The sequence below is a fragment of the Pelecanus crispus genome, chromosome 3 (assembly GCF_030463565.1).
Source record: "Pelecanus crispus isolate bPelCri1 chromosome 3, bPelCri1.pri, whole genome shotgun sequence".
Lineage (NCBI taxonomy): Eukaryota > Metazoa > Chordata > Aves > Pelecaniformes > Pelecanidae > Pelecanus > Pelecanus crispus.
Window position 1 is genome coordinate 50,307,826 of NC_134645.1, and position 123,811 is coordinate 50,431,636.

The window sequence follows — 123,811 nt, forward strand, 5'->3', positions numbered from 1 at the left end:
GCAGCCCCATGGAGAAGGACTTGGGCGTACTGGTGGATGAAAAGCTGGACATGAGCCAATGTGCGCTTGCAGCCCAGAAAGCCAACCGTATCCTGGGCTGCATCAAAAGAAGCGTGGCCAGCAGGTCAAGGGAGGTGATTCTGCCCCTCTACTCTGCTCTGGTGAGACCCCACCTGGAGTACTGCGTCCAGCTCTGGAGCCCTCAGCACAAGAAGGACATGGACCTGCTGGAGCGGGTCCAGAAGAGGGCCACCGAAATGATCCGAGGGCTGGAACACCTCTCCTACAAGGACAGGCTGAGAGAGTTGGGGTTGTTCAGCCTGGAGAAGAGAAGGCTGTGAGGAGACCTTATTGTGGCCTTTCAGTACTGAAAGGAGGCTTGTAAGAAAGATGGGGACAAACTTTTTAGCAGGGCCTGTTGCAATAGGACAAGGAGTAATGGTTTTAAACTAAAAGAAGGTAGATTTAGACTAGAGATAAGGAAGAAATTTTTTTACAATGAGGATGTAAACACTGGAACAGGTTGTCCAGAGAGGTAGTGGAGGCCCCATCCCTGGAAACATTCAAGGTCAGGTTGGACAGGACTCTGAGCAACCTGATCTAGTTGAAGGTGTCCCTGCTCATTGCAGGGCAGTTGGACTAGATGACCTTTAAAGATCCCTTCCAACCCAAACTATTCTATGATTCTATAAAAGAAGTTTTAGGTTCTCCCTGCTATTGTTTGTTTCTTGTATTTACTGAAGAACACGTGAGGACAAAAATCAAATGCGTAATCTCTGGTACGTGCTTTCCGGTCATCTTTGTCAGCAGGCTTAACAAGGTAATACGAAGACTTGTCATGCAAACTGAGATTGTTTCATAATTTCTAGTGAAAATTGTTTAGCCACATCTCCATTTCATTTCCTGTCTTCCAGCTTCAGCAAAATTCCTTCACTCGAAATCACTCTATGTATCTAAAATTTAGAAACCTTGCTGGTCATTATCCTTCACTCTTCCATATGCCCACATTGTGATCTGAACCAGAAAATAAAAGAAAAACTTTTTTCAAAAGAAAGGTCATTGTAGAAGAGCTCAAAGTTGCGGTGTGATATCGTTTGAAGTTGCCTACTGAACTCACACATTCCCAGCGCTTCAGACACAGGGGTTATGTAGGATTTTTTAAAAAAAAGAAACTCCACTGTTCAGAAGCTTTTTCTAGCTTTGATGACAACTCCTCTGAAATTGCTTATTTTTCAGATCAGTGGAGAGTGATACAGAAGGTCTTGGATCATTACAGAACATGAAGATCCTTACACATCTGAGCATATTGCAAGTGACAGCAGAACACAGAGTGAGCCCCCAACAACACTGTCAGCAGCCAGAGTTAAGAAAATAACATTCACTGGAATTTTCCTTACTTAAAGATGTTTTCTGACTTTTTTATTGACCCAACACTGTTGTATGTTTAAAGCAGTCAGAGACGTATCACATCAGCCCTAGTACTTGATGCAGAAACACAGGGAAAAGATGATCCAAGGAACCACTTTGATGATCAGGTCAACAATTCAGTCTGCATACAGATATAGATGCCACTTATCTTAACAGCAGCACTTTTCCAATCCCTCTATCCAGGAGGAGGCTTCTGTAGGCTCAGGGGTCTGCAGTCAAGGAAAAGATGGGAAACAGAAAAAAGTGCACATTGCAGTCCTCCCATAGAAATAGGAACTGTTAAACCTCAAGGTTCTGAGGCTAGCTGCAAGCACAGCCGCACTATAAAGAGGAAAATGACCATTCCGGAGCCAGCTCAGCGGTAGTGCTCCCTTGGGCATGCTGACAGCGTGCTGCACAGGTCAGCTAAGCGGCAGCAAATTTACCTTCTAAGGGTACACAGCAGCAAGCACAATGAACCTCACACTGTTTCTTTCTTTAAAACCCCCACCTGACATTCACAGGTTCACATAAGAATGATTATGTCGTCTTTTTTTAAAGAGTCTCTGAAACTTACCACCTAAAAGTTTGAAATTTCTTACTCCTTCGGTGGCTAAAATCTTTCTTCTTTCTCTTAAAGGCAACGTTTTAAATATGTTCCCTTCATTTTCATTACATTTGGCACATGATTTCTGACTGCAAAATTCACGTGTCACTGAAGTTTCCATGCTAAGCAGTTTTGTACAGTGCCTGCCCAAAATGCTTTTCTTGTGGGAGAAGGTGAACTGCCTCACTGGAAGTCAGTGACCCTGGGATACCAAGTAGCAGAGGAGCTGCTCGACTTTCACTAATACTGACCCACTTCACACCCAAGCAAATGAAGGCAAGTTGCCGTAGTTACATCAACCACTGCAGAGTGCTAGTCCATGTATAATACCTTCCCAAATCTTTAAGCAGAAGTTTGTTGTTCCATTCTTGAAATGTCAAGCTGAAAAGCTCACCATAGGCTACATTTAAAATAAGGCCATCCATAGCACAGCAGCATTGTTTCTCCTCCAGTGTGCCCTTAGAGCAGAGCACAGAGCACACAGCCTGCAAAAGGGCATATAGGTGGCATATCTGTGGTCCTCTTATTTGTGCAAGCACCTTGAAAGCTCCAGCCTTCAGCAGGCAGCTGTGAGCCACGGAGAGAAGGGGACCACCTATGTGAATGATATTGAAAGGCAGTAACCATTTAAGAGAAATGACCAGGGAATAAAAAACCTGAAGAGTTACACATAACTAATGTACAAATCCTGAGAGTCAATGGAGCCATTCCTGCAAGAAGTGTGAACGCAGTTTGGTGCTATAAAAGATTTCCATTTACAATTACGATCATCTGGTCTGACCTCGAGGTGTCATCTTAAATTCTGGTTTCTTTTCACAGCACCCTCCCATTTTGCTCCTTTCCTAATGATTTCGTTTCCACTTTAGAAGTTCAACTAACAGCTTGCAGAATGGGCCATTTACACACCATTATTATTTTCATTTATTCAAATAAGTAAGAAGTTTTTAGTAAAGTCTAGACCACCCTGCAACCTCTGGGTTTTCTTTTCCAGGAAGAAGATGGTTGTTGACCCACTTAATCCACCTTCACAAAGGGGAGGGAGATTTGTTTTTATTTTCTTTATACTTGTAATCTTTCCCTCCTCAAATTGCTTTCTGGGAAGATGATCAACAGAGAATAGAGAACTGTGGCACCTTGTGATTGATTACAGCTTATCTCCCTAGTTGTTCTCCTCATCTGTTTCATATGACATTTGCAAAAGCTAAGATGATGTTAAATTCATCAGTTTCTAGAGAAAGAAAATGCCTAGCGATGAGAGATCAATTTGTTTCATCAAAAATAATTCTATTTCTTCCCAGTCTATCTTGGGAAACATAATGAATACTTTAAAACACTTTCCAAAATATTTCTCAGACATATTTCCTATGTTATATCACATAAGAAACATTTAATTCTGCTTAGTTACCAGCTGGTACTCTTTCTGAGCTTTTGTAAGTCTGTTTTTTCCAAAACCTTCCTTTAACTGACTCCACAGACACCCGTATAGCACACACACATTCCCATTTACTGCACAAAGCCATAGAAAAGATGACTGAAACAACATTTTATATTTACTTGTTTTAGGGCTGTGTTGCATCCTTAACAAAAGATAGTACAGTTCTGAGCTGCTCCAGAGGCACCACAGGAGGGAATTGCACTGCAGGCTGGTGCTTATTTACTGTAAGCATAGATGTAAGCTAGCAGTAAATAACTACTCTGATGCTCAAGTCCAGTAAGCATCAATTGTGCTGGCTCATACGCTGGCAGAAAATACAAAGTTAAAGAATTATCCTGTACCTGTCTTTTCCTAGACCATGCCTTGCACCCCTGCAGGGAAAGAGAGAGCAAGCACATGCTGGTTTTACGTGTCCGGTGTCCTGGGAAAGCGTGGAAGGAAGGATGTACCGGTAAGCCCCTGCCTTGGCATGCAGCATTCCTTCATGCCCAGCTGCTGGAGAATACCTGGGGCTTCAATGAGGCAGACATGGGCAGTGTCTGCACTGAAGCCAGACACAAAAAGTGCCTAAAAGCCCCATCTCCCCTCAAGTACACAATCTCAGGACTATTGCAGAGAGAGATGGGTTAACATTAGCAGTCAGATATCCTCTCTACTCTCGCAGTGATCTGTGAGCCAGGCAGAGCAATAAAGCATTAATGTGAACAGCAAGCATGCATTTGAGTGCCCTTCAATGCATAGACAGACATCAGCTTTTCATCTCTAAAATACTACCCCAGTTGCCATAAACCCAGTCTGTACATTCTCCAACAGGTCAACAGTCTAGCTAGTCAGTGAATCTGGCCTTGTGTCCTACTGAAGGCCACATTAAAATATGGTATAGGAACGGCCACTGAGCCTACTGCAGAGCCCCTTTAACTGAACAGGAAAAATCCTTATTAATGTCATTCTCTTTATTGCTAGTACTAAGACTTAGAAGCCGTTCCTTAACACAGGAACCTGGTAACATTTAGTTCCTATTAAAGTGGTTCAACAAAACAGGCTCTGTCGTGTCAAAGCATGCTATTTCAGCTCAGTGTATGAAAGGAATATTCACTCATAAAGATGTGAACTGGCAAACACCAGTCAGGGCCATATTCGGCAGCAGGATGTACCAATAAAAAGCAATCTGGCTAATATCAAGGGCTTGAGAGGCGTACACGTTTTGCTTGCTTTCCATTGCAAAGTGCTGTCTAATTAACATTTCAGTCCAGCCTGAAAGAATGAACAGAGGGCTGTATGCAGCTCCCTCATTAGCCAGAGCCCCCCATGTGGGCAGGAAAACTGTCTGCAGATTCCAGATAGAGCAGTCCAGACAGGAAGGTACGCTAGCTGGCAGATCAAAAAATCCATTCTTCAGCTAAAACCATGGAAAACATACAGCCACAAGAGAAGTCTGAAGAAGAGATGAAGTCTAAAGACAAGACTTTCAAAAACGGATGCCTACTCCCAGCCTTTAAAATCCACCTTGCAAGTAACTTCATCCACACTTCTGGTTTTCCTGCCAAACCTTATTACTTTCCTTCTTCCTGCTATAATTGTTTTATTTGCCATTTTACCCATTTTTTGGGGTCCCCCTCACTTATGCCCTCTATTTCTGTGCTGGTGACATGGAATACTTTCCTAGGGTTTTTTCTCATTTTCGTTGGCAAGCATCTTTTTTCCCATTAGGTAGCTTCCTCTCAGTTTCCCTGCAGTCACACCTGCAACTCTGCTCAAGACCAGGAATACAGATGCGGACTTGTTACCGAGGGCTGCCAGCATCCAGCATCCTCTTTGAATGAATGATACACAGGCAAGCCCCAGGTGACTGCATTTCACAGATCCAGCCACAGCTTTCCAGGTTGAAGAACTGACTATCTGGCTGACAATGGAAGATACAGGAATAAACACGGCCCTGAGGAGCCTCTCACAGCAGCTGGGCTTCAGTGGCCTCTTTTACAAAGTGCAGACGACAGTCACAGTCAAGCAGACTAACTGTAGCTGTTCTACTGGGTGTCAGAACAGAGGTGTTCAAGGGACAATGAGAGCAGGTCAGACAAGTATATTAAAAAAAAAATGCCCAACTAAAAGATAGAAAAGTATGTGTGTTCCTGGGGCCAGGCAGCTCACAAAAATCACTCACGCTGCAGTCCTAACCCAGCATCCCAAACTTAGAGCACCTCAGCAGAAAGAGCTGTGAGGCTGGCAGATCCAGACTGTCCACAAAGACAGGGCAGTCAGCCGTCACTGCTGAGCATCTGAACAGCCCCATTCACCCATGCTGCAGCTGCTGCTGGACAAGCATGGGCCAGCACAAAATAGAGCAAACACAGTAAGACAGATTGGCTACAGGCTTTAGCCACATTAATGCAGTAGCTCACACCTACAAAGCAGCAGCCTGACCTCAACAAGTCATGAAGTGCAGTTATTGGATTTTACCCAAGATGGTCAGAGTGATGCTAAAACACAGGACCTTATCTTGATGTCCTCCTTCATGATGCCATTTTGTCCAAGATTTTAGAAACCAGACCCAAAACTCTGTGACGCTCCCAGTCTGTGACACCACAGCGCAGATTCAGCTCTGGGCTGAACATCCCACATATACCTTTGTGGCTCACTCACTTCTAATAGAAAGTGGTTAAAAGGAACGTGCTGCTATTTCATTTCCAATAGGTACAAGCCCTGTATTTGTTTTTCTTTGTACAAGGGGAAAAAAAAAATAGATGAACATACACTTTACTCTGTTCTTTTCCTGGATCCATGCCCAGAAATCAGAAATGGAAATATACACCAGTTCCAATGATTTACAGGAAAAATATAAACCCACATTTTCCCTCTGCGCAGCTTCCTGTGTCTCCACCACATTCAGCTATCAAAACTTTCAGGTACAGGCTGTGGTAAATTGGTTCTCCAGGACTGCCTCCCTACAGTTAGCAGAAAGCAGAGTACGACACAGCAAGGAGCACACTCCTGGACTGACTCCAAAGCTGGGGAGGTCAAGGGAAAGATTCTCCCTAACTTCAGGGAGATTAGATGAGGCTGTGGAAGATGTGTATAAAAATAAATGGCAAGGAAAAAGAAAAAATCTAGTCTCAGTAACACTGAAAGAAAAAGAAACCTTGCAAAAGCATTATGGAGCACACTGAATATTGTTATATAATTGGAGACTGGAGAGCAAGTTGCAGGGCAACCCCCAGGTTGCAATACACTCAGTATAGGGCAACAGTCTCAAAAACCCACCAGCCAAATCCACAGAAGCCGCTTTTTCAGTAGTTGCGCTACATGTCACCCTGAACATCTGTGAGAAGCACTTGCAAAACACTGGAAAACTGCTAATAATTGGTATCCATCCTGTGCTGTGGTGAAAGGGCAGTGAAGAGGCTGGGCACTACAGAACCTGGTTGTCTTCTGTACTTTGTACAGTGGCCACCAGAGCTGCTGCAGCTCGCTGGTCTGGGGGCCAGGTCATGGTCCTGCTCAAAGCTGAGGCCCTGGTCTGCTCCATCACAGAAGAGTGGCAGTGCCAGATCAGACTAGAAGTCCACCTCCTCCTACCATAACCTGTATTCAACAGAAGCCATAATTAGAGAAGATCAAGTACCAAATAAGCATGGCATCCTTAACAATGTCCCAACCTCCAGTTGTTTTAGCTCAGGGATGTGAGCTGCTGTGGTTTCTGCACAGTTAGTAACCCCCAGCCCCAACTTTCTCTTTCCTAAACTTACCCAGTTTCCTTCAAACTAATGTAAATATGTTCACAACATCCTTTAACAAACAGTTCCACGTGTCCGCTACCTTTTGCACGAGGAATCAACATTTTTTTTCTCTTTAAGCCTTTCTCCTATTAGCTTCATTTGATGTCCACCAATTCTTGAATTGGAACACACAGTAAATATTCAACAAAGTGAATATTCAACCCTCTACATGCCACTTCTGATAAACTTATACCAGAGACTCCTCAGCTGTCTCTTTCCAAAGTGGAGTCCCAGCTCACTTTGTCATAGCCTCCTACAAAAGATTTTTGTGCCTTTGATCAGCCTTGCTGTCCTTCTCCAAACCTTTCCAGCTCCACTACATTACTTTTTAAATATAGAGATCAGGCCGTCACACATTATTCAAGATGTAGGCAAATAACATATTTACACTTAATGTCATGTTTTGTTCTGTATTCCTTTCCCTATAAGCTCCAACATTTGATTTGCTTTTTTGACCACTAGTGAGTAAATTGACCTTTTCACAGAATTATCCACTAAAGCCCCAGGTTCTCACCCCAGAGATCCCATGTCCTGGTATGAGCTCAGCTCACTACCCAACTTTTATGAGAACTGGATTGTTTGTTCCCCACATGGATCACTTTATCATTACCTACACTGAGTTTCGTCTACATTTTATTAACCAGTCATTCAGTCTTATGAGGTCCTTCTGCAGTTCTCCAGCCAGCCTTCACCCTTGCTGCCCCTACCATAGTAGGTTAAGTTAGTATCACCAGCAGCTTCTCTCCAAGTCATTTGTCAGCAGAGCTAAGAGCACATAAGTCCCAACACACATTCCTGTGTGATCATCTGCCACTGCAAGAACCAGCTATTGACCTTGTTTTCCAGCTTTTAGCCAAATTATCTATCCATACCAGAACTGTCCTTCTGGTGTCACAGCTGCTTAGCTTCCCTAATGAGGAAACTGGTTTTTACAAAGGCTTTTGACAAGTAGACTATACCAGACAGATCATCTTTATCTACAAGCTTGTTGACTCCTACAGAGAACAGTAATACATTTGCAAGGCAGACATGCATTTTAACTCATCCCAAGTACACAATACTTATCCAGACATCCTTTAATTCTACTTTTCATTATAGATTCTACACTGTACCAAGTACTTATATCAGACTTACAGGCCTAGAATTCCCCAAACGACCCTGGAAAACTCTTGAAGTTGGGCATCACATTTATCACCTCCCACTTCTCAGGTACAAAGGCAGCTCTAAGCCAGAGGTCACACAGTGCCATAAGCTTGGGTTCCTCTAGAGTTTTTGGATGAGCGCAACTGTCCTGGTTTCATTCCTGAAATGTCAAGCTGAAAAGCGGGGTGAGGGGGGTGTTGAGTGAGTGGCTGTGTGGCACTTGGTTGCCGACTGGGCCTAAACCACAACAACCTATTCTTGATAATTTGTTGCTGTTCAATTTGACAATTTGTTCTATAACCTTCCACAGTCACTTCAATTTCAGAAAGACTTTCTCAAGGGTAACCCACAGGAAGGGTTCTGGCATGGAAAATCTCCCCAGGTTATTCCACAGGGAACAACAATGCAAAGAATTAATGAAATTTCCTTGCAATGGCCTGAACAAGTTTAAGTATTCCTCTTATACCTCAATCATCTATTACTCCTACACAGATTCTGGCAGGCCTCATGCTCCAGATGCATTTGAAGAAACACATGTTAATTATCATAAATTTTGGATCCCTCTTGGTAGTTGATAGGACGAAACCAAGAATTTGAGTACCTTACCGAGATTTATACCTAACCTGCCAGAGTAGGATATTTTTTCTTTCTTCAAACATAACTTCAGCTTCTTGACAAATTCTTCTTACTTCTGATAATCTCCATTTGGGGCAAAAGAAATCGTCATGACTTCCTACAATCTCTTCTAACAGGCAGAGTGTCCTTAAGTAGTCTTCATGCCACCTTGTACCAAAGTATGTTCTAGTCCTCATTACAGAGTTTGTAGGATTTGGGACCTATCAGGACATCACCTGGCACAAAGCCAAGCATACCCGCACCCCTTGCATGCTTGCTAATCAATTGTTCCATGAACCAGCCATCGATGAGTAGCTCAACATTTGGTTTCTGCATTACATCTTGTTACCTTCACCCAATGGACAAGAGGGAAACCAAAGTATCCTATTACTGTTGTTTTTCTTGTCCCTCACAGGCTTTCTATTTTCCAAAGGCACTGTGCTGGCTGCTGCGTCCTTCACTAGAGTTTTCACCTCACATGAAATTCCTTTTTCTTGGAGGCATTAGCAGCCACAGCACATTTCTTCTTAGAAGCTGACTAGTTCCCCAGACAATTTATTGTGTTACTGATGCATGTCATGATCGAGAATGTAATGATGGACATCTATTCACTCTGTAAATAAAAACAAAGGTAACGGGACTCTATGGTAACAGTGGAGAGGCTGTTAACTGAAATTAAGGCTTTGGAGTGGAAGACATGACTGTAATACCAGCCAAAGTGGATAAAATGAGTAAAGAAAACAGGGAAAAAGAAGAAAGTGGGTGAAACTAATCCAGGACCATATTTGTCCTATTACCCTAGTGCTTCATATAGTCTCACTGTGCTCACAATTCCAGTCAGTGGAAAGATCATGATAACATTAGGCAGAAAAAAACAGGAATTCACATGCATAGTTTTCTATAACGGTCAGAGAGAAACCACTCCCTACAATCTATTTTGTTGTACAGAACAACAACAAAAAACCAACACAGAGGCTTGTTGATAGGAAAAAACCCCCACACACCAACAAGCTCTGATGCAATAGGACACCAGCAAGCTTGAGTTTTAGCTCAGCAGGGTTGCCCCCGCTGGCTCTGTTAAGACATTCTCAGCTTTTTTTGCTGGACCAGGACTTTAGTGTGGACTCCATTAGTGTGGACTATTACTATTCCATGAAAAATACACCTGTCAGGAATATGTAAAGAAGATACTGTAAGCCTGTTTCATGCACCGCATAATTCATATAATTTCTGGTTTGTGTGGTGCCATGCTCTTTGAACCTGTTGCCTGTTCTGCCACAGCAGTGGTAGTGCAGCTTCACTGTTCAACTGGAACAAAATCCAGCTTCAAATCAGTGGGAGTAGGGTTGTCCCTCATATTTGTACTTTTTAGCAACACCACTGAAAAATACCAAGTTATTATACTCAATCATACAATGAAACAAAGTTAACTTTCTTTTTCCTGGTGCACTGGAAGGTGCTGCATAACAGTACTTCTTTTTGTACCTTGAAAGCAAGGGTTAGTTTCAAGCAGGCAATCTGCATTTAGGAAGGAACATAGGAATGAACATATCAGATGAGACCTCTGGTTCAACCATGTTGTATCCCATCAGCACCCAATTCTCCAGGGGAGTGTTGTGGAAGCCTCGCAGTAGGCAAATATGGGATAATAACACCTTATGCTTCGGATGTCTTAAAAGTAAACTATGTCAACCAGTTCTTTATGATGTGCTTCAAAATTCTGTTCGATTAGAGAGGTACAGTTTTCATCAACAGAAACCAGTTCAGTAAGGTTGTAACACAATATGACCATGCATGCATTCCCTTACTCTGTAAAGACTTTTAAAAACTATTTTTGACCTATTTCTTGGTGTGGCACTCACTGAACAATAGCTCTTCAATAGTCTCTTGCACGAGAGCTGCAGAAAAAGTGAATTTACTTTCAGGTAAGTCCCTAGTGATGACAAGTTTTGGAGTATTTGTTTTGTTTTACTGCTTTTTGAGCCCGCTGAACAGCTCATCCTCCATGTACCCATGAAGTATAACATGTCTAACAGACATGCTATATTAACTTCAGATTGCCTTATGCTCAGGGGAAAACCGAAGGAAAGGAAAACTTATCTCTGCAGGTAATCTTTAAATAATATTATTTAGATGCCCTATGATTCTGATAATGCAAAACTTCCTCTAGAAGAGGAGTTAACTTGACGAAAAATACCCGACTGCCAAGTGACCAAGACTAAGGCATGCTGAGTTTCCCTACTATCTTCACCAGAATCCATGACAGTTTTTCCAGCTCAGTCTGAAGCAGCCTTCGTGTTATTTCATCAACATCCTTACTAGACTGGCTATGAATAAAAGACCATGATATTACCATATAAAATGCCGGTCCCCAGGTCGTAGCACATGCACTCTTTCAGAACACGTTTCTTTTATTACCTGAAAGAATTGTTAGCACCCAACAGCTCTTGAGTTATGCCAGCTTGGCTGACAAGGCTTAAGTCACTTTACTGCAGAAAATGCAGGGTAAACAAAAACATATCCTCCAACAATTACAGTACCTAATTCAGCGACATTTTGCAACATTTTCATTTATCTCTCAGACTGTGCTTTCCAACTTTACTTACAAATAAAAGTAGATTAGACTTAAGAGATCAAAGAGAACCTTGTTGCTGGACAGATGTAGGCTAATTGGCAATGCCTTGACCCCCACAGGGGTCTGCAGTCAGTGTGATACATAAAGAGCTATTACAGTTAATGGGTTAGTTCTAGCTGCACCTTCTTTCCCCAAACACCACACTAAAAATACACCCCATGGAGACAGAATGTACTGCTTGGTCATTCACACAAGACTCGGGCACTCAGGAAAACTTAAGAGAGTGCTTACAGTAGGGACTAAAGCACACAACCGTGACATGATCTGTTAAAACTGGAAGATAGCAAATACAGGGAAGTGAGCACATTGCAAAGCAGCTGACTTAGCTTCTTCCTCTAAACTTTTGCCTTCACAAGTGCCACAGATTTCTGGAGGGAATCCACCTCCATATAGACGATCACTTTCCCATTGCTCTCATAGGATATTAATTTCCAGAAACACTGCATTAAGAAAGTCACCTATTCATAAGAAGATTTGAAATGCCAACATCCCTACTTACATCCCTTCTTACTGAAGTCAATCACAAACCAGAGCATGAATTAACCACTAACCACACGGGAAGCAAAAGCCACTGTCCTTCCCATCATACCCCTCGTCACTAAGTCACTTGAATCTTTCCCTGGATCATAAAGTACCGATCAGTGGCAGAAACAGGATTTCACAAGATGAACCACTAGGTTCATCTTGAGGACTCCTCCTTTACTCCTTGTAGATGGAGGTGAAGTACCACAAAAGCAGAACCAAGAGTCCAGATTTAACCCTAATGTAATAAGGCCACGTCTCATACAATTTTCAGCTTGATCAGAGTACCAGCCTCTTTGTAGGCGGCAGAGCAGACTTATTTATGTTGTGACTTTTTCTTGTGCAACTTTATTTTAAAAGAACCACATTTCTGACAGCTGTATCAATCCTACAATAACTTTCAGAAACCAGTGTAGAATGTCAAACATTAGGTTTTCACCAACATGAAGCTAGGAACAAGATTTAGCCTTAAAAATGAACATTTTCAGGTTATTGGTGATATACTAAAGCACTTTGCACAGATTTCAGGTGCTGTAGGTATTTCCTATGGCACCAAAGCAAGATAAGCAGCTAGTGATATAATGACTATCAAAAATGAAAATATCTAGAAACACAAAAAATTTTCCTTCCACCAAATACATCTTTTCACCTTTAGAGCATGCAAGCAAACTACTTGAATTAGCAGGGCTGAGAGGGAGGTAAGGACATTAAAATAGATTAGCTTCTTCAGTTCTAACAAAAATACTCAGGGTAGGGTAGCAAGACTTGGAGCTTGTCTCTAATTTTCTGCTGAAGTTAAAATACCACAGAACACAACTCCCCCTGAAAATATTTTGGCATTCAGACTCTGCTAAAAGTCCTGATGTTTGAATACACAGCAACTGGATTTTTCAGTTGACTTGCTTAGGCAATGAGAAGAGCATATCTATTTCACACACCTCCTGATATATTTCTTTCCAGCAGCAAAAATGCCATATTTCCCTATAACCATAATTTTGCACTTCAAGCTAAAATCTGTTGTAAACAGCTCAAACCCAGAGGCAAAACCTGATACTAAATTTGAAATCTGGTAGCTAAGCTCTTGCCATGGGCCCATCCATCTTCCATGATCAAGAGACACTTCCTACCAGTTTCTCTGTGGGTGGCTGTGAGACAGTATAGGATAGTGACAAGACATGCTATTCTTTTTCCTCAGGCTTATTTCTGCCATGGTTTCAAAAGCAGAAAGCAATCATCCTGTAGGACTCTTCATTAGAAGGCGGCTGACATTTACGTCACATTGCAAATGCTACAGGGCTTTCCCCTCCCTCTACAATAAAAATAAGAAGAATCGCATGAAATTCTATAAAATGAATATAGAAATTTTTTCTCCCCATGGCAATTTTAGATTAATAAATTGCCTTTAATGAAAAAAAATGGGTGAGCTATGCACATGTTCCTTTGCAGTTTAACCCCTGCAGGCTCCCTGTATCAGATGGGAAAGCCAGGTTCAAAACTCAGGGCTGAAGATCCTATTAAGTGTCTGAAAGGCTAAAAGTGATGATGAGCCATTCAGTGAAGTCCCTGTGAACTTTGGCACTGTTTGCTCTGTAAGAAACATCACTTGTTACAGTGATACTGCACCAGGGAAATACGAGGACTCTGAGAAAACCCAGTTACTACCCTAAACAGTGACAAACCCCATAATCCTCCAGCATCCCTGAGGGAGCAGGGACTAATTCCAAAACTCAAGCTTGGAACACTTGGACACAGCACAGGCAAATGTTTCATCAGTATCAGGCTCAATCTGGAGGGAGAGGTCCTAAAAAGACACTTCCCCAGCAACACCATAACACATGCCTCAGCTGACATTTAAAATACACCAGTTAAATCCCTATCTAAACCAGACACACGTCCAAACACCTCCCCATGGAGGCTCCTTCCTCCCTTGCAGTGCCCCCTGCCAGAGGTGGGAACACAAAGGTGGAATTGCTGCTGTGTGGCAAGGTAGTCAACACTGCTCCCTACCTACCCCAGTGGGGTCTGGGCTTCGCTTGCAGCCTTTCTACAGGTCTGTGCCCCCCACCACCACACCAGGCTTGTGTTGCTCGAGATACCCACCCAGCTTTTGCTCATCTGTGAAAAGTCAGGTGTGGAAAGTCAGGTTGCATTATTCAACGGCTTTATTGCAGTGCTAGGAGCCTTACCTGGCCAAACCATTTTACACAATATCTTTAGAAGCCGAAATAACCACTTGTACATGTTAACTTTGCAGCATTAAGGTGATTCCAGGCTTAGGCTCAGCATTTAAAGAACTTAAAGCTTAAAAAATTAGCAGTCTTCTGTCACTTTATAACTCCAGAGCCAGCTTAACAGATCAGAATCATTTTATGTTAAAAAAAGACTGCGCACTTAGCCTGACAACCTGGATATTAAGTTTCATCGCTGTGGGATTTCAAATGACTGAAGGTAAATCTCCCAAATCAGGCAATGTGGAAGCTGATAGGCCCCATCACAGCCCAGCATTTAGCAGCTCCAATTCCTCGTTGAAGTACCAAAAGGGCACTGGCAGATTGCATGCTTATTGAACAATGCATTTTCTTACTCAGCATGCAAGGTTATTCTTAACAGGTAAAAAATGAAGCAGAACTAACATAATCAGCACAACATCTTGCCTTTTAAAATGGGTAAAATTATAATAGCACTGGAAGACCAGAGTGTGGCAAATCTTCATACAAAGTCATTAATTGAACTTCAGTCTAGGCAGCCAGCTTGCCTAGCTATCTGGTTAATACAAACTATATTTCTTGTCAAGAACATGCTATTTTGTTTAACTCATAAATCAGACAAAGAGTGACTGAGGTGATGGTACCTCCGTGGATAACGTTTTGGCCTCTTGCTCCAGCTTCTCTCCCATCTCCTGCTTTAGAATACAAAAAGCCCACAAGAGTAGCTTGTGTTTTAGTTAAGTATCAGTGTAATTAGTCAAGACTATGTTCTGGGAGGTTGACACAAGACAACTGAAAAAGTTACCTCTTTTTTATTTATTTCCTGCTCGTGGTTCCTCAGTAAGAGCCATGCACATCAAAGAGATGGGCTGCTGACCTCCTGGATGGATTCTACCAATTTGAATGATACAGGGTTTTAAATTATTTCCCAGTCCCAAACATTCCTTAGACATGAGCTGGTGTAAACACATTTAGTAAGTATCTCTTATTTACAAAATGCAAACAAAACATACACAAATATGCGGATACACACAAGATCATCCTACATGTTTGGGAACAAAATTCCAGAACAGTAACATCAAGGCTAAATTTGGCCCAGATTCTCCACATAGAGTGCTGAATCTTTCTTCCACTAGTAGTTCATTCAAACCTTGGAAGGCTTTATTTTATTGCTGGTATTCAGGGTTTCAAATCAGTCCAGAATAAGTTTTGTGGGTGGGGAGAAGTGATCAATACAAGCAAAATGCTGATCTTGTCTTCAGAGCTACCTGTAGAGGGAATGGCTTGTTGCTGGCCATGCAGGTATTTCACTGAGCTGAAGAAATCCTCTGTGAGTCTCTGACTTAACAACCTTTCTCACCTTGCAGTTTCAAAGGAACTAATTTGGCACACCATAAAATGTTAATTTTCCAGGTGTTTCCTTAGAGGGAAGACATGACTCTTCTCTTAATTAAAAAAAAAAAAAACAACCCACAACTCAGTCTCCAAATTGTAACCTTTCTTTTTTATTTTTAAAGCAAGGTGGGGGGAAGGGGGTGTCACTTACAATTAGGGAGTGAAGCCAAAGTCACAGATGGGTGACCTCCACTGTACTAAAACCCTAACACTTACACCAAGCAATAAATTACAAGAGCCTTATGAACTCAGGAAATGTAATGAAACTGAAGCACAACACCATTTTTCTCATAGCCTCAAGGGTTACAGTAGATTCCTCACAAATCTGGTATTACACTCTCAGTTGTGCTTCCTTGTTCTCCTGCGATGGCGTGACAGATTCCAGAAGGGCACGGATGCATGTGAGCCTTCCCCCTACAACCCTGCTCGGAAGCAGAGGCCAGTTTATGCCCCTGCTTCCTCCTAAGCATGTGGCAGCTGCAAGCTGGCAGGGGTGAGCTGGCTGTAGACAGCCTGAGCCTCAGCCATCTGACCCATGTCCCTGCCCCAGCTGGAAAAAAGCACATGCTTCAAAAGGTCCTTCAAAATAAACACAGGCTTCAAACCTCTCCCAAGTGTACTTGAGCTGGCACAATCTCCCATCCCTGTCCTGGTTTTGGCTGGGATAGAGTTAATTTTCTTCCTAGTAGCTGGCACGGTGCTGCGGTTTGGATTTAGTATGAGAAGAATGTTGATAACACACTGATGTTTGAGTTGTTGCTAAGTACTGCTTACACTAGTCAAGGACTTTTTCAGCTTCCCATGTTCTGCCAGGTGCACAAGAAACTGGGAGGGGGCACAGCCAGGACAGCTGACCCAAACTGACCAAAGGGCTATTCCATACCATATGATGTCATTCTCAGTAGGTAAGCTGCAGGGAGTTGGCTGGGGGGCAGCGATCGCTGCTCGGGGACAGGCTGGGCATCGGTCAGCAGGTGGTGAGCAATTGCATTGTGCATCACTTGCTTTGTATATTCTTTTATCATTATTATTACTAATTTCTCTTCCTCTGCTGTCCTATTAAACTGCCTTTATCTCAACCCATGGGTTTTATTTTTTTTCCCAATTCTCTCCCCCATCCCACTGAGAGGGGGGAGGGTGAGCGAGCAGCTCTGTGGTGGTGGTGCTTAGTTGCCAACTGGGGTTAAATCACGACACATCCCACTAACATGCTTCATGTCAAATGCCTCCCAAGGGAGAAATGTCTGCAGAAGTAGCCTGCGTACACTCAAAAACTGGAGATGGGACTTTCAGCAGTACGTCCTTGGCACATGTAAGACAGCATGGCTCCTTTGGGTCTGTGCTGTTTGCCTCAGAAAACAATAATCTATGTCCAATTTCTGCTGTTATTCCTTCTTTTTAAAGAAATAATCCCCCCTCAAAAGGCTGGTCTTTAGGTTTCAAGGCTGATGTGGCAGGAGGAAGCACACACAAAAATAAGTTGGAGAGAAGACAGAAAAATATGCAGGAAGGAGGGAAAGAGGAGTGAAAGAGCATGAGAATCAGCTACTTGATTATGCTTCTGGAGAAACTGCCCTAGTAAGCACAACAACTCAATGTTACCTATTTGTATCTTATCACATCCATGTCAGCATTGCCTAATTTATTATATACTTGAACGGCCATATTTGTATTAGCCTCCGCTCCACACTATCAACATTGCTTGCAAAAGGCAGGCTACAGTGTTTCTCCCATGCATCAGCACCACCAATAGCAAGAAAAGAGAAAACAAATTCTGGTTCTGGAGCATACAGTAGGGCAACCAATTTATATACAGCAGAACAAAGGCAGCTGGAGCTCATTTTTATTACCTTTCAAGATAAAACTGCAGACCCAGCTTTGTTATTCATCTAGACAAAATGGCAGGGACATCGCTAAGAAAACATGACAAGAACACTACGAGACACTATCTTACCCCATTGAGTTTTTGCAGGAGGAAACAAAATTAATTGTACTTGCAAAGAGCACAAGCACTTCAATTTGCGCAAAAAGCTTCAGAGCCAGAGGACCCGGTCCCATGCTCTCTGCGCAGCGTGGCCAACAAGCGCTTGCAGATGCCATGGCAAAGCAGAATCAGGCCTTGAAAGAAATATCGGTACTCCTGAAAGCAAGCGACCAGTGAGGGGGAAGTTAAACTCACTGCAACAACAGGCTTCCTGGGATTAAAGCATGGCCCAAATACTATGCTTAATATAACTGCTCAGTTGGTTGTACGCCATAGAGGGGGCTGTGGGGATCCCAGCCCTCACAAGCTGACAGTCCCCCATCAAAAACTGACACCAATGAAAAACACCACAACTGAGGTCCTTTACTCATCCTTAAAAGAGCTGGAGTAGTCTCCAGGTCATTCCTTTTCTGTTCCACTTAGTTACTAGCCAGGGATCCTTGAATCACTAATACAACATTTAATCTTAATGGTTAATTTTAAATGCTTCAATTATGAATGTGAGCCACTCCTGCAGCCTCTACACAGAAACAGTCTCTGGTTTTATATGGCACTGCCAGAACAAGGATCCAAGAGGCACTTAAATACTAGCGTTGCCTTTACAGCAGGAAAGGTTGCAAGTGCCCGGGGTTTGGAGACCTGTTCCAGCAGGGCAAGCAATTTCAGAGAGAGCTAAATTTTGTAAGTGAGCAAGACTACACCAAGAAGAAATGGGAATGTAAAGTCCTTCCCCTAAATTCACCAGAAACACACAGGAGGCTGCTCTCTCACTCAGAGAAATCCCAGGCCAGCCATTTCTGTAAGCTCCTGACCCAAAAATCAGTCGTCTTGCTTCCTCTCAAGGACTTACAGAAATGCCTGCACTTTCTCTAGCTCCTGGGCTTTCAACCACTCTTCACTTCTAGATGTGCAAAGGGGGAGAGCCTTCAAACCCACCCTGCATTTCTTAGACACTCAAAAGTCTCCATAACCCTAGGGCACTAGCTCCACAACTCCTATCTGTCTTGAAGAACATAAAGGGATTTTTTTTTTTTTAATACTGAGCTGAAAAAACAGTTTGGTATAATCCTTCTCCAGAGGCTCACTTGCTGGTGGTCATTATCAGCTTTTAACACTAAGCCTCTTGATGTCCCCAGGCAACTGCAGAGTCACATTAGCTTCATTTTACAGTGGGAGAGCAGAGGCAAAGATGCTTACCTCGACATGAGCAGGGAGTCTGACTGAAACCACCAAGGCACAACACAAATCTCTTGACACCTACCCACACGCTGTGCTCCTTTCCATGACCACAACCTAATCCCTCTTCATTACAGAGCCATGGAGGAAACAAAATGCCACAACACATTTAAACCTCTATAGACGTAAAAGAATAAAGACCCCTGTGGCTTCCTGTGCAATAGTAATCACTACTACTTTCCATGGTCCACTTGCAAGAAACCACTTCTGCAACTAATTTAATGTCTCAAATTTGCCTTTGCATTTAATCAATCACAGAAGCCCGGTTCATGCTGGGACAATCAGATGATGTTATCAATTTCACTGCTAATGAGCATTGAGGAACAGAAGAGTTTTCAGTAGGTACAAATGAGTGTTAGGCACTGTTTGTGTTCACTTAACAGTGAAGAACAGTCACATATCCTTCCCTCAGAGGCAGGCACCTGTGTCCAGCAATGACAACACAGGTATCAGCAGGTCCTCTGAACATTACGATTTCCTGCAGCCAGCTGAGCAGTCCCTCCAAACCAGAATAAGCACCACTGTTGCCAAGGAAGGTACACTGTTGTAAAAACAACATAGGCAAGATCCAAATGTGGGTACTAGGGCTGCCCCAGAATAAAAGTTTTGTGATGCAAAATGAGAATTAGGCTTCTAAGTGAAGTCATCTACCTTGAGGCATTTGATTCAGCAATGTGCAACAGCAAGATAAAAGTAAGACTTTAAAAACATGTTGGTTTCCTGCTTTTGAAGTGTATTTGTGCATTCAGCTGGCAAAGGTAATGGTAGGTGATTTTAGAAGATTGCACTTTTATTCCTACTCACGTTTCAAATGCAATTCATTCTAAAAAAATTTATTTTTAAAAATTTTAACAGGCTCAAAAGGCTTGATCCTAGTCCTGTTGACATCTGGGGAAATTTTGCCAGTCATGTCACAAGAACAGATTAACTGGAAAGGGGATGGCAGGAAGTTAGATGTCTGTACTCCTGCCACCTTCCCATGCAACACTGCTCAAGGAAGCACATGCTCTGCAACATGCAACAGGACAGAGTGACACGGCATCCCCTTCACTAGGAAGGGGGTTGCATCCATCAGAGTCAGTGGCAGGTAGCCCCAAAGCCATCACCGAACTGCCTTCACTAGTAAGTTCATGCCTATAATCTAAATGGAGTCACTCCCCAACTAGAAAATTCAAAAAAGGTTAATGCATCCTTGGATATTCTCCTGGACAGCCCCTATGTAACCATGCCATCTCATGGGACAGTATGTAAGAGACCTTCCCACAGAAAGGGGTCATCTTTGGAACAGAAAGCAAGGAGAACTGTGGTCCTTCTACCAAAAGGAAACCAAGATGCAGAGATGAAGCAATCCATCCAGTCACACAGCAAGCCTATGGAAGATCACAGAGCTGAAAACACATTTCTTTTTTCCCTTCCAATACCTTCACTTAAAAGCAGCTGAGTGGCAGTTTTCAGGAAGGAGCTGGGGGGGACGAGGGGGAAGTCAGACCTGATGTCTTTGTCAATTAATGCCCATTACTTTTCTTTCTGAAGCTACCAGAAGGAAAATCCTGTTTATAAGAATCCACACTGTCTACAACCTTCCCAGTGTAAAAGGCTATGCACTTTCTTATTCAAAATATGAAAATGTTCTCTACCGTCATATGATCCCACAGACTGAGGGGAAATGCACCATTTGATGTAAATCTTCAGAAGGAAACACAAATGGCCCCCGTGGAGAGATAACCCCTTCTTCTATCTGCATCTGTCAAGTTTGACTCATGACAGAATTATGACCCCAAAATAACATTTTAATAAGTGTTTACATGCTACCGCTCCCCAAAGACTAGGCTGATAAAATTCTTCCTCAGAATTAATTAAGCTTCAAGACAAGGCTACCCTCGGCGGATGAAGCAGTGAAAAACAGGACAGGGCTAGGTAGGCCCTTCTTCGGCAAGCGCGGGGCTCCTCCTTGTGGATGTCTTTGCAAAATTGCGCACTTTGCACACATTCCCATGAAAAGACGGAAGAAACTGAAGTCATGTGTCAACATGCCTGGAATTTCCACTACCTACGTTAGTTACATTAAAAATACGTGAACATATTAGCATGTCTCCCCTTCTTCTCCCGCCCTTCTCCCTGATGAGACAAGCCAGGCCAGATAAGCTGGCTGATTTCCATGGAATTTTTCCTTACTACAGTGTTCAGGACCAGAGAGCATTGGAAAGGCAACACCACAGAAGCCATTTGGTATTATCAGCTTGTGCTATACAGACTGTGAAGTGGACAAGACCAGACATTGCCTTTTCAGGTGTACAGGTGAGAAGAGAAAACACATGGAGACATATATCTGAAGATCTGAGGGAGCTATAACATCTTGGCATTCTACATTCCATCCTACGTGTTTCAGACCAGTTTCTATCTGCCCCAGACCATGGGAGCAGCAATGAAGCAGCATGAAAGTGAATGGAGATTTAAAATGTTGCCCTTTTCATCTTCATGTCCAAAAAAAGAAGGCTTCTACTGCTGACAGAAGCTCTTCAGTTTGGTAGAGATAAGAGGAAAGATTAAGTCCATGCCAGTATCAGTAGAGGTGCAGTTCAGCTTTTGAAATCCCCATATCAAGACTCAGACTACTGCTACTAGTAAGTATTCCCACAGCAATCCTGAAAACAGTGGGTGCCTCAAGCACATCTCTTTGAGCTATTCATCACACAACCCTTCCCAAAGCAGTCTGGTTCAGAGCCACGGTATAGTCCACTGTTGCATGATTATTCACTGGAGCATCAAACACTTTAGTTGTATATGTGTTTGAGGAATGAAAAGAGCTGAAGAGATCAGTCCTCCCGCAGTCAACTATAATTCATTCAAGAAAAGCATCAGTTAGGTTTCTCCTGCCTGCACTGTGCCTATCAGAAGTTCATGTAGACCTGCCTGTTCTGATGGCAAGACACATTTTCCAGCCAGAATGTATGCCTAATGTATGTCCACTTGCTCTTTTGCTACCATGGTTCTTTAGCTTCTCCCTCCCCTTCTCCCCCTGTCATTGTCACCCCTAAACGCTCAGCCTCCCAGCCTTCATTTTGCTGGTTAAAGAAAAGTTGTTGTAGTCTCTTCTTGTACCTTATGGCTCAATAGACCTGGGTCTGTGCAAACACCTGTCCTAGTCCGAGTTTATCTTCCTTGAACATGGGGTGACCAGAACTATCAGAGATATATATATCAGGATCAGAGAATAACTTCTCCAGAGCATTAATTCTTCCCTGTTTTCAGTGGGAATACCTTATCAGAAACATCCTACACTTACTTTTGATACCAGGATGTCATGGCTCCATATACACTGATGTATACCTGCGGTCTTTCCCCAGTCTGCAATTTCCAATTTGCAAAAGAAATTCTTGTGCAATAGGGTGAATCTGGAACAAACAGTTTCATGTCACTGGAGTCACTGTCCTCATGAAAGTTACTGAAATCACTATTTTACAATGTTCATCTGCTACTGTATCAGCAGAAAATTGTTTCTCTTCTGCCATAGGTGAGGTTTGTTATTCTTGTTAGCCTTCAACATTCATACTGTATTTAAAGGAATATATTTGTTTAACCCACAAATGATCAATCTCATTTTGATCTGTTATAATTAAGAATAATATTCCCTGACTTCACTAGTGATTTCTGCCATCTACCCCTCCAAAAAGATCCTATGTCCTCATCTCTGGAAACTGCCTTGGTAGGAGCTGAAGAAGCCTCAGGGACAGACTTTTGGCCCCAGCAAGCTCCCTTTTGGTACAACCTGTGATGTTGACCAAGAACCTCTGGCCAAAAGCGCCCAGAACTCCACAACAAAGAGATCTCAGTGCACGCCTGGCCTCTCATCCCTCCATCTCACACCTTCCAGGAAACCCACATTGCCTGCTTTTAGCACAAGGCCTGTACTGTAAGATAACATTTACTCTTTCTGGCACATACAATGTATCGTATTATCACACAGAGTTTAAATATCAGTCTGAAGTGCATGCTGTTCATGTTTATTTTGTTTACTTTTACAGAACCTAGACAGTGCTTTGCTCTAAAAAAAGTCACATGAAAAATCATACATCAACCACAGAACGGGCAAAACTGCATCAGTGCACAAGGTCACTATCTCAAACTAAGCTTAGGGTTGTCAGAGATCATTACGATTTCAAAGGCATATTTTCATTAAGAAAAAAAAAGGCAGTAATGGTCCTCCTGTTTTGTTTTATTTTTTTTTAAGGATCTTTATCCAAAATACAAGCCATTACCCCAAGGAACAATAAGTATAGCAGCTCTTCGTTGGTGCAGAACGGCCTGTCCTTTGACTACCTGAGAATGATTAACAAGAGCTCTCTAGTTATTTAATTTTTGAATGGCTGTGTAATTTGCAGTGATAACTTACTTCTTCGTCCTACAGGCTCATGGAAATCTTCCACCCTGGCTAAATAACCTGAGTGAAAAAGACCATTTCATCTGCTGATTATAACAAATAAATAAAAAGCTTGCAATAGGAAGACGAGATCAGCCCTTTCAGCTATGTAACATTGCCATCTAGCGATTATCTCTAGATGTTATGCACGAGAGGGCCCACCTGAGTGGGTTTAAATCGTCTGGTCTTAGCCTGAATCACCAGGGAACCTGGCTGATGAAAGTCAGTCAAACCAATTTGTAACAGTGTTGGAGAGACCTTTTCTGTAAGTGCAGCATATATATATCTTCAGGGCAAACTGATACAGGCCAAATGTTGGCTCCTAATCCATCAACGAAAACAGATTTTGTTTGCCCTGGTTAAGGCTCTAAATTAATGGTGATCTATAAAAAGAGGGATAATAGAAGAACTTGCCTGCAAGTCAACAGCAAGGGTAACTAGTGGAAAACAGAAAATTTTCAACAAACATTTATTCCATACTCAGATTTGAAAACTCCACAGATAATCATTCACTATGATTAACCTTGGCTAAAGAGCAGTTTTTCACAACAGGAATAATACAGATACCCAAGACATTAAAAAGGGGAGGGGGAGAGTCATGGGCAACAATAAAAAAAAGATCACCAAGTGGAGAAAAACAACCAGGGAAAAGGCTTCAAAGGTTGCAAGCGCACCACAATCCCCTCATCATGAAGAGCTTTGAATCACAGAATCATAGAATCATAGAATCGTCTAGGTTGGAAAAGACCTTTAAGATCATCCAGTCCAACCATTAACCTACACTACCAAGTCTACTCTAAGCCAATCAAGGGTAGACTAGACTAAACCATATCCCGAAGTGCCACATCTACCCGTTTTTTGAACACTTCCAGGGATGGTGACTCCACCACCTCTCTGGGCAGCCTGTTCCAATGTTTGACCACCCTTTCCATAAAGAAATTTTTCCTAATTTCCAGCCTAAACCTCCCCTGGCGCAGCTTGAGCCCATTTCCTCTCGTCCTATCGCTAACTACTTGGGAGAAGAGACCAACACCCACCTCACTACTACCTCCTTTCAGGTAGTTGTAGAGAGCGATAAGGTCTCCCCTCAGCCTCCTCTTCTCCAGGCTAAACAACCCCAGTTCCCTCAGCCGCTCCTCATAAGACTTGTTCTCCAGACCCTTCACCAGCCTTGTTGCCCGTCTCTGAACACGCTCCAGCACCTCAATGTCTTTCTTGTAGTGAGGGGCCCAAAACTGGACACAGTATTCCAGGTGCGGCCTCACCAGTGCTGAGTACAGGGGGACAATCACCTCCCTGCTCCTGCTGGCCACAGCATTCCTGATACAAGCCACAATGCTGTTGGCCTTCTTGGCCACCTGGGCACACTGCTGGCTCATGTTCAGCCGGATCTCAACCAACACCCCCAGGTCCTTTTCAGCCAGGCAGCTTTCCAGCCACTCCTCCCCAAGCCTGTAGCATTGCATGGGGTTGTTGTGACCCAAGTGCAGGACCTGGCACTTGGCCTTGTTGAACCTCATACAGTTGGCCACGGCCCATCGATCCAGCCTGTCCAGGTCCCTCTGCAGGGCCATCCTACCCTCCAGCAGATCGACACTCCCACCCAATTTGGTGTCGTCTGCAAACTTACTGAGGGCACACTCAATCCCCTCATCCAGATCATTGATAAAGATATTGAACAAGACTGGCCCTAAAACAGAGCCCTGGGGAACACCGCTCGTGACCGGCTGCCAACTGGACTTAACACCATTTACCACAACTCTCTGGGCTCGGCCACCCAACCAGTTCTTTACCCAGCGAAGAGTATGCCTGTCCAAGCCGTGAGCTGCCAGCTTCCCGAGGAGGATATTATGCGAGACGGTGTCAAAAGCTTTGCTAAAGTCCAGGTAGATGACATCCACAGTCTTTCCTTCATCTACCAGGCGGGTCACCAGGTCATAGAAGGAGATCAGGTTGGTCAAGCAGGACCTGCCTTTCGTGAACCCATGCTGTCTGGGCCTGATCCCCTGGTTGACTTGCACTTGCCTGTTGAGTTTGCTCAAGATGAACCTCTCCATAATCTTCCCCGGCACCGAGGTCAGGCTGACAGGCCTGTAGTTCCCCGGGTCCTCCTTCCGGCCCTTCTTGTAGATGGGCGCAACATTGGCAAGCCTCCAGTCATCAGGGACCTCCCCTGTTAACCAGGACTGCTGATAGATGATGGAGAGTGGCTTGGCAAGCTCCTCCGCCAGCTCCCTCAGTACTCTCGGGTGGATCCCATCCGGCCCCATAGACTTGTGAGCATCCAGGTGGCGTAGCAGGTCATTAACTGCTTCCTCCTGGACTATGTGGGCTCCATTCTGGTCCCCATCCCTATCCTCTAGCTCAGGGGCCTGAGTACCCTGGGGATGACCGGTCTGGCTGTTGAACACAGAGGCAAAGAAGGCGTTAAGTACTTCAGCCTTTTCCTTGTCCTCGGTGACAATGTTCCCCCCCACATCCAGCAAAGAATGGAGATCCTCCTTGGCTCTCCTTTTACTGCTGATGTACTTATAAAAGCATTTTTTATTGTCTTTTACAGCACTGGCCAGATTGAGTTCTAGCTGGGCTTTTGCTTTTCTAATTTCCTCCCTGCAGGACCTAACAAGATCCTTGTACACCTCCTGAGTTGCCCGCCCCTTCTTCCAAAGGCGGTAGACTCTCCTTTTTTCCCTGAGTCCCCGCAAAAGCTCCCTATTCAGCCAGGCCGGTCAATTTCCCCGCCGGTTGGTCTTACGACACACGGGGACAGCCCGCTCCTGCGCCCTTAAGACTTCCTTCTTGAAGAGGGCCCAGCCTTCCTGGACCCCTTTGCCCTTCAGGACCACCTCCCAAGGGACTTTCCCAACCAGCGTCCTGAAGAGGCCAAAGTCTGCCCTCCGGAAGTCCATGGTAATAGTTTTGCTGCCCCTCCGCTTAGCATCACCCAAAATTGAGAACTTTATCATGTCGTGGTCGCTAAGCCCGAGATGGATGTATACAGGTATGTATACAGTTGAAGTATCTGGCAGTGCCAGCACTGGGCAGTCTGAGAGGCAATATTTGTGTAATACTGGCTGTGTACCCGCATCGCAGGATATTTTGAGAGGTAGATGATAAAGATTATTTTTACCCTCTGGTCTGCCTATGTCCGACTCAGATCGTGGCCAATGGAGAAGATCACTGGAGTTTGGGAGACTCCAGATAGGCCACACAAAAAATTTGCTGCCAATCTAAAACTCTGCTGTGCCTGGGCAAACAGCAGATCTAAATAGCTTCACAGGGAGAAAACAAAAGGAATCACTGACTTATGTGCTGCTCCCTGCCACACCCTGGGTTGCTAGCACATAGCGCTTTCTTTCAATTAAAAAAAGAGTCATTCAAAAACTAGAGTGAGAGACAGTTGGGCAGTAAGGTTTTACTTTTGCCTATTAGACATGGTTTAAAATATGCTGGAAGGAGTCAGAGCTAGAAAGGCCAAACCATCAAAAGAACCAAATTAGTGGCAAGTCTGAGTTATCAAAATGAAGAGACTCAGAAAAAGAGGCAGCAAGTGAGCATGACAGTACAGTGATATAGATAAAACAATGAAAAGTTGTTTACCTGATGTCTTATTATTCTTGACAATTTGACAAGGCAATTACTGTCAACATTTAGCACTTTCCAAATCTTCCAGGAGACAAGGTCTAATTTTTCTTCCTTTTGAGGAAGCTCATCACACCAAAATGTCAAGAATAACTAATGAGCTTTTTGTAAACACTCAGCAGAAAATCCATTTATAGGGTCAGCTGCGTGTGCATATAGCTCCTTCTACGCAGGCTTCTAATTTGCTATCCTCCCTCCCCATAATTTGAACACTTATAGCGAGAGCATAAGTATTCTTCAGAAATAAATAAATACAAACCAAAAGCAAAATAACCTGTGGAAAAAAATTATCATCTGTCTCCCTTTTTAACAAAGATGTACTGAAAAGATCTATAATTATGACCTGAGAAGATGCACACTGCCTACAAAAGCCTCTGAAGAAGATAGCACAGCAACAGCTGCAGCTATTTATGCTTTTTCTCTCTCCCTTCGTTCTAAGTATAAATTTCTCATGAAAACTTTTACCCAAACACAGATCATGAGCTGATCAAAGTATATTGTCTTTTTCCCTGACCTGGGGAAAGAGGTTAATTTAGAACAGACTTAATGAGTTATCCTCCTTTCATACTTTTTTCTGCTCCTCTGAATACTGTTCTCTTGCTAGCATTTTGAGTTCAACTTTTTGATGCATTTTGGTGCTGTAAGAGAAAGATTCAGAAAACTATCAAGCACTACTGGCTGAGGGCCTAATCCAAAATATACAACAAAGATTGACCATATCATTTCTTACAACTGTTTCTGAGCACAGAACAGAGTGGAACTGCTTTTCAACTGCACTTTAATCATTATTTACTTCCTTTTTAATTCTTCTAGTGCAGTAGGATCTTTCTTCTAAGCTGATTTTTCAGACAAACCAAGTCTGTATTTTGAATTCAGCACTGACTAAAATGCAACCAGAAAATAAAGACCGAAACCCAAGTCTACCTCCTCCCAGCTACATATCTTAACCACTAAACCACAAACACACACTCTTGGTGCAGAACTTTAAAGCTAACATACCATGTTAGGCAGCAACATTGCCCCTTCTCTAAGTGTGATTAAGAAGAATTCAGTCACGCTAAACTGTATTTTGTAAGGAGTCTCCTGCCATAGGCCCACTCCATGAGCACTTGCAGAATCAAGCAGCCCACAAGCCAGAGGCAGAAGAACAATTTCATTTCTGTGCCTGCAGAGGGTTCAGACATCATTTAATACATGAGCTGCTTCACTTGTCAAGACAAGGATAATCCCTAACATATACGGAGGGACAGTGCAGGCACTTGGGGAACTTCAGTTAAGCAAAGACACCCCTGTGTAAGGTAGAAACCTCCAGGGTTTAAACAGTAGCTATACAAAGCTCTTTGGCTCATAATTTAGGATTCAAGGACCTGAATTTATCCTAAATCCAATCTCAAGCCCAAAAATTCTAACTTGCACTTGGCCTTGTCCCTACCATCTCTCTGTATAATGAGCCTTGAGCTGTAAGGGAGGTTCCTCCACTCTGTGGGACCACTAACACCGTAACCACAGTCAAGAGTTGCAGTAGGATCACTCAGAAGCAGATGAAACTGGAACAACACTGCAGCAACAGGAAAACTAAACCATTCACATGTGAAAGGTAGTAATCTACAGCCAACTGCAAAACTGCATGCCTCAAAATTGCTTCTCTTGCTCTAACAGGCCTGCTGTGGAGATAGATTGACAGAGAACCTCTGAGCCATCTCATTCTCTATCTGTGGTAGTGCTTTGCAGATTTCGTGGCCATCCCACAATACCCTTTTCTTTCTGTAATTGGCTCTGCTCAATAATTCACAACCGTTTTTGTTCTCTGTCTCTCCGGAGAGTTAAAAGGATTTAGACTTTAACTCAGGAGAGAAATTAAACCTCTAATTAGACCAGGTGTGCCTAGGATTGCATCCCCCAGGAAACCTACGTAATTCTACTTTCATTTTACAAATTTATAAATCATTAAAATGCAAAACCTGTAAATAGGAATTAGTCAGAAGCTTAAAACTGTACTGAAACACCAGGAATGAGTGCATGCTTCCCACGCTGAAAACATCCTGCAAAGCATTAAATTCCTGATCCAAAGCTCAGTGGAATTAGTGGAAAGAGACCCATAGGGGTTTGGATCAAACCTGAAACCCTGCAGGCATACAGTGTTTAACCACATAGAGCTGCCCTGGCTTGACAGATACAGCTCAGGAGCTGCAGATTAGCTTATCCAATGAGGTATATAAGCTTCCCAAGGCCCATGTAGAGGCTTTGCCTAAAGGATGAGAACATGAATAAAGCTGGACCTGTGGTGCTAAGTGCCTCTGAACAAGAAACAGTCTGCCTGCAGCTCAGAGAAAATTAAAGTGCAAAAGAAGAAACAATTTGCTTAAGGTCACATAGCAGAATCAGAATTACTATACATGTCATCTGAATCCAGTTCTTGTGGCTCATTATCCTAGCCCCGAGCTCTGCCTGCTGCATTGCAACATTTTATGCTTCACCCAGCCTCTCTGGCTAACGCTTCTGGTGCAGGGAAAAGTAGGTCTTCCTGAGATGAACAGACATCAAACTCACTCTTTGCAAGGAAGAAAAGGCTATCCTCATAGCTCTCCTGAGCAGATAGAACTGTGGAGAAAGGTTACCCACATGCAAATCAAAAAGCCCTCAAAGGACAGGGCTGCTCATCTCTTAAAGGGTATTTCTGCCCTATTAGTTGGATTGCTTGACTGTCCAAGAAAAAACACCTGTGGAAATCAAACAAATGGCATTTATGGTTTATCCATGTTAATCTATGAGGATGAAACCTGCTCATGTTGGTCAGTTAAGCATCCGATGATTTTCTCAATCATGGAACAAATGCTGGCATGTCAGTAATTAAAAAACAAAACAAAAAAATCTCTTTTGAGGCATTCATCAACCCGAACATCTGCTGGGGAATTCAGAAAAGTAATGGCCCACATTAAGGTTGTCATACAAAAGGTTTAAAAGGGATGCCTTACACTAGATCTACTAAAAGTTACACATGGAAAATAATTACATACAATATACATCTCCAAAAGGGAATGAACCTTTCTAACATCGGTTCAGAGTGTATACAATTTTCCCTAGGACCTGTCTCTCCTCAACCTAGTCATATATCTTCCCCATGGACAATGCAGCCATAACAGCTAGCAGGTGTCTCGAAATACCAAAGAAATACTAAAGACAAGTGACTTTGAGAATCACATGGCAGCAAAGGACAAAGCAAATACAACTTATATTAACCAAAGGAATAGACTTGAGTAAAATGAGACTTGGATCCTACTATTTCAGACAGATTTTGACATATACAGAAAGAAAATACTGTTAAAAGCCAGTTTTCAGAGTCTATTTCACATTTTGCTATTAATTCAAACAAACAGGAAAAACCTCTCATTAAAAGACAGATTCCACATTTTAAGCCTGTAGTAGCTAGCCCTTAGCTCTTTATGCAGTAGCTTTAGCTAGTGATACTACATTTCCTCAATTTACCTAGTTTTTATTAAATGACACTCAGCACGGGGTCCAAGGCTGTAGCCATGATACAATTCTAAAATTTCTTTCTTAGAAAAGAGTAATGACTGGAAATGGATGAAGGGTTGTTTATCTGGTTCAATTTTAAAAACAACTCAAAGTAGATATTTTCATTACTGTCCATCATCATCTGTATTAGCCACTGAGATTAGTACAGATGAAGTATATCTTCTAGTCCACCTTTCTAGTTTATTTCTCACAGAAGAAAACCAATTTATCTGAAAATAACAAATTTTTAAGCTTTTCATAAGAGTAGGACACTGATCTACTTGTATCTAATGATTTTTTTTTTCCTATCCAGATTACAAGTTAAGATTCTCCAGTTTAATTCTATCAAACAGATGGGGGGGGCAGTTCTATAACACCACATAAGTCTTTGTATGATCCTTTTAAACATAAAAATCAGATTCCCCACAGAAGGGGTTTTCAAGATATTTTTATTTACATATATATATATGTCTGTGTATATACACACACAAAGCTTTTGCTTTCTAGCAATAATCTAGCTAGAATATTCCACTGCAATTCCAGGTACACACTATTGGAAAGTTAAGATGGCTTATCATTTTTATTTACAAAATAAATCGACTAGGATCTCTATGCAAGCCTGAGATTGCCTTCTACTGTTTTGTCTCCAAAGTTAGGTGGTGTGGGGTTATGGAACTGGCCCTGTATCTGCCAAGCTCCACCCCAGTGGCCTGCTGAAGCTCCAGTGCAGGATAGTCTGGTGAATAAGCATTACTAAAAACTTGGTGTGATCTAAACCGAAAGTGTTTCCAACACCAGCATTACGTAAAGTTTCTAAATAAAATCATGTAGCTATGAAAAAAAATAGGTGAGGGGAAAAAGAGAGGTCTGTAGTGACTTTTATGGTGTGGCATCTTATAACATTATTATTGAAGCTCAAACCCATTTGAAGGTTTCCATAAACATTTAAGATACTGATCTTATTCCATGAGAGGCAACATCAAAGTCACAATAAAACTGCAGTGACACATATACAAAGAAACCTCCTTCAAGAATTGACTAGGCATAACTTACAACTGCTCATGTAGTATATGTGCTGTTTTGGCATACCACATAAGGCCTTGGAGGAGTACCACGAACACACCACAACAGCGAAGAACTTCATACAAAGAAATGCACAGAGACTGCCTGGGTGTGCATCTCTCCAGTGCCACACAAGAATATTTTGTGTTAGCATGTAACACACTGCCTACTTCCTCTGCTGTGGGCTCGTAAGCAGTGATCCGCTCTTGTTCAGAGAAGCCAAATGGCAGAGCTGTAAGGAGTGTCCATAAACCAGCAGCACAGCTGAGAAGGGCAGTCACTGGTTTTAAGACCTCTGGCAGCATGCAATACGGTGGCTTTTCTACAAAAGGCTGGCAGAGAGTGAACGTGTCCTCAAGATACGTTCAAGAAAACATAACAGAAAAAAATGTTACAACCTACTTGGATCAGGAACGCGGCTCGACTAAGTCATGAGGCCAACAACTTAACGAGGGCACACTGGTGGTTCTGTGGCTCTTCATGTCAGGGTACCTTTAAAAAAACCAAAAACCTCCTTTTACTTTTATAGGCCATTGTGAACTGCCTAGGAATACTAGACTTTAATATGAATCCCTAATCCTTAAATAACTGAGCATTTAAGGAAAATATTCCAAATTCGACCTCCTACACCTTGGCACTGTACCACAAATAGAGGTGTCACTCATTTTTTTTGTGGGTCAGACATCTCTGAGGGCTCAGTCATGTAATGCACTGTTGTAGAAGACACACCACTCACTATCATCTTGCTCAGCACAGTACATAAAGGAAAACAACTCTGAATTAGACAGCCTTCTACTGGCAGCCCTGTACTGCTGTGTCTTCAAATTACAGTCCATACTGGAGGTAAACAGAGGGGAGGAAGGCAAGGACTGACCCTACAATCAAAATGAAGTTTGCAGCCCGGCATTAGCACTCTCAGAGAGTTCATTATATCCCACAGAATCCATGGAAATACATATTCATACATTCCCCATTCTGTCACAGGTATTTTTAAATGCATAACCAAAATGCTTTCTAGTCCTCAATATTTCACATGATGCCAGAAGGCAGGAGTACTTCACAAAACACTTTGAGGCATTTAGAAGTTTTTTGTGCAATACAATAAATACTGGAGTTCAGTTACACTTAATTTCAAAGGTCACCAAGACTTTTACACTGCTCCAGCAAATGAACTGTTCTTGGGATCTTTATCTTGTCCAAAAAAACCACACATCATTCTACACGTGTGATGAAACAAGGTTTTTGTAAGCCTTGACCTTTGGCAGTACACATGAAGGCTATGTCAAAACTACATTTGAGCCCCAAGCAATAGCTGACTCTTTAAGCCACAGGAACAGCAAATGCTTCTACAAACTTACAAAGCAATTCCCTAAGCAATCTGAAGTGAAGAACCACCTGTACTTGACTTAAGGAAGGACAATTAGAATTATATAAACTATAGAGAAAAATGTAACTATAACCGAATTGTTTCAGTACCATATATCTGATCTTTAGCTCAGTAACCTGTTAAGGGTTAGACTGAAACTTTTATCAGGATGAATGCTCTCCTGCAGGTCTTGTAAATTCCCCAAAATCTAGAGTAACCTAATCCCAGGTGTAACCCTGTAGGTGCAATTCCTGTATTTCTGAAGGACAGCAAAAGAAAAGATATCTTCTGAAGATAAACAACAGAAACAGATGTTTCTGTCACCATGAATGTTAAGTCCCACACAGTATTAGATCTCAAGCAACAGAATAAGCCAATTTCTTGATTAGATCTGCAGTCAGACAATAGTTTGGTCCTAAATTTCAGCCTGAATTACTCTGTACTTTGTGTCTTTGCTACGCAGGGTCTTCAGTAAAAAAAATTTCAGTAGAAGTCAAACTTACTTTATGAGTACCTACTGCAGGGGTGACAGAACACAGGGCATAAATTTTTGCTTCCCACTGTGGCACGTACATAAGTATGAAAAACCTCACAGAAGGTGAAGCTTGGCATTTCAAACAGCAGACTGGAGGAAAATGTTTTAGAATAATCCAGCTGAAGAAGGAGGAAAGAATGAACACTTTGCTGCTTTTTAGTTACATTGTAGTCTCATCTAAAGGTCTGAGAAGAGAGCTGATAGCTACTGTGCCAAGCACTGCTGTTGCAGATGTGCCTCAGCCTGTGAAATTGGGGGGTTTTCCCCTCCATTCACTCTCATTAATGTTCTATGATGCATATGAAAGATGCTTATACAAAAATACATATTATTTTACCAAATGTCTCCATGTTTATCAGGTAAGAGAAATTATCAGCCTAGCAATACCTTGCACTGGCAGAGTGGCTCCTGAGAAACTGGAGCCCGAATCTGAATCCTAACTACAAACACACTTTGTTAGAATGAGCATGGTTAAAACTCTGGACCTACGTTTCTTAGGTGGTCACATTATCTAAAACAGGACAGTCCAATCCCAGATATAAATATACCCACATTTTAAGTAATTTAACATTTGGACTTTTTTCCTAATTAGGGATCCAGGGCATTGTAATTCAGGTAACATTAAATCACAGGCAGACTATGCTCTTGAAAACTAATGGCACGACTTTTTTTCGATAGCTCAGCAATGCCTTGGACACAGAACATACAATATTTTAACGGGATATTGTCAGGAACAAGAGGCATTCCATGGCAACAAACCTGTGGCTGTCATTCTGCTGTGGAAGGCCATTACTGGACCAGGAGCAGCAGTGACCATTTCCATCCCGAACCCGCCAGAACAGCTACAGCCTCTGGAACAAAGGTGCCCAGAGCAAAGGTGAGAAGAAAAGGCAGTCTCAGCTTTAAAGAGGGCAGTCTCTGTGACAATCTCCTGGAGGACTTCGGGGTTAACCCACCTTAGAACCACTCACTTATCTGGAGGGAATATTTTATCATCATTTGAGACCAAGGAGGGTGGTGGATGAAGGATGAGTGAGACCATGACTAATGAACTTAACCCAAACAGTCTCATAATACAAAAACTCTTCTAATGCAGGGAGAACTCCCATGTGGTCTACAGAGGACCTTAAACTAAGCCCATTCTCACATGTTTTTCTGCATAGGGATTGATTTAAACAAGTAATTTGTCTTAAAGCAGGGCCTTAAGTAGTAGAGAAATCAATAGAAGTATTTATCAGGAAAAGGTAAAAATCATTTACTTTTGATTCAAAATGACCACTGTGGGCAAACTAGGTTCAGAGTACATCCTTCTATGCAAGCAGAATTAGAATTTGTAGTGGAGAGTTGTGTAATATAAGTAGTTCATTCTTAGCACCAATCTTTCAACATCAGTATAAATCCTAAAATCCCCCTACAACTAAAGTGTTGTCAAATTTCATTAGCAGTAAAACCAAAAAGAAAAAAGTCAGCAAACTCAGTGCTAGAGATAGACTGCTATTTAGCTGATCAATAAATAGTAACTACAGCAGTTTCAGCTTTTGTTTGGGGATTAGTAGGACTGATAATGAGAAGTTTACAAGAGTAATAATACTGCACAAATTGTTTCTTAATGTACTTTTGTGTAAAAATAGCAGTAACTACACTAGTACATAGATACGTCTTGAATACACATGCACAGTCTTGGAACAACATGTGGCTTAGGGTGAAAGGAAGTTTTCTGTTGTGTGAATAAATCAGTTATAAAGTGCTGATACTGACGTTTTTTGCTACATTTTTAACTCACAGCCACCAACAGTCCCCCATTTTGTTCTCTTACCTACTGTCTCCTTTTCCTCTTCTCCATCTTGCTGCTCCCTTTAGTTATCCCTTCTGAAGTAGCTGGCTTAAGGTGATTAGCAAATCTTTGACACCTGCAAGTTGCAACATTAGGCTCACCTCTTCAGCAGGTCTTCCCTAAGAGGATCAGAGGTGAGTGGGACTTGTGCTGTTGAATACAACAGTGGGAACAAAAAGACACCTGAGAACTGTGACACTGATGTTCCCAGGGCTGTTGCATGCCAAGATTTCCATGTAATGCTGGCACATCTTGAAGCTCTTTAATCTCTTCTCTCCAGAAGAGCTGCAGAGACAGCACAGGCTAGAAATGATACCGCAGCTAGAGATTACCTGTTCTCCTTCTAGGCACCGGTGGCAAAGTGCCATCAAAAGCAAACAAATCACCTCATTTTTTGTACTTTCTCTGCTGCTTTAGGTGTCTCCACACTGACATGGAGCAGATGGGACAAGGCAGCAGTAAAGCCATACTGTGCTGTCTTACAGACGCCAGAACGGGTATCTTCAGACAATGGTTAGGATACAGCATAGGCAAGTCACATTGAAGGCTGAAAACTACAGGAGGACAGTTGGACAAAAAGGTACAAGCAGAACAGTGCGTTGTACAGAATTTTTTAGCAACCTCAGCTACCTTTTCCCACCATTCATCTGTCAGAAACTTCTCTCTTTCAAACTGCTCCAGCCTCCCTTTTTTGCCCTTTATTTCCCAGCAGCCCTGTTGCTTGCCCTGAGAGACACGGAGGTGATGGAGACAGGGTACTGCTCTCATATCTGGCGAGTGTAGGACAGACAGGCAGAGGAGTTTGCCCAGATAAGTGTTCCTCTGAGAGCAGAAATTTCCATCTGACCTGGGGATAATATCGTCTTCATGCCTGTATGTCCGTCTATTTTTATTCTCCCACGTCTAAACCTGCCAGAAGCAGCAGATGGACACTCCTCAGCCTCCCTGAGGACCTCTGACTTCACGTGCCTGCCTGACACGCACCCATAGGACTGCTCTCCGCACCGGGCACAGCAGCAGCAGCCACTTCTGTTCCAGAAGTGCACACTGCAGAGTTCAGTGACTAATGTACTATTGCGGAATACAAGAGACTAGCAATTGCCCTCTCTTCTCAAGTTTCGGCCCCTCACCTCCCATCTCTCAACAGCATGTACGTTGGCCCAGTCAATGTTATGTTCCCTCTGTCTTGCCCAATTACTTCTGGTTGTTTTAAGCCAAGTGCAACAGCTTTAACAGGAGAATGGCTGAAGTCCCCTTATATCACAGGAGCCTACAACTTAGCACTTTCGTCCTGTCTTGGGAGACAGGTTTGATCCCTCTGGTTGCAGAAGGAATTAAATTTAGGAGTATGAGCTCACCATAAGGTTGTCCCATAAAGACAAGAAGGGGACACTGGCATCATCACTCTGGTTAGACAAGCAGAGAGGGCCAGTCCCTGCAGCTTTTTTGTGAGCAGGGAAGGGGAGGAATCAATGTCTGACCTCAGGGCTCCGAGACATCAAAATCCCCTGTGGATCTACCTGAAGGAACCCAAGCCGATATATTTCAGGGAAGGCAGTGTAAAGAACAAATGAGAAGTCCAGTACATTCCTCATATCCTGTAACCAATGACAGGACCTAGATGCTGAGGGCTTCATTCCCAGGATTATTGCCTTGAGAGGAGAAGTGACGAAATTACGTACAACTAAAAAGACTTTACTGTCCCTCAGGATTTTCCCCATAATTCACCATCTCTCTCCTGTAATGGTGCAAAAATATATTGGGCTTTTTCTTTTTACTCTGCACAGAGAAATGGGTTGTCACAATACAAACAGTAATCTGACATTTACAGGGCAGGATCATGCCATGTTTTGCTGAAGGGCATTTTGACAGGTCTTTTCATATATTACTTTCAACTGAACCTGGTAATCAAACAGATAGAACGAAACTAATACTTACTGACTAAACCAGTGCCAGCCCCTCAGCAACCTGACTGTGTTCCCATGGCACAAAACAAGAGCACAATATGAATTCCCTCCTGTTCCCCTCAATAAAAAAGGACTTGGAGCATGTTCCAGTACACATGGGAGAGCACTTAAAAGGTCAAACTCATCCCCAATAGACTGATGCCAATGCCACAACAGCAGCTCTTTCTAAGGAGAGCGTTTATCCAGAAGCAGAATGTGGCACTGCTCTTCTCTTATATTTAATTTCAGATAACGTTTATGGTCCAAAGAAGGAAAAAATAAGGGGGTTTTTGCTATAACAATCCCCACCATCCAGCTATGCTCTCCAAAGGTAAATATAGGTCTAAACTTTCTTCCCATCCCCAAATTAGCTCCTAAGTAGAGAATCAATTGTATGACACTCTTATGCAAAAACTTTATAGGATAAACCAGAAAAAGATGGCTACAAAGATGTCAGGCATGTATCCCCGTAAGATGGTTCATTCATATATAAGGGGCCAAAAAACCAAACTAATTTTACTGAATATATGGCCAATTATTCACAGCATCAGAATTAACTTAATTCAAATTATAATGGATTTATTCAAAAAGGGACTGCTGTAGTAATTACATAAGGCATTCTAAATGGGAAACAAAGCCAACTGCAAATTTCAGATGTTATTTTATGCAAATACTATAGCTGTAGTGTTCTGAAGAATTCCATTGTGAGCTGAATTGTCCATTTCTGATGCTATGAATAATTGCATACCCACTTATTTCTAATAACCTATTATTTATGTGCAATTTCTTTTGTCCTTCTAAATGCTGTGAAGCCATTTAGAGCAACCACCTACATGACAACTTACCAATTATCCTTATAAAAACTTGTATTGCTTTGGATTAGTTACACACGTAATTAAATGCCAACTAACTATTATGTTCATATAAGTTAGCAAAAGTCCATGAACCCCAGCAATATAATATTTCATTTAATTCTACACAACCATTTCTAAAAGGAAGCAATTTATACATAATCACCCCAGAACACAATCAAATTACACTCAGTTTTACCATTAAAAAGATTAGTGAGCGCATGTATCAACATTTAAATATGCAAATAACAGCCACCATTTTCCAGACCATCCCCAAAACAAACTCATTCACTGCTTTACTCTTCCAGGGCACCCATACTGCAGCCACTTACGCATGCGCCCAGCAGTATGCCCAGGAGCAGCCCCATGGCACCACGCATTTACCCGCCATGTTCACCTTGGGACACACTGACATTGCTTTTGGCCACCGGGCCACAATTCGGCTCCAGGTTGGCAAGCTGGATTACTCAAGCCTGTTGCATCCACGCTGCAGGACTTGGTTTTCCTCTGGGTCACAGTGCTGAGCACCGGTGTCGCTCAGAGGGGCTGCGCTGGGGCTCTCAGCCAGCACACAGGTCTGGGTCCCACCACATTCAGCAGCGGTGGGGGAACGGCCGTTCCTCCCGGAACAGTCACGAGGGCCGAGAGGCTGCCACTGTGCCACACACACTTACTGCCATGTCCCTACTGCCTAGGCAGAGCGAGGCAGCCCACCGTTGCCAGCAGCATAGCAGAAGAGCACACCACCATCTGGTATCTCTGCCACCTTTAGAGACACCAAGGATGCCCTGGCTTTCTTAACCATAGAAGGGGCACCTGGCAGCACCCATCTTCAATCCACCGCTTGCCTAAAGGCACCTCTGGCCCCACACATGAAAAATACTACCAGACTGGAGACCCATTAGGCCCACTTCACAGGCACTGGTAAAGGCTGTGCCATTAGAGTGCACAATTTCCATACCTTCAGAAAGCCAAGCCCCACACTGCTTGGCCAGGCAGCTCCTGCCTGCCCCCAAACAGAGATGACGGCATCACCAGGCTACCGGCCTGCAACACAGCATACCCCTCCCTAGACAGCGTGAAGAGCCCACATGCTTATTCTTTCATGGTCACTGGGAGATTTAGGCAATCTGGGCTTTCGGTGAAAACAGAAGCAATATGGAAAGACTGTGACAGCACCGAAAAGTGGCAAGGAGAAGATAGAGCTGGTGTACGCCCTCCAGAGCCCAAAGAATAACACACAAACTTGTCAGTGCAAGCCAATACACTCTCCCCGACCCACAAGTCAGGCAGGGCAGCCTCCTTGGGGAGGGCCATAACTACAGCACCCCAGCGTAAATGCACATGAGCTACTTGCTATAGAATCATAGAATCATAGAATCATTTAGGTTGGAAAAGACCTTTAAGATCATCCAGTCCAACCATTAACCTACACTACCAAGTCTACTCTAAGCCAATCAAGGGTAGACTAGACTAAACCATGTCCCGAAGTGCCACATCTACCCGTTTTTTGAACACTTCCAGGGATGGGGACTCCACCACCTCTCTGGGCAGCCTGTTCCAATTCTTGACCACCCTTTCCGTAAAGAAATTTTTCCTAATTTCCAACCTAAACCTCCCCTGGCGCAGCTTAAGCCCATTTCCTCTCGTCTATAGAGAGCCACTTGTCCTAACCAAAGATCTAAACAAACCATGCATGTGCTCTGACAGACCCCTTGAGGAAAGCAACTTGAGAGCAGCCTATCTACAAACCAAGCAGCCCAGCTTGGCAAGTTGATGTCCCCCGTACAGTGAATGAGGAGAAGTAAAGCACCCAAGAACAGGGCTCACCATGCCCGGCATGCTGAATGGGAGTGGCAGAGGGAGGGCAGACATCACTGCAGCTAACTGCTAGAAAAGACTGCAAAATATAGCACATCTGAAGACCCACCTTCCCCCTCCCCAGAGGCAGGCAGAGATAGGGAGCTGGAATGCAGAAGCTGAAGGCACTTCTTGGGCTTCAGCGTCTACCTCTCCCTTTAGCCTCCAGAAATTGGTATGCGCTTTTCCTTCAAAACAGCCCCTCTGGCAAATGATTTGTGGTGGTATTTTAAATAAACACATCTCATTTTATGTATGCAAATCCTTTCTTAGATCCTTTTTTGTCAATGTCTACACCATCCTTTGGAGGCACAGCGTGCAAGTAGCCCAAAGACTGTGTTAGCCAATAAACTAGGCTTGTGGCCCTTGCTAACGTGAGTCCTTGGGACTGCAGTAATCATGGCTACATAGCTCCCAGGCTAGAGATGACTCCTGCCTGGCCATCATGTCTATGGGCAAACCACACAAAAAAGCATTCAACGCATTTCTTTTCAAGCTCCTTTCCTCTCTTTAAGCTCAACATAAAATTGCTGTGGCGTCTCAGTAGCTCCCGTGCCCAAGACACCATGCCTGGTGCTGCCTCAGGGGACGGCAGGGTGGCCATGGGGTGCAGCGGGACCCGCAGGATGCATCAGCACCCACCTCCGCTTCTGTGCCACCGAAAGGCTGCAGCATTGCTGTACCCAAGCTAACACTGTCTCGTCTCTTCTTTTTACCCTCAGTGATTTTGACTTAATTCTGGACTTTGAGCAGTTTTCCTTCTGAAGCAAACTCAGGCTACTTCCGTTATTGTTATTCTGGAGGGTCTGTCATGCCGGCAAACAGCTTTGTATTTACAGCAGTTAATAACGACACTTATTCTACTGCATTACATAGTTGTCTTTCTATATTAATGCATTTTTCATCTCTTGCGGTGCCCTTGGGCTTTCAGCACACAATTCATTTGTGGACAAAGCACTTGTATGTCCCTATATCGTAAACCATTCAAAACACTGGCAGTGAAAAATGCAACACGAGAGAGCCCTAGAGGGCCTGTCCTCCACTGCACGGAAATTTTGAAATAATCCATGTATAAAATACACACTCTGCCTCTTGTGCTTCAGATTGCTTATTTAAAATGGCAATAGTCAGGACACTGGGGCCAGAGAGGCATAAAACAGCCTGCAAAAGCAATTAAGTGCCATAGAGACATTCACGTTTGATAACAGCAGCAGATTTTTTATTGCCCTGTTTACACCTCCACCATGAATACTGTGCTCTGCATTACAACAGCAGGAGGCCTGAGCAAACCCCAGCGCTCGGACACATTTGTTGCTCTGCTGAGGGTCTTCGGTGCACACCCGCTTCCCACTGGCACCACTGTGCAGGTGGCTTTCCCAAGGCTTTTGGCTCCAAATCATAATCTCCAGCCCTATGGGGAACACGCTCGTCAAACACATACAGCCTTCAGAGCCGCTCTCCTTTCCATGCCCGCTTGTTTTGCATGCTGCCATTCCTCCACATCCTCCCACACCACGTTTTTTCCCTCTGGTAAGACCACAGCCAGGCTTTACTGCTAGAAAATCCTCAGGAGGCTGGGATTTAGACAGCATGGGGGACCACGTTTACCACCACCCTGCAACCACTGTTCACCCCAGGCATGCCGGCACAAGAGGTCTGTCGGGCACCAGGAGGGGAACTGACTCCCCCATGCACCTGCCCCAGCCCGGTCTGAGAGCTGAACCGTATTTTTGAGACACGGGAGAACAACTCCTCTCACCTTTAAAAGCAGGCTGTGTGGCGCTAGGCAGCTCAAGAGAGAAGACTCCTGCGGGGGGAGAGCCCCAGGCCGGTGGGCTGTGGCAGCCACGGAAGACCCCGCTTTCCCACCGCTCCTGAGGCGAGGCGAGAGGCGTTTGCCCTCTGCAACCCCCCCTCAGCGCGGGGAGGGCCCCAGGCTCACACCTGGCATGACGCTGCCAGGCGCCCCCACCCCATTTCAGAGGGACTGAGGTGCAGGGAAGCCCAGCCTCCACCGCTGCTCCTTGTCCTACTCCCGTTAGCCCCGTCCTCTCGAGCAGGGCCGCCCTCTTTAACGGGGAAACTACTTAATGGCGCCTCGATGGAGGCAGCCTCCACCAGCTCCCCCTCAGGGCCCCCCTCGCCCGCGGCCATAAGGTCCCACCACCTTACAGCCTCGGTGCGTAAAGCTTCTATTTATATTTTGTCAGCACAACAACATTACATGTTCAAAAAACGGGTAGAAGTGTTCAAAAAACGGGTAGATGTGGCACTTCGGGATATGATTTAGTCCAGTCTACCCTTGATTGGCTTAGAGTAGACTTGGTAGTGTAGGTTAATGGTTGGACTGGATGATCTTAAAGGTCTTTTCCAACCTAAACAATTCTATGATTCTAAGGTAAGTTTTCTATGGCGATGCATAAATGGCTGACCGTGCCTCTGGTACCACAGCAGCAAGAAAGCTGGGTGTCCAGAAGCTTACACCTTGCAACTGAGGACAAACACAGTGGCTTGCCAGGGGGGAAAAAAAAAAAAAAAAAAAACAACCAAAAATAAACAAACAAAAAGAAGAAAAATTAACAGTTTTCTAAATAAATAACAGTTAGGGGGAAAAAAAAATCCATGTGATCAGGAAAAAACAGGGCAGATTGTGCTGGAAGACCAGAAAAAAAAAAATGAAAATTGTAGACAGTGTAAATACTCGCCCACAGAACGAAAGAAGAGACTGGTCCGGTCATCTGCATAAGTTATTCCGATCACTCTCTGTGCCTGCAGAAGATAAATGAAGACAGGGAAGAATGTAAGTGCTCCATTTTCATGGGGGTTTTTGTTGGGTGTTTTTTTACAGTTTTTGGGACATGCCTAATGCCTGAGATTATCTTGCATTTAATTTTTTCCTCTGAATATAAATACATTGCCTACGGATATATCAGAAATACACAATAATGAAACTATGACTTATATACCTGCTGGGGGAACGCCAATGAGTGCTGTAGTAATGAAAACGGCCTCACTGGCTTGTAAAATGCAAAACAGCAGGGAACTCACTGGAGACCCCACAAGCATATGTCAATAAGCTTGTATTACTCACACGTACACAAGCCTCCCAAGAAACCAGTTTCCCAGCCTCCCTTCATTTCCTGGCTGCCTCACATTTTGAGCAAAGTCAAAGACTAATTTTCTACCTATCTTCCTCAAGCCTCTAAACTTTTTGCAGAAGCCAAATGATCATACGAAAACCTTTCCATTCAGATGCACACTGAGTATTTTATTGGCTAATATTTCATATTATCCAATATACAGGTATTACAAAGTGCAATAGCAATACAGGACAGTTGTATCCATGACCATAAACATCTGAACGTAAATGACATTTTAGCAGAATGCTCTAGCAATGCACTCGGACACAGCACTGACACAGTACACTCTCATTCATAATGTTGTTCTCTATTTCTCTCCTTTGCATCAATCCTGACAATAATAACATCTGTAACATTCACTGACCAGTCTCATTTCAACACTTCCAGTGTACGTTGCCAAGCTCTGCAGTGTGTTCAGATTAAAACAGAAGGTGCTAATCCGCAAAAAGGTGAGCGTTCAGTCAAAATTCAGATGAAAGTGTTAGGACTTTAACAAAAAAAAACCATTAGAATACAAGTCCAGGCATTTGCTGTCATAACAAGATTGCAATGACTGTATTTCATGTCCCCCTTCATTATAAATCCATTTGGCATCCTTTCTAATGGCCAGCCAACCCTCAGAAAAAAATGATTTGATGTACCTGTGGATGTTGTATGTGCCCTGTACTTCTACAGCACTTCTATTGTAATTCAACATTAATTATCTTTCCAATTACTGTCCTGCAAAATGCTGCAATCTGAAATACCTGCATTTTGTAAATGAGAAAATTGAGCTGAGTTCTGTCTGCTTTGATCCTGTTTTACTTTTATTGTAATTCAGTACCAGAATTACCAGAATTCTTTTTCCTTTTTGGTTCGGTTATTGACACCCTGAACACACACAAGGGAGCCATCTCTCACATACAAAAGATACATTTATGCTTCTCTTTTCCAAGAAGACCTCCAATTTTTCTTTTTCACTATCATTTTAATATATTTTCCTGCCCTATGATTATTACTGAACAGCTTATAAGGTGACAAAAGTACTAATAGAGCAGCATGTAGCAGTTACCATAAATGTAGACATCATAAATAACTACAACTGCTGGAAAATGGTAAGTGTGAAGCAGGTCACAAATACAGAAAAAATGAAACCAAAACTGTGGTCAGGGATTGAAAAAAACTCTTTAGAAGCTGAATGATCCAACATATTCCTTAAATGTTGTGTGCAGAAATACCATTTGAAGTTTTACTGCTGAGTACTGTAATAAAAAGTATAAAAGGGAAAACATAAAGTATACAATACAGAAATGGAAAATATATACCCAAAATTGCTCCCTACATGTATGGCTGAAAGATTATATGACTGGTGATTTTCCACAATGAGGAGTTTAATTTTCCTGTTGGGTTTGAATCTTTAGTTTAGTTTAGCTGCTGTCAACAGCTGCAGTTATTGTGGGCTACTGGATTTGACCTTCTATGCCACCATCTCACAGCACTTCACAGTGCTTTTTCATCCTGAATGTGCTTAAGTGCTTGAGCAAGGTACAAATTCTCCCTTTCTCTGGTGACGTTATGTCTAGCTTTCTTCCCTGTTACCCCACCACATCATTTTTAACAGAACGGAACCTACAACACACAGAAAGCTACAAAAAAATCAGTCGCCCCTCACACTCAACAGTCTTATACTCGATGTTCTTTAACACTCATCATTAGCTGGCAATTACTGAGTATGTGAATATGTGCTGAGAAGAATGTGCAGATCAGACTGAAGGAATTTAAGAATGTCACCTATAAAATATTCCCTCAGATAGCTAAACAACCTCAGCTTAAATAACCTTGCTGGTCAAAAGGTGTGAAAATTTAAGAGTAGCCTATTTAGCATCTTGAGATAGGATTTCCTCTTGAACTGCCCTGGAATACTTCATAGTAATCTTAAACTGAGAAACACGTCGGTTTAAGTGGACAGGCCGGCTATTACTGATCTATCAGTAATTCAGGCAACCTGCTTTAATAGGAAGTAGTGCTCCTGCTTCAACATTATCCTCAATCAAAGCCTTTTGAACTTCCTTTTAGTAATTGCTTAGCAATGATATTGACCTGCTGCTGCAGCAGGTACAGCTGAGGCGAATACCCAAGGAACGCTGCTGCTTTTCCTGGTGCCTATCTAAAGCTTATAAGGAACCCCGGATTTGTTTGAGATAGCTTTAGCAACCTAAACCTTCATTTGTTTAGTATTAACTGACTTCATTCTGATACGGTTTGGTTTTGTGTGTTCTATTTCGCTCTTCAATTCTCACTGGTACCCCACTTCTGGTTTACTTATTTTAAATGGCCATTATTACAACTGTTAATTTTGAAAGCAAATTCACATCTGCATTGATCCTTGCTTCCCACCATGTGAATGCCAGTCTTTAGGACACTGGCATCTTAGCTAGTCAACCTAAAGGACCAACAGCTGGAGGGTTTTTTTGCACCGTCAGTGAACTGTATGCAGTTTTCATTGCTACAGCAAACGAGGCTAGAACAGGAGAAGAAAATTAAAGGGGAATATGCCAGGAAAGACAAACAATTTCGTGGAGACCTGACTACAAAATGACAAGACATCCCTAACTATGCACTGAAGTTAACCTGTCTTAATCATTCTCCTGTCACTGGCAGACTTTTAGAAAGGGATTCTCATTAGCACTTGGGAGTTTGTTGTGCTAACAAAGCGTGCAGCACAAGGTCTCACAGAGTCCATCTGTGTCAACACCTCAAGTACCCAATACTTGAGTTTTCAGCCTGACTAAGGTACACTCTTTACCCAACACACCTGTAACAAACACTCCTTCTGCCAAGTCATCTACCACGCTTAAGACAATTATTTCTCAGACAGAAGCTGACAAATTATGAGGAGGAAGACTTTAATCTCTGCTACTGGCTAAATTAGCAACTGTGTGCCCATTACCCGCGTATTCCTCCTCCGAGTACTTTTTCCTTTGTATTCCTTCTCTTCTGAGCAAAAGAAATGCCTCTGGTGGGGAAAACAACCAACTGCCAAAGACTGGTGTTTAATCTGCCTCCCAAGGGAAAACTTTAGCCTAAAAAGTCAGCCCTTTATGAGACCGTTCAATGCTCAACCATCTTGTGCACACAGGTCTTCTAGCACCACCAAAGGAGAGCCATTCTGTTCTTGACAGTGGTACTTCAAAGCTCCCAGACAGACATCCAGAAAAAAATCCACATCCTGGCTCTGAAATTGTATGTACTACTGTTAGGCATAAAGTAACCCAGGCAAACCCAGACAACGCAGACAAAGGCTCCATTTCCAGAGTTATGCAAGTAGCACACTTCCTTCTCTCATGTCTAAAAAGTCCCTTCTTGCAAACAGTCAACCAGGTGATTACCACCCCCCCTGCTTTGATACCATAAGGAAGTGACTTCCTCCCAGCCCTGCCCAGCCAGGAGCTTCCTCAACATCCAAAGCAGGCTGGGTGCTCAGGAGTCCTGACAATCATGTGGACAAAACCTGGTATTCTCAACAAGTGTTTCCAATTTTCCCCATGGGTAACCCTATGTTGAGGTTAAGCAAAAAAGCAAGCCACCACCAGGAGGGGGACCCCAACCTCCATGAGCAAGTTCTGTCCAAGGCAATTCCTTCAACTGCTCAGGATGAGATCTCACACTACCAAAGGAAAGAAAAATATTATCGCCAAAAGGGGGGGGAAATTCCCACCACTGAGTTCCTTCATTTTTTCACACATTTATCAGCACACAGAAAGTGGCAAAAGACAACCACAACGAGACCTTTTGAAATTTCATTTTACACTATGAACTCAGAAATTAAAATTATATATGAATACTATGAACCTAAAAATTAAGAATCAAAATGACACTTCACGACTGTTTTAAAAAAATCTCTTGGAAAATCACTTCCAACACACTGAATACATTTCCAGTGATTTCAGCAGGTTTAACTACTGCATACATATTCCACACAGGATTCTACCAGGTAACGTGAAATCATAGCTAAAAATCAGTGTTAAAAACCAAGTGAGGCCAAAGAACTACAGGTCGTTTAAGAGAATCCAGTGAGGTCAATGATACTAACTGCACAAGCAAGGATTGCTTGTGTAAGTTAAGACAGCAGAAAGAGGTTTGCAAATTGCAAGGATTTTTAAATCAGATATTGTCCTGGTTTCTGTTTTATTTCATAGAAGTGAATGAAAAGCAGCCCGGACATGATTTTTTTCTCTAAAGGAGGTTCAGGCCTTGCAGTACACATCATATTTTAACTTCACTCCCAGCTTAGTTCCTTCTAAGCACACTTTGAATTGGCATCCATTTCCTGGTTCTGAGCCTCAGTGAAAAGATTTTTCCAGTCTCCAACAACACCTGGAATATAAAGAAAAGTAAAATATTACCTTTGACTGTAAGGACCAAGGAGTATGATTTAAAACAAAACACCACCTTGTCTCTCTTATTATTATATTTCAGGATAATCCTTTTTTCTTTTTTTTTTCCCCCTGCAAGAAAAGAATCTCTGACCCAAGAATACACTCATGTTTGCCTTATATTTGGTGTCCTCAATAGAATGTAGACATAAAGCAAACATAGGAAGCCACTGGTCTGCCTTCACAGCTTTGGCATGTGTCTTGTACAGCTGCAGAAGACTATAAAAGATGACCAGCAGTTGTGAAACCAACCCAGAAAGTTCAAAGATGTGGCTTTTAACTGCAAGAGCTTTGCGCACTGCAACCAGACACTGCCCTAAGCTGTGGTCTACCTTTAATCTAGATTTTGGAGAGCCCACAGTCTGAGGTTGTCTGAGTCTACAGCTCTAGCTTGATCCATGGCTAAAAGACACAGCTGAATCTGTGGAGTGTCTGGATTCCATGTGTTGACTGAGGTTCTTAGGCAATCACAAGGGTTATTTAGAAAACCCAAGAAAAATCTGTGGAGGCACTCTGTAGACTGAGTGCCAGGCTATCCCCAGTACTCACAGAAGCCAAAATAAAACTCTTCTTTGTTTTAATTGGTGCTTACTGCATATCACGACTGAAGGGTGTGCTAGTTGTAGGGTCACATTATACAGGGCTTTACAGAATGGTACTGGCCCTTGTGATGAAATCAAGTGACAGCATCCTGAATCACAATCAGTGTTTCTTAAAAAACTCCCAGCCTTGAAAATTACACAGAAAGACTAACCATCTACTGATCCAAATTCCTGTCTGCCCAAGATGCAGTGCTACCATTCACCACCCTGCCAAAATACAAATTTACCTTTGCAGAAAAGAATTGAGCCAACAGCACCATGAGTCTCCTGTGCCTTATCCTTCACTGCCTGGAAAGTGGCCCTGTCTGCAATGGACTGGATCTGCTCTGCCGTTGGGGAGAATCCAAAGAATTCAGCTATCTGCTTTATACTAGCAGTCAGGTTCTGAAAGCAATACAGTGAAAGGGAGACATGCAATACGCTTCCTCTGAAAAAGGAGTTACCCAATTGGGATGTGCATTGCCATCATCTATTAACAATATATACCTTCATTCACAGTCTGTTTTCTGCATTACGCTGGAGCTCAGCTTTTGTATAGCCAGGCTCAACTTGTCACTAAAATCAACTTGATTTTGCTCTTTCAGAAACCCGTGCCTTTTGCTGTTAATTTCAGCAGATTTCAAGGAAGGGGCTGAGATGTGTTTTGCCTGTCAGTGCACAGCATCTGCTTTACCTCTTTCAGGTCTTCACATATTATGATCATAGTATTGTCATCCTCAATGTGTTTGTTCCAGGTGACTGCATGATCAAAATAGGATCCCCAGCTGACTGTAAAGAAGAGAACAAAGCATCATAGTGACCTTCTTTTCTTACTGGGTACTTATTTCTCTCTGCCTGAAGAATTGCCTTCTGTTGCCTACCAGTCACATCAATGCAAACAAACGGAACAGCCTGGCCTTTCCATGGTACTGTACTGTACAACAGAATGACAGAGGCTTCCTCTGGACTTTTGTAGGTAAATGGTTTCCACACAGAAATATAAATTTCACTATGTGCTTCCCCTCCATTATTATACTGTCATTTAAACATCTCGTAAAAGCCAAAGCCAGACATCAGTCCAAGTCTAAAATTTGGGTTGCTAATGAGATGTTTGGCCTCATGCGCAGAAACAGTAAAGACAACAAACTGTCATTTCATTACCACTTCAGATCTGTAGCATTTCCTCCACCACTACGTGGCAGAATTTTGACCCGATGCCATCATCAAGCTGCCATGCAACTCTTTCACCCTCACCTGGAAGAGCAAAATACCCAGAAGCAAAGCGTCTTTTGGACATTCTCCCCATTCTGGCATTCAGCTGCCTCCTTTATCATGACGTATGGCCATCAGTAAGCTAATTACGACACAGCTGTTTTCCCACTGGCCCCATTTAGTTGTTTTCAAATATATTTTCCCTGTTGCTTCTTCAGCTACATTCAGTAACTGTAACAATACCTTTCCCATTCAAGAACTCTGAGAAGAACTCATCCCAGGAGCTGTAACTGGGGACACTTGGCACATTGTTGTGGAAATGGAAAAATGAAACAGCTGTATCTTTAGGGTTTCGAAACAGTACTAGTATCTGGAGTGGGAGAAAGAGGTCAACAATTTTAGATCACTTATTTCCCCTGGCAACCAAAATGAGAGTATAACCAAACATTCTGCAACCAATAACACACTACAGGCTATAAAATATTTTATTAGTTAAGGCATGGAGAACAAATTTATAATGTGATCATAATAAAGACCTTGTTACCACTTCTAAGATTTGCTTATGTCATGAAGCAATTGTAGAAAGAAGCAACTGGAAAAACTGTAATATTGTCATTGAATACTATCCCATAAGTACCTAAGACCTGGGAAATTGTAAGGAACCATTTGGCAACCCCCTGCTAGGAAAGGCTCTGTTCGATTCTCCTTCAGGAAACTGCAGCTGTTACAATCATCTCCCATTTTTCAAAGCATGGAAATAATGTTCCTGAAATCCTAAGAGACTGTAATCCTCAGAGAAGCGTAAACACTTCTGAAAACACGTTATACACACTGAATTTTTTTGTTATACACATTATATTTTTTTCCTGTCTCATACAAGAAAAAATACCAATGAAATATGGAAAAAATCTTCATCCCTTAACCAATTATTTCCTTCATCTGTGGTACATCTCCTGAGTGCTATATATCCGCCATTGTTCAGTGACCAAGTACCAGAAATATTAAAGTTTTAAGTGTGACTCTTTGCAAGCAGACAGCCAATGTCGCAGAGACACCGCTGCCATGTTCGTTCCCACGACAGTTGTGCATAGAAAAGAGTAGCATAAAAAAAAATGAAAGCGTGACACTCCAGCCATTTCTGAGCACTGCAAGAGCCTCTAGATCTGTTCTTGTTTATGTCAACTACAGCACCACTAAGGCTGCTGTAAATTGTAGGGGGTGATAAGCCAGCCCAGGCATCCCACTGTCTCCAAGTTGCTTTCCCCCAGTGCCACCTGCTTGGGTGCAAGAAAAGGATGTGGCCCCAAAATTACTCTTGCATGCTGGTACTGTCAAGAGAGATGAGGCTTGTTCTTGAAAAAAGAAAAAAGCCCACCTTGGCTTTGTTCTTGAAAATAGACTTGGGAAGGCAATCATAATTCAGATGCGTTGCCAAAATCCTTGGAGATGGAATCTGCTTCCTCCTCTTTAGAAATAAACAGAACTATAAGTGAGAACAGGTTTATTACATGAGTGCAGCAATGACCTGTGAGAGCCGCCTGTGTGAAACAGCCCCTAAACAAAAGACTTTAGTCACCCAAGATCATCTTTTTCCCGCCTCTCAGGAGAAATATCTTTACTTGCTGCATGACTTCGTTTTAGTAACTTGGGAGGGGGTGTGCAGGAGAGAGAAAACAAGATTTTAAGTTTCTTTTCACTAACCTGATATTTATCTGGATCTCCACATTCAATAAAAGGTAGTTCTGTGCTTACAGGTTTACTCTGAATAGCTGTAAATATCAAATCACATAAAATCTGGATAAGCCAGTTCACACCTGCATCAAGAAATCCAGAGAACAAAATAAAAAATATCAGAGGTTTATATAAGATCTCAAAGCCTTCTCATTACATGGCTTAATTCAGCATAATAGACGTCATCAAATGACAAATAACACTAAAGCTCTCAACTGATTATAAACAAAATAATGTTTTCTGTTAAGATCCTCAACAGCTTCTTAACTGTGACCTTCTTGGCTCACTTATAACTGGTATGTGGAAGCACTGGGGACAGAACTGACTCAATCACGCACTTAACATCTTTTTAATATATTCATAAAACAGTCAGTGACAGACAGTAATGGAAGCTTTCCTGTCCTTTGCAGAGAAACACCTGGGAAGGGTCTGAATAGGAGAAGGAAGGAATGAGCAAAGAGCTTCACCCATTCTGCCGAGGAAAGTGTCTGCCTCTCTCTACTGCCCTGGGTCAAGGATGAAATGGAGTCATTTATTCAATGTCACTGCCAGCGCTTGTCCTCAGTTGTGCCTGTTGCCGTCTCCATGAAGCAAATGCCAGAACAAGTGCTAGAAGAGCTGTTACCCACTGGACACCTGCGTCATCCCTCCTCACCCTTTGGAAGGGATCTTGCAGCAAAGCCTCCCTCATGCAGCACCCTGTTCCAGCATGAGCCTGTGGCCAGCTCCTGGAGCTGGTGCCTCCGTGGTGCCTGCTTCCCCAAAGTTTCCAGGAACCACATTTGCTCCACTGATGCTCTGCCAATTGCCGGCAGGACAGAGTGAGGGAACAGCGTGTTCACCTTGACCTGCAGCACCCTCCCCACTTGTGGGGAGGCGCTTGGAAGGCTTCCCACTGGGCCCACGGACATGGACCTGCGGAGCTGCTGCTGCTGCCTCCTGCATGCTGCGAGTCCCCTGTGAACGCAGCTGCCAGGGGCACTAACAGGGAACACACAATGCAAACAGCTTTAACCTCATGCTTTCAGTGGAAAGTTATTCCCAGAAAGGAGTAACTTCCACCCCGTGTTAAACTGCCTCAGGATGCTTGGATGGAAGCAGCTGATACATGTCATTTATATAGTAATGTGTATACAATGTGTGCACATCATACAATGTCTTATAATACATATATTACATTTATATACCACCCAATATTTATATATGACATTGTATGATGTATATCATTTATGTCACTCTCCCATTTACATACAGACCAGAGCCAAAAGCATTAAGAGTCTCCAAACCCATGCCCTCATCTGCCCAGTATTAACTGCATGTGCACAAATACAGATTTTACTTTTGATAAACCTAAAATTCCTAGTCTCTAAATCCCCTACTGGCTTCTCAACTGTGCAACCCATCCTGGGAAGTACTGCATCCTGGAGCTCCAGCATCCTTTACCCCTACCTCATCAATAGTTCTCTGCATCAGAGTTTTCCTCTCCACTGTGCACACCTGAGTTGGGAGAAACCTTTTATATAGTGAGACTTTACTGTAACTTAACCTTCATAATACTTAATAAGTGAAAGGAATAAGGACAATATTAAAGCTTCGAGAGACAAAGATTTTGAAGGGCCTCAACATGAGTCCTTCATCAGGCATGTTCATGGCCATTTAAACGTGGCAAATGCCACAGAGTTTGAGCCCTGTGTGGAAAACACCTGAGAAGCTGGCAGAGGAAGCCAGACACCAGGCTCGCTTGGTTCAAGAGGGAAAGAGGCCTGCAGAGAGAGTTTTATTACTACCTGGTGACATTATGGCTTGGTGGGTCCAAGTGTCGCATCAAGGGGCAAGAGGGAGCCTAGCCATTTCTGGTTTCAGACTGGGGCAGATAATCTTTCTCAAGCATTGGAACAGGCTGCACGGAGAGGTGGTGGAGTCACCATCCCTGGAAGCATTCAAAAAACGGGCAGACGTGGCACTTTGGGACATGGTTTAGTCTAGTCTACCCTTAATTGGTTTAGTGTGGACTTGGTAATGGTTGGACTGGATGATCTTAAAGGTCTTTTCCAAGCTAAACGATTCTATGATTCTATGATCTTTATCCTCCTCTCTTGCCTTTTCCCCCATTTTGCAAGCCATAGGAAATAAGGACAAGAAATCTATTTAGCACTGTTTAAGAATATAAGAGCAAACATCCAAATGGGAGAAAATTCCAAAAGATTTACCTGCAGATTGTAACTACACTGCACTACACAAACGCAACATTTTCTCTCCCTCCTGCTTTCCCATTTCTTCCATGCAGCCTCTCATACGTGCCTCTCCAGCAGTGCCTGCCGGGTAACAGGGTGCTGCATTCGCCAGCAAACCACAGGGAGCTGTGTACTCCCTCTCCTACTGAACAACTGGCAGTGGTCTTTGGTAAAATTTCCCCCTGCTGACCTACCACAAACTGCGCAATATTAACAGTGTGAGATCTCTGTATCTACTGATCCCTCTCCCTGAGCAGGGGAGGTTTACTGAGTTACTAAACCTCGGAGGCAATCAGCATCACGACTCCACGTCTGAACTCTTCCAAACTCTGTGAGAAATCAAAGCCAGCCCCAAGTTATGACAGTGACCTTTTAGATCTTTAGAGGGTCCAGCAGAACTCTGGACCCAAACCCAACGGAATTACAGGCTCCTTAAAATAAAGATGCACATTCCACATTTTGCACCAGCTCCCTCTTTTTCTATTCGCCCTCTCTTTCTCTTGGTTCAGTGTCCTGTCTCACAGCTGCTATAAATTGACCCTAAACACTACAGGCATACTCCTTGAGCTCCTAAATACACCACAGTTTCTTTCCAGATCAGAACTCGCCAGCCAATGGGAATTCCATGTGCTGAATGAGACCTTGACCTAGGACCCTCCTGGTTAGAGCCCAACTTGACCGCATCTACTACCATGCTAGTGCAATGAAATCCTTCCCTGGACCCACATTTTCTCTGATAAACCTAAGCTTCTGCTGCTTGGGTCTCAAAGAAGAAACATATGCTTGGATAGAATTTCCTAGATTAGCAAAACTCATCCCTTCCTTGTAAGCAACCATGTCAAAACTGACATTTAAAAAAAGATCAAAATCAACTAGTTGGTTGTTTGGGTTTTTTTCACTGCTCGTGTTGCACCTTTCCTCCTTTCTGCAAACCTCTGACTAAAAGCTTTAGACTAGTCAATACCATTTTGCACTAACAAAACAAAAAACAATGCTGATACTGAATAATGCCAAGAAACAGCTTATAATTTTGCAAGTAAAGATGCTGTGCCATGTCACTTTCTACACCTTGAAGAGTCTAATGCATAACTTTATTGCTTTTGTACACTACACTATATTACATTACTAACATGCTTTTCAGAATACAGTTCATCATACTGGCAGAGTTGTCTTGTCCCACTGATATATAAAAAACTATGTACTTTATTCTTGTTTCTTCAGCCAAAAATATCTTTGAACACTAAAACTTCCTTTTCCTTTCAGAAACATAAACCATATTGAAAAGCAGTGTAACAGACTGTTTAATTACAATAAAGCAGGACAAAAACCTGCTGCCTCTGGTTGTAGTAGAAATGCCCGATATCCTCACACAACTATAATCAATTGGTTTTCCTTCTTATTGTGTCAGCTAATTAGTTACGGTATTGTAGACTACAGCAAGCAATTTATAATGTATTCACCGCATTTGGGGTAGGACACCAGCACCGTATCATCTCTTCTGGCTTCCAGGTTCTCCAGGGCTTGAAACGTTTCCACACTGCACACTGTGACAGGATACGGGGTCCCCCAGTAGGAGAACAGCACATCCTTCAAAGTGAGCCCTTCAGACTTTGCCAACGCTTTATCGCTCTCTTCAGCAAAGGCTTTTTTATCCTCAGCCATGTTTACCTCCTCTGGGGTGTGAAACTGTTAGTCTAATGCAGTAAGTGCTTTTAAATAGACATTTTTCAGTGGTGGAATAGAAATCCTTGGCACTACTTCTGCCCTCCCCTGAATTTGATACGTTCCTTTCTCTCTTCCCTTCCCACCTTTCTGGAAATGTGAGCTGGGTTGATCCTGTCCACTTATAGTCTACAGAGCAGGAATTACTTTAGTAGGAAATCCCACTGAGAGCAAGTAATACTTGCAAGCTCAGCCACCAGGGAAAACAGAATTGCAAAATGAATCACCCTGTAAGAATGAGCAGCAAACTATTGTATCTAATCTTACACAACATTAATAGGGAAAAAAAAAAAGCATCTCACAAAGAAAATAAAGTCCCTAATAAGAAAAATCCCAAGAGGTTTTATTTTGGCAATAAAGTTAGCCCCATATTATGAGTTAAGAAAAACAGATAGCGAAAAATAGAAAACAATGAAATCAAAACCATAAAACACAAAGAACAATACTGAGAAGGAAGAGATGCTTCCATTTTAGGTTCCAAATACCTCCCGTGGGAGCTAGTCTGCACTAACACCCTTTTTCATGTTAAAAAGACAATTAAATACTGAGATCTTGCATGGCACAGGTTTCTTCAACGTCCTGACAGAACCAGGATCCCTTTTTAACAGCCATGAGCCTTATGTATCCAGCTGTTCTCCCCTAGCAGGAAAACAGCCCGAGCGGTGCAGGAGGAGCAGAGGAGCCGTTCCAGCAGCTGCAGCAGACGAGCAGTGCCGAAGCGCAGGCCTGCTCCCTCGCCTAACAGCAGCCACCTGCTCCAGAGCCTCAACATGGGGCCGCCAGGCCTGGCCCGGCCTCCTGGCCCTGCTGGGCACACCCGCTGCCAGCTCACAGCTGGCACAGCGAGGCGAGGACAGCGGGACCCCCAGGGAAAGGCGGTGGCGAGTCGAACCCGCTGCCAGCGGCCAGAGGGGACCGCCGAGGGCCAGCGGCAGCGGCCAAGGGCTGCCACCTGCACCCAGCGCCGTCACTCTGCTAAGCAACGGCCCCACCTGCGCCTGCGCCTGCCCGGGCAGCGGCGGAGCCGCGGGTCGCCGGGCCGGGCCGCAGGTTAGCGCCTCGCCGGGAGCCCCCGCCACCCGGGCTGCCGCTGGGTCGGCCATTACGGGGCCGGGCGGCGGCGAGAGGAAGGAATGCGCACGCGCGGCCCGCCTGTGCGGGAAAGGTGCGCAAACCGCAGGCGGCGCGGGCGCGCTGCGCATGCGCAGCCGTTACTGGCGGCAACGGAAGGGCGCCGTGCGCCGGCCATGGCGCGGCGCGTGGTGAAGGGGCTGCTGCTGCTGGAGGCGGCGGGGCTGCTCGGCGCCCTCCTGCTCTACCGCGCCATGGATCGCAGCCAAGGTGCGCCGGGGGGCGACGCCGCGCCGGGGGAGGGGGCGGCCGCCGGTGCCGCCGGGACAGCGGGAGCTCCTCCCCCCGGGGCCGCCGGGGCGCCTCACGCCGCGTACGCTGCGCGCCTGCGCGCCCGGGCTTTTTAAGAAAACCTGCCGCGCCGGGGTCAGTAGTTTGGCTTGTATTAGCGTAGGTACACTGCGGTCGCTTGTTGGGCGGCTCCTCACGACAAGCTGCTGTTTGAGTTTTAGAAAACCAAAACGGTGGGGAAACTTCTGGTAGGCAACACGTGACCACCAGGAACAAAGCTGAATCTTGGCGTTTTAACAGCAACAGCATCGGCTCAAATAGGGACTCAAAAAGGAGAGGCTTTCTGCAAATGAGGCAGGAACAGATCAACAGGCACAGAACAGTTTGGGTTGGAAGGGACCTTTAAAAGTCGTCTAGTCCAACTCCCCTGCAATGAGCAGGGACATCTTCAACTAGATCAGCTGCGTTCAGCATCTGGCGCTCAGCCCTTGAAGCATGTCTAGGCCTCGCGGGCTCCGTGATTTGACGTTTCCCAGGTAGACAACAGACCTGTCTGGCATGAGGCAGCCAGCGTCATCTTCCAGATGATTTACCTTCAGTCCCTCAAGTCTCTCAGACTAGAGTCAGTGCCTAGGTAACACAAAAGCAAGCCAAGCACCAACTTAATTACTGCAAGGAGATTTGCTCTGCGCGCAGTGGCCTTATTTTGCATTTGGGGCTCTGCAGGGTGCAGCATTAGTTTGACAGACCTGCATCCCTGCAGGAAAAGGCAGTCAGTCCTGCTGTCCGCAGGGTCAGTGCAAGCTGAAAGGCAGCTGCTGCTGTGGCTGGGAGGGCGCAAGCCCACCCATTTCAGCAGTACTGTGGTCTTTGACCAAGTTCAAGCTGAACTTCACCTACGCTACACCTACATCAGTTTGCACTTGTGATCCCAGATTCAGATGCTGGCAGGCTGTTACACTTAAGCTATCTTTCATTGCATTTTTATTAAAAGAATATATAACCAAAATGTGGAGAATAGATGTATCGGCCTATCTTGGTAACTTGATGCTGGGCATTCATGGTTTCTCTTTTCTCCTGCTTTTCAGTTCTAGGTCCTAGTTCTTATATGCCTTTACATAAGATTTTCTTAAGCTGTAGTTCTTGTAGTTCTGTAAGGTGCAGCGAGTTCATCTAACAGCTCAGTGCGCTCAGAATGAGGCTTTCACCGCTTTCTGTGTGCTAGTACTAGCATTGATAAGTTCCTTCCATCGGCTGCTGTAAATCATTCAACTAGCATAAAGCTATCATTACATGATTTTCTATTGGGTTGCTGGAGCGGCCCACAGAAGGATTCAGTGACACCTAAAGCTGTGTAAGGAAACAAAGTAGTTCTCCCAATTTTCATTTGCATGTCAGTCTATGAGAGGCATTCAGCTTCCTGTGAATCTGTGGCTTGTCTTGGGTTATCACAGTTGTGAGGAAGCTCAGAAAACATGATGATAGGGCTGCACATATGAGTAACCTGAATACAGTCTGTGTGTACAATTTAAAAAAAAAAGTAAATTCAGATCACATTATTTAATGGTAGCTGTAGCTAAGGAGCTCAGACAAATTTAGGTAAAACTCATCTAGTTAGAAAAATAATGCATTTAATTATTCATCTTAAAGTGTGTTGGGGAAAGTAACCGATGTATCTTTCTTGTCAGATTTCAGATATACAATGCAGAAGAGGTTTCCATCAATTCTGGAAGGTAGGTTTGTAGTTATCGGCTTCAGAAGGATGGATGGCTGAAGCTGCTGTTGCATCTTATGTGTAAAACAGATTTTATTATTGCTTAAAACTTACCCCAGGAGACGCTGCAGAAGTGTTTATTGTTAGGCATAGGTGTGGCTGGAGTGTCAGACTGTTGGATAGAGTCCTCAGAACTGGAAGACTATACATCCAACAAAAGCAGCCACAAAGCACCTCATCTTCAGACATGCCTAACTTAGAGCTGACATGGATTTTCCTATTTTTTCAGTGTATTACAAATCCAATGAGTGGTCTGGAATTCACGGCATAAGGGAGAATGACCAAATGACATGGTTAAGCAGCAAGAACTGAAGTAAGAAAGATGTGCGATTAATTAAAAAATTATTTTAGAATAATTATTGTAAAAATGTCCACATTAAAATGTCCAGCTCATCTTTTTGATTTCTTGCCTTTGTACTTGTTTTTCAGCCCTCTGTGCCTGAACTGTTTCTTCTTTTTGATGATGCTTTTCACATCCCTATTGTGAAGCCATTTGTCACGCTCTATTTCCCACTGGATCTGTTTGACATCTGTAAGAGGAAAGGTGAGAAATAAGGAGCCAATGGATACCTCTGATCATGATGCGGAATACAGATCAATCATATCAAAGTTAAAACTTGGCTACTGTATTTATAAATGTTAATAAAGTCCAAGCTGACAATTTTTTTTTGACACCAGGGAAGGCTTTGGTTTTTTCATTTCACAAAACATACCCTACCATCTCAGAATCTCAGACTTGAAGACCGCTCTTGCCATTGCTTTGTATTTTACTAATGCTAGACATGCTTGTGTTAGGAGTACACAGTGTTTGAGTGCAGTTGCTAACATTTCTCAGGTGACACCAGCAAGACTTGTAAAAGCTCTACAACGGACTGATTATTCAATCAGTATATACAGATTTAATTCATTAGAATTATTTCTGGGAAACTGCTTTTGCTTCACCGATACTGCACGGAAATACTCTGGTAAGGCAGATAAAGACAGTCATGCCTTATGCCTTCCCTTCACAAGAATCCAGGACACTATCAGAGCAAAATTCACATGAACACTTGACAAACAGCATACTGCTCATGCTTATTTACAGTGTGAAAGGGCCACATGAGCCTCTTCTCTTTTCTGAAGCTTTATTCACTCTGGTAGTCACAGTTTGTATTAGCACTGGGCATCTCTTGTAACTGAAGAAACTAAGTCACATCTTACTGATGTTGAGTTACTGTCCCTGCTGTGTGATTTCTGACCATGTGTGTATTTCAGTTAAAGAAGGTATATCTTTTTAAGTACAGAATCTGAAGAGAAAGAAGTAAAACAGCATTACAACTATATGCTATTTGTAGCATGTACTTACTTGCGTTATCTCTGTTGGCCATGGCATTCATTCCGATATTGTCAAACTTAGACCCAGCATTTTCATCCAGCAGATAACCAAACTTTAAAGAGAGAAATTTTAATATTTTATTACAAAGAAACAGGTAAAATGCTTGATGACTTTTTGCTAAGCACTGATCAAACTCACCTCTTCTGCAGATGCCAGTATACTGGCATCTTTGAGTTTCCTCTTCTTTCCTCGGTTGGATCCTTCAAATAAAAAATATTATTCTCACGAGACAGAATTTCAAGTTCACAAAGACACTAAACCAAAGTGTTACCATATTTTTAAATTTTTTTTAATTTATTTAATGAGACCATCTAAAATAGCTGTGTTAGAAACCTTTATTCTCCACCTCCCCTTAAAAAAAAAAAAAAAAAAAAAAGAACCACCAGGAACTAAATAGCACAAATCTGCGCATCAGGTGTTAGTAACAGATGCACAAATGGCCAGTACACCACCACCCTTCTTTCAAAAGTTCCTCCTTCGATTCCCAGTACTTCGAGAGCAGATTGTCACTCTGCATGAGGCCGCACTGGTTGGAGGACAACCTCCTTTATGGTTTATTCAAATCTGAACCCAGATCTGAAAGTGTAGATAATCTACTGTACTAAACCCCTCTGATTCCAAAGTTTTCCAGACTCCATATTTGTATTCAAATACAAATGTATCTCAATACAAATACAAATGTATCTCAAATGGAAATCACGGCAGCGTTTCCTTACCTTCAAGTGATCCAACAAAATTCATGCCTAGCTTTCTCTTGTCCTTTTTACTGACAGACTTCAATGGCTTGTCATTGTTTGGGTCTGACAGAAAAAAAAGATACGATACATTAATCCCTCATTCTCACATCATGTACATGTATTTAAAGGACAGCAGAGACTAAAATTTCCTTTTTGGCATATTGATCATAATGGTCCAAGTCTTTACTTTAAAAAAAAAGTTTAAAACACAGCGCGCACAACCAATCTGGGATTGCTTCAACCCAGACAGTTAAAAATTGGTCAGTGGTGTGCCATTCTTTATGCTTTTTTTTCCACAGCACCAAAGAGGAATGAAATATGATACTAAGATACATACAATATGAAGGCTAAAAGCAGGTGTTATGTAAACCTTGAATGTCTGCTTGGTAAGTTTGGTGAAACAATAATCTCATGAAAGACTAATGTATTAACAGCTGTATGAGTAGTTTACCTCCCCTGCCCTCAATCATCTTCCTATGACCTTAAGTTATTAGTTTAAATACTCCGTTAATCTGTGCTTCTCCAGCCACATAAAGTGTATACTGTGTAAACTGTGCTTTTCAGTGGAAAAGTTAATAAAACCATTGCAGATGCAACGATCAGTTATTATTACAGTGGTAATAAAAATTTCAGTGCATAGCTCTATTAGAAGAGTAAGCTGTTACTTACACAGTAATATTATATTACTTATGCAGTACTTATACAGTAATTTAAATAAAAGTTACCTCATCCAAAAAAATCAACATTAACTAGGTCTAAAGAAATAAAAAGATTACCAAGTACCAGATTTTTTATTTTTCTCTTTGAGATCTTTTAATATTTCTGCCAACTGTAGCCAGTTGTTTGTGTATAAAGCTACTTTTGTTACTGCCAATGTTTTCAGAGTGAAAGAAACATGTCTTGTTTGCAAGTTTTTATACCTGGATGCCTGATTCCCACTCTCTAAGAAGACTGTGCCAGGAAATGTTTCTCTTAAGACTTCATTGTCCAGAGATGGACTTGTCGCTTCTTTACTTAAAAGCCAAACCTCCTACCTAGGTAACTAAATCTGAATTTATACACGTAATTATGTATTAGATAACCTGTTTTTAAAGCTTTTTGTTCTCATTTTTTGATAATAAATGGTACTTTACCTAGGCTCTTACCGTCATCAGACACATCCATAAATACACCTCCCTCTTCATCCATATCATCTCCAAAGTCTTCCTCCATACTTCCTAAGGAGACTTCCTCATCATCCAGATCACTGAATTCATCTTCATCATCAGAATCCTCCCAGTCAGCACTGGTTTCCTCACTTCTTTCGCCTTTCTTACCACCTTTGGTTTTCCTTTTTATATTGCTAAAAAAAGTATGCAACAAGCTTAGCAGTTCATCTGGCAAAATACTGTCTGCACCCAGATAACATCTGTCTACTGGCAAACACTATGTTAGAAAAGTTCAACATCACTGCAAACTACTGTAAATGTAGGCTGAGACCTAAGAAACATGCATTATGCACTCAGGTATGTTTTCAACATCAGCATATAGAACCGTATTATAAAAGTCAACCATTTTAAGAAGTTCTGGAGAGAATCCTATTCTGAAATTAACAGAAATATCAGCTTCAGTATTTTATGTCCTGCGTGCCTTTGCTCCTTTTCAGAAAGTCTTTTCTGTAAAACACACAAACTGCCGGTATCCCTAGCAACTCTACTAAACTAAGAAATAAGACTTCTTTTTTTTTTTTTTTTTTTTCCTTAAGATAGGAAACATGTCATGTACTAGACAGTTACTTGCTTCTTGTCTCGTCTTTGTTATTTTTTACTCGGACAAGTCTAGATGACAAAAATGTTCATGTTTCACTAGAAGTTTAAGCTTTAGTTCTCCTTTCACCTCAAGAAAAAAAGTTTCTGTGCCGATTCAAAAGCTGTATTGCAGGTACTTCAAGTAAAAAAGAGACTACTTAATCATTCACGGTTGGACTCTATGATCTTAAAGGTCTTTTCCAACCTAAATGATTCTACGATTAATGAAACTGCTGACTTCCTGAGAGTTGAGCTCTGTGATTCTGGATTCCACAAAGTTTATTTACTGCGTTAGGTTGCAACCAGTCCTTGCAACAGCAGTACCATTATGCCTCATTCTTTTGTACTTGGTAATTCTCAAACAGAAACCTGAGACAATGAAAGCAAGTAAGATTTTACCTTGCTTACCGGGTCACTGTGTCGTGTAAATAAAATACTACAGGTCTCATGTGTCAAGCCAGCAGACTGTTAAGCACCACAGGATCACGATGCTCCATTATGGGACATGCAGACAAGCAGCATTACCCAGTGTTCAACTGCTATTGCCTTTTTTGCAAGATGATATTCCAAGTCTTTTTGAAAAAGGTCTATCCAATTTTGCAGAGTAAAACTCTTACATAGATATTAAAACAAGAGATGAAAGAACCAATTTCAAGTCTTACCCAGCAAAATCAAGGTCATCCTGGCCAAAATCAATGGCATTATCAGCAGCTTCAAATGTGTCTAGGGGGAAAAAAAATGTTTATTACTACAAAACAAAGTCAGACAAAGAAATATGAAGTCATTGCAAAATATATTATTTTTAGGTATCATCTTTCTGAACAGTTTATATGATCTGCATCAGTAACAAAGGGCCCTGATACCAAAGGGTTCATACTCCTGTAGAAAAATACTCCACAAAACAGTTACCTAAAGCTAACCAGGCTTTTTCTGAAAAAATATTTTTCTTTGAAAAATACTGAAAGTTTTCTTTTATCCAGGATGTAATTTCTGGCCAGAACTAGATGACCTGGGAAGCAGACAGACACAAAGGGACACACAATTGCCCAGTGATTCACACTTAGTTGGCAGGTCACAAGTCTCAAACACTTGCTCCAAGTCAGATAGAACAAAGATTCAATTAAGATACCCCAAGAAAGTGTCCTGCCAGCTAATCTGTATGTTAATTTTCAGATTAGAGGTATTCACTATAATTTTTGACAGAAAAGCAAGCAGACTAGAGAATGAAAGCTCCTACCACCAGATTCACTTAGGAACAAATTGCTATATAAAACAGCAGGTAAAAACAAAATCTGAAAAATTACAACTGTTCTGTTTCCAAGAGTAAATGCTAACATTAGAGGGTCCTTAATTTAAGCTTCTGAATTTATGAACCAAATTCTCAGAGACAGTCAACTTATTAGGGATAGTAACAATAAAACAACAAACACAATTAGTAACAGATTCTTGTCATAACTAAAACCACACTAATTGCATCACTAAGAAAGAATCCTGCTATGGGCATTCAGAATTCTCTAAAAATATTGTACAAAACAGCTATGGAGACCTAACTGGATTTTTTTTTTTTTTTTTTCAAATACATATATGACTATATAAGTAAAATATGAAAGCATACAATTTTATGGTACACTACCAAATATAGATTCTGGAACAAATCATGCACTAATTTCAAAGTAAACTAAGTACATGCTCAAAGAAGAGCTAAGATTACTGCAGAAGTTTGCCAAGGACCTAACTGAACAAATAACCTCATGAAAGATGTTAGGAGTGATGAGAGAAATGGTAAGGAAGATTGAAGAAGGCCAACCAGTAAAGAAAGAATAGAAGCAAATGTTACATGCTGTTAGAAAAAGTTATTTAACTCTGGGACTCCATCAGGAAAAGAACAAAGAGGCATGAACTGCCACTCATGAGCTTATGTTCAAAATCAGACCATTTCCAACCATTCAAACAAGCTGAACACTACCAGAGTAGTGAGAGCATGACCTCTTTAACAAGATGGCCATCCAGTTGGCTTATGTGATGGATAGTACGAACTGCTGGCTGTAGTAGCACAGAATGGGAACTGGAAAGCCAGTTTTATTCCACTTCCATATTTCTGTATCTGTCTCTTTTATATAATATAAACTATAAAAAGGATAAATTAATAATTTTCAAAAGCAGGAAATATTGGGACAGTTACTGCAAGGAAAAACACAACCTTACCCAATGCTCTTTCAAATTCATCGTCATCTACATCTTCCACACTTTCTTCATCATCCTGACGCTTTTGTTTTTCTCTCTTCTTGTCGAACTTTGAATAAAATCTGAAATAATATATTGCGCTCAGACCCAAAATGACAGGTGATGTTCTTTATGACAAGTTTTAAAAAAACAACCTGCAGATTGTTTAACGTCTATGCTGTCAGTTGAAAATTGTAAGTAAGGGTTTCAGGCACATCTCAAATCAGAGATTTATATTTTGGTTTTCAAAGAGTACTACTGTAAGATTTAAACAAAGAAATTTCACAGCCAAAGGTGCCAGAAATTATTTTGAACATAGTGAATTCATAAAAGGGCACAAGAAAGATGTGAAAATCTACCTTACACTGATAAGGAAGAAAAGATCAAGGTCAACTTGAATCTAATTGGGGGAAAAAAAAAAAAACGTACAAGACAGATTCATCCATTAAGTTCTGTTAAATTTTCCCCCACAGCCCTCTTCTTTTGTGTGCTTAGTTTCACCTTCTGTCAGCCATTTTAAACCACTGTCTATCCTTCATCTTGTATTAAAGAACCACTAACACAGAAGGCAATTTTGATCATATACAAGAGCAAAAGAGTACAGCACTTCCTATGGAAGACTTTAAATGTGTAATCTCAGTTTCAGTCATCTTCAATGTAACAATACTGTTAACTTTTCAGACAGGGACATGTTTTTAAGCTGCTTTTCTGTAATCTCAAAATTAACATCATCATTACTTATTTATTTATTAATATTACACTCCTCAATATTATAATATCAAGTAATTAAAATTAGTAAGTTCCATTAACCTGATACTTCAAAAATTTTTAAAAGCCCCTACAGAAATGAATATATTAAACAAACAAACAAAAAAAAAACCCCAAAGTGAATTAAACAAAATAAATTAAGTTAATTCAAACACTGATTTCCTAAGGGGACACTCACAGGTAACCAGTATTTTGATCTAATAAGAACAAATCTTTGCCAAATGTGTATCGCTTCAATTTTACGTGTTACAGCTCCATTTTTATATCATAATCTGAAAGGAAAGCCAACTAAACAGAAAGAACTATGAATAATAAGAACATAAATACACAGAAAACTAGCTCCTCTGACTTTTTTTGCACTGTTCCATTCTAATAAGCTTTGATCTAATAACATAAACAAAGTGTATTCCACTTTTTTAAAATATACTTCTAATGCATAAGAATTACAACCCACAAGACATTCATCACTACCCATTGTTTAAGGCTTCTTTATTACAATGTTAACTTACTTAATTTTAGACTACAAGCACTGATCGCCTTTGTTCATAAGTGATATTCTTTCCTAAGCACTTTTGACAAATGTTGAAATTACATTCGAAGGAAAGTACTATCATCACAAGCCACTCAATCAAATTTTGCAAACACTTGGAATACCAGAGAATACTTACGAAATGTAATGGGGTTTGATGGCATCGCATTAAAAAACAACTTTTAAAATGAATGTTCACAAGTATTTCATTACCTGTGAAAAAACACTTCATCCACTGGGATTTTGCTTTCATCTTTGGCACGGAATTCCTTACTGTTGACTGGAAAAAAAAAAAAAAAAAAAAAAAACCGAACTGATTTTACCTCAAGTTGAAATGATTGTTATTCTTTTAAAAGGTTAAACTGCATGCACAGACAGAAATACACAGATACCCAGTGTCACTGTCCTGGTTTCAGCTGGGATAGAGTTAATTTTTTCTTCCTACTAGCTGGCATAGTGCTGCGTTTTGGATTTAGTAGGAGAAGAATGCTGATAACACACTGATGTTTTTACTTGTTGCTAAGTACTGCTTATGCTAGTCAAGGACTTTTCAGCTTCCCATGCTCTGCCAGGTGCACAAGAAACTGGAAGGGGGCACAGCCAGGACAGCCGACCCAAACTGACCAAAGGGCTATTCCATACCATATGACGTCATGCTCAGTATAGAAACTGGGGGAATTGGCTGGGGGGGCAGCAATTGCTGCTTGGGAACTGTCTGGGTACCGGTCGGCAGGTGGTGAGCAATTGCATTGTGCATCACTTGCTTTGTATATTGTTATTGTTATTATCATCATTATATTGTTGTTATTATCATTACTATTTTACTTTATTCCAATTAGTAAACTGTTCTTATCTCAACGCAGGAGTGTTTCTCACTGTTACTCCTCCAATTCTCTCCCCCATCCCATCGGGGTAGGGGGAGTGAGCGAGCGGCTGCGTGGTGCTGAGTTGCTGGCTGGGGCTAAACCACGACAGTCACCCATTAAATAAAGTGGAGCTCATCTCAAAACCTCTTCAAACGAACAGTTCTCAGTGTATGTACTGATACTTAGATGTGAGCAGACCCTATGGAAAAACTCGAGAGGCATAGCCCTAACCAGGTTCTAATTTATATATCATCAGGTTTTGTAATCACCTACTTCAGGAATACATTCTAAAAAAAGAAAAGTAGGAAATAATATAAACTTGCTGTCATGCACTAAAACACTGGAACCACTTCTGCCCAGCACTCCTCACTCCTGACAGTAAAAATGCTTGTCAGCAGCTGCAAGGCAGGACCATACACCAGCTGAGCATGCTGAAGAAGGGATCGAGCCTCACCCTGCCTCCATTTCTGAGGAGCTGAGGCAAAATATGACACTGCAACAGCAGATTGGCTAGGGTATTGATCAGATTCCCTGTGGAGAAGCTTTTTACCCTCGTACATACCCTTCCCTCCTCCACCTCAGAAGTAAATCAAAGGAGAAAGAGCTATTGATTATCTCAGTGGGCACAGATTATAATATTTTCTAAGTGACAAGGGTCCAAGTTTCTGAAGCCAGATCAGCATAGTCACAGAAGGATTCTTCAAATGCATAGTAGAAGGTACCAGAGGATTTGCAGTCTCAGTTCCCTAAGCCTCAGCAGAGACCAGCTACATGCAACAAGTGCGTATTGTATCCATATTAATCTATCCATATTCTTATATCAGATGTTTCATTTGTAGAACACTTAAATTCCTCAAAACCAGTTCTAAATTCTCAGTCTGCTCCTTCAACTCAGAATAAACTAAACAATGCGATAAACAAACTATACCTTCAAATGCATTCTAGGCAAAAATTCCTACTTTAAGCTTTAATAGCCATAAAACCATGCATCAGTAAAGGTGCATCAGCTAATCTGTATAACTAAAACCTCTGTGCAACACAACAGGCCCTAAGTTAGAGGAAAGCACATCCCTGGGAAAGTCACAGAGATTCTACCACCTCTTCTGTCCTCAAGCAGCATGTTTTACTGATGGTTTACCCTGATTTTTTAACTGCTGGTTCTTACCACTAAATCATGCCCTTAATCATTGGAAACAGTGCGACTAGACAAATGGCAACTTCTTTCTGGAGGCAGGAAGACTCTTAGTAAAATAACAGTGCCAAAGATACCTTACACTAATCCTAACAATAGCTGCAGCTGTGGCATTATGTAGAGTAATCAGTACCATTTAATGAAAGAGCTTAATGTGACTTAAATCATTATATAAATCAATTTTCTGAGTTTGTTAAGTCATTTTTCAATCATAATAAGCAGAATGAAAGTGGTTATACAGTAACTTGGAAACAGATAAAAACATTAACTACACAACACTATTAACTACTGCTAGATCAGCACATATTTTAAAGATTTTTATACAATTTTAGATATTTTTAAGAACTTCTAAAAAAATGATTCACAAAACTATGATGCCAGACATAAGAATGGCAGAAAATTTAGTTAGTATTTTATAAATTCATTTCACTCTGAGCTTAGCACCCTAACAGATTGCTCTTCTAACTAGAAATATCATCAGCTGGAATAAATTCTAAGGCTTTTTTTCAGCCATTTTTTCCCCCAAGGGGTCACATTGCCAGCTACAAGCCAATTTATAACAATGTCCTAAACTTTTCATACAAGATTGCAAATCTACTCTTTACCCAGGGGGTGTATTTCCTTTTAGGGGGATGCAGGAAAAAGGTAACTTAGCATAAGAGAAGGTACAGGAAGCATATGCAGGTCACAGCAAAAATAGCACAGAAAACAAGGCATGCAGTTTTTAATAGCTCTGTCCTTTGCTGTTACACGTTTCTTAATGGGATGGCTAAACAGAAGGCATGATCTTCATCATGCATTGCCTAAGAAAAAGGAATTAGTATAAGAGAAAGTCATTGACAATTAGGGGGGAAAAACAGAGAGAAAAGAAAGGTCTTAAAAAATGGGTGTGTAGCCAAGTGCCACAGTAGAAGACAAAGTGTTTTCCTACTCAAGAGGCTAACAGTTTAGGTAACTGATTTTCTCTGTCATTTGTTCTTAAAATGATTCAATGGATCCAAAGTTTCAGCTGCGGAGGTTCCATGCGCCCTCACAAGAAGATTAGACCTGATCTTGAACATCAGGCACCACCACTGCACTCCTGATGGACAGGACTTTCTCTTATTGCTAACAGAAATAGCATAGACACCACAGATGACACGTCTACAACAACCAGCCAAGAATTTTTTAGCCATCATAATCTTAACCAAAAAGGGACTGCCTTACCTGCAAGATTCTGCATATCTTTCATAAACTGCTTCTTCTTCGGCTGCATCACCACACTGCTGGTGTTTTCTGTAGCAGAACATAAATCAGAAACAAATTACTTAATACTATTGATAAAAAACTGTGAGCAGTGGCTGATACACCAGAGGGTTTTGCTGCCGTCCGTAAGGACCTCAAGGGGCTGGAGAAATGGGCTGACAGGCACCTCATGCAGTTCAACAATGGGAAGTGCAAAGTCCTGCACCTGGGGAAGAACAACCCCATGCACTCGTGTATGTTGGGGGCTGCCCAGCCGGAAAGCAGCTTGGCCAAAAAGACCCTGGTGGACATCAAGCTGACCGTGAGCCAGCAACGTGCCCTGGCGGCAAAGGCGGCTGACGGTATCCTGGGCTGCATGAGGAGGAGTGTTGCCAGCAGGCAGAGGGAGGTGATCCTTCCTCTAATCAGCACTGGTGAGGCCACACCTGAAGTGCTGTGTCCAGGTCTGGGCTCCCCAGTCTCACAAGAGATATGGAACTGCTGGAGAGAGTGCAGCGAAGGGCTACAGACACAGTTAGAGAGGAGTGGAGCATCTCTCCTGTGACTAACGGTTGAGAGAGCTGAGATTGTTCAGCCTGGAGAAAAGAAGGCTTGGAGGGGGATCTCATCAATGCATATAAATACCTGAAGGGAGGGGGTAAAGAAGATGGAGCCAGGTACCTTCCAGTGGTAAAAGAGGCGATGGGCACAAACTGAAAGACAGAAGGCTCCATCCGAACATCAGGAAACACTTTTTCACTGTGAAGGCGACTGTGCACTGGCACAGGTTGCCCAGAGAGGCAGTGGAGTCTCCATTCTTGGAGACATTTAAAAGCCATCTGGACAGCCTGGGCAGCCTGCTCTAGGTGGCCCTGCTCAAGCAGATGACCTCCAGAGGTCCCTTCCAACCTCAACCATTCTGTAGTCTTTACATTCCCCTATCACTTTGCCTATTCCTCCTAAGTTAGCAAACAATCGCATCCTGCACTGTGGATGTGAGAGTCAGCAGTATGTGATTGTCAGCTGGTTCTCAGTTGCAGGCATCCCTCTTGCAACCCTGAAGACTGATCCTACTCCTCTGTTGCACCACATGCACCCCAAATATTTGACAAACACAAAGAGTTACTTGGCAATCTCAGAGAAAAAGAGTTTGGTCACAATCAATAATCAAGATCATAGATGCTAATATGTACAGAGAAGTTTGTACCTTTGCCTTTAGGGAGTTTGGGATTTCTGTACACAAAGCGGTCCAAGAATCTCATTAATGTGAAATCCTGCAAAGGGTCACCAGAATACTGAATGTTATTTCCCTGAAAGAAGAAAAAAGCAAAAAGTTATTAAGGTCTTCATTTTAGAAAGACAACAACTAAACACAGAGGACTCAAACAGTCCCAGAACAACATTAAATCACACCTCGAAAAGCCAAAGGCTTTGGGATACTTCATCACATAAGCCTGACCAGTTAATACAGTCCTGTACAGGTCCTTATTTTTGGAATTTCAATATTTTCTTAACTAAAAAACACCTCCTTCACTTTGTTTCAGTGATGAACTGCCTTGCAATGTACTGTGCTAGTAACAGTTAATACACAGCACTATTTGGATACCATATATTCAACTGAAAATAAACATTTTAAATACCTATTTGTGTAGGTTTGAGTATTTTTGGCACGATACCACAACAGTATTAAAAAAGAATTTGTTCCAACAGCAGGGTTACCCACATAAAAAAAACATGTTAAATACAAAGAAAGACCAAAACTCTAGAAAAAGCTTTAAGAATCATGTAATACCCACATTTCTACCAAGTTAGTTACTTCTGTGAGCAGTCTCCTTTACATCAAACACTTTAATTCCCTGAAAAGCTTTGCATTTGAGTGTATGTTACAGTGCTGCAGAGCTGCTAGTTACCTGCAGAGTGCAAGGAGGCTTTATAATGAATTGTTTCAAATGACAAAAGACAGATAACATAAAAATCAAACTTCAATGCTACAGACTAGTAAAAGCACTTACTTCTAGAATTGTCTTTGCGAATAGGGCCACAGATGGATGAAAATGTTCAGAAAGCTGAAAAACATGAATCACTTATTATTTCTACAGTAAAAATAAACGCAATCATTACTCATGTTGACGTATCAGACTCCTGACAACACCACTGTGTCATAAGAGCACTCCATACCTCATCAAATAACACGCACACGTATGCTAGTGCAAGGCTGATGTGCTCTGCCCTTGAACGACTGAAAAACTTCAAGTTCTAATCTTTTGTTTGCGTTAACTAAATACATTCTCACTTAAAATTTTATTTAATTCAACACTAAAAAGCTTTAGTAATACAAAGCTAAGATCCAAAAGTCAAACAAGATTATTATTTTCAAAGTCTCCTATTCCTATTTCCTACTCCAGAATATCAGCATTGTATGTAACATATACAAGCTTAAAGCTGAACAATGTGTCAGCTTTAACCTTTCTGTGACATTACCCAGGTGGCTACTCCAAGAATAACCAAGTTCATTTTCTTCTCTCAATACAAGGGCCACACTAAGAAACACAGGAATCAGCAACATAAGAATGCCTTACCTTCTTCAGTTCCCAAAGGCTTGTACCTTCAGCACCACAGTATAAAGGACTTCGGTGCATAGGATCGTATGAAGCTCCACTCTTCCTGCCTAAGGGGCAGAAGAGATGAAAACAACTTAAATTTCCTCAGGCAGCTTTATGAGAGTATTATTTTCATTTCTCCATGATAGTAATCCTGCCCATCACTCTTAGCTGGGCAGGCCACAGATTCATTCACAGTAGCAAGTAAGGGTTATATTCAGCTGCCCTTGCCCAGCGTATGATCAGGTGCACAGGTGAGTTCCTACATGCTTCCAAGGAAGCTCCTGAAAACCCCTGCTCTGTTCCAAAAGGTCCACAGGAAAGAGTGAAACTAGAAGCAGGTTCAAAGCTAGACAAAATGTTCTAGCAAGCTTCTCAAGTAAGTGAAAGAGCAGTTACACATGATAACCTTGGCTACGTTGCTCTGAAGGACGGAACATGGAAGCAAAAAATCCCAAGCCTGTTTATTGCTTAGGTACAAATGCATTAAACTGCATAATATGAAATATGCTAGCAGATTCAGTCTCTTCACCACTGCTGAGCTAACATAGAAAAACAATTCTGACTGATGGCTTTGATTCAAACTTCAATTTGAAAAACTACAACGTTTTCATCATGCGATTTTACAACAAGTCTTGACCAACACGTCACTGTTACAGACTGCTAGAAGTTACATGAATTATATTTTATTGCTAATTTACCTCCCATATTCAGATGATGCACCCATGAGGCTGTTGAATTCGAATTGTTTGTTTTAGTAGAATTTTCCATTATGCTCCTCTCTTCACCTTCTACTTCTTTGTCTGCATCCACAAATTTTTCCTCATCCCCTTCAGCCTCTTCTTGATCTTTAAAGCATTCTTCATCATCTGACTCCTAAACAACAAAAAATGTTAGCAAACAGCTTTTCCACTCAGTTTTATTCTGATTAGAAAAATGCACATATAGTTTTTAAAAAGCTGCTTACAGAAATATAAACAAATGACAGCCAATGTTTAAACAATACAGATTTTTGGCCTTGACACAGGACTTAAAATTGAACTTTACAGCTTACATCACACAAGTTTAATGGTCCCTCCCCACCTGAAGAGAAAAACAAAATTCAGTCCTGCCTGGCTATGCTTTAGAGGCTGCAGACAGAAGAAACAAACAGGCCATGTTTTGACAAAGTTTTTGGGTGAAGAATGTTCACCTGCTTACTTATGTAACATTTAGCAAAATAATCCTCTCTCCATGAATGAAGTCCACAGAGCCACTAGAATGCTTAAAACACCTTTATTTATGTAGATTTTAATGTAGTTATGATTGTTCAAGTGCTTTCTCCCATAATATAGCATATTAGCAAACTTTCAGGTTACTAATAAGCAGGTTAGGGAAAGGTGCTTATGAAAATAGCTCTTCTTGAAAAAACAATGAGATAAAGAAATCATATTATACCACATGATCCTGTAACTGGACCCTTAACTCTGGTTTTACTTTCAGAAGTTCAGACAGAAGGTACAGGGTTCCACAAATGAAGGGTGGCATTTGTCCACAAGTGACTTGAAGTAACCTCTTCACAAAAGCCTTCACACGCCGTAACACTACATCTGCCTTCAGAGATTTATAGACAAGATTAAGAAACATGGATGGCTTTGAGCAGGTTGCTAAAGCAGGATCTAGAAGCTTTCTGTAGAAAACAGAGGAGAAAATATTGATGATTGTCATAATGCACGTAGGAGAATAATTGCTATTAACAATGATCTACATTTTCCAGAGTGCCATCTAAAAGACCAGTGACAGCTTGTTCCCCATACTGAAAACCATTACGATCGACCTTGAACTGTCAACAGCTGTATAGTATTTCTAGATATATATGAGACACTGAAGATTAAAAAAACGCTGCATCAGTAAACAAAAAAAAACTTTAAAAAAATATAAAGAAACTGACTTCACCTGAAAACAGATTCAAAATTTGAGATATTCAAAGTGAGAAACCAATCTGATTTATTCAGATCTTCAAAAAAATAGAAAGAAAATGGTTAGCAATTGGCATGCTTCACAATTAGACCAGACATATGTGTTGGCAAGTTCATCTCCTATTCCACTTTTTTCTTCCAGGCTGCCAGGCACAGGAAGGCCTTTAAATACATGGCACATTCGGGGGAACTTGAGTTCCCTTTTTAAAAAATCAGCAATTTCCCTTTGGTCTACTAAACAGAAGCCTGTAAGGATCCTACAAAGAGTCTAAACAACAGGCTGGGACAAGAAAGAGATACTTTGATAATACAAGGCTTCCAACCACACAAATTAAATAATTTTAAAGAATTTGTTAACATAATATTCTCCCACACACCCAGGAAAAAAAGGAAACAAGTTTTTAGGCTATTACATGACTAAACCACAGTACCTGTAAAAGTGATTTCAGAAGAAGTAGTTATCTATTAGTTTCAAATAATACCTGGAATTAAAACATGCCACCAGAAAACAGTAAAATAGGATGAAATGTATACGTTGTGTTCTCAGGACCTATCACTACCATTTGTTTTATCCCCATGTTAAGTCAAAGAAACTACATGCTTTTTCTTCTAGCTTATACAAAACATCAGAAATTTTTAGCCAATGAGACACAAAACTTGCAAGATCTTAAAAGCAAAATAAGGGTTTCTACAACTTTAAATTAACGGTGACTACCTCATAAAATGAAATTTATGTAAAAAATGCAAACCTGTCACTTACTTGTATAGTGCTGTGTAGTACCTATCCGACACAGTCTGCTGAGAGTCCATCACTTGAAAAAGTAACATCAGGGCCTGGACACTGGTACTGAAGTTCACAAGATGCAGAACTTTAAACAACGTGTCCATTTGCTCCTTCACTTTCTCATCACCAGTCTCAGCATAAGGGTAAGCTCTGTTTACCCCGCAAAGAAGAGCACTGAGCATTTTGGTTTCAACATCTTTTTTCTTAATGCAGTTCCGAAAAAAGCAAAAGTACAAAGTTATCAGTTTGTTAGCCAATGCACTTTCTTCATGACTGAGGACTATCTGATTTAGAAAGCAAATGGCATAATATTGAGTTTTCACATTAATGTTTGACCGGTACAAAAGCCTCTCCACCTCACTGCACACTACTCCCTTCATATTTGGATGCTTGTGAAGTAACGTCTCTAAAAGATAAGAGGCTTTGGTGGCAATTTTGTTCTGAGGGTCTCCCAGTTTATTTACCAGCTGAACAAGCAGAACTTTCTCCTGCTCAGGCTTGTTACAGAGAAGCTCATGGGCAACTGCCAGCGCTCGGGATTTCGCTGCCGTCAGAGAATCATGACTCAGTGTTTCCAACGCCTGCACAAACTCTGTCACCTGCAGTTTCAGGTGATGCTCAAAGTACCACAGTATCAACCGCCTGTCTCTTGAATCCCTGTTGCCACTTGACATCTTCTCTATGTTGTTAAATGGTCGCTGCGAGAAAGACCATAATTTTCGATTGTCTGGCAAGAGCTCCGAAATGAGAAGCTCCTTGAATGTATCCAAAGCCATAAAGCTCTGATGCTTGCTGCCCTTTTTCTTTATGAGGTTTACCAAGTTCTCAACAAACTGGAGACTGTGGACAGCGCTGTCCTGAATGAGAAGGGTCATCGCTGCCATCCGGTCAGCCAAGGTACCTGACGATACAACAGTTTTCATCCACGCCGAAGAGGCCCCCTTCTGATAATCTGTCTTATTCTTATACAGATCTGTCTCATGATGGTACAACTTTTGGGCCAAGGCCTTATACTTGGACAGAAGTGTCTGATTTTGTGGCTCTGAAGAGAATTCACTGGTGTATTCCAGATCATACCACTTACCCCCTGGTTTGATCAGTATCACTTGCCTAGCATGAAATTCAAAATCTTCTTCCAGCCTCTCTTTCTTTGCTGAAAGGTGCTGGCCCTGATCCCCACAAGCTTGCTTCTTTTTGCTGTCTTTCATGCCGCTTGCCTTTTCCTTGGCTTTTTTTTCTTTCTTCCCTTCTAGCAAAGGAGGGTTAGTTTCTTTCTTGCTTTTCTCTTTCTTTGGGGGCTTCTCTTTCTCCTCGCTGCCGCCGACACCGTCCTCCTCCCCGTCCTCCACCACCAGACAACTTTTCGCATACTTGCTGAGCCCCAGGGTGCTGACGAACGCCTCCAGCTCCCCTTCCTTCAGGTCGTCGATCGCGTCCTTCTTGCCGCCGTCCACCATCTCCTCCGCCTCGTTCACGGCGCACAGCATCAGGTAGTCTTGCTGTGGGCGGCAGCACGCGGCCGTTACGGGCAGGCCCAGCCCCAGGCCGCGCGCTCCCAACGGCTCCCAACCGCTCCCAACGGCTCCCAGCCGCTCCCGCCGCCGCCCCCTCCGCGCCCCGCGCCCCACAAGGACCCGGCCCTGGGGGGGCCCGGCCGCCACGTGCTCCCGCTCGCTTCCTCCCGCGCCCCCCCCCCCGCTTACCTTGGTGCCGCCGAGGCGCAACACCTCGTCCAGCGTGAACCCTTCGGCGTCTCCATTCTCTCCTTCTTCATTGTCGTCCTCCTCACCGCTGTCGCCGCCCGCCTCTTTCGGGTCCCTCACGCCGAAGTCCCACAGCGCCGCCATTGCTGCCCGCCGGAAGCTCCTGCGCGCATGCGCGGCGCGCTCTTCCGGCCCCGCGGGACGGCGGGAGCGCAGGTCCTGCAAGGGGTGTAGAAGCCGCGCGCGGAGCTCGCTGGAGGCGGCGGGGGAGAGCGGGCGAGGGGCATCTCAGGTGAAGCTTCAGTCTCCTTCTGCCCGCTCCCAGCGGCGTTTAGCCGGTATCCCGTCCGCACGCAGGCGGCGGGACGCAGCGCGGCCACCAAGCGGCCAGGACCCGGGGAGGAGGGAGGAGGAGCGGGCCTCGGCCGCCGGCGCCGCTGCCATGGTCCCGCTGCCCGCGCGCCGTGCGCTCCTCACCGCCGTCCTGGGCCCCGCCGCTCGCCGGTTCCCCTGTCACCATGGTAACCGCCGCCTTCCCTCCCCCCCCCCCCCCCCCCCCGGAGCGGCGGTGCGCGAGCCGCCCAGCTGAGCCCCCCCCCGCCCCGCCTCTCCCCACAGCTCCGGCGGCGGCGCGGCCCTCCTCGGGCGCGGGGGGGCAGCCGGAGGCCGAGGGGCCCAGCCGGGCCAGCGCCATGCTGCGGCACCTGCTACTCAAGCTGCGGGCCACCGGGCCGGTGACGGTGGCCGAGTACATGCGGGAGGCGCTCACCAACCCCGGCCAGGTGCGGGCGGAGCGGGGCCGGAGCGGGCCGGGGGCTCGCCGCCGGGGCGGCCTGCGGGCCGGGGGTGCTGTGCCTGAGCGCCCGCAGCCCGCGGTGTGGCAGCCGGGCGGGAGGCGGCCCCGCCGCGCCGCTCAGCCGGGCCCGGCTCCTCTCCCCTCTCCCCCCGCAGGGTTACTACACGCGCCGCGGCGGCGTCGGCGAAAGCGGGGATTTCGTCACCTCACCTGAAATAAGTCAGGTGTTCGGAGAGGTAACGCGTAGTTCCGTGTGTCTTAAGTAACTCCTTTTCATTCTCAAGTTGCAGTTAAGCTGGTTTTGGAGGAGGAAGGGGTGTTTTGTTTTTCTGCAAGGTCGGGGAGTCCTTTCTTGTGTTATCGTTTGGGGCACCGTCTGTGCTTAGTAACACTTAATCATAGAATCATAGAATGCTTTGGGTTGGAAGGGACCTTGAGAGATCATCGAGCCCAACCCCCCTGCAGTGAGCAGGGATTGAACCTGTGAACTTGGCGTTATTAGCACCACGCTCACTTATTTTCATATAGAACTTGTTTATAAATAAAAAGAGTTATGATAGTTTCCCAGTGTGAAAACTCTACTCAAAAATCTTTTTCAGATTTTGGTCTGGTTTGCTCTGGTTTGCATATCATTTCCAGTAGTGCAGATTGGCTAAACGCTGTTCTCGATGACGCTTTGGTAAATGCGTTGTCATGAAGAACAGCTCCTCAGAGGCAGCTGGGCAGTGACCTGCGTTTGAACCTTAAGTAAAAGTTCACACGCCAACCAGAAGAGTCCCACCCGTTTACTGATGGAGAGTGCCTTCTGCTGGGCTGACAGCAAACAAGCACCAATTTTAAGACTTAAGAAGGCAAAGTTGTATATGATTTTTCTTAACTTTGAAGCACACAGAGACAATATTGTATAGTATCTTAGTTATTAATTATTATTATAAGGCAGATGTCACTTTCTACAAGTTCTGAGGTTATTACTGTAACTCTTTGTGTTTTTTCTCACTGTCAGTTGATAGGAATATGGTATATTAGTGAATGGATAGCCACGGGCAAACCTAAAGCGTTCCAGCTGGTGGAACTGGGCCCAGGGAGGGGCACTCTTACTGATGATATATTACGGGTAGGTGAAAACTAATAGTAATGTTCTGTATGTCTGGCTTTATTCTGTGGCTACGCTGAAACCTGGAGGAGTGAAATTTTGGTGGTGGGGTTTAACCTTACCTAGTAACCCGATCATTTCAGTCGGGAGACTTGCAGCTTAGAATCTAATTAGAATATGTGCAAGTTTCTGCTATTCAGCAAAGAGACCAGGTCTCTGAGTTGAAAGCAGAACATGGGCCAGCATGCGTGCACTGCACAGGCACGCGTGTAATCTTTCAAACACTACTTGATAGAAGGGGAGGGCTGGAATATTCCATTGCAAATTATTTCTGTATAGGAAAGCATCATGCCAACTGAAAACCATTTAGGAGGGTGCTGCTGTATGTAACTGGGAGGGAGGCCTCAGTGTGAGCAATAGGAGGAGGACAATAATACAGGAGTGAAGTTGTGTCGGTTCCTTTGGGGATTGCAGGAGCTTATTTCTTTTGAGTTAACCCTATCTGTTCTATTGTGCTTGCATGGCTGTCAATTAAAATCTACTGACTCAAAACCAAATTGCTAATTCAGAAGAACTTTTATTCTATTTACATATGTTAATGAAAAAGAGCTTTGACAACCACAGTGAAATGTAGGATATTGAGCACTTTTTGTTTATGGTGTCTGGGAAAACGGAACCATTTTTCTCCCAATGCTAAACCCGCCGTAGGTATTAGAGGGGCTACTCATTTTAAGCTATTACTATTCTAAATTAGCATTTCATGTTGCTGTTCTTACAACTATATAATGTGTGCTGTACTTCGCCAACTTTATTAGAAGCATAGCAGCTTTTATTAAAATTGGTGAAGAAATTCCCATTTCCTTCTGGAGGAGCAAAATGCAATCTCTTTCACCGAGACTATTTTGTTAAATGAAAGCCCACTAAATCTTCTTTTGAATATAAGTAATGAGATTAAAGGTTAATTCTTAAACCTTTAGTGTATACAGCATGTGACTGTGCCTAATAGAATTCATCTGTCTTTATAGGTCTTCAACCAGCTTGCCTCTTTACTTAGTAAATGTGATGTCTCTATTCATCTGGTAGAAGTGAGTCCCAAACTCAGTGAGATCCAAGCGCTGATGCTGACAGGAGGGAAGGCGCAGTCAAACCCCGAGGACAAGTCCGCTTACATGGAAGGAGTTAGCAAGACTGGAATTCCCATTTTCTGGTACAGAGACATTCAAGATGTGCCACCAGGTAAGGAGCTTGAACATCTTGTTACAGGGATGGTATCCTTCCTCCGTTTGCAGCTTTTGATAACCGAGGACAAGTCTGTTAGCCTTCATAATGGGTAGAGAAGTAGTTAGTATACATATTAGCTCCTGCTTCTTGTATGAGTCTGAGGCAGGATCTTGACTCATTCTCGTAACAGCTACCTATTCTGACTACCTTCATTTTGGGATAGCTACCCAATTGTATATTTTGACTTTTTCTTTTCATGGGCTTTGCCTGAATCTCCTTTCATGAGATACCAATGTAAAATTCATGGACTGGAAGCCATAGCTAGCTGTAGAAATGCTGTGTTTGATGTATCCAAGCTGGAAGTAATGGTAATTATTTCAAAACCACATTAACTAGCTTAATTCATTAAAATTCACAAAAACATTTTAATTTTCAACTGGAAGCTGCTATGGAAGCATTAATAATTGAATGCATTCTTTTTTACCTCCCCGCAGGTTACAGCTTTTACCTAGCACATGAGTTTTTTGATGCCCTGCCAATACATAAGTTTCAGGTATAGCAAGAATATTATTGTAATTGTGACCATCTGCTTAAACACCTTTTCCTTTTGAGGAAGAATAGAATTAGGGTACCAAAATAGTTATAGGCATTGTCTCTGGTGGTAAAATATTTCTAACTGAATTTGGACAAATAAGGCTTATTTCAGCTGTTAACTGTAAAATTAGTAATTGTTCTTGAATGGAAAAACTTGTAGAAAGCTAAAGATTTCTTTCTGTTGAGCTAAGTCTCAAGTTTTTTTTTATTTCTTACGCTACACTAATGAAGTTTTTAATTTCAACATTATTTTACGTACCACTACTAACAAAGACTGAAGGGCTTTCATTTGAATGGTAATGGGAATAGGAAAATAGAGGCCTAGTTAGGATTCAGAAGAAACTTTCAACTTTAATTTGATAATCAGTTTATGAAAACCACTGTTAGAATAAAATATTTTGTTTTGATGAATAAATGTTGCACCGTCAATAAAAGAGGCAGCATTTTTCTTAACAGCATCATTCATTCCTTTAAGTATACTTAAACCTGTATTTGTTGACTCTGCAGATGAGTCTCTACCACAAGCTTTTTCCAAGGCAGTTACTGGGATTAAATAGGAATGAATAATTGTTGTTAGAGCATATTATGTTCTTAAAACATTTGTGAAAATGCTTGAGACATTAGTTCAATCAAATAAACAAGATACTGTTGTACCCATTAGAGCCTAAAATGAGTACTTTGGGCTCATTAAACAGAGAACAGAGAAAGGCTGGCGTGAAGTGTTGGTTGATATAGATCCAGAAGTTCCTGACCAGCTGCGGTTTGTCCTGTCACCATCCAGCACCCCCGCGACAGAAAACTTTATTCAGGTAAGGTTATACCCGCCAGAGTTCATACTTACATCTTTACTGACTTTTTCACATACACTTGCTGCTTCTCAGTTACTTTGACAGCAAGAGGAGGGCTCTCACTCCATAAATGAGTAAATACAGCTTACTATTTCCATTCTGCAAAACTTCCACAAGCATTTAACTGCAAAATATAGCACAAAAATAATTATGTACATCAAACTTTGGAACATCAGTGCTTAAACAGACAAAATGCTTCAGAGAGCAAACCAAGGCAGCAAGTGACAGGGAGAGTTCTGCGTTGCGTGTGTCACATCACCATCTCGACAGTGGCCCTGCCTAAGCCAGGCTCTCAACCTGCCGTGTACGTACTCAGTGCAGCCAGGTACTTCTGTGCTGTACCGACCTTTAATGGAAAGTGTCTTAAGACTATTCTTTTTTCTAAAGTTCACTGGATTCTTAAAGTTACAAAATGAAGTAGTTGAGATTAAAGCCAACTTCAAAGTTTCACACGGGCCTTTTTGAAGGGTGCACATAGCCGAAGAGCTATTTTCATTCTTTCAGTACCACAGTAATACAGTTTCACTTGATGCAGGTATTCTTACTTGTTAGAAAAAGTTTCATTTGACTATAGGTTATAGAAGAGATGACTGAAAACAGTAATTGAAAATGACTGTTAGCAAAAACTAGGGCAAGCTCTAGGTAGCCTAGAATACACCCCCAGACTTCTGTGCCCCAATGAAGTGACAACAATCCCAAGATGTCAAGCGTGAAGAACTCTTGCCTTGTACTTGTTTGCTAATACAGGTGTTTTGATCTTTGAACTCTGCACTAGCCTGAAGAAATGAGAGATCATGTCGAAGTGTGTCCTGAGGCTGGTGTCATCATTCAGAGGCTCGCCTGTCGTATAGAAAAGGATGGCGGGGCTGCACTGGTTGCTGATTATGGTCATGAGGGAACCAAAACTGACACTTTCCGGGTAAGTCATTTACCCTGAAATAGTAAGCCAAAATCCTCTGTTATCTTTTATTTGTCACTTGGATCATTAGGTTCTTGTAAGAGAAAGGTCTTGGGTGGACATAATAGCAAAAATTGCATTATGCTGCAATCATAAAACTCAGTAATTGAGTCCCTATTTAGTCAGTACCCCTAATGGTTTCCGCCCCATGGAAAGGATAATCTGAGCCCTTGCTACATTTATCTCAGATTTTCAAAGTATGATTTGCTTTTCTCAGCCCTCACATGCACAACTTAGTCTTTGCTAGCCCCAGCTGTGGTAGCTGGGAGTACAATCTTCCAATTTAATTTTTCAGGGTTTCCGGAATCACAAACTTCATGATGTGCTGAGAGCTCCAGGTACAGCAGACCTGACAGCAGATGTTGATTTCAGCTATCTTCGAAAGATGACACAGGGAAGAACAACCACATTAGGCCCCATAAAACAGCGGGAGTTTTTAAAAAACATGGGCATTGACCTCCGATTGCAGGTATGATAGTGTTTACAGGTACATAAACTCTCCTAATCCACAAGCAGTACTCTTAACCAGCAAGAGAGCTTTTATAGAAGTCTGATTTTAAAAGAAAGTTCTGCAAAACAACATGTAGGTGTGAGATCAAAGAGTTGCTTCTCCTAGACATAAGTTACACTGGATCTCTCAAAGTAAACTGATCGTATTATATTTAGGAGTATTTAATGCACAACTTCGCTACATACATCAGTGTATAAGCTCCACCAGGGATCTTGCCAGTTCTGCTTAACACTATGGCACTGCTACATTCGTATAAGTGAAAATGATGCAACAAGAGATTTGCAGGTATGAGGGAATTTATAGGAAAGCAGGAAGGGCTATAACCTGCATTTTCTTTGTTTAGGTGCTCTTGCAGAATTCACGTGACACAGCAACTCGTGAGCAGTTACTTCACAGCTATGATATGCTGATGAATCCCAAGAAGATGGGGGACTGTTTTAACTTTTTTGCCTTGCTGCCTCACCACAGACTTGCACATCCTGACAAGAAACATAAGCCAGAATCAAAGTCTCCCTTACCACCTGTTGCTGGATTTGGTGAACTCCTACTGAAGTAATTTCAAATACTATAGCAAAATGTCTGATAATAGTAGCTTTCAGTAGTAACTTATTAAAATAAAATAAAAACCCCAAAGTAAAAGGAATGCAGTCCTGCATTTTATGGTTTCACATACTAGATGTTTTGCAATGTCAGCAGCATATAGCTATATATGCAGTAAGGTAAGAATTAAGTATTTTGGTTTATCTTTGAACTGAAAGTACATGAAATGTCACATAACTTCTCCAGGCAATTTCCTCACACCAATCTATGCTTCAGGGCCTAGCCACGTTTTGGTTGGGAGTGCTATTTCAGAGTAAACCTAGTGCAACACACTAAAGCTATTGACTGACCCATGCAGTGTGTGTAGAAATCAAACGCTACACATACAGAAACCAGCGTACACAGAGCAAACAATGTTTCGGGGGTCTTACAGTAGAGCTGAGTGAAGTATTTACTAGTGGAATCAAGTTAAAACTTGTCAGTAACAAACATGCACTAAGGAGACTTTCAGGGTACTCACTTAAAACACAAGATGCATTGACCTTTTTGAAGACATTTTTATAAAGAGAATGGCAACAGGAAGCATGCAGAAAGAGTTATTAGTTCCAAAGCACCTGCTAACAGAATTCACACACACAGCAGGGCCTATCCAATGACAGATCCACAACCAAGGAAGCATAAAGAAACATTTACTTCTATGAACATGTGATAGGAGAGATAATTCATGTAAATAAAAAGAACAAATCTGATAGGGAAATAAATTTTATTTTCAAGCTTATCAGAAGGTATTTACAAAAAATGGGATGTATAAAAATATAAAAGTACTTGACAGTGTCCTTTTGAGGCTATAAATTTTACATGAGCTTTTTTATAGCATCATCATAGCACTATTTCTTGAATGAATGCAACTTAATTCATGTAGGGGTAAGGATATGAAACACTGTAACCTACTGCTGTCAAAGTTTGCAGTAAAGGCAGAAAAAAGGGGAATTAAAAACTCAACTGTTTTTACTACTCTGAAGAACGTTTACTCCTAATGTGTCTGATTTTTTGGTTCCTCGACTATTAGCTGCTTGTGGCTTCTATTGTCTGGCCCCATAAGTCTGTGTCTACGGTCAGGCAATCTCCTCCAAAGGCCAATAGCGTTTTTTTTTTTTTTTTTTTTAATCCAACTTGAAGAATAAATAGCTCATATAATATTTTGGAGCAGAGCAGACTTCATGGGGAGACACATCAGCCAGGCCTTCTACTTCACTGTTGTCCCCTCCTTCCTCTATTCCTGCTGTGCTTTTTCAAGTGACCAGGCTTGCTTTTTTCCCTCCCTTAAAACAAAAAACAGCCCCACAGGAAAACCTGAAGTGACAGCTCGAGTCTAAAATCTGAAGCTTAAAACCAGACGGTATCTACATTATTACAGTTAGGATTCAAGATAGCAATGGCTTCACTGAAATTTGGTCGCTTGAGCAGTGGAAGTTTAAAAAAAGCCCTGCTTCCCTTGCTGAGCCTGGGCAAATGTTAGACTACCAGCCTCATAGGTGATTGTTCTGGTTCCAAAGACAAAAAATAGTGCCTCTCTGAAGAATCAGTCCTGAAACCCTGCCTTAACAGGATGGCAAGGTTAAGGGACACATTCTGCCCCTTCTGAATTCCTTTGCACTGCCTTGACAGTACAGAAGGGGGAGGATGACCCCCAGTGTAGGAGGGGCAGGGACTGCCATCAGCCAAACCTGAGAAAAACACTAGGTGCTCGGAGAGAGGACGGGTGGTGGTCGGAAGGCTGAAACATTCTGCCCACTGCTGCCTGTAGGAAACTGCCATATGGATTGCACCAATGTTCTGTACAAAGTTCGGTATATCCTAACAGGGAGGCCAGAGTTCAGCCTTTACCGACTTAGACACCAAAGTGGCAGGTAGATTAGCAATAGGAAAGGAAAAGGTAGGTTAAAGACACAAACCTACCTGTGGGTACATGCAACTGCAACTGACTTTACCAGGTCACTGTCATTGCAAGCAGCTGCCAGCCCTGAAATAACCTTGTAAAATTTTATGTAAATCTAACAACTTTAAAAAGTCTGCTCACCTGCTTCCTTACCTGAATAACAACAGTAGGAAAAAAAAAAAAGCAAAACTTATCTACACACACACACACACATAAAAAAAATAATCTTTGTAGGAGAGAGAGGAGATACCCCAAAGCCTCTCACTGACTTTACAGTTCAAGCCTGTATCAGTATTTTAAAAAGTATTTCTAACCAAGCTCCAGTTAAGCAGCTTGGCGCATCAGGGATACGTACAGCCATCCAGCACCTTCCACCCGCACAATGCTGTTATCCCACACAAAAAGAAAGATTTCACCTTTTCTGCTTTTTAAATTAGGACAAAAAAAACCCTCTTCCATTTGCATTTAGCATTGATGGCCTCAAACTTCTTCAAAACACCATGAACTTTAACCGTTACACTGTCCTCTGAGGGAGTCACTTCCAAAGAATATTGCTGCTTCCTCTCTATTGTGCCACAAGTCCAGTAAGTGGTTGGGAATCCATGAACTGAGGCATCCACATAAAAAAACAAATTAGGATTAGGTTTTGGACTCCTCATTCAGCTCAAACACCAATGCTGAGCACAGTAAAGAGGATGGGAGGGGCTGCAGGTTACGGTTGGAAGGCAAAGCCCTTTCTCCTACAATCCAGCTGCCCTGGCAGAAGCAACAGGTGATATCATATCCACCGTTACTCCGAGGTTTTGAGCAGAGTTAAGATAGAAGCTAGCAGGCTACAAACTACTCCTGATGAAAGTCCAGGGAACCTTAAAAAAATTAGAAAGATACCAGAAAAATTTAGAAGTCAAATTACTCAGAACAACAGAAGAAAGCTGCATGTATTTTTCCCTATTCTTCCACATCCTTCTGCTAGAAGCTGTTTTTCCAGAGTGAAAGGATATGCTACATCAAGTCTCGTGTGCTCTCTGTGCATTACTCGTGTAGTTTTAAGGCAAAGTGCCTTTGGTGTGTATCAATGATGCGTGCCAGCCTTGCACAGCAACACACTGTTGTGGCTTATTGCTCTGTTTTAACATATAATAATAAAGGACTAGCATAGCTTTGATTGTCATCTCTTTAGATTGTCAGCCAGCATTTCAAGAGGAATGTAAGAAGTTACAGGGTTTTCTTTTTTTTGGGTAGCCGGAAAAAGTTCAGTTAGGGACCAAGACACACATATTTAACTGTCTTAACAGCAGCAAATTATTCCTTCATCTGTGAAGTTGTATTTGACCTAAACCACCGTGCTTTGCTATTAGCCAAGGTATTCCGCACTGATTTCTTTTTACAGTCTCTTTTCACCATGCACAGTTTAGGAAACCGGAGATGTATTTAAGTAACAGAAAACAGTCCTCTATGGCCTAGTAAATAGGGGTTAGAAAACCATTACAAAATTCTTATTGTGTAGGCTATAGGAAAAAAAACAAAACAAAAAACCAACCTTGAAAAACACACAAACCATTCAATCTGTACACATTACACCTCAGTAATGGCTTTGTAGCCACACAGCTTGGTGAAATGTTACTCGATGGGGCTTATCCCACTGTCCAGTAACTACTCATAGTTTAAGTCAGAGATGGAGAAAAGCTTGTCAGACGACAGTCTATTCCCATGTCAATGCAGGATCCTCTGGGGCTTTGTACACTGAACTATGTGTACAGCATTCAGAAAGAGCAACAGTTGTTCCAAAACTTATCTTCAGTTTCTGCCTGGAGTGTCCCCCTTTGCTGCAATTTAGCATAATGAATAAATCAAGGGTCTTCTTCCATGTCATCTGGATTAGGAGCCATAATAAAATGCTGGGGGTACTCAAGGTTGTGTTCATAAGCATGTTCTTTCCAGCGTGCATCATCACTCTCATGGGTAATGTAACGCTCTCCAATGCGTGTTTCAAATTCTCTGAGGTCCAGCCAAGTCTGATAATCCTAAGGAGTAAAAGAGATTTAAGGAAGCAGTTTAAGAACAGCAGCATATTCCCACAGATAAATTCTGCAGTTTGTCTCTTCTTTTAGTATAAATAGCCACATGATATAATCAACAAGATCTGTTAAAAAAAAAAAAAACAAACCACAAAAAACCAAACCACAAACACACAAGAACACCCTCCCTCCAAAATACCCCAGAGTGCCCACAAAGAATGGTTCCAAATTAAATAGGCTAGTACCTAAGGTTGTAATACTGTAAATCATGAAAACTTTTTGTAACGAGACAGCTATGTTAGCTTTATTATAAAATTAATTGTATATATACATATACATTAAATTATACTCATTCCAATATTGTTTGTACTCCAAATTAATTGGACTTTCCACTTAACATCTTTTAAGTTATTTGTGTGCATGGATATTGTGAAACCATTGTGAAAGGAACCTGGACCAAACAAGCAGATAAATTCCATTCCAAAGAATTCTCTTCTAAAATGACTACAACTTGCAGCACACACCAGCTTGTGTGTCCACTTCAGCACTGAACAAACAATGTTTGTCTTGATACCGATTTCAGTGGGGCTCCATGCACTCATCACTGCCCACGTTCAGGAGAGGTGTCAGAGGAGTAAAACTCTATGTTGATGTCAGACAGAAAGTAAGAGGCAGGAGGGACAGTAAGACAAAATTTTCCTTGAGGAAAGAAGCCCTTAACAGACAGGCAGAATCCTGGAGCACATAAAATGCAAAGCTAAAAACAGACATACTCAAACCTCCATGAATGCTTGTTAACAGACTTTGATAGTGGCAGTTTTAATAAGCCTCTGAAGAATTAAAAAAAAAAAAAAAAAAGAAAAAAAAAGAGAAAATCATTATTCACCCATTATAAACATCATGAAAAAGGCACACGGGTTTACCTGTAACCACGGGTGACTAAGGGATTTGTCAACACTGAAACGTTTTCTCATCTTCACTTGAAGCAAATTGTTTATTAAATCAATGGCTGACAAAGAAGAACAGAACAAAAATTATATTTTTTAAATATTAATCACCTCTATCATCATTCACATGCTGCAGTGCAAGCAAATCTCTGTGTGTGTGTGTGTGTATCCTACTGAACTCTTTTAAACTTAATCAAGTTCTTGAATTCTATATTTAGTTTTACTTATGTTAAATGAGGCTACAAAATAGGTATAGGGTAAGCTTCCCCCTGCTTTGATGGAAACACTAAAAGCTTTACTATATTACTCGTTAATCTTTTTCCCTACTGATTTTAGTGATTTTCAGAAATGCCTTGACTTGAGCATAATCCTGTGTTCCAAAATGATGTAGGTACTTCCACTATTGTATACTTTTGTGTATGTACTTCCACATCTACCTGTGTACTAATCATATATACATTACTAGTAACAAAGCTGGCACTGGAGAGTTCTAGAGACCAACCTCATAAACTTCCAGATTGTTCAAAGCTGACATTCAGATCCAGGTTCTGTTTCACCTGCTAATGTACAAAACTAAAATTCCACATTCAACTTTGAACCATTTCTGTAATTCTAGTTTAGATGAAATATGTTTTGAGATCAAGATTCAGCAAACACTCACACGATTTAACTTTTCATTGGGGATTTTGGGAAGTTTCAGGTTATTCATCCCATTCCTCATGCATGCAATTAATTTTTCTTGCTAAATCTATTTGGTTCCTCCTGCCCTGAAAGCGATCTAAAACATTATATTTGACAATTTATCTTTCACAAATATATGCCAGCTCATATTTATCTATTTTGACATAGTCTACTAAACTCAAACTATCAATAGTTCTCACACTTCTATCTGAATGAAGCTTGAGGTTTAAGCATTTGAATGCATTATCTACATATAAAGACATTCTAATAGAGAAAATTAATTTCTTTACCTTCACTAGAAATTTCCTTCCAAGGATTTGGTGGGTACATAAACGCTGCATTTTGAATCTGATCATTTATATCCTCATCTTCATTAAATGGGAATGTACCACTAAGGCTCACATAGACAATAACTCCTACTGACCACATGTCTAGAGAGCGGTTGTAACCTTTACTCCTGAGCACTTCAGGGGCAAGATAAGCAGGTGTCCCCACCACAGAGCGCCTGAAAGATTTTTCACCAATGATACGTGCAAAGCCAAAATCACACAGCTTCACCTGCAAAAGGAATATATTTTAAACTGAGAAACCTCTGCTTCATCTCCAAAGCATGCTACTGCCCAAGACCAGAGCAGTACTCGATACTGTTTTTGACATCATTTAAACATCTACGCACTGAAACAAAGACAAAATGTTACCTAAGCCAGTCAGTTACGGTTTTAGGTTGCTGGTTTTGCAGACTGTGGATCAACCATGCTTCAGACTGAGCCCTGAACTGGCCTTGCACAGACTCAGGTCTGAGGCAGTCTGTGTAGTACATGACCACAAGTGTGCAAATAAGGACAAAAAAAAAAAAAAAACCAACTTGATTCCAAACTCAGCTCATTTTCCAAGGCAAATCCACACCCTCACAAGGCACAGAACCAAAATTTAAAAAAGCACCTGAGTCCCAGCCAGACTACATTCTTCTTAATCATATTCCTGAAGCTGGAGGCTTCAGCTACAGAGAAATCAAATGATGCATTTTAACTAGAACTCAGACCCAGCCAGCTCTGAGCAGAACAGTCCAATAATCATCCAGGTAAAAAGCATCAAGAGCTGATGGCTGCACTGATGCACAAGTCTTCATGGTTCTGGGATGGTTCCTTCATTTGAACACAGCAGACACTTGTACAGAAAAAAAAGGATCCAGATCAAGTCCAACACTAATCCCAAGTTAGTGGGGCTTATTAGCCCTCCTCAGGGTATAGGAAAGAGCAGTGCACTAAATGTACACAAATGACTCTCCAAAAGTCCACTCTACTTTGCATTAATGTCACAGGACTGGAAGCAGTTCCCTGATGCTGCCTAGCAGATTTTAATTGCTGTATATCCTCCACAAAATCCATACTATCCAAGGTATCTAAGGTAATAGCTGACTGGGGTAAGTGTTGACAGTACATAAATACTAGTATCGCTGAACAGTACTTCTCTTAAAGAAATGAGCTATTTAGTTTATATTTAGTTTACATAATGATGATGAAGATCCCTGAGCAAGACCAGTGACAAATGAGCCAGTCCCTTTTCACAACAGCTTATAAGCAAGACAGACAAGAGTGAGGAGAAGGAGATGTACAACAGGGAAGAAATTGTTTCCCAGGGTTCAACAGTACTGGAACAGGAACGAGGACTGGTCTTGAAGCTTCTTGTCCTGTGCCTTTTCCACTGGACTATTCTCACTAACCCAGAATACCAATTTCCATGCACTCTTCACAAGCATAAAAATAGATGCAGTCTACACAGCCTTTTGCTAAGTCCTGGCAGTAATTGTACTTCTCAGGCTCGTTGGAATAAAGAATGCTGGAGCACAGCGTTGTTGTGAGACATGATCCATGTCTGAGGGGAAAGAAACTGAAATGGAACTCTGAGCATAAAGGTAGGCCAAAAGTTGGAAGGAAAATAAAAAACCCCCCACAACTGTAACACATGTAGTTCAAGTAATTTTAGTCTAAGTTGAACAATCCCACAAGAGGTGACCTTTTAAGCTGCAATGCATATGTTTCTTTAAAAAAAGAACAACAAAAAGTGATGAAAGAAATATTTTTTAATCTTCACTCACTTGAGGGAATGGCTCTGCTGATGCTAGTAGTACATTTTCTGGTTTTAAATCACAGTGCACAATATTCTTGAAGTGTAAATTCCTCAAAGCAACAAGTATCTACAAAAAGGACAGAACATTTTCAGAACTATTCAAGTGGATCAAAAGTGTCAAAAGCCACACACACTAAGCAATACAGTAATTTGTATCAACACAGCCTTCAAGAATTAACCTGTATATACTGTGCAAGTACTATTTTTTTCCAGCCTATCAAGACTTGGAACTGATGGTTTTGATATTCCTTCCCCTCCCCCCCGCCCCCCCCCCTTCCCCCTCCTCCCTCTCTGTCTTTTGAATGCTTACTGTTTTGACATGCATCTTTGGATGCCTGTAATGTTATGTTTTGGGAAAGAAGGGCAAAAAAAATTGACATAATTAACATTCAAAATTATTTCCATGTTTATTCAACTTTGATTAGGCGTGTGGCCCTCTGTGCTGTCTCTTTTAAATAACAATACAGAAAACTCCTTCTCCAAACTCCATTCTCATGTAATTACAAAAGACAAATCTAGCCTTTCCTCTCAAAGAAGAGAGACTGAATGCCAACCTGAGTGACCATGAACTTAGTTATTCGTTCTGGAAGTCGACTTTTCTCGCTAGAAAGAATCATCTCTAGCATATCCCCATGCAGCTTTTCCATCACAACAAAGACCCGTTCTGGGGTTTCAAACATACATTCCAGGTTCACGATCCCAGGGTGGTGCAAATTCTAAAATAAAGTAGTATAGGTACATCACTAAAATAAAACAGTACAAAATCGCCCAAATTACACAAAGATGTTGTACCCCAAATGAAAAAGCAGTTAAGTGGAGAGTTAGAGATGAAAAAACAGAATGTCTGAGGCAAGAAACTAGCTTGAAACATAAACATCAACCCATGAAACTTGCCCATTATGACTACTAAGACTAATTTGTTTTAACACACATTATCCATAATGATTAATTTTACAGTTGATACACTCCGTAGCTTTAGTACAGAACATGCAAGAATAATACTCATAGATTGAGGAGCCAGTAGTGGAAGACAGCCAAAACTAATACAGAGTTTCCTGCTACCTGCAGGAGATAACATGGAGCCAAAGTACCTGTCTTCAGTGGATCCCCTACAGGGGGTAGATGCCACTCCCAAGTTATCAATTCTACCAAATACGCAGGAATTCCCGCTCTTCTAAGATTCCCTCTTACAAAAAGACTCAGAAATCACATACACAGATTTAGAAATCAATTCAGAGCACTTACACACATTACAAAATCTTAACTAATGGCTTGAGACAAACTCCAATATGATCCAAAAATACTTTTGTACCTGGAGAATGGCTACTTCATTACGAAGCTGACTTTCCTGTTTAGTTGGAAACCTCATCTTGTCAATGACTTTGATAGCCACATCTCTTCCAGTCTTCCTGTGTTTTCCTAAACAGAAAGTCAACATGAGCCATCAAGAAGCAGAAGCAATTCATAGCTATAAAACATTACAGCAGAAATTCCTTTTTGGGGAAACAAGTTTATTTTGTACAAATGTACAATATTACTGTATTCACATTTAAAATTGCAGCTGGTATGTAAGTAACAAGAAGTGAGCAGCCTCAGCAGGAGGGTTGTAGATAAACTTGTTACCACTCTGCTGTCAGGTATGCACATTGACATTACATGTATTAGGTGAAGTTTTTGTTTGTGCAAGGGACTTGCACATGAGTAAGTAATCCCTACTCCCACAGAACAGTGCCTCCCCTGTAAAAAAACCAAACAACAAAACTATTCAGGACAAACGTGAAGAAAGATTTACAAGTCTTCTCCAGTGGTTTCATACTTTTATGGACTCCACATGCACAGGAAATTATATCTAATACTCTGTGGGAATACAGGGGTAATTATGTGCCATGAAGAACAACACGTTAACACCCAGGAGGCAGTCTGTTGCGATCAAAAAGCTCTAAAAGGTTGTGGTAAGAAAGAAAAGTGTGTCAATAGCACCAAATACTATTCCTTGCTGCAACCCGCATCAGCTAAATGGGAAGCATTCTGCAATACACAGATAGGATGTTTCAAGGGCTAAGTGAGCAGCTTTAAGCGCTTACCCAGCCTCTCCACAACTGCTAAACTGACTTCTATCACATTCACATAAGAGAGGCTAATGGGATCACATGCTGCAAGTCCTTGAGAATCTAAGACATTTAATACTAAACTAATATTTATACAAGTCTGCACCAAAGGAAAAAAAGTCATTATCTGCTCAGCAGAGGATTTGGAAACCGTTGTAGGAAAAGGGACGACACACACAGCTACAGCGCAAGCAGCACAGAGGACGCTACTGGCACTGCTGCGGGGAGCCCAGCTACGCCTCGCTAACCACCCAGCAAGGCCTCACCTGCTGCTCTGCAGTCAGTGCTGGTGGCCAGGGCTTAGGCAGGGCATAGGAACTGCTCCAAAAGCTGCTGTGCCAAGCACCTAATGCACCTGCCTTAAACATCATCATGAATAAAAGATCAAAACCAGGCTTATCTCCACTGGATGAAGGCAGTTAATGGAGACATCTCCAAGGTCCAAAAGGGTTTACAAGGTTACCAAATAGAACTAACAATTGGAGCACAAAAAAAGTAAATTTTAAAAAGATTACATTAGTCCTAAGGAAAGCATGCACTGTATAATGGACTGTCACAGACAAGAGCATAAAGCCAGAAGTCTTGAAAGAGAGAGAGAGACAGGGAGCTTTGGCATTTTGTCTGTAACAAATCAGCAATTTTTAGGCCAAATATTAGAAATCACAGCACCCAGCTATAATTTAAATAAAACCCTAGATTCAGGGACAGTGACTCTGGCTCCACTAGACATCAAATTATTTTGAAATGTAGCAGAAATACCGTCAATTATGAACTAGATGCAAAACCCAGAAGACAAATGCTAGGTTGCAAGAGAATGTAAAGCAAAACCACCAAACTAACAAAACACTTAACTACAGAAGCTAGACTGGAGCTAAAAATTGAACCTGAAGAAAGATTAACAGAAAAGCAGCTTGAAAATTCCTTTTCTTAAGTACAACACAACCAACCAGGTTTCAGGGCAAGTTTTACATCATAAGAAACCGTCAATAATTTTCTTTTTTTTCTGTCTCCATTCTTCAGACCCTTCAAAACTAACCAAAACAGGAAAAGCAGAGGGAAACTGTTCTCACAGAAAGAAAGAGGAGTTGGATATCAATATCTTATAACTTCTTGATTTACAATTTGTAAATGTTTGTCCAGAATAGAGGACACAAAAAAAACCAAGCCCCACAACAATGTAAGCAACTTAATTTTACCTTTGTTTGTTCAAATAAAAGGTTTTGTTACCATTATTTCACTAAGTCTACATGGGTGGGGAGAAGCCAATATTAGAAGTTACCAGATCTAGTCTCCCCAAACACCAGCAATAATTAAGCAGTGTGCAGAGCCAGCAAAAGAATTTTTATATTCTCTTTTCTCGCTCCTTCAGCTTGTGATTTTATCTGAAGAAACTGAATATACATACCCTATATATTTTAAGACATCTTTAAGTTAAAAGATTTACTATATTAAAAGCTTTTTGTAAGCACTTATTATGTTTATAAGCATTTATAAGCATTGAATCATGAAAACTATCAAGCTGAGATTTATCTAAAATGCAATTTAGGAGAGTATGTATAGAAATAAAATCAAAACATTAAACTACTGCCTGCATTTGTGCATGTTCTATTCATAAGAGAGGAAGCATACTTTGATTCACACTATGCTTTAAGAAATACAGAGGAAAAAAAATAGACCTCTCTAAAGAGCAATGTAAAATCAGACCATCAAACTGCATTTCCATCAAGCAGTTCAGAAGTAACAGAGAAAAGTATTTAACTACACAGCTGGCACACAGAAGAATCATAGCCACAATACTTCCTAGTATTCTATTCACAATACTTCCCTGACTAGAAAGACAACATGACACAAGCAGAAAGGTTACCACTTTTAAATCATTATCACTTTTTCTTTCTTTCCAGATCTATGGTGTGTGGTTTTCTCAACACTTGGGATACAACACATTGGATTAAAAAAAAAAAAAAAAGAAAAAGATAAAACAGAATTCATATGGTGCATTTGTAGTATTCTTTTTGTGATTGCATACTACAAACAAGTTATACATTGCAATAGAAGTTTTTAAAAAGTGATAAAACTACATTTGAAACCTAAAACTGAGACCTCTTGACAAAGAATTCCTCCCTCTACTTTATCCTGCTGACAGAAATTTGTAGAGAAACTGTTTGCATAAAATATGTCAATAAGACGTTTGCATAAATACTGTCAAAGTATAAACTAAAGTATGTATTTTTCTATTGCTTTTGGCCACATCTCTCAGATATCACTAAAAGCAGGTATAACTGACAGCCTTCTTAAATTCATGACTTCTAATACTGTATAATACAGACAACAGTTGTTAGAATTTGCAATTAAAAAACCCCATTAACCAAGGCCAAATTCAGACTAGAGATTGCTTTGTGTTTAACTGTGGTCAAAATGTAATGCCTATTCTAAACTGATTTTGATGCCAATGCAAAACTCTAAATGCAAAAAATGAATTGTAAGAAATACTGTACGTAAAACCACAGATGACACAGTAATCCAAACAAAATCCAAACAAGATAAACTTCACTTAGACATTCTAGATACAGCTAAGCAAATATGAAAAGGTTAATTATATCAAGCAGACATTCTACCTTAATAAATGCATAATGGAATCTAATGTAATTTACCTCCATATACAATACCAAACTGACCAGAACCCAGCACTTCATCAGCAAATATTTGGTACACAGAGCTGATATCCTAATGCATGGAAAAAAGAAATCACAAATATCAGGAGCAATCAAAACATTCATGAGCATATTAATACTGGCTAAACTGTATTTACATATGACATTAATCAAACTCTGTAAAGGGTGCCATCATTATCCTGAATGGAGTGGAAAAAACACAACAAACTTTTACTGAAAGGATGCACTTAGCTGCACTGTAAGCAGGGACATACATCCATGCAGACTAACAGCTGTGCCAGGTAAGTAGATTACTTCCTGTATGTAACACAGACTTCTTTAGCTACCATGCCCTGATGTTGCTTTCTCATCCAGACACTGTTACTATCAATTACTTTGTAATACCCAGGTAAATAAACACCATTATTATACAATGTATATGACTCACCACATTCTCCTGGACCTGGCAATTTGAAACAGAGATGCTTAGAGATAACTCTTCTGCAATAAAGAAGATACGGCTGAGTAAGTAAATAGAAAGGGCAGGCTTTTTCTAGTAAAAAAGACACGGGGGGGGGGGGGGCGGGGGGGGGGGGAAGGAACACCACAAAACAAAAAACCTTTACTGACTTCTAACCCAGTCATGGTGAAATGATTTTTATCGATGTTCTGCAGTAACATCACACCCTGGAACTCAAATTTCACAGATTGATTAAACAAACAACCCTGCGAGTTTTGCTGGGATTATTTGTCTATTTTTGTCATGTTGCCGATTATAAAAATAGAACAGTATGAGTGTGTACAAGATAGAGATGTGGAGACCCAAAAGCAATAGTAATGTGGCAATTGTATCAGAGTAAAGTACTAAGAATTTCTGGTAATAATACAGAAACATACAGGGAAGAGGACCAGGTAGATCCCTTATAGTCAAATGAACGTGGTTACTAATTTTCTGTGGCATCAAGATATACAGAATTAATGCATAAGGAAACAAATCAAGCAAAGCAAGTAACAGAAGACCTGATAATTAAAAAAAGCAATAAAACCCGTAATATAAACAATCTTTGTTTCATGGACAAACTACAGAAGCATCTCAATCTTTGGAATATAAGAGCACATCTAGGAAGTGCAATTTGCAAGTAAAAGCACCAGATAAAAAGCTACAGAATTTTTCAGCCTGCAGCAGATATTGACACAAAGTTTTCATTACAGGAATAACATTATGATGCACAGACAAGAGATACATCACGGCAGGTAGAAAACACCCTTTTTCCTTTGACTTCCAAGACAGAGGTGAAGAGTCTCAGACAAATGGTCACCTATAATTTGTTACATTAACTTCAAAAAAAAAAAAAAAAAAAAAAAAGTAGAACAAGTTCACCTACAAGGTGGATAGAAGATATACTACAGATTTATTAGCACTTTGAAAAGAGCCTTTATCACCCTAAGAGTACTGAGATTTCAGAGAACAAATAAAATGTCTGTATCTGATTTTTGCCAGCTGTGGTTTATCTCAAAGAAGGAATTTACAAACTTAAGATAGCAACAAATACTAGTTCTCAAAGACACGCTAAACACTGCATCTGAAATATGAAATATGAATATGAAGGAATTACAGCCTTGCATATGTCTACTGATTATTGACCATAGTCAAGTCTATATTAGAATTAACAGCACAGACCACAAGGAAAAACCAGAAAGTAGGCAGACAAAAAAAAGTTACTAAGGTCAACACAAACTGCAGCAAGGTTGAAACAAGGTAACTAGAAAGTAAAGATACATTTTTTCGAACTGTTTAAAGAGAACACACTGAACCTTTCTCCACAGATGGCTACAGAATACAGAATACCTAGTAGGTAAAGACTGAGTTATCCCTTCCAAATAAACCCATTTTTCTAGTGTCTGAAATGCATAAGAATAAGGGCTGAAAAATTGTGACTTCTAAAGAAATCAGTAATCATGCCAGGATTCAATATGTAATCTATACCAGGTAACAGCTTACTAATCTTCTCTTTCTCATTTCAGCTCAGAAACATCCCGCAAAGAAACATTGCATCCCAAACACCAGTGCAAAGTCAGAAATTACTCTTTCCCATGGGTCAGACTGGAAGAGCATCCTCATTTCTAGCTACTTTCTGGCTAGAATGTGGTATAAACTGACTAGCTAGTGTCTTGTGGACATTTTGACACTACAAATTCCCTGCTGCTGCAAGTATTTCAAGCACTAGCAATGTCTCCCTCCTTTTCTGGTCTTTTCCTTTAAAAGAACCCATTTGAGGCTTTTGGAGTTTTGGTTTTTTAACTAAAAGCCTAATTTTCTTAAAGGCTCTTGGGATACATTTCATGGCTCACAGTGTGTAGGAAGGAGAGGGATGAACGGACATTTTGTGGGCTTTTTAAAGTTTAAAAACCCACCTGAGTTGTCTATGTGAATGCCACTCCACAAGCCATGATAGTTTCTTATACTCCTACAATCCTAAACATTTAAAATACTTCCTCTCTGTATTACCCCTGCAGCTCTATTCCCTACCACTGTCAAGTGTTAACAGTGTATTTTTTATATCTGAAAAAAAATATTGATTTTGGAAAAACAACTATCTTTGCAAGTCTCTCAGCAACAGTAGCCCTAGGTTCCCGAAAACAAAGAGAGCTTTGGTATATATATATTTGGAACTAAGAATTTCATATCAAAAGTGGCATTTTACATATGTACAAGGCCAGTTATGAGGTACCATCTTACAGGTATGTTTCTTCACTGTAATTAAATACAGATACCAGTATGGGATTTTATAGTTTACCATTTCAGACCATGGCTGCATTTTCAGAAAGTGTCTTTACCTCAGACTAGTATTTTACATGTTCTTAACTGTTGCTGATGCAGAGTAGCCAGCTATCAGAGACAGAGAAACTAATTTCAGAATCTCCTGCAGAAGAAGATTTCCCGAAAAGAAGATTAAGGAGTAGCCGGAAGATGAAAGGAAACTAAAGAATGAAAGCATAAGTCTCACTACAGAATGTGAATGAATGTTGTTGCAAGGAACAAGGAGATGTCTGAAGAGAAAGAACAGTTATATTATACAGTTTAGTGGATTCTTGATAATGAATATGATCCTATGCCAGAGAAAGAAAGGGAAGACAGGTGCATAAAAAGAATAGGGTAGTTTTTATTACCACCCACAGCTCAGCAGAAGTTCTTTCCATCACTGGCAGTATTTACATTGCATCACTAAGTCCTTTTCTTCTCCTTAGCTACTGACATCTCACAGATTTAAAAAAAGATATATAGGGGATAACATCAAAAAGCATCCAAATTTAGTTCTTTCAGAGTATATGTATATAATCTGAATATATATACACACACACACACTTTTAAGTGTATCATAAATACCTAAACTATGGTCCCTTTTTACATCCAGCAACTACGTGGGAGTTCTTAATGCTCCTACAATAAAGCTCTGCAATATGCATTAATATTGTAAATCTGATTCTTAACTACTAACTACTTCCTGCTGCAACAGATTAAAGGATTTGCCCACCCTCCACAAACCTGAGTGTCACTTTTTAGAGACTTGCGGAAAATTACAGACCCAATTCAGCAGAGAATATACTTCACTCTAAATAAGCACTTTTCTGAAAGGAGTCTCTACCATTGACAGCTTCAGAATATGAATAATAGTGCCTTGTCTGCCTGCTTACTGTGATCTTTTCCTTGTCCTGCAGCAGTGCAAACGCTAGCTTGAGGAGTGACTGGCATCAAAGCCTGACGAATGGCTTTCTCCCAGCCCTGAGCTACGTCAAGTCCAACTCCGGTGGCAGCAAGAACAGGACTGTGATGACTGCTGCCATTGTTTTCGCCAACAAAGTACACCATCGTGTCAGTGATGATCTCAAAACAGTATGGGTTGCTGCCCTGCACCACGTTTGAAAAATCTCGAGGCTGAGTCACCTGGAGAATTTCTGAAAGTGGAATCTCCTGAAGAAAAATATTAAAGATTAAAAAATGAAAATGCACATAGTATTTTCATATACTGATATTCAAAACTTAAAGTGTTTGCAAAGAAATCAAAGCAAATATATCAAAACACCAAAACATCAAGCTTCATAACTAATGTCAAACTGTGCATGACCATTGCCCACCCACAGTTTTCTGAATTCCTCTATACAAGCTTAGATAGACTTCCAGCCCCACCACAGTTCTCTCTATACAACTACTATTCTGTACTCAGACAAACTGCATTTATATTCAGCATGAGACACGCCCCCACCACATACAAATGATGCATAACTATAGAATGACCACTTTCCCCCTGTAGTTTATACCAGAGAAGAACAAGACAGGTGAAAAAAGTGAAACAAGACAACATTAAGAAGAGGATGTGGTTATGTAAGCTAGTCACTAAGCACTGCTTCACGTATCGTTTTGGGTAAAGATTCTCTTTCATACAGATATTAACCATTTCTACTGACTCCTCTACCTTGTCAGTTTAAGATCATGGCACAAGCAGTACTAGAGAACAGATCTGAAGGAAGAAATGGTTGCAAGTTCACACTAGCTGGAAGAGGACATTCCACATACATGGGAAGGTACACAGGTGCACGTCACTTGCAAGAGTAGTGAACAAGCAGGTGAACACCAGGCTGGCATTAGGGGGATAAGAGACAGTAGCTGATTAAGATGAAGAGCAAATAAATGTAAAGGCAACAACTGTGAATTATTCTAACAGCAAAGACAAATAACCCGAGATTTAAGCAGTTAAAAAAAGTGGGGCAAAGGGGCAAGTCAAAGGACTAAAAGCAGTGACATAACGGAGCAACAAGCAAGGAACATATTTTACCAGCTGTGTTTTGAACGCACAGGGCAATACAAGTATCAGGGAGGTCTGAGAAGAAGAGACTGCATTGGTCAAGATAGGGATGAAAAGGATCTGGGCAAGTTTAGCTGGGTGTACAGAGAAAAGGCTTGATCTTAGAGATGTTATAAAGGAAGAAGCTGCAAGATTTGGACCCCCACCTAAAGGTGTAAGACAAGAAAGGGAAAAATCCTGTTTATACATTCGAACACATCTTCTGAATATTCCACCATTGAACACATTACTATATTAACAATATACTAAACTTATTGCTAAGTTTCATTTATATAATGCCAGGCTGCACAGTAAATTTTCCTCCGAATCTTGCTTGCAACTTTCAGTTGTACAGTTGGAAATAATTTAATTTTTGGGAACGTCGAAATAAAATACGTAAGCATGCAAACTTTCAGTCACTACTTTTAGAACACAAAAATCCTAGCCTTCATTGACTGGCAGCCAAACAAATTCTCTGGTAATTGTGAAGAAAGCTTAATATGCTAGGCAATTCAGGAGAACAGTACATGTAAAATGTAAGGAGAGACATACTCAAGGGGATTAGAACAGGAGCTGCAAGCAACTTCTCAGAGTTAGTCTTGGTCCTTCTCACTTACAAGCTTTGGCCAACAATTAACCTGTCACAGTTTTGATTAAAAGAGACAGGGAAATTGAGATAATACTTATACTGCTCACAAGTAGATTTCAGATCTATAAAGCACTGAGTAAATCAAGTGCAACATAATTATTACTTATCATTAATTACCTTGTAATATTTTGTTCCAGATTCATTTTGAAATAGCGTGAGGCATTTGCTGTCCAGTCGCCAATAATGTCTTTTTCTCTACAAAATGCACAGTACAATAACATAAGAAATAAATCACTAGTATGGCTTTTGTTAACCAATTATTTAAATGAGAAAGGCTTTAAATGACTAAGATAATCAACTAACATTAATCTACAGTTGCATCTTAGGCTAGATACATGAAAATATACACTTTGGGAATAAAGATTTTTTTAAACTCAGGAAGAGGCTCATAAAAATTATTTCCACAAACCAGAAAAAAAAAAAAAATCACTTACCTTACAGTAATAGCAAGTAGTGACAAGAACAGTTATCTTGCACAGGAAAAACACTTACCTACACAGGTTTCACTCCAGATGCATGTGCTCACAAAACCTGAATTATTTTAATTTATTAACAATTGTGGGAGTCATGCTTTCTCCCGCTGTGCCCTCACACCAACATTGCAAGACTTCAAGGACTGAGGAAGCCTAACAAGTCCTTAATTCTTTTGTCAACACAGAATTCTAGAAGGTCAAAAGCACACAGTGGCAAGACAGACAGATTACAAGATTCAAGTGGACAAAATATCTTGGGGGAAAAAAAGAAAATAAAAATCAAGGCAGCCTGAATAGCCATTTTCTGGAAGTCTCCACCAATTAAATATCATCTCCACCAAAAAGTAATATGAATAAGCTGTTGCACATAACTGTCTTGTAATTTTAAGCAGAGGAACATTCCTCAAAACAAAGAAGCTTTTAGAAAGCTAATATGGCTGTATAAATCTAACTTACTTTGCTTGGAACATACTCGTATAGTTAGAAAACCATTTTCATTTTTCTGTGACAAAAAATCCAAAGACCCTTAACTCTGGCCTTAACTAGAATGACACTAGTTTGAAACATAATACAGCAGAGCTTAAATGACTTCAATCATGGGGAAGCTAAGACTACCTGTAGGAGTTAGATAAAGAAACATAGGACATGAATGGATTTAACTAAATGGAATTCCCAGCCAGCACTGAATGGAAACTGCTTGAAAGTATAAGGGTCAACCTGTCTTTTGGATATATATGCTCTTTATTAAATCATGAATCAGGAAAGACTTCTGAGGAGGGCAATTAAGGAACAGGTTGGTAACTCACTCAGGGATCCAAAATCTGCCCATACCGTATTCTGAGAAAGGACAGTCTCAGAGTAAGGAAAAGAATACAGACAATAATACAGAAACTTCTCATTATAAAGGGTGAAATATCTTGTTATCCAGGGTCAGCAAGAAGTATACAGATATTGCAGTTAAAAGGAACCTCTTTGGAACTGATAGAAAGTGCAAGTTGTTTCAGGAAGTGGAAATAGTCTGACATTGCTGAGAGCAGGGTGGTCAAGGGAAACAGCCAATGATCTCCTCCCATTAGGAGATCTTGCTTGGCTGAAGGTATTTTGCTTTGGGGCAGCATATTCCACTTTATTTGAATGGCCTTTTTCGGTAGATACCATCTAGGTAGCAGCCAGACTGACAGATGGGGTGGGTGGGGGGAAATCAAACTAAGCTAAGGTGTACAATCTGACCACTGTTCTATGAGGATGTACAAAAAAGGTCCATGGAAAGATGTACACGCTGTACCGAAAGATTAAATTGCAGCCAAGTACCAGGTCTGCCCTAAACACTGCGAGAACTACTCATCTTCATCTACTACCTGGCCTTAGTTTTTCCATAGCCAGCTGATGATAATCGTGTCTGTTAAGTAGCCTTGGCTGGAATCTCATCTAAACTATGCTAAATACTTATTTTGGTTTGTGATAAATACATCTAGATATTAGAAAACTGTACTTTAAACAAATATTTTGTAAGGCAGTTTCTGACAGACCACTTACAGTGGTCTGTTTAGTTGACAATCACAAAAAACAAAAATACTACAGTAACCTGAGCTGACTCATATCACCCCTCAGCTTGACTTCAACAGAACTTAAATAACTTTGCTTCTCTAAATTCCTGAAGTGCCCTTCAATCAGACTCCTGCATAGAGACAAAGAATGCAAAAGTATTTATGCTGCCTTTCATGGACAGTCTCAACATGACTCATTGTGCTTCAAGAGATCTGGGAACTTCTTGACTTCATCCTTTTCATTCATCCACCAGAAGACAAGAGGATTCACTCCCTCCCATCAAACAACTCTAAGGAACCTAGTTATTCTTCCTTATCTTCCTCCTCAATACACAAAACCAAGGAGCTTGCCTAAGAAGGTTCAATTAAGAGATCATTATTGGTAGCACTGGAAACAAACAACATAGTCTTTCTGGAGGATGCTTGAATACCCAAGGACATACATTCAAGCCACAACTCTCTGTTCCACTGATGTCAAGATGAATAGTGTGTTTGGTGGGTGGGGGGAGGGGGATGGTGTTCAATAATGCCTGCTTTTAGATAGAGTGAATTGGTAGAGGAATGAAGGGCTCCCCACATCTACACATAAATATTTACAAACACCTAGATCATTAGAATAATAGTGTCAACCATTTCAATACTCATAATTTTATAATTGTTTCCACCTTTTCATGTAGTTGAATAAAAACACTGATACAAATATTTAGTTCAACTGCTAAACAGAAAGATGACATAAGCAAATTATTCCAAGTTATCATCTCAGAAAAGCTGCAATCTTAAACATGCAATTCATTTGAGACAATTTAGAGATGCTTTTCCTTCTTAAAAAGGAGAAGGAACAGTACTGTTGAATCACCACATGAAGAATTTTGAATAAACTACAGTTTCTCCTTTGCACCAGATTTCTTTATAATGAACATCATGGTTAAGTTCTTTCAAATGATACTGTAAATCAGAATATCTAAATAAGAGAAATAAAATACACTGGTTTAGAAAAATAATATAACTTAATGTACGAAGAAACTAAAGTTACTCACCAGATTGTCTCTACTAGTATAGTGGACCATCCATCCTTCCTTCACCATTGTACTGCTCTTCCTCTTTGTGTGCTTGATCGACTGTACAACTCTCATGAGAGGAATATTATTGCTTGTTGAAGGACTAAAAAAAGATAGAACAACTAATATTTAACAAGTTAAAATACAACAGTACTGCAATTACACTGGTACTACACATTCAGCCCATAATTTTCAGGAACAGGCACTTTTTCTTCCCATACAAATTACTTCATTGATAGATGAAATTAATAAGGTATCTGAGCTTCCCCTACCTCTCCTCGTGCAAGTACTGTAGCACTTAAATTACTCTATGGAACACAGAAGAAACACACTGGAATGAGGACACCTACAGAAATCGTCCTCTCTCAAAACAATTGGCTGAGACTGCTGGTCTTAATCCAGCATAAAAATATAATTTACATCAGCACTGCTATTATTTTCTCTTGTCTAAGTTGACTATACTACTTCTTCATATTGTTATTACACTAATAAAGGGCCCTATCTAAGCATACTTTCAATTTATGAAAATATCAACAGGGGTGTGTTAACTCAAATCACAGCTGCACTAGGAAATTTTATCAATGCTCAGGGATATTAAATGTCCTGCAGACAAAGAATTTGACAGTCTATAACGTTCTGACAGAGTCATTAAACATACAGGTTTTCATACTGTTGAAGATGGAATGAACCACTAAGCTGCCCGCTTAACACCAGAGCTCCTACATGTGGCACTAACAGAAATGTTTGCAAACACATGAAATCACATGGCAGATTCAAAACTAAAAATGTAAGGATGCTTTAACACAGCACACAGTTACACTGTAGAATTGGCTGCCACAGGATGCCGTGCATGCCAAAAAAAACAAAACAAAACAAAAAAAAAACCCAACACCAAACCCACTTTAATTGCTTCAAATGCTATTAGAAATAAATGGAAAAATCCTACCTAGAGATGGAACACAAAAGAGATGCTACTTCCAACTCAGGAAGTCCTTGAGCTATAAATCACTGAAAGTTGAGAAGGTATCACTATATGCTCTTCCTCACATATTTGCTATTAAGGACTGAGCTAAAACGACCTTTGGTTTGACCCAATACAACTGCTCTTACATTATTAATAATGACTCACCTAAAATCAGGATGACACTATTCAGAGTAATACAGAAAGTAAAAAGACCAAACTTGATTAAAGGAACTATGTAACAGTTATCAGATAGAAGACTCCAGAAAAATCACATTCAAGTTATATGAATCAAACTTCTGCCTCAAATGTGTATAAACTGTGATGTGAACATTAAAATATCTTGAGTAATTCCTTTTAAATCAACACATGTATAACAGTAACTAAATTAGGCTAAAGTCACAAAGATCTTAGTCATGTCTTAGCCACGTCAAGTTAAGCCATAAATTTTACCACTAGCTTTATTTCTTTCATAACAGTCATAGCACAGCACTTTTTCCAATTAGAAGAGACCATAATATTTCAATTTATTTATGTTTCAGATTTTCTTGGGACAGGATAATTTTACAAAGCAGTTTCAAGTTAAAAAAAACACAAATGGAGAAACTACACTTTTAACCCAGTTTTACTGCTTATCAGAAATGTTTTACTCAAAGTTTTACTTCAAAATATTGAGGAAAGTACATCCAGAGCAAAGAAATCCACCTTATGATTTACCTGATGGTTTTGACAGCTTCCTCGTCTTTGTCTGCATCAAGGTCAGATGGATCCATAAAGAAGATTTTGTCCTCTGGAGGAGAGGGCTCTTCAGCATCATCTAGACCCCGACTACCATCACTGTTCATTTCACTGCTGTCAACTTCCATTGGCATATCCAAGTCCTGGCCTGGGCTAGCAGGTTCTGGAAACAACACAGGATTCAGATATATTTCAATTACACAATTAAAAAAAAAAAAAAAAAAACAAAAACCACAAACCACAAACCCAAAAACAAACCCCACACCAAAAAAAACCCCCAAAACTCCACAAAATTTCTTCCTCAGTTCACATTCATGCAAGTAAACATAAAAGTACAATCAGAATATAAACAATCTTCGTTTTTGATAAATGATGCAGAGCGTGCTAATGAACATTATCAATTTGTTTTTGCTAAATGCCAAGGCAATAAAGACCCAACCAAAACAAGAATCATACTGAAAGAAAAGCTTAAGGTCTAAACGTAAATCTCATTAAGTAATTCTGTTCCACAAGTAGTAAGTACAAAGTAACCTTTTGATGGCTAGAGATGACCCAGAGAATTATTCCTGTGCAAATGAAATTCTCCGTCAACAGAAACCCAACTCTGTTCTCGCTGCCCTTGTAGCCCATAATAGCAGAAGAGAGAAAGGGGCTGTGGTACCGCAGGAAGAGAAAAGCACAACAGATCTTATTCGCATCTGACTCTCTACTGGCAGAAGTTTAAAGTGTCCAAAAGCTGTACAACTTGCACTGTGGAAAACTAAGAATTAAGACATACAAATACCTTCATCTGTAGCCTTTTTTTTTTCTTTTTTTGGGCTGAGGAGAGTTCAATTTAAGGATGGGAGAAAGAACAGCAAAAATAAACAACTCCTTACGTCCACAGAAGAATTGTCTGAAACTGCAGTTCCCAAACTACGTCGTCTAGCACCTTAGCATCACAAGGGTGGTGAAAGCAGGTTGCAGCAACATGTTGCACATTATTGTTCACTGCCATCAGTCTCAAGACCCAGGCAAGAGCCTTAGAGCTGGAGAAGGCAGGCATGAACAGATGGGATACGTTATGCAATGGCAATGGACCCACTGGCTAAGAGGGCTGCTGCTGAGGCCTCTGAATCAGGTTGTACAGTTTGGTGTGATCTGCTGCATGTCATCAGTTTTATTCCCCTCAAAAATATGCATGCTAAGGATCAAGATTTTGGACAACACAATCACAGAATGGTTGAAGTTAGAGGGGACCTCTGGAGGTCATCTGGTCCAACTACCCCTTGTCAGCCCATTTCTCCAGCCTGCCAAAGTCCCTCCGGATGGCAGCACAACCCTCCAGCGTATCAGCCAGTCCTCCCAGTCATTGGCAGACTTGCTGAGGGTACACATAATCCAAATCATTAATCAAGATGTCAAACAGGATTGGACCCAGTATTGGCCCCTGGGCTACACCACTAGTTACCAGCCTCCAACTAGACTTCATGCCACTGATCATCACCCTCTAGGCCCATCCATTCAACCAGCTTTTAATCCACCTCACTGTCTGCTCATCCATCCCGTATTTCGTCAGTTTAATACTGGTCTAAAACTTCTAAGAATAAGACTCTGAACTTTCTGCCACACACCATTCCTCACCTTCCCCTTTCAACTCTGTAAGGTCTACTCAGAAAATAGTCCTACTAAACTGAGGCTTGAAAAAAATCAGAGCAGGGTGTTTTGGTTTGTTTTGTTTTTTCCCTTTCTCTTTTACCTCACAAACTGCTGGGCTAGCTCTGGCCACTAAAAATCATGGATATGAGAAAGTCACAAAAAATGGTACTTGTCTTCAGTTATTAACATTTAAAAATATATATTTCATGGTGAACAATGAGCAGACCGATCACAACAGATGTTTAATTTTTGTACATTGAGAAGGCTTCTTGATTTTTTTATTTTCCTTGAGCAACCTCAAGCAAAGCATACTATATTTGCCAAGACTGATTAAGTAAAATGAAAGTCACCAGAGTGTAAGATTTACAGTGAATCTTTTTAATTGTCTGTGATCTCAGGTGAAAAAACTGGGAAGAGAAAACAAAAAGACATAAGATATTCAAAGATGAGGGAACCAAAAGCTAATGCATCTTGTTAAGCCTCCAAAGATCTGTCAGTATTTGAAAGCGTGTTTCTCATCTTACCTCCATTGAAAGTCACCTCTCCAAGACAGTCTCTAGGTACTTTAGATGCACAGCGTTTGTGACAGTTGAATCTGCAGTCTAAAATAAAAGATAAATAAGCCCATGATACCAGAATCTTACTCCTACTCAGACGCTAACATTCTATCATTCAGTACTTCCATCACAAGCTTCAGTTCAGATGCACACATTTGCATGTAACTGAAGACAGCACCAATGAGGTCACCTCCAGAAGGAAATTAACAATCTTGTCCTGATGTCACGTGTTGATTTGTCCCACCACTATTTATTATGTCAGCACTTCCTCCTTCCAGGACAAAAGAGTTTTCTAGTTCTCTGTCTTTCTCTGTAGTTATTTTTTCCATTATGATGTAATTTTTCCCACCCTCTCATCTGTTCCACACCCTTTTTTCCATTGCTATATGATTTAAATGTCTCAGCTCTATCATTTTGCCCCACCTGCTGCCTAAGACTTGCAGCCATCAAAGCCTCTAGCATCACACACCTATATCACAGAGCAAATATACTCTGCAGTAAATCGCAAAGTCCAGTTCCCCTATCATTCAGATTACAGATTTGGCTGAACACTGAAGCTCCACTTCTGCCTGCTGACATAGGGCAGACAGAATAATGTTATGTCCAGATCTGGCCTGACGTGCAGATGAAATCTAACCTGGATGTGTGCCATTTCTGCATCTGAGGTATCAGATGCAGCCTACTGAGCAAATTCCAGCATACAACATCAGCGGTATTAACAGGAAATTCCTTTATTAGCGCCACTGCTGTAATTTTCAACTCTGTATCAACATAATGAATTTCAAAACTCCCTACTGCCCCCACAACTGTTTTCAAACTGATAATTTAGCCCCTTTCTGCTACCCAAAGAAAGCTCATTGTGCTCTCCTTTTAGGCCCAGACAAGAGAAAAATCATTATCTCCCCATTTTTAGTAGCAGAGAAGCCAAACCCTGGAGCAAAATACAATGCTGTTCAGCTTCTAAGTGCCTACAAGGAAGCATCCTAGGACACCAATGAACTGTCCTTTCTATAGCAGTGTTTTCAGTCCATATTACAGAATATGGTTACTTTGCTAGTTTGAATGGGGCTGGAAGAAACAGAGACTTTTCAAATCCTACCAGGGAACTACAAAGACTAAGAGCAAGTCAATCCTAATAAATTAAACTATATCCAGAAACATTCTTGGGTACTGCAATGCAACTCTCTAGTCTAGTAAACAGTTAGAAACGTCCCCTAGCATGTTTTTGCCCACAGCATTAGCACAGTCCCAAACAGTTCCCAGGTCTAGTTCATAAATCAGAGCATCCCATGAAACTGTTCCCAACAGGCAGTCTGCATACAGCCACCCAAGCTGGGATGCTAAGAAAACTTCTTCATGAGCACTGGTCATTTTGTCCCAGTTGACCTTAGTGTCCAGGAATGTTCCAGAGCACATTTAATTTATTACCACAAATATAGCCTTAGCATCCCAAAGATCATCCTCAGAGTCCAAGTAGAAGCCTGGATGAATTCAAGAAATCCAGGGCTCTTACGGGTACTCAGGAACATGGGACTGCTGAAAGACCCCAAGCTTTAGGAATGTGCACAAGGAAGGCGGTGGGAAACCTTAAGAATCTGTAGGAAAAAGCAGTATGAAAATATTTTGATTGTTTGGTATCAATTCCTGATACATTAAAAATACGTATAGGATCATACTGCACAGATGGAGGCCTATTCATATACTTATTTCTGTCCTGTGCATATACATAACATTTCTCTAGGCTTGTTTTCCATACATAAATGCTATTTTTATCCAGTGTCATTCACTTTCCTGAAACTGATGTGGTAGCCCCATTTGTTCAGCTGGATATACAGTCAAAACCGTATATGGTCAGTAGCATCTATATGTTAAAACTGCAAAGCATCTTTTTCAGGCTTCATTATTTATGTATTACATGTATCCAAGAGACACACTGACTGAAAAAAAGAAAAAGATCAAAAACAGTTCAGGATGCAGACTTCACACAGACTACAAAGACTGCAAATTAAAAAAAAAACAGAAACGGAAGATAAAACTTCTTCCTTACTTACATGAGACAGCAGTATTTTTAGTCAAAAGAAATAACACAGCTATAAGCTTACAATTTTTGCTCTCTTCTACGAAAGGTAACTGAAAATGTATTAAGTGATCTCTTTCAAAATGTTGACCTTTGGTACTCATGTTTGACAAACTCACATGAGAGCAATGGAAAGTCTTTTCTATATTAATATTTAGAATTCATCACTAGTTTTCTTTCCTGCAACAAAGCTGACAGATCTGTGCTATCCAGCAATAAAGAGCCGGAAGAAGATCACAATGTCATAGTTATGCCCTAGGAACTGCATAAAAGGGTCTGAGAACTGAAGTCATGCACCTTAACATATGCTAAATAAAAAACAGCTGATGATAATAAAAATGCAGCTGAACTAAACTAGTTCAGGAAAGGCACCTACCTGTATAATTTTTTTCCAAAAGATAATAACCAGCATTCTGTACTAGAATAACATAATGAAAAGTTACAAATTCTTTAGTGATGAGTCTAGAAGACAGACATTGAACAAAGGGAAGTATTTCCCATTTTTATTAATTTGGAACTATCCTTGTAGAATTAAGGTGTTCCGATTCTACAAGTGATTAAATCTTATTTTTCAGAAAAATATACAATGCACAGTCCACTAAAATGAAAATGAGGGCTGCTGTAATCCTCTCAAAAATATGCAATTTTTCAAAAGTTAATACTGTCCCCTTTCGCAGTATACAACTTTCTGGCAATCTAAGTTGAAATCAGTTTTAAATACAAGACCTTTACTAAAACTTATCACTGCAGCAGAAAATTAAATGTTTACCTTTACACTGCATTCCTTGGCGAAAAAGGCCCTTGAGCAGCCGTTTGCAATACTGGCATATGGTGGGACGAGTGTAAGAGTGAACAGCAAAGGTGTGCGGAACCTTCACTCTGCAAAGCACCATCTTTTCCATCCAGATGGGACGGCCACTCCAGGAGGGAATCCTCTTACTAGGTTCCGGGCAGCAGCGCTGCAATAAAGAAGGTATACACCATTTGCATGAAAACAGTTCTACTTCAGGGGGCGGGGGTGGGGTGTGTGTGAAATTTCAGTGGAGCTGGGAAGGAGGTGTTGGCTCAGAAAATGACTGAATAAGACAGCAATCTGGCCAAGAAGCTTTAAGAGGACATTCTGATATCATAAAACAAAACCAAGAAAACCCCAGACAGAAAAATCCTTGCAGAGAGCAGCAAAGTATGTATGAATCTTTATTTCCACAGAAGCTAAAATGCTAAAAATTCACTTTTATGACCTTTTTTAAGGAACCTGGCAAGGTTCACAGACAGCATATACAGACCCCCATGTAGGGGACAAAATGGAAAATGCTGGAGGTAGGCAAACCAAAAATCAAATCACTACCTCAAGCTATCAGTTTTAAAAAGCAAAGTACAGCACTCCTGGATAGCTTACTAAGTTAGGCAAAAATACTTAGAAAATTAAAAAATCATTTTGGAAATTAACCCCACAAGAAATCTTTGAAATTAAGTTAAAACAAAAACTTTGGCAATTAAAACAAAAAAAGGCACTGGGTATCATACTGAACATTCACCCAGATAAATGTACAGTTACCCACATCTACAGAATAATGTAAAGGAACATGGCCCTGTACATCTGACCTAAAGCATTTTAAGACTGCTGAAAGATGAACTGCAAATATGATAATGTTTTATTGATCATCTAAGCCAAGTATTTGAAACTGGATAGCAAAGAAGAGGTGTCAAAGAGGTACTAAACACACATGTAGAAATCAAAGTTGAATTCCACCAGAAGAGAAATGCTTACAATTCCACATTCACTGAATAAATCTCGCCAATAGTTATAAACATCAGAATAAATATTTTTCATGACTCAAGACTAGGCTTTGTAGCCTCTAGCTAAAAAATTCCATTCTTGAACTAGAAAATCTATACAATTTATATTTTAAACTATGGTAAGAATGTAAGAGAATTGTTATACTGTAAAATAATAGAATTAGATAAGTAAGAAAGACTAAGCGTCAAAAGCACTGCTTTTATCCCATGGTGAAAGCAGCAATGGAACAAATGGATCTAATCACTGCCTGCCCTGCCTTAAGATCCCAATATAGTTGCAGTATAATTGATAGCCTCTCAGCAATCATCATAACCATTATAACAAAGAACTATTATGAATGCTTGTTTTACTGTAAGCCCTTCCTCCCCTACACCCTCCTTGATAGGCCTTGGGTTTTTTTTAGATTAACTCTGTGAAAAGCTTACCACCATATGAGGAACACTCTCTCCTCTCCCAGCATAAAAGCTTACAATTTGTACAGCTTTAGCTAAGTAACTATTCTATACTGATATCATAATTACAAAATGAATCTGTATTACAAAGAAGGCAAGGTTTTATCATTCCTGAAACCAAAGTTCTCAGAGTTCATATAACTGGGAGTGACAGGCTAATAACAAAACTATACATAAAAGTTATAATTTACTTCCCATTTCATTTCTCACAGTAGTAATAGTTATCAGTAAGTGTCACAGTCTAAGACTCACTAGATTTAAAAATGAACTAAAACCAATCATAATGGTTAAGCTCAACTCCCTCATACTCATTATGAGCCACTTGCAGCACTAGCTAGTATCCCAGAGGTTAAAGGATTTAAAACCAGAAATTGTTTCCCTTTTCACATTACATACTTCTTCAGAGGCAGAGGATGTGTATTCAGCTTGTGCTGGTCTTGGAACTGAAAGCCCTGCTCCTGGTAAAGAGACATTAGACAGACGCCTCTTTCTCACTCCACTGCAGTTATTTGGAATCTTGAAGGCACATCGCTTATGGTAGTTTAACCCACAACCTGAAAGAAATGGGTTTTTTTAGACAAAAACTCCCAACATTCCAAGTAACAAAACCAGTACTAATATTTTGATAAAGCAGTTAAAAAGATGATCAGGAAAATGGTAAAGGCAGAAATAGATTGTTCTGTTACATTCTCCTCTTTTAGTGTTCTTGATGTGATCCACAGACACAGCTTTTTTGGCATTACTTGCTATAATACTCATCTCTAGTAAGCCCAGCTCTAGAAACAAGGTCTGAGACTCCAAAGCAGCTGATCACCCTCCACGCTTTTCCCCCTACCAGGAGGCTTTCATCACTCCCTCACTTAGCAGCGCAAGAGCCAAGTTGAAGCCAGTGAGCAGGCAGCGTCAGTACCTGACAGCAGGCTGCAGACTGCTCCGCAGCCAGCTGGATGAAGGCCATAAGAAAAGGGATTCCCCTTCAGGAGTCTCTTCAAAGTATGTGCTCCTTGTGCAAAGAACACACACTTGTAAGCTAGCTATTTTTTTTTTTTTTAAGTGGGAAACAAGAACACTGAAGTTATTTGCCCAAGGTCACACACAGCTTGTGTTAAAGCTGGGATCAGAACTCAGGTTTCCTGATGCACACCACCTTCCAACTCTATGAAATACTACATTTATCACATGCTAACATATCAAACAAGATACAATTTCTTCTTCCTCAACTTATGTAGATACACACACACAAAAATACACTAAAAATCACCAACTTACCTTCACATTTTAATCCTTGTCGTACCAAACCCCAAAGCATCTCTCCGCAGTAGTCACAAAAAGTAGGAGCCTTGTAGGAATGCACATAAAGTGCATGAGGACGAATCTGGAAATCTTCAACTGTAGCCAAAGCTTTTAAAAAATTGCAGTAAGTTATGGTCCTTGCTACAGGATCAACAAGGATTTATGGAAAGAACATGTTGTTTTAAAAATGGCAGATTCAAAGAACACTAATGAGCTGTTTAGACATCAGCATTTTACTGTTTAGCATTTAAATATGCATTTAGATTACATAGTTTTCAGTAAGCTTTTTTACTGAGGAAAAAAAACGTTGGATTCTGTAGGCTAATGGCCACAACTAATCAACAGTATGAGTCACAACGTTGGAAACCTCAATAAGCTGAGAAGGCAAATACAACAAGCTTTCCTAAAATCAACTTAACAGTAAACATCTGAAAGAGCAACTTAATTTTCAAGCTGGTTTGCAACCTACAAAATTTTCAAATGAAGGACAGTTCTATAGGTTAGATTTTTGTCTTCTAAAGGATTTTTTCAGTAAAAGCTTATTAGATTGACCACTGCGTGTATTAAAACAACTGAGTTTCCATGGAACACTGGAAACTTCACTAGTAATGTTCTTTTTCTTAAACATGCACAGATATATTTAAATGAATTTTTTGGTCCTGTTTCTTTGGAATGTAAAAAAAACCCAAAAAGTATTTTACACCAACACTACCTTGCCCTGATGGCTACTTTTCTTTGACCAAATATGTACTAACACTTCATATTCAGATTCTCATGTCTCAGTTTTAAAACTCTACTGAAAGAGATTTACATGTCTTCAAAATGCCTCAGTTTCTGGTGGTCTGTCTGTTTATAAGGAAACTATTGGAGATTGTCAAGAAGAGACACACAAGACAAATTTTCCAAATATGCCATTCACCAGAAGCAATGAAAAGTTCAAACCAAGATGATCAACTACTGAACGTCCTAGACATGCCTAGAATAGTAGGTCCTGAAATGCAGCCAAGGAACTCAGCCTTATTACTCTGGAAATCATACTTTATTGATCCAATTTACAAATCTAATCCCATGACAGCCAAGAGATCTCTCTTTTTAGAACATAACCTCAGTTGTGCATTTAGCCCTCGAAGTCTAAAGAACTGCTCGATACTAGTCCAGCTTTTATTTGTAGTTTAACTACAGCTGGCTTTTGGTTGAATTCAACAGGATATTGATGAAACACATACAGTTCAAATCAGTCAGGGTTTGAGGGGTTTTTGTCCTCATTACTGAAGAGTACTACAGGTTAATAATCACCACTCTAAGAACTTTATCATTTAAAAGAAACTGTTTTCAAACACCACAATAACCCTTAAGACTCTGTCCTTATGGGTATGAATCAGCAACTACATTTCTATGAAGCCTTTTAGCAGTGTAAACCATCAATGATGAAAGCTACAGAAGAAAAAGACAGATGTAAGCAAAAGAAAGCCAAGAACAGGGTTAGAAGAGCAAGTCCTGAATCCTACCTGCATTTCAGCTTCAATAATTATAATAATAAACTTATATAATTATAAATTATCATTCAGATTTATTTATAATAATAAACCTGAAGAAGATTAAAACATGACAATGAAACTATAATAAAACTCAGCACTGAAGTATCAGTACCACATTCATTTTCTTGGAAACCTCTACCCAAAAACAGTGACGCAGTCTGAGACTTAAGTCAAAGAGCTCAAGGCAAGCATCACAATGTTCCATAAAGTTCTATTTTCTTTTAATCTACTGAATAAAGCACTGTTCCACTGCTACAATAATACCTACCAGAGAGTACAACCTCAACAAGATCTCCCTCATGTATCTCTTCTGCTGATGTAATCCGTTGTAAAATATTATCTGAGTTCAGGTCATGACGGAAGAGGAGAATTTTGTCATACATGCCAAAGAAACCACACTCTGGGAACTGCAATAGAAAGCAAACTCTAAATTAACACATGGTCTTTGATAATCTTACACATAGATGTTTTTAATAGCAGCTACAGAACTTGAGTGTTTTAAGTGTTCCATGGAAACAAAATTGATCTGCTTTATTTTTGAGGAACTGAAGCATTTTCTGAACTGAAATGTGACATAAAGGTTAAAAAAAAAACCCCAAACCACCAAAAAAACCTCAAATAAAACCCATCAATACCAACTTCTTTCCTGTGCCCCCCCACCAACAGTGACACTTTTTTTTTTTTCAAACCTAGAAAGAAAAAATGTTAGGGTTTTTGTTTCTTTGGGTTTTTAATCTCTCAGACCTCCATAATCAGTCTAGCACCTGAAAGCCAATGCAGCTCTTTCCAACTCAGATACCACCACTTGTAACCCTTATTTCACAGACATTCTGGTCAGGCAGGTATTCAGCTTGAGACACTCCTGCAGCACCTGCCACACTCTTCTTGAGGGTCAAGCCAAGAGAGGCTCCACGTCATTGTTCTACAACAGCTTAGATACACAGATGCAAGAAAAGGAAAACTTGATTCCTGCCAAGGACAGAAGATAATATTGCAAATCCATATAGGGAATAGATACACTAAGTAACATGCCATTTTTCCATGACACTTCACTGAAAATAGCTTTCTTATTCTGTGTTTTCCCCACTCTTCAACATATTGTCAAGTGTGAGTAAAACAAAATTAAAAGCTTAAAAGTAAACAGACAGTTCACAGAGAAGAGCACGAATAGACCCTGGAGAGGAATGAGTACCAATCAACCAGCTCCTTTGGCCTTTTTGTTTAAATTGGGACTGAAACTCAAGGTGTGAACACACACACAGAAGCGCTTCACAGAAGAAAACAGGAAGAATGGGGGAAAAAATTATGGAAAAGCACACAACAAACTTTCAATTAATTAGGTAACAGACTACAGTTTGGTAATTTAGATCTTGCACGGTCAATAAGTAACAGGGTCTAAACTGCATGAAGCTTGTGGTATATTAACTGTCCTTAACTAAAGTAGTCAAAGACTTGTTTCTACCAAGTCAGAGACATAATGAAGGTATCCGTCACACCCATTGTTTTCACACTCCCTTCCCATTCAGAGAGAAAATAACTTCCTGTTTCCGGTAGCAATTTTATCCAAAATATTAAGTTGGCCTTCCCTCTTTTGGTGTGCACACCCTACACATTTATATTACACATAATACTGAAGAATCCCTGTGCTCTGGAAAGCATATTATCTACTTGGACAGTCACAAAGAGAGGCAGAATTTGTGCCATTTAACCCAGCAAAAGCAAAAGATGGACCTGACAAAATTATATGGACACCAATAGGTATTTAATCCACAGTACCAAGAAACTGATTTACTGGGCTGAAGCCAAACAAGCAGGCTGCTTCCTCTGTCTCCCAAGTCACTCTTAAGTTCCCTACATAAATTTGATACTCTCTTGTACTCTGTACAGTAGCTATGACAGTACAGATATGACAGTAGCATTATATTCCCTTAAAATAGATGCTTTTTAAACCTTTAAACAATAAAATGCTATTGCTTAAAATCCTTTAGGTCATCTGGAATTACCTGTAAGAACTCCTCTCTTACCGTACTATATTTCAGTATACTCATCTGCTGATTCATCTTGATAAATAGCAAATATCCATGAATATTCTGAAAATTACATTTTTCCAATCTCCCCAAGATTATTTGTATTAGGAAAGCAAATAAAAAGCTTGAGAATCAGCTGTGCTGCCCAAATACGTGTCTCAGTATCTCTGCAAGTATGCACAGGCCTTGACTTCATATTCAGAGCATGCATAGATACAGCACACTAGTAATTCTTCCAAGGGAACTGACAGTTCTTCATACCTGAAACAGTGTATAAACCTGCTTTAAGCTCTACCTCAAAATTCCACTGTGCCTCAATTAACAAGAAAACAAGTTATATCTACATTTTTGGTAAGTGCTGTGAGGTTTTATTCCTTGATAGTATATACACTGTTTAGCCAGGTATCACATCTTAATGCTAGTATCAAGAAGAGAAAGCTACCACATCAATGCTATAATCAATTGTATCCTCAAGACAACTTCTATTTATAGCATATCAATTGCATAATGCTGCTGAAAAACTTAATTCCAACAAAAAGGAGAGAAAAATCAATGTGAATATGGTATGTATCTGCCTGCAGATAACCATGACACTTTTATTAATGCTGATATTAATTTCAGCTGCCAGGAGGGACAACTGATGATTCAGAAAATCAGTGTGAACTACCGCCTCTTTGTATTAAATTCACAGAACCACCTACAAACCACAGATTTTAAGGAACCTCTAAGATATTTCACAGGCTTAAGTCTCCTTCTTTCGATAAAGATACGTCTTTGTTTCTCTTTTTTTCATTCATTGAGACCATAAACCCATCCTACAGCTGCCAGAACATCCCTACACATAATCCCCCACCCCAGTAACCAGGTCACACAAGAAGGACTTATTTTAAATGCTATGACCATATGTGTCCTGCATGTGACACCGTTTATCCATTCTCATGTACAAATCTTGGAGTTATTAAAATGTTTTAAACATACCACATTAATTTTGGTGACTACAAAGCATTAGCTGACACAATAAACAAAAGTTACAGACAAATACTCAAATCCTCTTTGTGACAGCAAGTGTAATCATTAAAAATGTGAGACATTACATTCCTTAGAAAGCAGCATCAACATTAATTCCAAAGGTTGTAAACAACAGTATAATGCCTATAATTACGATCTGGTTTTCAAATAAATTCTAGACTTAAAGGCTAAATTAATTTCTATGGAATAAAAGTATTGAAAAAAAGGCAAAAACATCTATTATAAATTGTTAGAACTGTTGGCATCAACATCCTCATTTGGTTCTACATAAATTGACCTTTTAAGCCGTACATCGTGTATGCTTATGATAATGTAGTTACATGTTTTACAGTCCTCTTCTCTCCAAACAAGTATACATACATATGGATGAAGTGACTGTGAAAGGTTGTCTGGTTTTGTAACTGTAATATTTAACCTCATAAAAGATAATTCCTCTGTTTACAAGCTTCAGCTTGATCAGTAGCTTCTAGACTAAGATGCAGAATCACAAGCCCAGGCCTAACAAGACTTACCATAATCTACGCTAGTATTTATTGCAAGAAGTCTATCACTAAACACAGACTCTGTATACAGTTTCCATAGATATATGTGACAGACTTCACCCAGGACACATTCTTCTATGCATTGTACATGCATAATCTCCATTTCTGAAACAATCATTCCAAAAACTAAAAGTGTTAGAATAGAGATAACCTGTTCATTGGTACTACAGAGCTGCAGTTGCTACAAGATTTTCCTGAATCCACAACAGGGACATGCGTAGCTGAGGAGCCTTCCAACAGCTCCCTTACCTATCCTGCCTGTTAGGTTAGGTGCTTGGCTGCATGTCCACAAAGGAGCGCAGAGGAACAACGCAGGTGGGGCAGCCCATATAACACCCTGCCCGGCTCAATCACAGGAGCCATCGGCCCACCAAAGGCCTATCTCCACATGCCAGAGGAGTACAGAGACACAAGGGCAGACAGGGAACCCAAATTAAGGACACCAAGGAAAGGATAACCCTGTCCAGGCCCCTCCCAGGGCAGTCACAGGAGAGCCGCAGCCCATTTCCAGCCATACAACCCATCAAGATAAATCAACACTACAGCACCTTTTGAACTGAGAGGGGTTTCTGCCCAATGGTACGTGACACACTTTAAGATGCCAGGGAATTATGATTGTACAAGACTTATTATGGGATTCTTATGGAAGGAACCAAAGGCAAGGAAAGAGGTGATTCAGGGAGGAACAAACATGGGGAAAAAATAGATGGATAAGTTGATAAAAAAGGCTGGTCATCTGTAAACAGGGGCTGGTCAGAACAATTCTCTGGCCATGCCCTGTGCCTGATCAGCACTGTCTGTCCTATCTTTTCATTAAATTCCATTTCTAACTGTTTTTTCTGGATGATGGGTTCCCATTCTGTATGGGGAGTCTGAGTGCCAGCAACTTGTGCCAGACCACAGGTCAGAGCACCCACGTGTCTGTGATGCCAGCGACTGGAGAGACCAGAGTGAGTGAAATCAAGAGCTTCAATACCCAGGTGCCGGCAGCTGGAAAGACCTATCCAACAGTTGCTACTGGGCAGAAAGTGCCTGAGCCCAGCTGCTGGAGACATCCACATTTTGTTGTTGTTTTTTTGGTTTGGTTTTGTTTGTTTGTTTTTTTTTATTTTGTGTGTGTGTTCCCACTAACAAACTTTCATCCTGAACCACCAAAGAAGGGTACAGTATGAGACCATTGGTGCTGGTTGTGTTCATGTGAGCGCTCTGTGTGTCTGCCTGTATTGATCTGCATGTATACGCGTATGTGTTGTACACCTGTATCCAAGTGCCTGTGCCTACTGGGAATACGTGGTCAGTCTTGCTACTCGTTGGACCTGGGATATGGAGCCTGCAGCAGCCTCGCCTCTCCGATCCAGTCATACCTAGCAAAACTTTTCAAGTTTGATGAACAAGTCCTGCCCTTTCCTTGCACGCACACAAGCCCCCCCCCATCCCCCCCCCCCCCGAGATTCCTCTGTTATAAAAGAACAGACCCTAACACAAACATGCCTCTCCGACCGCTCCTCTCCACACACTTCAGCTCGGATTACTCTCCTCTGCCCCCACTACAGTCCTGTGCGCCCAAGCAATGGAAGTGCTGGCTGGCTGCCCTCTGCATGGCCGGCCCTGATGAGCTGCAGGTGGCCCGTCAGAGCCCGTGTCTAAGGCACTTGGCCAGGCTTCCATGGGGGGAGCTCTGCAAGCAGCTTGACTCCTTACAGACGTGCAGCGCCCTGCTCTCTTCCACTCCCTAGTACATTTGGGAATACAGCATTCCTTGCTAGCACCTTAGCCAGAAGGCTATGTGCAGACTGCTGGCCAAGAATAACCTCATCGATTAACAAGGGTTTTATTTCAAGTGGTATCTTTTAACAGAATTTTTACGCAAAGCTTAAACTATGTTCAAGTTGTACACTACCAAATTTTCCTCTCTTGTACTGCAGCAAAATACAGCTTTTATAGCCTTCCTTATGCTCAGTTACATGAAGCTGTTAAGGAAGAACACTATGCAGTTCCTTTGAAGTGTTAAGAGCTCATAAAGTAAACTTGAAAACAAAACTCAAAGCAGAATTTTTTAAAGCCTGTTTTATCTTAGGGGATTATACAGCTATTACTTTCCTGCATAAAAGCCCAAAGTATCTGCACAGCGACTCAGAACATATAAACTACTAATCCCAGTACTACTATGTTTCCTAAAAGTAAAAAGTAGACTGTTCCCAGTGTTAACAGTTCCAAAAGAGCATCTAACTACAGGAAATCACTTGCGGGAAGTCTACATATGTGATAGACTGCCAAAATTAATCTCTGGTACACCAATATCATCAACTTATATAAAGAATGTATGCAACCCTTTGTACTTGGGTGGTACTAGCACAAGTAACACTACTAGTGCATTATTGCAGTTACACCAAGAAAAACAATTGGTGTTATCTAAAATGCTTATACTGTAAGTATTACAGTATGTCTAGTTTTAATTGATAGTGCATTACACTGTTCTTTTTGTCCAGAAGAACTCAATATACAGCGGCCAGTATTGCTGGAGCAAAACACAACTGAGGCTTCTTTCTATCTTGGCAGTAACTGAAAAATCCCTCTACTTCAAGTTCCAGGACTTACTTTACAAAGTTCTGGACCAGTCGCCAAAAATTCACACTAGGGAAAAGTGTAGGCGGATATTGTTTCAAGGTCCAATATCTCATGACCCATCATAACTCAAAACAAATGCTTCAAACCACTGAAAGTTAATTCCAAAGTCTAATGGTGCAAAACACCCATTACCTTGGAAAGTGTCTTCATTCATTGAAATCACTCCAATCTCTTATCCTGCATCCCTACCCAGCTATTCACTCCCACTCTTTAGAATCATGTGCCAGATCACATTATCACACAGACAATTAGCTTTCAAACATGTTGCACAAGATCTTTCCCTCACCAGATGCCTCAGTACGGACATACCTGGACTACTGCTTGGCTAGGTTTTCCAGCATACAAACCTATTACCGTGCTGGAAATGCTAATCTGCCCCGCATATACCACCTCCATGCCAGTACTGCCCAGCTCCCATCTTCTCACAGGCATGTTTGCTTCTCATGCCTCAAGCCTCTATTACTCTGCTGCCTTATTTAGCTCATACGAAGATGGCAGACAAGTCAAGAAGGCAGACCAACGGGGGGGGAAGATTTGAGCACAGCCAATGAATACAAAACATGATTTGCATTAATTTTAGAGACATTCAAAAATAAGCACCATGAACTATTACAAGCTTAACCTGGAGAAAAACCCAGAAGGATGGATGCAGTACTGTTACCTATTAGTTATACTAATGTTACTGCAAGAGTTGTAGAGACCCTTTTGTAATATGGATGGATTGTAATATGATTCTTTTACTTCTCAATATTTTATTACTAAAACATCCGTTAACACTTGAGAGATAGTAATAAGCTTCAAGTCAACACCTCTGCCACAATTTGGTTAGCTAGATCTCCATTACCGTAACAGTGTCCAAACCTTTGGAAGACAGATCATATTCATTCCACACGTTTTGGTCTTTTCACAACATGACAATTCGAAGTGTTTTAAAATAAAACACTTTTTTCTGCCTTCAGCAGCCCTCACTGAAGAGCTAGCTATCCAAACTACATTAACTCAGCCCCATCAAAACTCGAGTTCTTAGGTATACAAATAATACAGATATACACTTAATTGTCACTTGGTTAGAAAATTCTACAGGTACATTTCTGTGTTCTTCATGTCAGCCTTTTTTCCCCTGATTATCAAAGCAAAATATTGGAACACATCTCCTCATCTCCCCCCCACTCACTCCCCAGTCTACTTCATCTTCAAAGGAAAATGGCTAGTTTTCCAAACAATTCAAAGACTTCAGTCATATTCCAATTATCAAAGATTAAATTCCACCTAGTCTAATTAAAATAATAGGCAGGACTATCAAAAAAGTGCATACATACTGATAGGATCACATTCAATTCAGATCATTCAAATTATTGACCAGGGAATACAACATTTATAAAAACAATGAAAGTATGAAACTACAGAAACAGTAGAAAGACTCACAAGCAGGCATAATATGCAAAATTTAACTCCTTTTAAACACAGCTATACTTCCAGTGATTGTGTTCTCAATACTTTATGCAGTTCAGACTCTTGAAGAAATGAATACGAGTGTGTACATGTTAAGTATCTGCATAAGTGGCTATTGACAGATTCAGGCAAGTCAAAACAGCATAATGTGGCAGGAAACGACGAGGGAATTAAAACTAGTAAGAAAGTGTAAGTACTGTTGGGAGAGGAGACAACATTTAAGGTAAACAATGACACCTTAAGAACCCTACCTATAGAGGAAAAGATGACCAAAAAACCCAACATGGAAAAAATAGCCAAAAAATAAGATGAAAGAACAAAGAAGCACAAAGAAAGCCAGTAATCAAGTATAAAAGAGATTATACGCAGTCATGAACTTGCTGTTGAGAGACAGACAATTACAGGTGCAGTTGAAAGAGAGTGATCAGGTTAGGATGAAGAAAAATGAAGACAACAGAAATGTTATTGCTAGCAAAAGCAAAGACACCAAACACAGAAGAGTTACAGGAACCAAGATGAAAGCAACAGGTGCTACATAAGGGTTTCAAACTTATACATAAGCAAGACAATTTTGAGACTACTTTGAAGAAAGAAATGAAAAAACAATGTACTACATATGGAAGAGTTCAGCAATAGCAGAATTGTAAACATTGTTGGTAAAGAAGGTTTAAGAACAAACCTGAAACAGGCAGGCCATGGAAAGAAAAATTACTTTTGGAGGTGAACTAAATAAGACACAGACAGACCAAAAAAATATAAGGCTGAATCAACTTTGATAAGAAAAAGATAAATAGACAGGAAACAAGCGCAGCAAACATGAATGAAGTACTAGAAACATATAAGGGCAGAGAAAGAAGAGGGAGAGAGTGAGAAAATAAGTTTGATTTGGCTCTTTCTCTTCTTTTTTAAATTTAAGACATATGAGAGCACCATGTTATGAAAGTACAGAAGAAAAATCCGAAAGAGGTTTATTAATCAGTAAAACATAAGAAATAAGCCTTTGACTTTGCTAAGTGATGACCATTTGGGTGGGTTCAGTGAAGCAGAAAAAGAGAAACTTGTTTGGAAGATTAGGAAACAGACTGTACAGGTAAACAGTGTATCAGTACTCAAGTCAAAGAGAAGGCAACGGCTAGAAAGGATCACAAGAATTTCAGATAGGAGGGCAACTGGACTATTTCAGAGCAAAATGTTGCAAAGCCGTTGGAGAAAAAGTATGTAAAGGAGAAGACTGCTGAGTATGAGTGAAAATGAAAAGGATGAAGGACAGGTTTGTAGATGAAAAAGGTAGATAAGGGAAGTTTCAGAATCATGAAAGTAAAGTTCGTAAGTTTAAGAAAAAAGTTAGAATAAATCTTGGAGGTACTGATACTATACAAGTAATAGTACAGAACAATCAAATGTTTTTCATTTATAGGTACTAGTTTAACTAGAACAAAATAAATAAGCTTGAATAAAGAATTTATAGCATGCTTTCCTACATAATTCTCAGTTCGCAGGCAGCGGAGCATCACCACATGCGAGTTTCTAGTTTTAAGCTAGTAAGCCTTATGTTCTACTT

At 41.0% G+C, this 123,811-nt stretch overlaps 5 protein-coding genes across 7 annotated transcripts; 2 read left to right on the forward strand and 3 right to left on the reverse strand.

Annotated features, from left to right (window-relative positions):
- Positions 1-47,366: 47,366 nt before the first annotated feature.
- On the reverse strand, positions 47,367-54,969 carry SULT6B1 (sulfotransferase family 6B member 1). Its single transcript, XM_009488980.2, has 7 exons — positions 54,768-54,969; positions 51,044-51,156; positions 50,718-50,807; positions 49,586-49,712; positions 48,825-48,919; positions 48,379-48,535; positions 47,367-47,490 (listed from the first exon to the last, which is right to left on the reverse strand). Exons 1-7 carry the CDS (start codon positions 54,967-54,969, stop codon positions 47,414-47,416), a joined length of 861 nt encoding a protein of 286 aa, XP_009487255.2. The 3' UTR covers positions 47,367-47,413.
- A 1,193-nt stretch (positions 54,970-56,162) lies between these two features.
- Positions 56,163-58,633, forward strand: CEBPZOS (CEBPZ opposite strand). Its single transcript, XM_075706986.1, has 4 exons — positions 56,163-56,370; positions 58,080-58,124; positions 58,395-58,478; positions 58,595-58,633. Exons 1-3 carry the CDS (start codon positions 56,163-56,165, stop codon positions 58,475-58,477), a joined length of 336 nt encoding a protein of 111 aa, XP_075563101.1. The 3' UTR covers position 58,478; positions 58,595-58,633.
- On the reverse strand, positions 58,488-76,055 carry CEBPZ (CCAAT enhancer binding protein zeta). Its single transcript, XM_075706985.1, has 16 exons — positions 75,912-76,055; positions 74,185-75,707; positions 72,904-73,135; positions 72,168-72,342; positions 71,446-71,534; positions 70,879-70,932; positions 70,074-70,176; positions 68,849-68,917; positions 65,798-65,864; positions 64,270-64,370; positions 62,727-62,787; positions 61,411-61,619; positions 60,257-60,340; positions 59,679-59,740; positions 59,511-59,592; positions 58,488-58,695 (listed from the first exon to the last, which is right to left on the reverse strand). Exons 1-16 carry the CDS (start codon positions 76,053-76,055, stop codon positions 58,556-58,558), a joined length of 3,195 nt encoding a protein of 1,064 aa, XP_075563100.1. The 3' UTR covers positions 58,488-58,555.
- A 298-nt stretch (positions 76,056-76,353) lies between these two features.
- NDUFAF7 (NADH:ubiquinone oxidoreductase complex assembly factor 7) lies at positions 76,354-82,551 on the forward strand. 2 transcript variants are annotated; one of them, XM_075707142.1, is made up of 10 exons: positions 76,354-76,456; positions 76,554-76,693; positions 76,863-76,943; positions 77,711-77,821; positions 78,826-79,036; positions 79,516-79,574; positions 80,311-80,424; positions 81,239-81,382; positions 81,717-81,890; positions 82,276-82,551. In XM_075707142.1, exons 1-10 carry the CDS (start codon positions 76,354-76,356, stop codon positions 82,486-82,488), a joined length of 1,350 nt encoding a protein of 449 aa, XP_075563257.1. In that variant the 3' UTR covers positions 82,489-82,551. The 2 variants fall into 2 exon arrangements, with proteins under 2 accessions (XP_075563257.1, XP_075563258.1); XM_075707143.1 differs by lacking the exon at positions 76,354-76,456 and having other exon boundaries at positions 76,589-76,693.
- A 2,069-nt stretch (positions 82,552-84,620) lies between these two features.
- Positions 84,621-114,976, reverse strand: LOC104034083 (serine/threonine-protein kinase D3). 2 transcript variants are annotated; one of them, XM_075707013.1, is made up of 18 exons: positions 114,841-114,976; positions 113,011-113,142; positions 112,134-112,295; positions 112,040-112,071; positions 110,258-110,447; positions 107,379-107,456; positions 105,196-105,379; positions 103,497-103,620; positions 100,557-100,634; positions 98,643-98,919; positions 95,395-95,447; positions 94,947-95,019; positions 91,500-91,606; positions 90,742-90,903; positions 90,156-90,254; positions 88,348-88,615; positions 87,353-87,438; positions 84,621-86,435 (listed from the first exon to the last, which is right to left on the reverse strand). In XM_075707013.1, the coding sequence occupies exons 1-18, from the start codon at positions 114,953-114,955 to the stop codon at positions 86,262-86,264; spliced, it is 2,394 nt and encodes a 797-aa protein (XP_075563128.1). In that variant the 5' UTR covers positions 114,956-114,976; the 3' UTR covers positions 84,621-86,261. The 2 variants fall into 2 exon arrangements, with proteins under 2 accessions (XP_075563128.1, XP_075563127.1); XM_075707012.1 differs by lacking the exon at positions 112,040-112,071 and having other exon boundaries at positions 112,138-112,295; positions 114,841-114,960.
- Between the last annotated feature and the right edge of the window lie 8,835 nt (positions 114,977-123,811).

Coding starts and splice junctions, on each gene's coding strand:
- SULT6B1 (XM_009488980.2), bottom strand. CDS start 54,969: ATGGCTGAGGATAAAAAAGCCTTTGCTGAAGAGAGCGATAAAGCGTTG. Junction 50,808..51,043: donor GAGATCCAGATAAATATCAG/GTTAGTGAAAAG, acceptor TTATTTCTAAAG/AGGAGGAAGCAGATTCCATC. Junction 48,920..49,585: donor AGAGTTCTTGAATGGGAAAG/GTATTGTTACAG, acceptor TCTTCTTTACAG/TCAGCTGGGGATCCTATTTT.
- CEBPZOS (XM_075706986.1), top strand. CDS start 56,163: ATGCGCACGCGCGGCCCGCCTGTGCGGGAAAGGTGCGCAAACCGCAGG. Junction 56,371..58,079: donor CGCCATGGATCGCAGCCAAG/GTGCGCCGGGGG, acceptor CTTTCTTGTCAG/ATTTCAGATATACAATGCAG. Junction 58,125..58,394: donor GTTTCCATCAATTCTGGAAG/GTAGGTTTGTAG, acceptor CTATTTTTTCAG/TGTATTACAAATCCAATGAG.
- CEBPZ (XM_075706985.1), bottom strand. CDS start 76,055: ATGGCGGCGCTGTGGGACTTCGGCGTGAGGGACCCGAAAGAGGCGGGC. Junction 73,136..74,184: donor TACTACACAGCACTATACAA/GTAAGTGACAGG, acceptor TGTTTTCTACAG/AAAGCTTCTAGATCCTGCTT. Junction 65,865..68,848: donor AGATATGCAGAATCTTGCAG/GTAAGGCAGTCC, acceptor TTTTTTTTCCAG/TCAACAGTAAGGAATTCCGT.
- LOC104034083 (XM_075707013.1), bottom strand. CDS start 114,955: ATGTATGACAAAATTCTCCTCTTCCGTCATGACCTGAACTCAGATAAT. Junction 112,296..113,010: donor ACAAGGATTAAAATGTGAAG/GTAAGTTGGTGA, acceptor CATTTCTTTCAG/GTTGTGGGTTAAACTACCAT. Junction 88,616..90,155: donor CAGCAGAGCCATTCCCTCAA/GTGAGTGAAGAT, acceptor TTCCTTTTGCAG/GTGAAGCTGTGTGATTTTGG.
- NDUFAF7 (XM_075707142.1), top strand. CDS start 76,354: ATGGTCCCGCTGCCCGCGCGCCGTGCGCTCCTCACCGCCGTCCTGGGC. Junction 76,944..77,710: donor TAAGTCAGGTGTTCGGAGAG/GTAACGCGTAGT, acceptor TCTCACTGTCAG/TTGATAGGAATATGGTATAT. Junction 80,425..81,238: donor CGACAGAAAACTTTATTCAG/GTAAGGTTATAC, acceptor ACTCTGCACTAG/CCTGAAGAAATGAGAGATCA.